The 144,179-nt window shown below is 43.3% G+C and overlaps 1 protein-coding gene across 1 annotated transcript; it reads right to left on the bottom strand.

Annotated features, from left to right (window-relative positions):
* Positions 1–46,720: 46,720 nt before the first annotated feature.
* On the bottom strand, positions 46,721–82,590 carry LOC134607702 (uncharacterized). The gene is made up of 4 exons (XM_063450243.1): positions 82,387–82,590; positions 80,371–80,928; positions 62,398–62,465; positions 46,721–47,361 (listed from the first exon to the last, which is right to left on the bottom strand). The coding sequence occupies exons 1-4, from the start codon at positions 82,487–82,489 to the stop codon at positions 47,263–47,265; spliced, it is 828 nt and encodes a 275-aa protein (XP_063306313.1). The 5' UTR covers positions 82,490–82,590; the 3' UTR covers positions 46,721–47,262.
* Between the last annotated feature and the right edge of the window lie 61,589 nt (positions 82,591–144,179).

The following is a 144,179-nucleotide window of genomic DNA, read 5'->3' as shown; positions in this document are numbered from 1 at the left end:
TAGTTTCTGTTGTCGTATCCAGCACTGTAGTGGGTGCCATTGTCGTTTCTGTACTAGCTGATGTTGTAATGGTCTCTGTTGTAATATCTATTGTTGTTGCTAGTGATTTTGAGGGCTCACTTGTAGTTTCTGTGTCAGTATTTAGTGATGTGGTGGGTGCTGTTGTAGTTTCTGTTGTAGTAGCCAGTGATGTGGTGGGTACTATTGTAGTTTCTGTTGTAGTAGCCTGTGATGTGGTGGGTTCTATTGTAGTTTCTGTTGTTGTAGCCAGTGATGTGGTGGGTGCTATTGTAGTTTCTATAGAAGCTGATGATGTAATTTGTTCAGTAATTACTGTTGTGGGAGCTAAAGATGTAGTTGGTTCAGAAATTGTTTCTGTAGTAGTGGTGGGTTCTGCTGTAGTTTCTGTCATAGTAGATCTTATTGGAGTTGCAGTTGGTTGAGTTGTAGTTTCTATTATGCTGAGTGTTGTAGTGGGTGCCATTGTTGTTTCTGCTGCAGTGGACTGTACAGGTGCTGTTGTGGGTTCAGATGTAGTTTCTGTTGTCGTATCCAGCACTGTAGTGGGTGCCATTGTTGTTTCTGTGCTAGCTGATGTTGTAATGGTCTCTGTTGTAATATCTATTGTTGTTGCTAGTGATGTTGTTGGCTCTCTTGTAGTTTCTGTGTCAGTAGCCAGTGATGTGGTGGGTGCTGTTGTAGTTTTTGTAGTAGCTGATGTAATGGTTTCTGTAATTTCCGTTGCAGTAGCTAAAGATGTAGATGGCTCAGAAATAGTTTCTGTAGTAGTATATTGTGATGTGGTGGGTTCTGATGTAGTTTCTGTCATAGTAGAGGTTATTGTTGTTGCAGTTTGTTCAGTTGTAGTTTCTATTATGCTGGGTGTTGTAGTGGGTGCCACTGTGGTTTCTGCTGCAGTGGACAGTATTGGTGCTGTAGTGGCTTCAGATGTAGTTTCTGTTGTCGTATCCAGCACTGTAGTGGGTGCCATTGTCGTTTCTGTACGAGCTAATGTTAAAATAGTCTCTGTTGTAATATCTATTGTTGTTGCTAGTGATGTTGAGGGCTCACTTGTAGTTTCTGTGTCAGTATTTAGTGATGTGGTGGGTGCTGTTGTAGTTTCTGTTATAGTAGCCAGTGATGTGGTGGGTGCTATTGTAGTTTCTGTTGTAGTAGCCAGTGATGTGGTGGGTGCTATTGTAGTTTCTGTTGTAGTAGCCAGTGATGTGGTGGGTGCTATTGTAGTTTCTGTTGTAGTAGCCAGTGATGTGGTGGGTGCTATTGTAGTTTCTGTTGTAGTAGCCAGTGATGTGGTGGGTGCTATTGTAGTTTCTGTTGCAGTGGACAGTATTGGTGCTGTAGTGGGTTTGATTGTCGTTACTGTACTAGCTGATGTTGTAATAGTCTCTGTTGTAATATCTATTGTTGTTGCTAGTGATGTTGGGGGCTCACCTGCAGGTTCTATTGTAGGAGCCAGTGATGTGGTGGGTGCTGTTGTAGTTTCTATAGAAGCTGATGATGTAATTCTTTCAGTAATTTCTGTTTTGGCAGCTAAAGATGTAGATGGTTCAGAAATAGTTTCTGTAGTAGTGGTGGGTTCTGCTGTAGTTTCTGTCATAGTAGAGGTTATTAGAGTTGCAGTTGGTTGAGTTGTAGTTTCTAATATGCTGAGTGTTGTAGTGGGTGCCATTGTTGTTTCTGCTGCAGTGGACTGTACTGGTGCTGTAGTGGGTTCAGATGTAGTTTCTGTTGTCGTATCCAGCACTGTAGTGGGTGCCATTGTCGTTTCTGTACTAGCTGATGTTGTAATGGTCTCTGTTGTAATATCTATTGTTGTTGCTAGTGATTTTGAGGGCTCACTTGTAGTTTCTGTGTCAGTATTTAGTGATGTGGTGGGTGCTGTTGTAGTTTCTGTTGTAGTAGCCAGTGATGTGGTGGGTGCTATTGTAGTTTCTGTTGTAGTAGCCAGTGATGTGGTGGGTTCTATTGTAGTTTCTGTTGTTGTAGCCAGTGATGTGGTGGGTGCTATTGTAGTTTCTATAGAAGCTGATGATGTAATTTGTTCAGTAATTACTGTTGTGGGAGCTAAAGATGTAATTGGTTCAGAAATTGTTTCTGTAGTAGTGGTGGGTTCTGCTGTAGTTTCTGTCATAGTAGATCTTATTGGAGTTGCAGTTGGTTGAGTTGTAGTTTCTATTATGCTGAGTGTTGTAGTGGGTGCCATTGTTGTTTCTGCTGCAGTGGACTGTACAGGTGCTGTTGTGGGTTCAGATGTAGTTTCTGTTGTCGTATCCAGCACTGTAGTGGGTGCCATTGTTGTTTCTGTGCTAGCTGATGTTGTAATGGTCTCTGTTGTAATATCTATTGTTGTTGCTAGTGATGTTGTTGGCTCTCTTGTAGTTTCTGTGTCAGTAGCCAGTGATGTGGTGGGTGCTGTTGTAGTTTTTGTAGTAGCTGATGTAATGGTTTCAGATGTAATTTCCGTTGCAGTAGTTAAAGATGTAGATGGCTCAGAAATAGTTTCTGTAGTAGTATATTGTGATGTGGTGGGTTCTGATGTAGTTTCTGTCATAGTAGAGGTTATTGTTGTTGCAGTTTGTTCAGTTGTAGTTTCTATTATGCTGGGTGTTGTAGTGGGTGCCACTGTGGTTTCTGCTGCAGTGGACAGTATTGGTGCTGTAGTGGCTTCAGATGTAGTTTCTGTTGTCGTATCCAGCACTGTAGTGGGTGCCATTGTCGTTTCTGTACGAGCTAATGTTAAAATAGTCTCTGTTGTAATATCTATTGTTGTTGCTAGTGATGTTGAGGGCTCACTTGTAATTTTTGTGTCAGTATTTAGTGATGTGGTGGGTGCTGTTGTAGTTTCTGTTATAGTAGCCAGTGATGTGGTGGGTGCTATTGTAGTTTCTGTTGTAGTAGCCAGTGATGTGGTGGGTGCTATTGTAGTTTCTGTTGTAGTAGCCAGTGATGTGGTGGGTGCTATTGTAGTTTCTGTTGTAGTAGCCAGTGATGTGGTGGGTGCTATTGTAGTTTCTGTTGTAGTAGCCAGTGATGTGGTGGGTGCTATTGTAGTTTCTGTTGCAGTGGACAGTATTGGTGCTGTAGTGGGTGTGATTGTCGTTACTGTACTAGCTGATGTTGTAATAGTCTCTGTTGTAATATCTATTGTTGTTGCTAGTGATGTTGGGGGCTCACCTGCAGGTTCTATTGTAGTAGCCAGTGATGTGGTGGGTGCTATTGTAGTTTCTATAAAAGCTGATGATGTAATTCTTTCAGTAATTACTGTTGCAGTAGCTAAAGATGTAGATGGTTCAGAAATAGTTTCTGTAGTAGTGGTGGGTTCTGCTGTAGTTTCTGTCATAGTACAGGTTATTAGAGTTGCAGTTGGTTGAGTTGTAGTTTCTAATATGCTGAGTGTTGTAGTGGGTGCCATTGTTGTTTCTGCTGCAGTGGACTGTACTGGGGCTGTAGTGGGTTCAGATGTAGTTTCTGTTGTCGTATCCAGCACTGTAGTGGGTGCCATTGTCGTTTCTGTACTCGCTGATGTTAAAATAGTCTCTGTTGTAATATCTATTGTTGTTGCTAGTGATGTTGGGGGCTCACTTGTAGTTTCTGTTGTAGTAGCCAGTGATGTGGTGGGTGCTATTGTAGTTTCTGTTGTAGTAGCCAGTGATGTGGTGGGTGCTATTGTAGTTTCTATAGAAGCTGATGATGTGATTCTTTCAGTAATTACTGTTGTGGGAGCTAAAGATGTAGATGGTTCAGAAATTGTTTCTGTAGTAGTGGTGGGTTCTGCTGTAGTTTCTGTCATAGTATATGTTATTGGAGTTGCAGTTGGTTGAGTTGTAGTTTCTATTATGCTGGGTGTTGTAGTGGGTGCCATTGTTGTTTCTGCTTCAGTGGACTGTACTGGTGCTGTAGTGGGTTCAGATGTAGTCTCTGTGGTCGTATCCAGCACTGTAGTGGGTGCCATTGTCGTTTCTGTACTAGCTGATGTTGTAATGGTCTCTGTTGTAATATCTATTGTTGTTGCTAGTGATTTTGAGGGTTCACTTGTAGTTTCTGTGTCAGTATTTAGTGATGTGGTGGGTGCTATTGTAGTTATTGTAGTAGCTGATGTAATGGTTTCAGATGTAATTTCCGTTGCAGTAGCTAAAGATGTAGATGGTTCAGAAATAGTTTCTGTAGTAGTAGTGGGTTCTGTTGTAGTTTCTGTCATAGTAGAGATTATTGTTGTTGCAGTTTGTTTAGTTGTAGTTTCTATTATGCTGGGTGTTGTAGTGGGTGCCATTGTGGTTTCTGCTGCAGTGGACAGTATTGGTGCTGTAGTGGCTTCAGATGTAGTTTCTGTTGTCGTATCCAGCACTGTAGTGGGTGCCATTCTTGTTTCTTTTCTAGCTGATGTTAAAATAGTCTCTGTTGTAATATCTATTGTTGTTGCTAGTGATGTTGGGGGCTCACTTATAGTTTCTGTTGTAGTAGCCAGTGATGTGGTGGGTGCTATTGTAGTTTCTGTTGTAGTAGCCAGTGATGTGGTGGGTGCTATTGTAGTTTCCGTTGTAGTAGCCAGTGATGTGGTATGTGCTATTGTAGTTTCTATAGAAGCTGATGATGTAATTCTTTCAGTAATTTCTGTTGCAGTAGCTAAAGATGTAGATGGTTCAGAAATAGTTTCTGTAGTAGTGGTGGGTTCTGCTGTAGTTTCTGTCATAGTAGAGGTTATTAAAGTTGCAGTTGGTTGAGTTGTAGTTTCTAGTATGCTGAGTGTTGTAGTGGGTGCCATTGTGGTTTCTGCTGCAGTGGACTGTACTGGTGCTGTAGTGGGTTCAGATGTAGTTTCTGTTGTCGTATCCAGCACTGTAGTGGGTGCCATTGTTGTTTCTGTACTAGCTGATGTTGTAATGGTCTCTGTTGTAATATCTATTGTTGTTGCTAGTGATTTTGAGGGCTCGCTTGTAGTTTCTGTGTCAGTATTTAGTGATGTGGTGGGTGCTGTTGTAGTTATTGTAGTAGCTGATGTAATGGTTTCAGATGTAATTTCCGTTGCAGTAGCTAAAGATGTAGATGGTTCAGAAATAGTTTCTGTAGTAGTAGTGGGTTCTGTTGTAGTTTCTGTCATAGTAGAGGTTATTAAAGTTGCAGTTGGTTGAGTTGTAGTTTCTATTATGCTGGGTGTTGTAGTGGGTGCCATTGTGGTTTCTGCTGCAGTGTACTGTACTGGTGCTGTAGTGGGTTCAGATGTAGTTTCTGTTGTCGTTTCCAGCACTGTAGTGGGTGCCATTGTCGTTTCTGTACTAGCTGATGTTGTAATGGTCTCTGTTGTAATATCTATTGTTGTTGCTAGTGATGTTGTTGGCTCTCTTGTAGTTTCTGTGTCAGTAGCCAGTGATGTGGTGGGTGCTGTTGTAGTTTTTGTAGTAGCTGATGTAATGGTTTCAGATGTAATTTCCGTTGCAGTAGCTAAAGATGTAGATGGCTCAGAAATAGTTTCTGTAGTAGTATATTGTGATGTGGTGGGTTCTCTTGTAGTTTCTGTCATAGTAGAGATTATTGTTGTTGCAGTTTGTTCAGTTGTAGTTTCTATTATGCTGGGTGTTGTAGTGGGTGCCATTGTGGTTTCTGCTGCAGTGGACAGTATTTGTGCTGTGGTGGGTTCAGATGTAGTTTCTGTTGTCGTATCCAGCACTGTAGTGGGTGCCATTGTCGTTTCTGTACGAGCTGATGTTAAAATAGTCTCTGTTGTAATATCTATTGTTGTTGCTAGTGATGTTGAGGGCACACTTGTAGTTTCTGTGTCAGTATTTAGTGATGTGGTGGGTGCTATTGTAGTTTCTGTTGTAGTAGCCAGTGATGTGGTGGGTGCTATTGTAGTTTCCGTTGTAATAGCCAGTGATGTGGTGGGTGCTATTGTAGTTGAGGTTTTAATGGTTTCTGTTGTAATCTCTGTTATAGTAGCTGAAGATGTAGAGGGGTCAGCTGCAGTTTCTGTAATAGTATTTTTTGATGTGGTGGGTTTAATTGTAGTTTCAGTAATGGTGAATGGTATTGGTGTTATAGCAGATTCAGTTGAAATTTCTATTGAATTAGTTATTACTGTTTCCAGTGTGGAAACCAGAATTGAGGTGGGCTCAATGGTAGTTGCTCTTGTAGTAGTCAACATTGTAGTGGGTTTAGTTGAGTTTTTTGTAGATTCAGCCAGTGTTGTAGTGAAATCAGATGTAATTTCTCTAGCTGTAATTGTAGTAACTGCTGTTTGTATCTTTGTAAAATCTGTTGTATTTTCTGCTGACATAGCTTGTATTGAAATTGTTGTATTTGTTAGAGATGTTAATGAAGTGGTGGGCGCATTTGTAGCTAGTGTTGTTCTGGTCTGATTTATAATTCCTGTTGTCGTAGCCAGCGTGGTACTGGGCATGTTTGTTGTTAATGTCACAGTAGACTGGGAACTCGTGGGAAATAAACCTGTTAATTAAATTAAACAATTAGTATACATACATGCATGTATGTGCATACATGGAAAAAAAAACTCAAGCTAATCACATCCTCAAGTTAAATGAAGAAAGATGATAAATAAAGTTTCTCTCGTCTTCAGAGGGATGAAGAAAGATTATCCAAAGGCTAAATTCAATCAAGATACAGGATACGTAGAAGTCTGCTAACTAAATCTTGCATGAATCATAGCTCATGCAGTATTAGCTTAAAAGCAAATAAATCCTTTCTTTCAAAAATAAGAGGGGGTACAATATATATGAACAAGCTGCCTTTGGAAAAGTGCAGTTATGCACAAAGCGTTTGTGTATTCCCATTTATAAATTAGGCAACTTGTTCATTCGTAAATATATATATATATTTCACTTAAATACGTAAGTATTCCTGTTCTGAGAAATGTATCACACTTATATCAGTTACACACTCCCCATATTCTCAATTAGGTTTTCGTTTAAATGGATCATTTTAAATCACTGCCCCTGTCTCTTTTGGGAAGTGTAAACCATTGTTGTCTAGCTTTTCCAAAATTGTTATATCTTCTACAAGTTCCTCCAGTCCTTCTCTTTCAAAAAACAAATATCTACTGAATAAAAAAAAATTGATTTTTTTTGTTTGGAAAGGTATAAAAACATGTTTGAGCCTCACTGAACTAAATAACTTAAATATCAAGGTGGTCTTAATCTTCCTAATGATAAAGAATATAGCTTGGCAGCCCAAACAACACCTGCTAGACTGGTAGAATCCTTTGCAGTTTTGCCAGACTCCTTATCAGTTTTACCCCACTTTTATTCCTATATCAAATTCCAATCTTATTGTAGCAGTGACAGTAAAGGTCTGGGAACTCTCGTGCTCTAAGCTTGGCATCCATTGAACCTCTTCATATTCCACTTATAAACAATCCCAATTTTCAGACTACCCATTCTACTTATGGTCTACAAAATGCTTTAAATTGAATTTTAACAAATTTCAAAGCCACTGCTCTCTCACTCACATTTGGTAGAGCATACTAAAGCTGACTGATATCACTGTTTTTGTAGCTGCCACACTGTTAAAACCTTTTGGAAAGAGGTCCAATCGTACCTTAAAATGAATGCCTGTCCTTACAATTAATTCCAGGTTTCCTTATTTTAGGACCCCTTCTCATCAACAAACAAAACTTTTTTTACTACAATACAAAACCCAATATAGGTTGCGCCAAATACTGAATCCAATAAGCCCCCAAATTCTTGAGAGATTCTTGGCTGGTAGCCATCCAGACTTCGGATACTTGTAGGTATATACTTGTAGGTATATACAATAAAACAGAAAATAACTAATAATCATGCAGGTTGTCTGATGTTGGGTAAAGGACACACAACAAAGATAGTTGGGCTAGTACTCACATTTAATAGAGGTATAAACCAGATCTGAGTTTATAGTGTTTGTTTATAGCTCTATTAAATGTGAGTGCTAATCCAATTATCTTTGTTGTGTGTCCTATACCTAGCGCCAGACAACCTGCACAATTATTGGTTATTTTCTGTTTTATTGCTAAAGAATTTTAGAACTAGACGCAGTATTTGACGCAACCTGTATTGTGTTTTGTATTGTTTTTTCCCATTTTCTCAGTAAGAGTTTAAGAGTATCCTTTACATTCAGTGTCTGCAGCCTGTTCTTTTACATTTATAGTTGATTTTTTAGCATTTATCCCACTGTGTGTTATTTATTTATTACTACAATAGCTCCTTTATCACTGATGGAGATGCAGGTGATCACGGAAATGCACGTCAAAGGCCACCCCTAAATGATTTTTGCCTGGATAGGTCACTAAGCCTTATCTTTTAAGCATACACCTCCACTTACCCTACTTCATACTAAACTTAATTTCTTCTTTAAAATGGATTGGGTAGCCACTTTAACAAAAAGTATCAATGAAAGAATCAAAGGCCAAATCTTTCCAGAAAAATGTTATATCTCTACTTTAGACTTGTCCTTTCAGGATAAACTTAAAACAATATTAGAGTGAACAACATGGTTCTCTGAGGTGAAGGCTGTTCGTAACCCTATGCAGAGACACCGCTAAACCACCATGATACCCCATTTTACAGGCAGCCTCCTCATGTTACCATTTACAGTTTTGTTATTGTTTTATGTTACCTTTTTGATTGCTTGTTTTAATGGCTGTTACTTGACACAGAGATGGAGTCTATAACTCTTCATGACCACATTTATTGTCCATACTTATTGCACTTTAACCTACTTACATCATTATATTAAGAAAGACATCCATGGTTTGGTTGTAAGAAAAGAGAATGTCACCTTGAAACTTATTTCCTGTCGTACACAACACTTTACATATTGTAACATCCTATAGAATATTTTATTTTTTATGTTCTTGTAGTTTTTATGGTTGACATTCTAAATAAAAACGTTTGTTTAAAAGACAAGGCTCCCAACAAAACTGAAATATTGTTTTTCATAAATATAAATTTCGATTCAAGTGCTTTAGCAGCTGTTAATTGGTTACTTTCCTGCTCTCCAGTATGCAAGCACAGACGTCAGTGGTCAGTTTAGGAGGGTCATATACCCTCCACGAAAAGTGGTTAATTCTAAACGGAATTCAACCAATCACTGTTAAGTTAGGCCTATATATACTTACCTATCTCATTCCTTGTTGCTCTGTTGTGGTTTCTTGGTAGCCCAATAGCGTGTTCTTCGTGTGCTTTGTTTGGTATTTTGTCTGGCTCTTGTATAACGTTTATACTGTCCTCTGTACTCCTTTGATCTCGGCTTGCTTCTTCGATATTCCTCACCTCTGTAATTCCTTGACCTCAGCTTGATATACTGACTCTGTTGATCGTTTAACCCGGCCATTCTAAGGACCGGTATTACGACTATTTCTTTTAGTGATTCTGTATGTGTGTTCAGGTTCCAGAATATCCTGATAACATCAACATGTTAACTTCATTACCTGCAAATCGATGCAATACCTATATATTGTCTGTCCCAAATGGAAACTCCCTAGGTCACCCCAGTGACTATACAAGAAAAGAGGAAATAAAATGCCTTTCCCCCAATTATATCCCCAAGACCTCCATTCTGTCCCACTTCATCTCTGCAGAGGGACTGTTTACTTTCTCCTTTAGAGGTGTACTTACTTTTGTTGCCAATGGTTTAGACATTAATGGCTGTGTGTTGATTTATTTTGAGGGGACAACACAATTACACTGTTATACAGGCTGTACACTTACTACTTGACATTGTAGCAGAGTGTCATTTCTTCAGTGTTGTCATATGAAAAGATATAATAAAATATTTACAAAAATGTGGGGGTGTACTCACTTTTTTGAGATACTGTATTTATATTATGTATTTACTTATTTATTTTTTAAAATTTAATTTAATGACTGACATTTGTATATTTTAGTTACCTTTATACAGTTGCAAGAAAAAGTATGTGAACCCTTTGGAATGATATGGATTTCTGCACAAATTGGTCATAAAATGTGATCTGACTAATGTGATCATCATCTAAGTCACAACAATAGACAGTCACAGTCTGCTTAAACTAATAACACACAAAGAATGAAATGTTGCCATGTTTCACAGTGCAGGTGGAAAAAGTATGTGAAGCCTTGGATTTAATAACTGGTTGAACCTCCTTTGGCAGCAATAACGTCAACCAAACGTTTCCTGTAGCTGCAGATCAGACGTGCACAACGGTCAGGAGTAATTCTTGACCATTCCTCTTTACAGAACTGTTTCAGTTCAGCAATATTCTTGGGATGTCTGGTGTGAATCACTTTCTTGAGGTCATGCCACAGCATCTCAATCGGGTTGAGGTCAGGACTCTGACTGGGCCACTTCAGAAGGCGTATTCTTTTCTGTTTAAGCCATTCTGTTGTTGATTTACTTCTATGCTTTGGGTCATTGTCCTGTTGCAACATCCATCTTCTGTTGAGCTTCAGCTGGTAGACAGATGGCCTTAAGTTCTCCTGCAAAATGTCTTGATAAACTTTGGAATTAATTTTTCCTTTGATGATAGCAATCCGTCCAGGCTCTGACGCAGCAAAGCAGCCCCAAACCATGATGCCCCCATGTAATGGACCGTTTCACTTACAAGAGGATAAAACCCAGTTTAGGCGATATCCCCCTTTTACATAGACCAGCAGCTACAGCAATCACCAATCTCCCGAACTGCAAACTGTACGAATTCTGGAAACTCCCGAACTGGAAACACACGAACCCTGGAATCAGCCGAACAGGAAAAGCATACAATCCGCTTACACTCCTGGCAGTCAGCATACAATCCATTTCCCCCCAAAACGAGACGACACATCGGTTGGAGGGTCAAGCAGAATCTGTGGTCCTGGCACACCCAGCCTGGTTTTTATTACGGTTGTGCACATACAGGACACACCCAGGGGGAGGCATAAAATAACCAATCAAGTAACAGTACAACCCACACATCCCCTCCCCTCAGATAAGCAGTTAACATAATTTATTACATACAGTAAAAATACAGTTTCCACACATACTCTGTAACTTTAAAACCATACATCACATTCACATAGAAATACATATCCACAATCAATCCATTCAGGGGAACAACATATTAAAAAATGGCATGAATCAGACCCGGGGTTCAAAAGTTAGTAAAAGTATCTTTTGTTCCCCCTGGCTGGCAGTATTTTAATCTGGCTCAAACAGGAAAAGTAAAACATCCCCACAATGCATCCTGGCTTCCTCCCTTCTGCCCTGGAGATAATTGGAGAAGTAATCCAATTATCTCCCAGGTCAAAGACAAAACTCCATTACACATGTGGGGACCTAAATACAGGATTATGTTTTAAAATATATAAAGTTACTTTTTATACATCAAACACAGACATGTAACATATCCCCAGATAGCTCAGGTCTGCGTGCACATTATTAGGTGAATGGCACGCAGACCACACAAATACAGTTTAATTGCCATGGAGCCAAAGTCTTTCCCATAGTCTTTCATTATATGAATAGGCTCCATGGCATAGCTATCTGGGGGTATCACTGCTCACACAGGGCAAGTACCGAATGGCCCCACTGTGTTTAAAGGGCCAGAATGAGTGACATGCACTCTGTTAGGGCCGAATACGTTTTGTAAAAGGGCCCAATCTCCCAGGGTCATAGTCCAAAGGCAAGAGGCGGGCAAGCAGCCCCCTCCAAGGACACGTGTTGGGATGAGGTTTTGCTCTTGGTGTGCTGTGCCTCTTCCAAACAACTCAACTTTGGTTTCATCTGTCCACAGAATATTTTGCCAGTACTGCTGTGGAACATCCAGGTGCTCTTGTGCAAACTGTAAATGTGCAGCAATGTTTTGTTTGGACAGCAGTGGCTTCCTCTGTGGTATCCTCCCACGAAATCCATTCTTGTTTAGTGTTTTACGTATTGTAGATTCGCTAACAGGGATGTCAGCATTTGCCAGTGACTTTTGTAAGTCTTTAGCTGACACTCTAGGATTCTTCTTCACCTCATTGAGCAGTCTGCGCTGTGCTCTTGCAGTCATCTTTACAGGACGGCCACTCCTAGGGAGAGTAGCAGCAGTGCTGAACTTTCTCCATTTATAGGCAATTTGTCTTACCGTGGACTGATGAACAGCAAGGCTTTTGGAGATACATTTATAACCCTTTCCAGCTTAATGCAAGTCAACAATTCTTAATCGTAGGTCTTCTGAGAGCTCTTTTGTGCAAGGCATCATTCACATCAGGCAATGCTTCTTGTGAAAAGCAAACCCAGAACTGGTGTGTGTTTTTTATAGGGCAGGGTAGCTGTAACCAACACATCCAATCTCATCTCATTGATTGGACTCCAGTTGGCTGACATCTCACTCCAATTAGCTCTTGGAGATGTCATTAGTTCACATACGTTTTCCACCTGCACTGTGAATGTTTACATGGTGTGCTCAATAAAAACATGGCAACATTTCATTCTTTGTGTGTTATTAGTTTAAGCAGACTGTGATTGTCTATTGTTGTGACTTAGATGATGATCAGATAACATTTTATGACCAATTTGTCCAGAAATCCATATCATTCCAAAGGGTACGCATACTTTTTCTTGCAACTGTATGTCTGTTCGTCCTGATATTACAATATTATAATCTTTTGATTCTTTGTTCGTGTTTGAGCAGTGTGTATGCAAGGTATGTTGGTGCTATTTAACAATTACTTTGGAGTGGACTCACACTTGGATGCAAAAGTGAAGCTAGCACAGTGTGCATCCTTTCAGAAGGATTGCAACAAGGACTTTCAATTTTAAAATCAAATAATTTATTTTATTTTTAAGTCTTTTATTTCATCTCTCAAAACTCCCTGTTATTTGTTGAGCACCTTATTTTTTAAAGCAAGGATGCTCAGATGGGCTGTTACTAATATTCAGTGAAATATTGACTGTTCTATGTGACTGTTCTGTCTGTTTCCTGTGTTATCTGCAGATATAATGCCATATTATCCTGGATAAATAGTACGGCCATTGAAGGCTATTAAAATGTAAAGTCTGTTTGCAAAATTTACATACACACACAGACAGACACATATAACAAATACACACAGACAAATGAACACAATCAAACAAACACTAATGTTTATTTATTTATTATCCACAAACTGTCTTTAATCCCGTCCAGTCCAAAATATACCTGTACCAAAATTAATTTCCCTGGGAGACTGAAACGTTAAAGTTACTCTAAAGTCACCCAGACCACTTCATCTCAATGATCTGCGTGCAGTGACCCTGGTGTGTTAATAATAATAATATTTGCCATTTTGAAAATACGGTAATGTTTTCATTTTAGTTTAAACACACATGTAGTGGCTTTCTTCCTGACAGCCAGCAGAGAGGCTTCCATACTCAGAAATGAGTTTGACTTGGTTATGTTACAATCAATATCATCACACACAGCATGAGGACATTGAACATTATCAAATGCTGATTATAGGTAACTCTAGCCTTCCTTCAATGGAGTCATGACTTGTGTCCAAGCAGGTGCTTCTTGTATTAGCGGTATTGGGACACACTGCAAATGGGCGTCAATCACCAATATTGAAACCATTGCTTCTTTAGGAAAATGACTCACTTCCACTATAAACTGCAGTTCAAACTACTACTACAGCTAAGACCTAAGACTGCAAGGACATACAGTTATTCCTTAAAGGGACACTGTAGGCATCCAGACCACTTCAGCTCATTGAAGTGGTCTGGGTGCACTGTCCCAGGTCCCTTAACCCTACACTGGAAATTATTGCAGTATCTGAGAAAGTGCAATAATTCTCTCTGAGGGTTAACTCCTCCTCTACTGGCTGCCTACCAGACAGCCACTAGAGGGACCTCTGGGTCTTTAGACGCCTAAATGACCTGGACGTTCTCACGTTCTCACGTAATGCACAAGGACTTCCAGTGCCACTGGAATCCCATAGGAAAGCGATGAATAATAATAATAGGATTGAATAATGCTTTACTATGGGGAAATCCTAATGTGAGCGCAACCATTGCAGGGGAGGAGCGTGGGCGAAGCCTAACCCAGCGCCGAGGGACATTGGTGCTGGATTTAGGTAAGTGACTAAAGGGGTTTTAACCCCTTAAGCAGCGCAGGAGGGCGGGCGCGCGGGAAGGGGGCTTTGTTTTCCTGGCACCATAGAATCCCTTTTAAGCACATCAGCAAGCTGAAGTATTTTAGGTGACTGAAGTGTCCCTTAAATATACCACAACATTAACAACATTAAAAGTACATTGTAACAGTTCTCTTTTCAGGAGAAATGGTCAACTGATTGTAATGCATTACATACTTATTGCAAAAAAATAAATAAAAAATAAAATTATTATTTTTTGAAAATTCTGAAAGATCTTAGTTTCCTGAACTTGCACAACTTAGAGAAGTAGAACGCAGCTTCAGACGGACCCCTTCCTCACCAAAAAGAGTTTCTTCTAGTGAGGAGTCCTTAATCTGGTCTGAGGCGCTATGGGGAGCTGTCTAATAGCTGCGTTCCTCTCAGAGCTGATAGGCGATTGTGTGCTGGGTACTCTCTGAATCCTAAACTATAAAATAATGCTAAATTGTTATGGTACTTTGAGTAACCCTTTAGACTGTAAAGAAAATGGTACTTTAAATGCACAAAATGTGTTCCGAGGGGAAATAATAGGGTGATTTCAGCAATACATCCATTCCTCTATAATTGTACAGTGTGATTCTGAGTCCGTTGGTGTAAGGGGCCGAACATTAACATTTGGTAATGTCTGACACAGATAGTGTATACAACCGGCTCCTACGATGCAAACAGCCTGTTTTAGGAACCAGCAGATGTGAGATATGAATGAACCGGCAGCAGGTGTTCAGGATGGAATTACAGAAAACCATCATTAACAACTCAACACAATACAAACCGAGGAGGCAATCATTATCACGGGGCTATCTCTTAAAATGCAAATTGTAGGAAATTCTATGGAAATTTTAAGTGAAATTCAAACTTCAGGCTACAAAAGCCGTATTGCAAACATTCAACGTCAGCTATCGTTTTACTTGGGTCTAAAAATTTGAATTCACAGAGGTTTAATCACTGAATGCCGACTTTTAGTGCATTGATATCAGAATGGTAAACGTGGAAAAACATGAAACATTCTCCAAGGTATAATCATGGCTTTGCTATATTGTACCCAGCACAAAGAACCCTGTACTTCACTGTTTGGGGAGGAGGTAGGGGAAGGGGTATCTTGTCCTTTTTTTCTTTTACTAACTAGAATTTAGAAAAGAAATACAAAATACATTTAGTGGAAAACTGAAAAATATGATATCGTTTTTGACTGGTAATTTCTGTACCCTTTCATGGATAAATAAACAGTTAATCTTGTGATTTTTTTTTTGAGACAAACTGCATATTTACAGAGGGTGAGGTCAAGCTCTTTTGATAGACTATAAAACGTCTATTGGCCATTCTTTCTTTTCAGAAACCTTGAATACTTCTCTAGAAAGCAAACAAAGAGATACAAACAAATGTCAGTCCCCAGCACTTTAAATGCTAAAAGTAGCTTCCCAGTGATAGTATCGAACTTTACCGGCACAAAGCTGCGGGATTTGATTTATGTTCTTTTCTCAAGTGGCGTCACACCCAGATATTTGGAGATCATAAACCAGTGATCATAAAACATTAACTTAAAATCAAACCTCAAGTCTATTACAAATTCAGAAACACTCTGCCACACCAAAACCAACATCCAACATATATAATCCCTGCAAAATGTCACTAGTAGCAACACTTGTCACCAGTCGCTGCTGCTTAAAGCCTGTCACTAACAAGTGATACCCAACCAGTGGCGGATCCCAGAGATTCTCCCCTGCCGGCTAATGCAGGGCTGGCATTGTCCAAGCGCCAGCCCTGCAATGTGCCTGCAGATCGAGGAGGGAGATCAGAGATCAGAGATCTCCCTCCCCGGTCCGCAGGCACTGTGCTGGCAGCCGGCAGGGAAGGGAAAGGTAGGAGAGAGGACCCGGGAGCTCGGCCTGCAGCTCCTGCGGGTCCTCCTCTCACGAGCACGGAGCGTTGCCGCGGTTACCATGGCAACGCTCCAAATCTCGCAAGAGTGAATTCTAGCCCTGGAGTGCGGGCTAGAGTTCTCCTCACCATCACTGGGACCACCAGGGATTCCCCACCAGACCACCAGGGACCGAGAAATGTCCCCCCTCCTCCCAGTAAAGGTAAGAAGGGAGGGGGGGACAGAAAGTATATTTATTTTATTAAATAATAAAACAAATTAAAACGCCTCCCTATCCTCCTCCCCATACACACACTGCCCCACACACACACTGCCCTACAAACACTGCCCCATACACACACTGCCCCACAAACACTGCCCCCATACACACACTGCCCCACAAACACTGCCCCCCATACACACATTACACACACTGCCCCACTGTCAGGGTACTCACCTGTGAGACAGACGGCCAGACGTGGTCGCTCCTGGAATTCCCAACAGGGGACTTGAACCGGGGTACTTATCTATCCCAGTCCTGCTCTCTGCCTCTGAGCCACAGCAGCTTTACCAGAGACTTCTGATTCCGGCCTTGTTCATCCTGGCTTGGCTACTACACCGGGGGCTGCACCTTGACTTGTCTGCTTCTCACCTGACTCTGATCTTCATTAGCAGGGTATTTAAACCCAGCCTCGCCCTGCACTCATCGTCAAGTCTTTGATCTGTGTTCCTGTGTCGTACCAGTGTTCCTGTTTATTCTGCTTCGTATATTTGACCTCGGCTTGTGACTACGTTTATTCTAACCTCTGGCATCCTTTGACCTCGGCTATCCCTCGACTATCCTGCTGGTTCTGTCCTTGCCTGTCCTGCGAATTTGGTACTGCATCCTGCACAGCCCCCGTGCACAGACCCACAGGCCAGGTGAATTCTTACCTGACCACCTCGGCCTGTGGTTATCTGCAAGGGTGAGCGACATATCTGCGCTACAGACTCTCAACTCAGGTAAGACCCTGACACCCACAAACACTGCCCCATACACATACTTCACACACTGCCCCACAAACACTGCCCCCATACACACACTACACACACTGCCCCACAAACACTACCCACATACACACACTGCCCCACAAACACTGCCCCCATACACACACTACACACACTGCCCCACAAACACTGCCCCCATACACACACTACACACACTGCCCCACAAACACTGTCCCCATACACACACTACACACACTGCCCCACAAACACTGTCCCCATACACACACCACATACACTGCCCCCATACACACACTGCACACCCATACACACACTGCCCCACAAACATTGCCCCCCATACACACACTACACACCCATACACACACTGCCCCACAAACACTGCCCCCATACACACACTACACACACTGCCCCACAAACACTGCCCCCCATACACACTGCGCCCCCATACACACACTGCACACCCATACAAACACTGTCCCCATACAAACACTGTCCCCATACAAACACTACACACACTGCCCCACAAACACTGTCCCCATACAAACACTACACACACTGCCCCACAAACACTGCCCCCATACACACACTGCACCACAGACACTGCCCCCCATACACACTGGCCCCATACACACACTGCCCCACAAACACTGCCCCATGCACACACTGCACACCCATACACACACTGCCCCACAAACACTGCCCCCATACACAATGCACACCCATACACACACTGCCCCAATACAAACACTGCCGCCCTCACGCACTCGTACACACACTTCACCGCTCACACACACACTTCCCCCTACCACATACCACTGCTCCTATGCCCTATATCCCAGCAGACCCCAGGTGTAATGGATCGCCTGGCACCCCGACTGGGTACCTCCATTAATGGATGCTCCTAGCGTTTCCTGAGGACTCCAAGCACTGCAGCAGACACCACAACCACCGAATCAGAGAAGAGTATAAATCCTCTCAAGCATATGAATGCTGTAGACAGTTGAATAGGAAACCATACGAATAGGTTTACACTCCTAGCAGTCAAACTGGAACAGCATACAATAATTCCTCCCCCAATAATGAGACGACACTTCACTTTGAGGTTTAAGCAGGAACTGAGGCTGGCACTCCCAGCCTGGTTTTTATTACAGTTGTTGAGAATACAGGTCCACCCACAGGGAGGGACAAAACAACCAATCAATCGGTACAATACACACAGACACTCCCACACAAAATCCTCCCCTCTGCCTGTAATAGGATTACTGAACACAATGGGTAATCTCATTATCACAGGCAGAGGAATACAGTTTTATAAAAAATAGCACAGGGACCCCAAAACATGCAATAACCCCATATATAGTATATCCTCAGAACCAGGGGATCTGGGTGAACCACATATCCAAAATTCACCCAGATCCATTCAGTAGTTTGGAAGATACAGTTTAATGCAGATTCCGCAGAACATATACAGATTATATAAAAAAATAATTACTGTATAATGTGTCCCCTGTTGTATAGTTTAAAACTACTGCATGATGTCTTTGTGTGCCAAATACCGGCGAGATGGCACCGTGTAGAAAAGTCACAACAATGTCTGTGCGTTAAAATGGCCGCCATCCATTGTTCTCACCATGTGCTCCATCCATTGTTCTCACCATGTGCCTCTAATACATGAAATGGTGGTCACCCAGTAACTCCACAGTATGTCCCCAGATGGTTCTTAAAGGGCCAGTAAGGTCATACATAATCCATTATGCCCAAATATTGAACTTGAAGGGCCATATCTCCCAGGGACCATAATCACAGGGCAGGAGGCGAGCAAGCAGTCCCCTCCAGGAAACTGGGGCAGACTCTTGTGCAGGGTCCAGTCCGCTACACCAGGTAAGTTGTCAAACTGTTCTTAAATGGTTTGACTACTTAGTAAAAACAGAAACAAGAGTAAGTGCTAAATAACAAATAGGCAGCAACCCTATAAGGGAATCCCTCAAACACCCTTAAAGAAATAATGAAAGAAAAAAGAATAAAGAGAAAGGGCTGCGCCAAAGAAAATCAATATATGAATAATAAATAGTCCAAATAGAAAAAGAGTCTTATCTAAAAATGGTCTTATGGGAGATGCAGAGTCTGTAGATATTGGGTCAGGAACGGGTGTCCTCGCTGTTCTCTTTCGTGTAAATTCACATTGTATGTAGGGGATAGAAAAAATAGAAAACAAAAATAGTGCAATAAGTCTAATTAAGAAATAGATAATGTAACGGCATAAAAGGGTTAAACCGCCGTTTAGTAGATCTTCCCCTTCCAGAGACACAGGCACAGCTACTGCAGAACCCCAAACTCCCGAACAGGATACCAAGTAGCATTCCAAACTCCCGAACTGGAACCTCACTAATAGCTGCTAGCAGCTGAACAGGAAAAGCACCCAAGCAGCGTATACTGGCAATCAGTCTCTAACAGCATACAGTAAATCCCCCCAAGAACGAGACAAAGCTACGTGTTGAGGGTCAAGCAGTGAACAGACAGAGCTGTGGGTTTATTGTTCTTATATACACATTAGTACCACCCACAGGGTTTTGGAAAACAACCAATAAACACGTACAATAAACTCAGACACTCCCACACAAAATCCTCCCCTCTGCCTGTGATACAATTACCTTACACAATGGGTAATGTAATTATCACAGACAGAGAAATACAGTTTTTCCACATTATTCATAACTTTAAAAGTATGCACCACATTCACATAAATTACATTGTCAGAATCAGCATACTCCAAATACAAACATACGTCAAAATCATACAAATTGGTGCAGTGGTTCAAAAGATAGATCGTAGTCCTTTGTGACCAAATGAAGCATGACTTTTCTGCCCAAAACCAGTTCCACAGAGTCTTCTATCCTGGAGATAATTGGGAAGTAATCCAATTATCTTCAAGGACAGAGGCAAAACTCCATTAAGCACATGGCAGTAAAAAGACAGTAAAATACAATAAAACACACAAGGTTACATTTACTACATAAAATACAGACATGCAACATATCCCCAGATAGCTTAGGTCTGAGCACACATTATTACTGAATGGCGCTCAGACCACACACATACAGTTCAATTGCCATGGAGCCAAAGTCTTTCCCATAGTCTTTCATTATACGAATGGGCTCCATGACAAAGCTATCTGGGGTATCACCGCTCAAACAGGGCAAGCACCGAATGACCCGGCTTTCATGTCTTTGCAGGGGAAAATCAAGCGTTTCAACATGGGGCCATAGTCTAAAGGCAGCAGGCGGGCAACCAGGCTCCTCCAATGCACAGTGGCGAGATTGGTCTCGTCACAGATAAAATATATAAAAGCTGGTATAAAACTCACATTTACAAGAGCTATAACTTGCTCTAGTGTAGAAGGCGTACAGCGGTACAATCCCCGCTTATGGGATATAGGGAACATTTCCTCCGTAAATGGTGTATTCCACACGCAAAGATAAAAGAGAGACAACCAATAGTGCTCACTGGATAAAATACTGGAGATAAATATATATAAAATGGTACTCACAAGAGCGGAGCAGACCAACTGCTCCTTCTGAGATAGCGCTGGTGGTATTATCCCCACCTCGGATTACTTGGAGTCCAGGGTGATGCCAGGTAACAAACAATATTCAGTGTATTAAAAAAAGATAAATGGCACCAATAAAAAGTGACCAGATGATCTTTAATATATTAAAATACACAATAAAATATCCACAAACGCGTTTCGCCAATACGGCTTTATCAATATGGCTTTATCAATATCAATACGTGAATTTACACGAAGGAGAACAGCGAGGACATCCGTTCCTGACCCAATATCTACAGACTCTGCGTCTCCCATAAGACCATTTTTAGATAAGACTCTTTTTCTATTTGGACTATTTATTATTCATATATTGATTTTCTTTGGCGCAGCCCTTTCTCTTTATTCGGTTTGACTACTTACTCTGGGATGGGATCCTGGCACTACTGGCACCATAACTACTAAACTGAGCTGTAGTGGTTATTGTGCCTGGATTATTTCTTTAAATAATCCCGAGATCAGGCTCTGGATCCGCCACTGTAACCAACTCCTATTATTCTCTATGGGAACCACAGCTGCTACTTAGTAACTGGTTTCTATTTGATTCCAGTCCTGCCGCTATTGTTTAACAGCTGCTGATAAGCATCAATGCTTAAACGACCACTATATGCATCCAGACCACGTTAGCTCAATGACGTGGTCTGGGTGCCAGGTCCCACTAGTTTTAACCCTGCAGTTAAACACATAGCAGTTAAAAACATTACATTGCAGGGTTAATCCAGTCTCTAGTGGCTGTCTCCCTGACAGCCACTAAAGGCTCTTCCAAGATTTACACGGAGTAAATCGCACTTATTTGACTCACAAAGTCCAGTGTCAAAAAAGATCCCCATAGGAAAGCATTAAGTAATGCTTTCCTAAGGGTGGGTTTAAATGCGCGCGCCTCTGGCCGAGCATGTGCATTCGCATTCAGCTCCAGAGGTCACCGGTGCCAAGGGAGCAAAGAAATGGTTAATTAACCCTTTATTCATCACGGAACAGGGCCCTAGTCCCCTAAACGGAGACTAGGGCTCTATAGCGTTCGCAATACATATTTGTATTCCTAAGACTATAGTGTTCCTTTAAAATAAGTCTTTAGCCTGGTAAACATATCAAACAACAATAACATTAACCCCTTAATGCCGTTATGCCGTTCTATGCCGTCCCGCATTAAATGGGCTTTAAAGCCGTTGCGGCGGTATAGAAAACCGTAACGGCTTAAACCCCCAGCAGCTCCGATTTACTCACCTCCACCGCGATCCTCTTCTGGAGGGCTGCCTCACAGTCCAGGCAGCCCCCCTCCGGCAAATGAGGCCCCCGGGGCCATGGGATCGCTCTCAAAGAGCGATCACATGGCCCCCTATAGCTGGCTGTGGATCTGCCAGCAGGGGGACTGTCTGAAATGTCAGACAGTCCCCCTGCTGGTGGGAAGTGTAAAAAAAGTGATTAAACATGTTTTTAAAATAAATTAAATGTATTTGTATATAAATATAAAAAATATATATATTATAAATATAATATATATACATCGTATATATATGTAACGTGATACATAATGTATTTTAATACATTATGTGATACATTAAGTACATATTTTAGTATTAAAATACACTTAGAATGACGTTACATATATATAAAAGATATATATATATATATATTATATATATATAATACATCTGTATATATTTTATATTTATATATACACATATAATTACAATATTAAATAAATACAAATTAAATAAATAAAATATTTAAAAAAAATAAATTATATATTACATACGGTAATTATATATTACATATGTAATTTCATTCTAACTGTATTTTGTTATAAATATATATATATATATATATATATATATATATATATATATATATATATATATATATATATATATAACAAAATACACTTAGAATGACATTCTATATCTATTTATCTAAAATACAAATAACCGCATATATATATATATATATATATATATATATATATATATATATATATATATATATATATATATATATACAGATAAATATATATAATTACATAAATAACTACATAAGTGTACACATAGACTTTAAATACATATACATGTATATATATTAAAATTCTGTGTATATTTAAGCAATATTTTAACATAAGTATGTGACTTAATTAGTTAAGATTTGATTGACATGCCTGACAACCCAGGCAAAAAGTGCAGAGAATTTGAATTGCAAGCACTATATTTAACCCTGTAACTTTCCAAGACACCATAAAACCTGTACATGGAGGGTACTGTTTTACTCGGGAGACTTCGCTGAACACAAATATTAGTGTTTCAAAATGGTAACTTGTATTAGAACTATGATATTTTTAGTAAAAATGAAGTTTTTTTGCATTTTTCACACATGAAAGGCACTTTTACTGATGATATTATTGTTGTAATACAAGTTACCATTTTAAAACGCTAATATTTGTGTTCAGCAAAGTCTCCTGAGTAAAACAGTACCACCCATGTACAGGTTTTATGGTGTCTTGGGAAGTTAGAGAGCCAAATATAAGGCTTGCATTTCATTTTTTTCACATTCAAATTTGCCAGATTGGTTATGTTGCACTTTGAGACCGTATGGTAGCCCAGGAATAAGAATTGCCCCCATGATGACCTACCATTTGCAAAAGAAAACAACCCAAGGTATTGCAAACGGGGTATGTCCAGTCATTTTTAGTAGCCACTTAGTTACAAACACTGGCCAAATATTCACTTTTTTTTGCTTTTTTCACACAAAAACAAATATGAACGCTAACTTTGGCCAGTGTTTCTGACTAAGTGGCTACTACAAAAGACTGGACATACCCCACTTGCAATAACTTGGGTTGTGTACTTTTGCAAATGGTATGCAATCATGGGGATAAATCTTATTCCTGGGCTACCACACGGTCTCAAAGGTAACATTACTAATCTGGCAAATTTCTTTTTTTTTTTTATTTGGCAATTTTTATTTTGCATTACAGAGGTATGGGAAGGGGGTACAGAAGGTGTTGTTGTAGGTTCAGCCTGGTTTGGTGTTATCCCATATGGCCCATGCTGTGGTCCAGAAGGAGTCGCCCCGTCCTGATTTCCGTGCTGCACTTTCATAAGTCTTGTTTGTTTCCACCGCTGCGATGCATTGGTGGATCGTTGGAGCAGTTGTTTGTTTCCATTGTCTACTTATGACGGTGAGGGCTGCTATACAGATGTGGTATAACAAATATTTGGTATGGGTGTGAGGCGTTCGGGGGAGCAGGAGTAACATAAATAGTTCCGATAGCAGGGAAATGTGCATTTGGGTACACCGTATTGCTAGGTCTAGGACTTGTGACCAGTATTGTTGTAAAAGTGGACATTGCCACCATATGTGCATGACGTTGCCTCGGTCTCCTTGGCAGAGTCAGCATCTATCAGGTGCGGTAGGATAACTATGTTTAAGTCTTGTGGGGACTAGGTACCACCGGTACAGTAGTTTGCGTGAGAGTTCTGTGTGAGATGTGCAGAGGGTCAGTTTTTTATTGGCTTGAAATATGTCTAGCCATTTCTCGTTCGTGAGTTTGTGCCCTAAGTCTAGTTCCCATGCTACTTTGAAGGACGGTGGCTTTGCTTTCTGAAGTGTAGATTATGCTTTCTGAAGTGTAGATTAATGAGATGAGTTTTGTTGCCGGCTTCGTCTTCGTACATATCTCTGTTAGTTTAAGCCAGTGTGGGTCAGGTGGACTCGCGGATCATCGCGGTTTATGAAGGTTTATCCATGATTGTAGTTGAATGTAGAAGAAGTTTGCAATCACAGGCAATCTGAATTCTTTGCAGAGATCGGGGATGGGTTTGAGGCTGTCGCCCTGCAATACTTGTGATAGTGTGAGAATACCATGTCTGAGCCAGAGTTTGTGATTGAAGTCTGGGATAAATTGTTGGATCGCTTCTATTGGGGTTGCTGTCCTAGCACCCCGGTCATACAAATATTCATTAATGGCTTTTTCTTGGAGCAGGCGGTCGAACATTAGGAGTGTTGAATTCCAACGTGTCGGGCTGTCGCAAATCAAGCGCCTCACTGGCATGTTGTTCCGCCGCTGTTGCCCCTCTCTTCTTGCAGTAGTTATCCCATATGGAGAGGGTCATTGCGGCTGTTGGTAGTAATTCTGACTTTTGGGGTCGTTGGTTCGCCGGTAGCCAGGCTACTGTAGGGAGTGAGAGGCCTCCAGCTCTGGCTTTCTCAAGTTCAACCCACGGTAAGGGTGTTTTGTGGTGGGAAGCCGCGATGATTGGAGCAATCTGTGCTGCCCTGTAGTATCTTTTAATATCCGGTAGTCCCATTCCTCCCTGGGCGTGAGATTTGAACATTGTGCTGAGAGCCACCCTTGGTTTTTTATAGTCCTATACGAATTCGTTCATGGTGCATTGTAGGTCTCCCAAGTACTTGTTTGAGACCTTGAGTGGGAGTGTGCACAACAGGTACTGAATTTTTGGTAGGATCACCATCTTTATAGAGGCTATCCGGCCAGTCCAGGATACATATTTGCCCTTCCAGCTGAGCAGTAGGGTTTTGATTTCTGTGGATAGTTTTGCATAATTTGCTTTGTACAGTGAGGTTGTGGAGGGGGTAAAGAGGATCCCTAAGAATTTGATGTGTTCATGTCTCCAATCGTAGTGAAAATTAGCTTTGAGGGTAGTCATTTCCTGGTCCGTGACATTAATATCCAGGGCTAGGGTTTTAGAGATGTTCAGTTTATAGTAGGAACAAGTGCTAAATCGGGAAAGGATTTTGTGGAAGTTGGGTAGAGAGATATGCGGTTGTTCCAGGGTGAGTAGTATATCATCCGCAAATAAGGACAATTGGTATTCCCTGCTCTCGACTTTAATTCCATGTATATTTGGGTCATCCCTTATCAGTTGTGCGAGGGATTCTAGTGTTAGAATGTAAAGCAATGAGGAGAGGGGGCATCCTTGTCTAGAGCCGTTAGATATGAGAAACGGTTTGGAAATGAAGCCTCCGTTTACAACTCTGGCAGTTGGTGAGGAATAAAGCGCGGTGACAATCGACAGGAATTGTGGGGGAAATTCAAATTTCCTGAGGACTGCCATTAAGAAAGGCCAGTGAAGCCTATCAAAGGCTTTCTCAGCGTCTAGTGATAGTAGGACGCTGGGGGTTTTATTCCGTTGTATCTCATAAAGAAGGTTTTCCTTGTGCCGTCTGCCCCTTGTCTGCCTCCCACAAATCCTACCTGGTCTGCCTGTATCAGTGAGGGTATTATATGTGATAACCTATTGGAGAAGATCTTTGCTGTTATTTTGACGTCTGTGTTTAGTAGGGATATGGGGCGGAGGTTCTGGCATCTATTTGGGGTTTTCCCTGGTTTGGGTAGGGTGGCAACATGGGCCATCAGCATCTCACTTGGCAATTTTCCTGTTTGTATGGCTTGGTTGTATACTTTCTGTAGGTAGAGGGCTAAGATTGGCGCAACTTTTTTGTAATATGTATTGGTCATGCCGTCTGGGCCCGGTGACTTCCCGTATGGTAAGGAGGTAATGGTGTCTAAGATTTCTTGTGTAGTGACCTGTAGTTGTACAGTGTGTTTTTGCATGTTAGAGAGAGTGGGGAGCTTTGTCTTCGCAAGAAAGTTATCTATTTCTGTTAGTGTCGGTTGGTGTAGTGTTGGGTCCGTTTTGAGGTTGTAAAGGGAGTAATAGTAGTCGGCCATATTGTCGTTGATGTCTATTGTATATTTTATCGCCTGAGGTGGTGACCAAGTGTGGGATTTTAGAGTGGGCCTGTTGCTTTTTAAGTAGGGTGGCCAGGTGTTTCCCTGCCCTGTTGCCTTGAGTATATGTTCTCATCTTTAGTTTGGTAAGGGCGTGGGCTGTTTTTTCCAAAGAAAGTGAATTGACTTGACTTGTATTTCCTTTGATAGAACCTGTGAAGGGTGAAGGAGATGAGCTGTTGTGGTGTCCCTCAGTCTACGTAGAAGGTCTGTGTGCTTCTTGTCCCGCATGCGTTTCAGAAAGGACGCACGGCTAATTAGTAGGCCTCTTATGACCGTTTTGTGGGCTTGCCATATTGAAAAGATGGAGGCTTCTGAGTTATCATTCGTCTCAAAATAGTTTTGTAGGTTAGTGTTCAGTGTCGTTGTGAAGGACTGATCGTAAAGTAGTGAGTCATTGAGGCGCCACAGCGGTTTACCTCGATGCTGGTAGTTGGAGTGTAGCGTCATTGTCAATGGGGCATGGTCTGACCATACTATATTGCCTATGGAGCAGGCCTCTACATGCGGGAGTAGCACTCCGGAGATGAGGATATGATCTATTCTTGAATAGGTGTTGTGTGCTTGTGAGAAGAACGTATACTCCCTTTCCAAGGGGTGTCTTGTTCTGCAGACGTCGTAGAGGCTGTTTTCGTGGATGAGTTTTGTGAATGCCTTGGTGTACGGCTTGAGTGTAAGGTGTCTGGTTGATGTGCTTGGGGTGGTTGAGTCCATGCGGGTATCCATAGTATGATTAAAATCGCCGCAGATGATCTTGGGGTCGTTTGCATCTTCAGGAAGTTTGTTAAGGACTTTATGTAGGAAATTGTGCTGTTGGTCATTTGGGCTATAGAGACATACTATAATGTATGGATGTTCATTGATCCTGCATTGTAGAATTATATAGCGTCCTTGGCTGTCTTTCTTGACTCTGAGCGTTTCCACCGTCAGAGAATTGTGGAACAGGATAGATACTCCCCTGGATTTGGAGGAGTGTGTGGCATGGACTTGCATAGGGTAGTCTCTGCTGGCGAACGTGGGGACCCTACCAGTTACAAAGTGTGTTTCTTGTACGCAGACTATGTCTGCTTTGATTCGTTTTACGTCGTCTAGTAGCATACGCCTTTTATGTGGCGCGTTGAGGCCTTTGGTGTTGTGTGAGTAGATGATCATGTTCGTTGTTGCGTGTTATGAGGAGTCGAGGAAATATAGGAGTGCTGCGTTGCTTAGGCTGGCTTGTTCGTGTATGAGCCATGTTGGTGGGCAAGGTTCAGGGTGGGGGTGGTGAGGCGGGAGGGATCTCGTAGTATTGAGGATAGACTATACAAAGACCTAGCGGTCTGGTACGCTAGTCATACCGTGGGGTTGAGAAGCGGGAGCTTCCAAACACGTGGCTAAATGGGCTCCATTTTAAATACTGAGGTAGAGCTGAGACCTCGTAGTTGTGGTCGGTAAACATTTAAACATAATAACAATAACATAGAATTGAGAACATCGATTACGGAACTGGTAACATTGGTTACAGAAGGGCAAGCAGTTATCATTCCTTTACTTGGCGCAATGGGTTCTATGACACCTTTTGTCACTGTATAAAAGTAGAACGTACTATACCCAGGTTGGTTGAGCGCACCCGTTCGTGCGTCGCCGCTATGGGTGTATGACTCACGTGTGACCTGTGTGGTATACTCAGTTTGTATTCCTGTGGCTGAACAAGTGCACCAATGGGAGCGGGCAGTTCCCGTCTGGGGAGGCTAACAGGATGAGGGCTCAAGATCCCTTGAGCTGTTACGTGGTTCCCCCGTATTAACAAGTTGTCACTGGAAGTCTGCCTGAGGTGGCTGTGCCGGGAGGTATAGATGTAAGGGTGTAGTAGTTGTTAAGAAGGGCCTAGATTTGTCAGTAGGGTGGGTCCTTAAATAACTGCCGGGCTAATGGTACATGGGAGCGTATAGTATTCCCCGGAACAGCGTGATATTCTTGATTAACATAGTGTATGATTGCACCATGCACTATCCTTCCAATCTAGCATTGGCAGGGTCATGGGCATCTAGTCATCGTCCGTATGGACGTGTGGGTGGTATGAGGTCTTCGGATTCGACCATACCCGTAGTGGGTGCGCCTGTCTCCCTATCTACAGTGTAACGCGCTGGGCAGTTGCGCCTGGTATGAAAAAATTAATTCGGGGTCAGTGTCAGTGTATATTGAGCTCTCAAGTGCCCCATATGACCATCCCCCATGTAGGTGCATAATATTACCCCAAGAGATTCTGTCTTGTGGCTTTGGCCGGGTTAGGTAGTGTGTCATGGCATGCTTGTCTATGTGCAGGGGGTGTTCCCAGTATGATAGATAGGCGGACAATATATGGCAACTCATCTGAGCAACTCAACTCAGCTGAGCTTAGATAAACGGTTCATGATGCTAGCTATAAGCATGTTTGTCAGTGCCGAAATTACTCTAGGCTATGGCTTATGTGCATATATGTAGGTGGGGCCCCTGTTCAAAGGTGGTGAGGAGGCAAACACTAGATATAATTAGATAGCGCCTACAAAAGTTAAAAAACATATAGGGAAACAGTTCGTGCTTCCAGCGGTAATCATGCCCGTCTCTCTAAATTAGCGTGTCAGGTTGTAGCATATGTGTATACGTTCAGGGGTGACAATTTTCAAAGGTGATAAGGAGACCAACATTATATACAAATATATAGCGCCTTAGGTGGTAAAATTAAAAAATTATATAAGTAAGCAGTTCGTGATACTTGCGCAAACTTGCTTGCCGCTTCTAGGATAACTTGACAGTCCATGTGTTTTGGGCGACCCGGGAGTCGTTTGTTGGGCCGTTGGTCTTCAGATGGGTCTTCCAGTAGGCCCCACTTTTCAAGTAGTTGTAGAACTTCCTCTGGAGATGGAAGAAGGGTTGTTTTCCCATTTTTTGGAAAGGATCAACTTCGTGGGGAACCCTCATCAGTAGCGTATGCCATGGGTGCGCAGTGTCGTGTTGATCCGGTGGAAGTCCTTTCTGCGGCGGAGAGTGGCTGATGAAATGTCCGGCATGATGCGTACAGATGAGAAGTCTTCATGGGGGTCCACCTTGCTTCTATGGGCGCGTAGGACCAGCTCCTTAATGTGGAAATAGTGGGCCCTGAGAAGTACATCACGTGGTACGGAGTCCGGTAGGTTCTTTGATTTCGCCACCCTGTGGATCCTGTCCACCAAGAGCATGTCCGCTGGTATGTCAGGGGCATATGCCCTCATAAGGCCTCTTGCATAGGCCTGTAGATCTTTGGGAAGAACTGTTTCAGGGACACCGCAGAGCTGCAGATTGTTCCTGCGTGCCCTGTCCTCTTGACCCGCCATGCGTTCTTCCATAATCACCATCTTGCGTTGAAGTTCTTGGAGGTGCTCCAAGACTCACGTTTGTTTGGCCTCGAGCTCTTAGTGGCGTTGTTCCACCGCCGAGGTCCTGGCCGAGAGGTCTCTCACCTCTCTCTTAATTTGGTCGGCGGTCAGTTGCCAGGTGTGTATGAGCTTTTCCGCAATAGCCTCCATGGCTTGTTCGAAGTGGCTCCGTGTTAGGCCTTCTGCAGTGTGGGGATCTTTCAGCAACACAGCAGGGGGGTTTGAAGCGTCGTCGTCTGCTCCCTCGTGTCCGGCTGCTTGCAGCGGGTCCGCCGTGAAGGAGGGCTTGTGCCCGAAGAAATTAATCTTTTCGGCTTTCGAGGTGTTCTTCTTAGTTTTAGATGCTGTCATTATGTTTTGGGAGGATTTATCAGAGTTTCAGCTCGAGTACAATTGAAGTTAGTGGAGCCCTCGTGCCAGAGCAGATTTTCAGGCGTCCATCTTGCTCGGCGGTTAGCCACGCCCCCTAGTCTGACAAATTTCAATGTGAAAAAACTGAAAAATGGAATGTGCTATATTTGACCCTTTAACTTTCCAAATCACCATACAAACTGTTAATGGGGGCTACTGTTGAACTCGTGAGACTTTGCTGAAACCAAATATGTGCTTTTTTTTTGCAGTAAAAGCTAACAGTATTATGACATTTACAGCTAAAATCTGAGGCAGAGCTACAATTTTTTAAAAAATGTTTACAATTTCTCAGTTTTTTTAATTTTATTCATAATAAATTATGTTTCATATATAAATATTTGATATGAAATGAAAGCCCCGTTTCTCCTGAACAAAATGATATATAATAAGTGTGGGTGCATATAATATGAAAGAGGTGATTTACGGTTGAATAGACATATAGCGCAAATTCCAGTTTTTGTTTACGTTTTGTTTTGATCAGATCGTGTACTATTGACTCATGATATAAATGATAAAATCATGTTTTATATAAATAAAGTGCATGTATGACTGAAATGAACAAGTCACACAGCAGAAATTAAATCTCAATGTTTTTGTATAGATATGTATCTGGCATAACATATAATCCCAGTTTAATACATTGTATACAGTGTCGCTATCGCCTGCTAAGGTCAGAGTGAAGTACACACACTCACGGTGAATATTTTTACCAGCAATGTGTGGTTGCTATGGTGACAACTTATACAATGTGTGTTTCTGTGCTTTATCCACAAGTAACTGATCTGTGAGTGGTCGGTATCTTTGCAAGTAGACATTATTGGAGGTCAGTTGGTAAAAAGTAGCGTCAAGGGTAGTAGGGTGGGCCCCGCTGTGTTAGGTGAGAGTAAAAGGGGCACATATGAACTGGATCACAGCTTACCTCATCCAAATGTACCAGTTTTGGGATTCACCTGCACCGCAAACCCACATTAATAAACTCAACACATTGTATAACTCGTTCTGCCAATTTGTGCTACAATGTAATTACAGGACCCACCATTGTGACATGCTAAAATGACTAAACTGGTTGTCACTAGAATCCAGATGCACCCTTCATCTTTCCAGCCTTGTGTTTAAGAACTTTTCTGGAAAGCTCCCACCCTATCTGAGCAGAATGCTCTCCTCGGCTGTTCCCACCTCCTATAAACTCCGATCCAGTACCAGCACTTTATTTAGTCTACCTCAATACAAAAAGAAAGCAGCCTGATCCTCCTTTTCCTACAGAGCGCCGCAATTATGGAACGACCTCCCGCACACTTTCAAATCTTCCCCAAGCCTAAAGTCCTTTAAGAGATCCCTCTCTACATACCTCAAACAGAATGCACGTGCTATGGGTGATTATATATTTGCTACCTGTTCTATGCTAAATTTTGTCTATATTATGTACTAATATTGTTTTTGTATTTTATTGTACCCTAATTTATCAATGCAATGATTTGTGGAAAAAGGACATACTTGAATCCAAGAGAAATATCAATGTATCTTTCCTGGTAAAATATTTAATAAATAAATAGTGAATAAAATCTAGTAGCTACGACTAGCTACAAGCTATTATTAATTATCTCGTTCAGTCTGTTAAATAGCTAAAGATTGGGACAAAGTTCCCATTTCAGCAGAACAGGATCCTAAGCACAAGGCAAAGGTAACTTTGAAATAACTCAAGAACAAAAATATCCTACACTAGCTCTGCCAGAGCCCTGATCTTAATCCAACTCAGAATTAGTGGCACAATTTGAAATCTGCAACTCAAGGAGGTTAGAGAGAAAGTGGGACCGGTAGAAGATGGGGTAACAGAGGCACACACCAAGATCCAAGCGGTGCAGGACACGGTCCTCCAGCTGCAACAAAACCAAAGGCTCCTGATGGGACGGCTCGCAGTTATGGAGGACCGACACCGCCGGCTTAACATAAAAATCAGGGGGAACCCGACCACAGTATCCGCGGAGGAATTGCCCCATTATATAAGACGCCTCCTCTCAACTTTCTTGCCCCGAGCAGTAGCCCACAAACTGACTCCGGACGGAGTATATCGCCTCCCCTCGACAACACACACGAAACCTAACCTGATCCGCGATGTCATGCAAGCCATAAGAAACAAAACGCCACTTACCTTCGAGAACTCCGCCCTGCTGTTCTTTCAGGATCTTTCCAGAGCTACGCTGTTATGGAGAAAATCATGCAGCCCCGTCACCACCCAATTACGAGCAGCTGGCCTAACATACAGGTGGGGAGCAGACAACTCTATACAAGTCACGCAAGCCGGAACTACGCACGTCCTACAAGCCATGGAAGAAGCCACGTCGTTCCTTCAAAAACTGGGACTGCCTGATACGACAACAACTCCAGGTCTACCTACAAACACCTGGGACCCGACCACGGTGACACCCTTTGTGCCGCGTTCCAGAGCCACACCGCCACCAGACCCGTAGGATACCATGCTGGGCACAGATATATGGCCATGCTAACGGGACACAGACACCCATGCCGTATGGACATAGTTGGGACTCTTGACAAACACTCCCTGGACTGGTTTGAGTTACTCTTGCTTTAATTGCTACTTATTTTCACTTATTATTGTTTTTATGTTTTCTATATCTTTGTACTTCTACTGCTATAACAACACCCTCCCCCCCCTCCCCCACAAAGGGATACCTACCTTACCTGCCCACAGAGGGGAGAGAGAAGAAACACACACCCCAAGGTCCGATGACCGAACAACCACCCTTACAAAGGTATTACCTGGACCCATACAACATATGGCATCAATACCTCCCTCCCCCGTAGCCCCCTTATGTTAGGGGCACTGCGCTATCCCACATTAGTATTATCTTTTGTGAGATGGTTTTAATGGCCAACACGTCAGGTTAGCCCAAACACAAGCACTGCACTAAATGTCAACCTAAACTCTGCTTTAACCTGTCGAAAAGTATCCAGCGGCTACTGAGCTATAGAAATATTACTAGTTTTAGCATGTTACAACCGTTCCTCCCACGTTGTAGTTATTGTCAGCCTACTTAATATGTCTCTAACATACCTGTTGTCATCTCATTGTCTGACATAACTTGTTCCTGCTTGTTTGCTACCTTTTTAACACAAAACAAAACAAAAAAATGTGCAGTTTCTCCTAAATGCCACAGTGCTATACCTCTTGAAATGCTTGTATTATATGTAATGGCATAATGAGAAGTCTGCCTATCAAACCCTTGCATAACCAAAATAAAGAATTTAAAAAAATTAAAAAATAAAAATTGTTATTTCAGCAAAAGGTGGCTCCACTAAATATTGACACGAGGGTTGAAATATGTATGTGGCAGCGTATTACAATTTTCTTTTTTTTTCTTTTAAATATCAACTCAGAAATACGGAATTATCGCTTTATAATGTTCTCTTTGAGCAGATCAGCTTGCAATAAAAATGCTGTTTGTTTGGTTTTTTGTGAGTACCTGGTATCATTTCAAATCCAGAAAAAAAATTATTGTGTTCTGGAACAATTGGCCAACTACTTCACCATTAGCCTCGTGGTGCATAAAGTTTAGAGAATTCTTAACCTTTGGTTCTTCTGTATATCTCATCTATTTATATTGTTTGTTCTCTCTGTATAAAATATCATGAAATACAAATGTAAGCAGAAAAAAAACTAACCAGTGGAAAAATTATGATAAAAGCAAATAACGAGCAAATAATAAATGGCAAAATGTTAGTTGTAACAACAATAAAATGTTAGCAATATCCCCTGACTTACCGTAGTATAAAAGCAAGGCATAAATTGATAATCGTAGTTCTGATCTCCTACCCATTGTCCCGGGTAAGAGAAACTAATCTTCAGAATCCAGTTGTATATCCAGGTGAGGTTATATGTGGTTGCAGATAGGTTTATATCTCAGATGACGTTATTTGTAGATGAAGACAGGTGCATATCTGTGTGCAGGACAGAGGGTTGCATAAGGCAGGTCTGTATCTGTGTGCAGGACAGGGGTGAGCAGAAGGCAGGTGTGTATCTGTGTGCAGGACAGAGGGTGAGCAGAAGGCAGGTGTATGTTAGGATGTGAGTGGGACTAGCCCTTCTAGTAGTGATGACAAAAGAGAAAATGAAAAACCAAAGTGTCACAGAAAGCTATAACAATGAAATGTTTCACAACTCCAACCTACAAGGAAATCAGCTTATAACGTAACAGCAGATCTGCATGTAATGACCCAAGCTACTAAACCAGGTTTCTTTTATCTAGAATTTGGTATTGTTAACCATCACAGGCCATTCAAAATACTTCCTGCTTAACCCTTTCTACGCCGTGAGTTGATACATAATAATAGCAGGGGTTGGAAATGGCGGGATGGCGATCTTATATTAAGACTGTCTCATTGAAGTGGTTATAGTGTCTGTCCTCCAATGCAGCGTTAATCCATTTTCAATGTTAGAAGACTAAATAAGAGTTCCCACAACTCATCCCCTCTGGCCTGCTTGTCAAAGCATTACTAAATTACCATGAAGGACCTATTGATGCTGTTTAACCCACTAAGGGTCAAAGCGGTTTTAGTGATGGACCTGCTGGCTTTTTTTCCCAAATCACTAAATAAATTATAATTTCCCTTTTTCTAATTTGGTGTACCCACACATATTACATGATGGCAGGTTTATCTGTTTATGTATTCATTGTATCACTTATCACAGTGATATCTCTTATTACATATATGTTTACTGCTGTGACAATATGGAGGGCGTTTAATCACAAATCAAATGTAATTAAAGCAAACTGTCCCTTTAAAGTATTTACATTATTACATTCGATGTCAGTTATATATAACAAATATGTGTTAGTCACTATAACAATGAAATGCTTCACAACTCAATCAGGGACAAGGAAATCCCTTATATTTCCCAAATGTATCTGTAATGCTCCAAGCTACTAAACCAGATCTTTCACATGCACAAAATAAACTTTTAACCTACCTTCTGTTTCCAACCTTGAAGGGTGCCTTCCATGGTGTCCAGAGTGGTGGCTGAGGCTGTTGTGAGTTAGGGGCTGGCTTTCCCAGCCCAGCCCCCCTCCTCACTGCCTCCTTGATCTCTCCCGCGCGGCTCTATGTTTTCACTGGGCCGTCACTTCCTCCCAGTGCTGCCGAAAAGCATGGGGCAGGTCGCGCTGTTAAAGGGACACAGCGTGCGACCGGACTCCTGCTTACAAAGCCCCACCGGGTGGCCGTCAGTGCACGGGCCACCCGGTGAGCCTTCTTAGTGTACTGGGGGGAAAAAAGAAAAATAGTAGAGGGCAGCAGGGCCCACGGGGCAGCTGCTTTGGGCCCCCCTGAGTAACTGGGCCTGGGAGAGACGGCCCTGACGAGAGTCGGAATCAGAGATCAAGTAGAAACAGCGAAAGAGATTTAGCAAAATGTTCTGAAAATTGGAGCAAAGTACGAAAAGCTGGGCAGTCTCCATAGAAACCAGTGGAACCATCAGGCATGTTGATTTGGGAACTCTTTTCCATCTCCGCCCCACTTATCAGAACTCGGCACTTTGATTAAACTGCCTCTATTGTTCTTCTTCAAAGCAATGTGTGCCTTGCCTGCGCCAGGACTGAACTAGATTGTGATAGTAACTGCATAATGTTTATTGTACAATTATAAGAGAATAACGCAATGTATTGGTGTCATTTCTATTGAAGTAACAGTTCCAATTTGGATATATTAATACTCTCCTCCCTCCAAAGATGTCAGCATTGGCATGTTCTACATTCTGTTGGTAATACAGAACACCCACCCTCCGCTCTTACCTAATACTGCCTCCTTACTGTACATTCGACATTGATGTGTTTACATTGTCACAGTGTCACTGTCTGTCTGTTATCCATCATCACAAATTTACATATTTAGAGCTTTGTGACACATTTCAAAGGTTAAAAATGCAGTACGTAGCAATGTTACAATGTTAACAAAGATTTTATAATATCTGTCCAAACCTCAGATATAGGGTTCTAAACAGAGTGAAGTGTTGGTGATACAAGAATTGTAAACTGTGCTGAGGAATTAAAGGAACACCCTAATTGCTTTGTCTCATTGAAGTGGTTATAGTGTCTGTCCTCCAATTCAGCGTTAATCAATTTTCAATGTTAGAAGATTAAACAAGAGTTCCCACAACTCACCCCCTCCTGCCTGCTTGGACCAATGAGGCATTTTCATCCGCAATAGGCAGCTGTGATTGGCTGAGAGCGTCACCTGACTGCTTTCAGCCAATCACAGTGCCCATTTTTGGTATGAATAGTATACAAGACATTATATGAAAAAAGTCCTCCATATTGGCAGTACTAAATCAATATTCACCTTTATCTGTCTCCCACATTACCATCTCCAAAATTGAAAATGCCCATCAATCGGTGCCCGTTAAAAACAAAGAGAGGAAAAACCAAACCCTGACATTTTATTTTTATTTATTTAATATTGCCATTTATATAGCGCCAACAGATTCCGTAGCGCTTTACAATATTATGAGAGGGGGATGTAACTATAAATAGGACAATTACAAATAAACTTACGGGAACAATAGGTTGAAGAGGACCCTGCTCGATCGAGCTTACATTCTATAGGAGGTGGGGTGTAAAACACATTAGGACATGCGTTTTGGCGCTCAACATGCACCTTTCATCTGGGTCTAAGGCATTTCTACCTTTTAGTAACTGTGGAGGCTCTCGTATACACATGGTAATATTTTCACTCTTATATAAATTCATAGAGGATTTGTGCTTTTGATTCCTTTTATTGCTCTTCCATTGTGTTTTTCTATATGATGTTTTGTGTTAGTACTATTCGGGTTAGGCCCTTTTATTAGGGATCTTTTTTTATGATCGTTTAGGTTTCCTATTTTTATTTTTCTATAAGTCGTATAGCTAGAAGGAAGTTCTGTTTTAGCCATTAAAAACCAGGGAGCCTCATTCAATGTTAACCTGCTCAACAAGGGTTTCACACTGAATGGACGGACAGTGCCGGGGGACTCCAGGCACCATAACGAATTCAGTGATTAAATTAAATGCACACAGTGTGCCTTTAAGGATGGGGGTATCTATAACCATTACATTATTTTTTTTAATGTGGACACTTGATTCACTACATCTCTTAGTGTGTTAGCTTTAGACAATTGTATTGTTTACTTTATAATGTTTACTTAGATACAGAGCATAACTGGAATGCATAAATAATTGTGTTACTAAAGCAAATGTAAAGGTGAACTCTCTTTAGAATTAAGAACTGGACTTGTTTTAACAAAGCTGATTTAGAGGAAGTTATTGCTCATTTTATCCTTAAAGGGACACTATACGCACCCAGACCACTTCAGTTCAATTAAGTGGTCTGGGTGCCAGGTCCCTCAGGTTTTAACCCTTCAGATGCAAACATAGCAGTTTCAGAGAAACTGCTATGTATACATTTGGGGTTAATCCAGCCTTCAGTGGCTGTCTTCCACTAGAGGCGCATCTGCGATGCTGGAGGCACGTTTCGCCTCCATCGCGCAGAGCGTCCATAGGAAAGCATTGAGAAATGCTTTTCTATGGACACTTTGAATACGCACGCGGCACTTCCTGCGCATTCAGCTCCGCTGACGTTGGACGGGGGAGCTGACGTCAGCGGGGGAGTTGAGTTCACCAGCGCCGAGGGAGCCCGGCGCTGGATTAAGGTAAGCTGCTGAAAGGGGTTTTAACGCATGGGAGGGGTACCCTGAGGGTGGGGGCACCATCAGGGCACTATAGTGTCAGGAAAAATGCTTTGTTTTCCTGACACTATAGTGATCCTTTAATTTGTAGAATGTTATTTAATATAATGTCACCATTCTGCACCATCCAAGAAACCATTGAAAATCTCCGTCACTTGTGTTAACCTTGCGTACAATGTGTCGTTCTGTTTGTGTTTTTAATGAGATGCTCTATTTTCTTTTTAAGTTTATATTAAAGGTTTAGCAAATTAAATCTTACTCCAGTTTGGACAAGTCAACACGCAGGGCGCAGGGACAGGGAGCTAAGATTGAGGTAATACGTCGCAGGATAAAGAGGTATGAAAATCTACTCGTATTTAGAGTTTGAAGTGACAGTTTTCCTTTAAAGAAACACTCCAAGCACCATAACCACTACAGATCGCTATTATGATGCTAGCAGTGCCTTGCTCCCCCCCTTACACCCACATCAGCTGTTCACTGTCAGTCAATAAGCTAAGCCTGGCACTGCTGATCTTAGCTCAGACAGAGGGCTCTTGGGTCCTTGCTGGAAGACGTGCACACAGCGAGCAGCACATGGTGGATCCCAGGTAAAAAAGTCACAACCTTCTAAAACATATTGACGGCTTACAATGGGGCGCACCAGGGCAGCAACCTGTTTATGGTGCTTGGAGTGTCCCTTTAAGTCTTTCTGGATCCTACTTGGATCCATATTTAGAAGCAACACCAGTCAGTTCTAGTTGAAGAGTCTCTCTGCCATTCCCTATTACTGGAGGGACTGACACAGCCATGGGCCTAGCCATCTAGCCTTAAGATGAAAAACAAAAAGTGTACAGGGATTGATCAAATAACCACCAGGCGATCACTAGACTAAGTTCCCCAAGTAGGAGTTCCAATGAAGCTTTATCTACTTTACTTGCTTCTGCACTCTGTCCCATGTCAGAAATGCATGTGTGCTAATTGCTAAAATCATTTTCTTAAAGGAATAATCTAAGCTTCAAAATAACTTTAACTTAATGAAGCAGTTTTTTTTTTTGGATAGGTCATGCACCTGCAATCGCAATGCATTAAGAGTAACATCACTTTGTTTGTACAGCCCTTCCACACCTCTCCTGGCTGAGATTCACAAAGCCTCCCTACACACTTCTTGAAAAAAAGAGAATTTTTAGTTTCTCTTATTGCACATTATGTTTAATTTAGAATTTCTTATCTCCTGCTCTGCCGATATCCTGCCAGAGCCTGCAGCAGCCTCGTGTGTGGGATTAAAGTTCAATTAATGGGAGATTTAAAAAAAAAAACTAAACTAAATGCTTGTAAAGTAAACACACTCTTTTGTAAAATCTGATTGAAAATGACACTTTTTTCATTTTTCATTTTTTCATGCAGACTGCTATTTCTGTACAAGCATTTGTAACTGCTTTGATTTTATGGTCTCTGAGGAAGTTCCAAGTGTGGGACGAAACGCGTAAGACCACAACTACTGCTGTTTTATCATTTTATTGGAGTTATAATAAAGATGCTATTTTATACTACCTTCCAGAGTCGCTTCTGCAGGCAGCGGAGGGAGATTTTCAGCCCCCCAATTACATAGGGGGAGGCACCCCTGAGCGCATTATATGTCTATATCTTGTGAGTGCACCTTTACACAGCGTATATAACCTGTTCAAATTGTATTGCACTATGTTCTATTTATGATTTTTTTAGATTTCTCAGCCGTATCCCATTTGTGTTTTGCTTGTATCAGTCACAGTAATGGGAGTTGTGCCTAGGGCTGAATAAACAGAAACAAAAGTGATTTAACTCCTAAATGACGGATACTTGAGCAGTGAAACTTCAGAGGCATGATCTAAACACTAAAACTGCTTCATTAAGATAACGTTGTTTTGGTGCTTAACCCCTTAAGACCGGAGGGCGTACAATTACGTCCTTTTTAAAGCGGCTCTAAATGCAGCCGGGCGTAATTGTACGCCCTCCATTTTTTTTTTTTTACTTACCCGGTCGCCGGCGATCCCACGCCGGCGATCGCGGTTGGGGGGACTCCCAGGGAGCCCCCGTGGCACCTCCGTCCTCTTCAGCCCCCCCCCCCCCGGGCCATGTGAGAGTGAGGTCCTTGCAAGTCAAAAGTTAAAATAAGTGTAAAAAAAAAAATATATATATATATATATACTTAGATACACACACACACACACACATACACTGTCTAGGTGTATTTTAATATTAATATATATATATATATATATATTAATATCAAATTACACGTAGACTGATACTGATTAAATATATATAATTATTGTTATATATATATATATATATATATATATAATATAAAAAATATATAAATACGTAAAAAAAATTAAAATCAAATATTAAAAAATATCTAGATGTGTTTTATTTCGTTCTAACTATATTGTGATATTAATATAAATATATATATATATATATATTTATATCAAAATACACGTAGAACGAAATAATATATATTTATATATATAAAAATATACGTATATATCACTATATATATATACCTATATATAAATAAAAATATTTAAAAAATAAATAAATTAAATATTAATTCTACACATATATTTATGTAATATTTTTACAGAATTAGGTATCCTTATTAATTACAATTAGCGGGACCTGCCTGACAACCCATGCCGAAAGTATAGGGAATTTAATTTGCTTGCACTATATTTAACCCTATAAACTTTCCAAGACACCATAAAACCTGTACATGGGGGGTACTGTTTTACTCGGGAGACTTCGCTGAATACAAATATTAGTGTTTCAAAACAGTAAAATGTATTACAACGATGATATCGCCAGTAAAAGTGACGTTTTTTGCAATTTTCACGCACAAACAGCACTTACACGGACAATATTATTGCTGCAATACTTTTTACTGTTTTGAAACACAAATATTTGTGTTCAGCGAAGTCTCCCGAGTACAAAAGAACCCCTCATGTACAGGTTTTATGGTGTTTTCAAAAATTACAGCGTCAAATATAAGGCTTGTGTTTCATTTTTTTCACATTAAAATTCGCCAGATTGCTTATGTTTGCTTTTGTGACCCTATGGTAGCCCAAGAATGAAAATTACCCCTATGATGGCATACTATTTGCAATAGTAGACAACCCAAGGTATTGCAAATGGGGTATGTCCAGTCTTTTTTAGTAGCCACTTAGTCACAAACACTGGCCAACATTGGCGTTTTTTGCATTTTTCACACACAAACAAATACTAACACTAACTTTGGCCAGTGTTTGTGACCAAATGGCTACTAAAAAAGACTAGACATACCCCATTTGCAATACCTTGGGTTGTCTACTATTGCAAATGGTATGCCATTATGGGTGTAAATTTATTTCCTGGGCTACTATACAGTCTCAAAGGCAATGTAACCAATTTGGCGAATTTCAATTTCAAATGTAACACACTATATTTGACCCTGTAACTTCCCAAAACACCAAAAACCTGTACATAGGGGGTACTTTTTTACACGTGAGACTTTGCTGAATACAAATATGTGTATTTTATTGCAGTAAAAGCAAACAGTATTATGACATTGACAGTTAAAATGTCATGTAGAACAAAAAAAATAAAAAATAAATCTTATTTTCTCCCATTTTTTTCATATTAAATTATGTTTCATAGCTAAATATTTGATATTAAATGAAAGCCCTGTTTCCCCTGAATAAAATGATATATAATAAGGGGGGGTGCATTTAATATGAAAGAGGTGAATTACGGTTGGACAGACATATAGCGCAAATGCCAGGTTTTGTTTACATTTTGTTTCGTTCACAACTTGTACATTTGGCTCCGTCCTTAAGGGGTTAAAATGTCTCTTTAAATTAATTTGCAAACCTGCAGCCTCAGCTATTGTTTAATATGTACAAAAGCAAGACAAAATGAATGTAATTCTTTTACCACAACCTGATCCTCACTAATAAATACAAACATCATTTCATAAATAACCAAATGAATGATGAGAGCACACACACAAAATAAATGGCTGAAATATTACCACCTGTACCATCCAGCCTACAATAAAAAAAGAGACGCAAACCATAATGTAATATGTAACAAATATGTAACAAACACATGTACATTTTCCCCATTGCACTCACATGTGACTGAGTCAAAAATAGCTGGCTCAGACTTAAAGGAAGAATTCTGTGATCAGATAGCAATCTTGAATCAAGTTCTGGTTACCAAGCAAACTGTGTATCAGTAACCACCATCTAACTTAAGTAGGCAAGTCAAAGGGGAAAGTAAACACACTATGTATTGCACAAGGTAAAAATAAAAGCAAGTTCTATTAAATAAATAATAAAACAATGGTAAGCACTGACACGTTCCGAACATTATGGTCTTTTTTAAGAGTGCATAGACAGTCCATTCAATATTTATAGGTGTTTCACGTTATTATATTATTATTATTTCAGATATGTCAACAGATCAGCATTCTTCACCTTTAATTTGCTTTATAACCACGTGCATGCTTGCATGGATTTGTACTATGTTCAGTATTTGCCGTTTTAATTTTTCTTCTTCAGTCCACCTAAATGTTCTTGTTTTGGTAGGTACTAACCACTGGAAGTAGGAATACCACACAAGAATTGCTGTTTTGGAGATGATGTGACCCAGAGGTCTAGCCATCACTATTTGGCTCTTGTTAAAGTCACTCAGATCTTTTCTCTTGCCCATTTTTCCTGATTCCAACACATGAAATTCAAGAACTGACTGTTCACTTACCCCCTGATATGTCCCACCCCTTGACAGGTGCCATTATAACAATATAATCAATGTTATTCACTTCCCCTGTCCGTGGTTTTAATGTTGTGGCTGATCAGCATATATATATATATATATAGTATATTTTTTCAGTTTTCGTAGTGATAGAGTCTATCTTTATTTTATGAGGAGTTCTTTTTATCATGCCTATTATATTATATTTGCCTTTCGATAAGATCTGAGAGTTATTCCCTACAGCGAAAAATTTTGAAAATTCAAAGTGAATTTAAAGAGAATTCCAAATTTAGGCTATAATAGCCAAACTGGAAAAATCCTCTAACTTGGTTACATTAAATTAATTAGAATCTTCAGTGTCAGCGTTCCAGTTGAGAAATGGCAGCCTGCGCTCCAGCTGCTGTTGGCTACATGCAAATCATGGATCGGTGAGTACGTGGGAAATGATTCCCATATAAAATATTGTCAGTGGTGCACAGATCAGAGAGTATCATGGGAAATGTAGTTTGTATGGTCACATGGTCTGAGCATATTATCCGTTGTTCAGTAGTTACTCAGATGGTTAACGAGTGATATGGGTGTCATTTGTCCACCAGTGGTTTCAGTAGAAGATATTGCAAAGTGGGGACAGGAACTGGTTCAGCAACATTCACGCACTATTACATATCTATATCTTTTCATCAGTTTAAACTGCCTCACCCCATTCATTGTGTTTACCCTGAGATAGAGACTCTATGATTAAAGGATAAATGTCTGTAAATAACACGGCTCAATGCCAATCAGTCAATGCATGCCTCAGTTATTATAGCGGAGTAATCTGAGGCTATAGATCTCTCTGCAGATTTCAGCCATGAAATGCGACCCCAAGGCATGCGAGATAAACCACCTATTACAGCTTTACAAACATTTACCCCAAAAATGATAAAAATCTGAAACAGACAGATACAGTCATTCTGCTGAGTTTCGATGTGTCACTGTTTGGAATTAGCAGAAAACAACTGCTGTAAATATGGAAATGTTTATTTTTTTGGGCCACAAGTTATGCAGAAATAGAGAGAGAGAGAGAGAGACAACATTTCAGAAGGGATCACAAAACAAAAGCATAATGGGGGGTCAACCCTAAATAGTGAATTATCAAATATGTGACAAATAAAGAAAAGAAAAGTAAATGGTGTGTTCCTAAATAGAGAAGAAGAGGTCACTCTAATGGTGACAAACGTAATACAGCTAAAAACAATACAAATATAAAATCCAATGTAAAAATCAAACTATTCAAAATAGTGGAATCAGAGTGACCTACTGATATCACGTGGTTGGATGTTTCAGGACAACACAATAGATATAAAGTAGCAGATAATGCCAAAATAGCTGTGGGCTACAGAATCTGTAATTAGGTGAATACGAGGTCTCTCATAGAGATACATTATACATCTTAGGACCAGAGGTGAACGTAACAGTATTTCTAATGTGCCTTTGAAGGCACCTGTTAAAGAAAAAGTCTTTATATAGCCCCCTTGCTTCCTTCCTAATTGAGAGAGTCCTCCAACACTAACTATGATAAAAATATATCAGAGTGATAGAGAGTAACAAACATATAGAGCATACGAGTTGAGGTGTTCAATGGTTAATCCATGTGTCAAATGGACACTAGTCAGATATGGAACACCTCGAGCCCCTGATGCTCGCGTTTCGCCAGAGTGGCTCATCAGAGGCGAGAGATAGTTGGGTAGATGGGTTACATAGTTACTCTCTTACTGCCCTGTTAATCAAGATGGGATCTAGAATCAATAAACTGTGTACCCCGCGCGCCTTTAGAAGATATTGAAACAAGCAGCAGCATCCCTAGGATTATGTCAAACAGCCCACAAACATCAAAGACATAAAGAAAACTAGGGGTGTGCTGCTATTAAAATATACAATGAAACACCACCGTAAAAAATCATACGAGAAACCTATGGAAAAAACTTGACATAAACTCATAGAATGCCATTTAAGTTACAAAGAAAAATAAATAGAACAATGAATGGGAAATGCTCACTGTCACTTTTTACTACAGGATGTAAATAGGGCTAAACTCAGGAGTGATTTACAAATGTACAAATGCTTTGTATAACACAGATACACAATGCTCACACTGATCAGCTAAACAGTGATTTAACAAGCGCTCGAAAATAAATCCAACAAAATAAATACTCATTGATATAAAGAAGCTAAATAGTGATTTTATAACCCAAATAATAATAATGACATCACAGCCAAGCTCCATCCTGGCACAACCAAGGCACAAACATTGCATTAGAGAAGCAGAAACACAAATATTGTGTCATTTTCTCCTCTTCCCTGTGTGCTCTCTCTGTGCTGACTGACACGAACAATGGGCAGAGCTTGTCACAGTGATGGGAAGGGCACTTACAGCAGTGTATATTTACATTTAATATTATTTTTCAGGCCTTACAAATACCTTTTGTCTTAATATAAAGGGAGAATATCAGAATATTACAAACTTTAATAATGTTTCATGATATTCAATTATTTTAAATAATTATCCAAAAATATTATTTCTAGGATATTGTTAGGAATGTAACATGAGATACATGATCTGATTTTAGTCACAATTTATATGAAAGTTTAAACATTTTGTACAAAACCTCAGAGTGACTGAGTTTGAGGATACCCTTCCGTATTGTAAAGGATGCGGAGCCTGTTTTACACAATCTTCTCTCATGATGGACAAAGAAGCAAGCCATTTACTAATCCTACGGAGAGATTTACAATTTTCTTTCTCCATGCCGCACTGGATAATGCATTTTCACCGTTGGAAGAGAATTTTAACCATTTTTAAATCTATATTAAGGTATGTGGATTCCTGTATGAAGTAAACAAGGTTATTCACTAAAGTGAGAATGCAAAGTGAATTTCAAACTCAAGGTTTACATTATACAAATATATTCCGGGCCAATACAAACCATTGTGTGGAAATCTATTCACAAACCGGACTTTAGGACATGAGGTCATGCGTTTAGACTGGAAGAAAAAAGATTTTGTCTAAGGCAACGAAAATGTTTTTTTACTGTAAGAACAATAAGGATGTGGAATTCTCTGCCTGAAGAAGTGGTTTTATCAGAGTCCATACAGATGTTCAAACAGCTACTAGATGCCTTCTTGCAAAAACAGAATATTCAAGGATATAATCTTTCAATGTAGGGTAATAACTGATTGATTCAAGGATAAATCTGACTGCCATTCTGGGGTCAAGAAGGATTTTTTTTCATAGTTTGTTGCAAAATTGGAAGTGCTTCAAATTGATTATGTTTGCCTTCTTTTGGATCAACTGCAAAATACAAATGTGAGGGAGGCTGAACTTGATGGACGCAAGTCTCTTTTCAGCTATGTAACTATGTAACTATGTAAGGTCAAAATTGCCGAACTGGAAAAATTATTTAATTCAGCTATATGTTTATATGTTTGGCTACTCTGGCCTTAGAGGCACACTATAGTCACCAAAAACACTACAGCTTATTATATTTGTTCTGGTTAGTATAATTATTCCCTACATGATTTTTGCTAGGATATAAAAGGGATACTTCCACTGGACACTCCCCAGATGGCTACTAGAGGTGCTTCCTGGGGCAATGCTGCACAGTGTGACTGACATTTAGTGTCTCCACACTCTGCATGGAGACACTGAACTTTCCTCATAGAGATGCATTGATTTGATGTATCTCTATGAAGCAATGCTGAATTGGCCAGGGCTTGTGTTTGGGTTGTGCTAGCTCTGCCCTGGTCTGCCTTCTTGACAGTCTCAGTCAATCCAGTGCTTTCCTATGGGAAAGCATTGTGATAGGCTGAGATCATCACTTCTGTAATGTCAGCCAAGCAGGTGAACATTTACAGAAGAGATACCTCAGAGTATTAATGGCACTTTCAATGCGTCATTCCTGACTAAAACTACAAGGTTTCTCCATATACTCAACATAACATCAGATGCCAACAATTCAACTTGTATTAGGACAGTCCCAGTATTTGGGTCCTGGGAAAAAAATTAGGACAGGCCCATTTTATGAAATTAGACATTCGATCCATAATGCAATTGGCACTGCTACATAGTACCAATCACAAACACTGGTGAAAGAATTTCAGCCTTACATACCTACCCAATGTTGGCCACATTTGGGACGGGAGCAGGAATGACCATGAAGAAACATCTCAGTGATGCTTTTGGTGTCGCTAACAAGCCCCTGAGCTGGCCCACCATGCCCAACCACTCATGATCTGATAATCCACTAATCGGTAAGTATATTAGGCACCGGGGCTATAAAAAATCCGGAATATCTCTCTTTATTAAAATGTAATAGATGCCCTGAGTGTTCTCTACAAGCGAAGAGATGTTTGAAGAGACGCTGAGAAATGTCTTTCTATGGACCTGATTGGTTGATATTGATCCAAGGACAATCTGATTGCGAGAGGTCAAGAAGGATTTTTTCCCCCCAATTTGTGGCAAAACAGTAAATTGCTTCAGATTAATTTTTTTTTGGTTTAGCATTATAAACAAAGTTTTGTCAAATGCTGAACGTGAGCCAAGTCTTTTTTTCAGCCTTGGTTACAGGAAAACGATGACATTTTGCATTACAGTGTATCGACGAGGGATCTGTGGAAGGTTATGAAAGGGTTAATATTTTGTACAGTTTAATGAAATCTTCTTCTTCTGAAACAAAGTCACCATAACTCCAGAAATGTTGGATGGAGCAAACTTTAGCAGTGAGCACACCTGGGGAAAAACAAAGAAAATTATTATAGCACAAAGTATCAATGACCCATCTTAGAACACTCCTAAAACTTAACTTCATGATGTTCCTTGTGTTCTATGAAAACTAAATAAAACAATTCTAGTTGAATTTTGCTTGTTATTAAGAATTATTAAAGCGGCTCTGTCACAGAAAAACACTGTTTTTTTTTTTACTAATGTTTCCACCCCCACCCCTCCCCCCCTTCACAATATATTTTTTTGGCACAGGTTCCCTACTTTTATCTCTAACTAGCTCTTTGTTCTTAGCACCAGATCTTGTTTCTGTCCAGTGCCATCTTCAGAAGCCTGGCAGTGACACATTGTCACCGACTTCTACTGCCATTCCTTTCTCTCCCCTTTCTGATCGAGCGCATGTTGTTATGGAAACGCACGCCCAGGAAGCCGAAAGCTAAGGCGATTGTACTGGGCATGCGTGAGGCTCGGGGAAGGAGAGTTAGATTGGCAGATTCTAGAGGATGGATGCCACAGGCAGGTGAGGATTATGGAAAAAATGGGACATGACAAAGGAAGTGGAGCTGGCATTAAGTGCAAGAATTTGTCAAGTGTAGGAAAAATACATGAGACAAGGTAGACTCTACTTACGTCTTATTTATTTTACGAAAAAAAGATAAATAAACAGATTAGGAAAATTACTATATTTTTCACCCACTACTAGAGAAATAATCATAAGATTTCCTGAAGGCAGATGTAAAGGAAAGTACTTTGTACCCAATGCCACTGATTATATTCATCACTCTACCCCCCTCCCCCCCTTACTGGTGGGATTGAGAGGAAGGAATCTGCATTTATTTGGTTGTGGTTTTACCATACAGTGAACCTATTCTATGTGTTACATCGGTTTACTTAAAGGATTTAATTAGTTTGTTTTGTAATTTTTTCTAACTTGCTGTCTGTGAGTTTTTTACTTGAAAATCGCTACACAATCATAACCGTTTCAGATGTCACATCCAAGCCATGCTGTTAATCCTTCTTATCAAACGTTTACAGTGTTTCTAACCACAGCTGTTTGTTTTGTCACCTCAAACTGCACTGAGTCGTGTGGCAGTGACTGATCATTCAGTCCAATAGCCTCACCCCAGCAGTGTGTGTGGAACCGTGGTTCAGGGCCTCCCAACCATCCCGATTTTAGCAGGACAGTCCTTATTTACGGGTTCTGTCCCATCTTTGTTCCTTGATTTTCCACTTTCGCAGACACCTGAGACACATAATGAATGCCTCATCCACCCCCTTGACCGACCTCTTACCGGCGTCCTGCTTCCTGGGACGCAATGTTGGGTAGTAGGCTATCACCTGGTGCACTTCAATATTGCTATTCTATGAAAACCTATTGGTTTAGCAATTCGTCTCCACATATGGATGGGGAAACAAAGAAGATCATTCTTAGCTCCTCTTTGCTTGATTGGGAATCTCAGAACCCGTATAATCATAATCATATTCTAATCATATTTTACCTTTAGTGTTAGGTGACAGAGAGGTGACACATTCTACACTCAATGGGTTGTTCTTTCTTTTAATATTCAAAGGTTTAGAACTGTCTTTTCTTTTTCTTTCTTCTTTTTTTAAAGTAAAGTGTTGCAAGAGTCTTAAATTAAATTTTAGGGTTTTTGAACATTTGGTAAAACATGTACAGAAAAAATAAATAAACTTGTTCTGAGTGGCTCTTAATTTACTGAAAGAGTAATATATACCAGGACAGTTATACAGTGGAGATAGTAAAGGCTAGCAGTGATATAGAAAGGGCAGTAGATACATGGATTAGCCTTCCAGTGGGAGCAGTAACAGTGATATAGAAAGGGTAGTAGATACCTGGAATAGCCTTCCAGTGGGAGCAGTAACAGGGATATAGAAAGGGTAGTAGATACCTGGAATAGCCTTCCAGTGGGAGCAATAACAGTGATATAGAAAGGGTAGTAGATACCTGGAATAGGTTTCCAGTGGGAGCAGTAACAGTGATATAGAAAGGGTAGTAGATACCGGGAATAGCCTTCCAGTGGGAGCAATAACAGTGATATAGAAAGGGTAGTAGATACCTGGAATAGCCTTCCAGTGGGAGCAATAACAGTGATATAGAAAGGGTAGTAGATACCTGGAATAGGTTTCCAGTGGGAGCAGTAACAGTGATATAGAAAGGGTAGTAGATACCTGGAATAGCCTTCCAGTGGGAGCAATAACAGTGATATAGAAAGGGTAGTAGATACCTGGAATAGGTTTCCAGTGGGAGCAGTAACAGTGATATAGAAAGGGTAGTAGATACCAGGAATAGCCTTCCAGTGGGAGCAGTAACAGTGATATAGAAAGGGTAGTAGATACCTGGAATAGCCTTCCAGTGGGAGCAGTAACAGGGATATAGAAAGGGTAGTAGATACCTAGAATAGCCTTCCAGTGGGAGCAGTAACAGTGATATAGAAAGGGTAGTAGATACCGGGAATAGCCTTCCAGTGGGAGCAGTAACAGTGATATAGAAAGGGTAGTAGATACCTGGAATAGCCTTCCAGTGGGAGCAGTAACAGTGATATAGAAAGGGTAGTAGATACCTGGAATAGCCTTCCAGTGGGAGCAGTAACAGTGATATAGAAAGGGCAGTAGATACCTGGAATAGCCTTTCAGTGGGAGCAGTAAAGGCTAACAGTGATACAGAAAGGGTAGTAGATACCTGAAATAGCCTTCCAGAAAAAGGAATAGAGGCTAACCGTGATCTAGAAAGGGTAATATATACCTGGAATAGCCATCCTGTGGAAGCAATAAAGCCTAACTGTTATATAGAAAATGTAGTAAATGCCTGGAATAGCCTTCCAGTGGAAGAAATAACTTACAAGTGATATTTAAAGGGCAATAGATACCTGAAATAATTTCTGGTGGAATTGGTAAAGTAACTGTAGAATAATCAGATGTGTATTTGTTTATCCTGCAGAACAGAATCTCTTAAAGGAACACTATAGTAACCAAATCAACTTTAGATTAATGAAGTAGTTGTGGTGTATATATCATGCCCCTGCAGGCTCACTTCTGAATTATCTGCCATTTATGAGTTAGATCACACTTGTTTCTGTGTATGCAGCCTTATCTCTCGCTCTGTAAATTGAACTTTAATTACATGCAGGAGACTCCTGCAAGGCCTAGCAAGCTATTAACAGAGCAGGAGATAATGGATTGTAAATTAAACAGAGTGTGCAATAAAGTGTAAACATTAGATGACTCTTTACAGGAAGTATTTAGAAATGATGTGTAAGTCACATGCAAGGAGGTGTGGCTAGAGCTGCATAAACAAAGGGATTTAACTCATAAATGCCAGATAATTTAGCAGTGAGCACCAAAACTGCTTATTATGTATTATTATTTATTTATAAAATATTTTACCAGGAAAGATACATTGAGATTTCTCTCATTTTCATGTATGTCCTGGGTTCAAGTATGTTCATGGTAACATATTTTATAAATAAATAAATACAAATTCTTGTATGTGTGAAGTTAAACCATGTAATAATAAAAGTGGCCACATGATGGTAGCATTGCACAAACAGTACATTCTCTGTAAACATTGTGGACTGAACAGGATAATAATGAGTTTGTGAAATATGTTTCCATGATTCAAATTCATCTCAGAATCGCACAATTCAAGGAAAAGCTCTCAAATTCAGCTGGAATTGAAATTCAGGTATAAACTAAGGATAATCCAAGTAAACACGCAGTGTTCTGTGTATATCAAGGCGCTTAGATACAATAAGTCAAATAGTGTTAGTCCACACACTACTACTACTACACTGGATATCTCTCAAATCCTCCCCAACATAGACATCAACAACCAAACAACAACCAAAAAGAAGAAGATATATTAGACACCAACCAAAATAGTGGGCGTGCGAGGTGGAGTGAAATAAACGTCTACCCTTAATTAGGGACTGGAATAAATAAATACATTGTTGTGCACGATAAAAGTCATGTACTCCTGTTTCCTGCTTGGAAAGAAGGGTTGTGCCCCCTGATAGGCACAGAGCGTTACCACCTAGAGCCACGTTTAGAGGGCTCTAGAAAAGATGCCACTCGAGTGGATAGGAAGAGGGAATTGTGTCACCAAGTACACCCCTGCCCGTATGATTTGAGCCGATCTTGGGAGGATCATTTCCATGTGAGTTAGACCATTGTGTAATATTCACACACCCAAGTACCTTACGGATTTACACTATTAGCTAATTACACTATTAGCCTATTAGCTAATTACATGATTTACACTATTTACACTATTAGCAGACATTGTTCCAGTCCCTAATTAAGGGTAGGTGTTTATTTCACTCCAACTCGCACGCCCACTATTTTGGTTGGTAGATACCTGGAATAGCCTTCCAGTGGGAGCAGTAACAGTGATATAGAAAGGGTAGTAGATACCTGGAATAGCCTTCCAGTGGGAGCAGTAACAGTGATATAGAAAGGGTAGTAGATACCTGGAATAGCCTTCCAGTGGGAGCAGTAACAGTGATATAGAAAGGGCAGTAGATACCTGGAATAGCCTTTCAGTGGGAGCAGTAAAGGCTAACAGTGATACAGAAAGGGTAGTAGATACCTGAAATAGCCTTCCAGAAAAAGGAATAGAGGCTAACCGTGATCTAGAAAGGGTAATATATACCTGGAATAGCCATCCTGTGGAAGCAATAAAGCCTAACTGTTATATAGAAAATGTAGTAAATGCCTGGAATAGCCTTCCAGTGGAAGAAATAACTTACAAGTGATATTTAAAGGGCAATAGATACCTGAAATAATTTCTGGTGGAATTGGTAAAGTAACTGTAGAATAATCAGATGTGTATTTGTTTATCCTGCAGAACAGAATCTCTTAAAGGAACACTATAGTAACCAAATCAACTTTAGATTAATGAAGTAGTTGTGGTGTATATATCATGCCCCTGCAGGCTCACTTCTGAATTATCTGCCATTTATGAGTTAGATCACACTTGTTTCTGTGTATGCAGCCTTATCTCTCGCTCTGTAAATTGAACTTTAATTACATGCAGGAGACTCCTGCAAGGCCTAGCAAGCTATTAACAGAGCAGGAGATAATGGATTGTAAATTAAACAGAGTGTGCAATAAAGTGTAAACATTAGATGACTCTTTACAGGAAGTATTTAGAAATGATGTGTAAGTCACATGCAAGGAGGTGTGGCTAGAGCTGCATAAACAAAGGGATTTAACTCATAAATGCCAGATAATTTAGCAGTGAGCACCAAAACTGCTTATTATGTATTATTATTTATTTATAAAATATTTTACCAGGAAAGATACATTGAGATTTCTCTCATTTTCATGTATGTCCTGGGTTCAAGTATGTTCATGGTAACATATTTTATAAATAAATAAATACAAATTCTTGTATGTGTGAAGTTAAACCATGTAATAATAAAAGTGGCCACATGATGGTAGCATTGCACAAACAGTACATTCTCTGTAAACATTGTGGACTGAACAGGATAATAATGAGTTTGTGAAATATGTTTCCATGATTCAAATTCATCTCAGAATCGCACAATTCAAGGAAAAGCTCTCAAATTCAGCTGGAATTGAAATTCAGGTATAAACTAAGGATAATCCAAGTAAACACGCAGTGTTCTGTGTATATCAAGGCGCTTAGATACAATAAGTCAAATAGTGTTAGTCCACACACTACTACTACTACACTGGATATCTCTCAAATCCTCCCCAACATAGACATCAACAACCAAACAACAACCAAAAAGAAGAAGATATATTAGACACCAACCAAAATAGTGGGCGTGCGAGGTGGAGTGAAATAAACGTCTACCCTTAATTAGGGACTGGAATAAATAAATACATTGTTGTGCACGATAAAAGTCATGTACTCCTGTTTCCTGCTTGGAAAGAAGGGTTGTGCCCCCTGATAGGCACAGAGCGTTACCACCTAGAGCCACGTTTAGAGGGCTCTAGAAAAGATGCCACTCGAGTGGATAGGAAGAGGGAATTGTGTCACCAAGTACACCCCTGCCCGTATGATTTGAGCCGATCTTGGGAGGATCATTTCCATGTGAGTTAGACCATTGTGTAATATTCACACACCCAAGTACCTTACGGATTTACACTATTAGCTAATTACACTATTAGCCTATTAGCTAATTACATGATTTACACTATTTACACTATTAGCAGACATTGTTCCAGTCCCTAATTAAGGGTAGGTGTTTATTTCACTCCAACTCGCACGCCCACTATTTTGGTTGGTAGATACCTGGAATAGCCTTCCAGTGGGAGCAGTAACAGTGATATAGAAAGGGTAGTAGATACCTGGAATAGCCTTCCAGTGGGAGCAGTAACAGTGATATAGAAAGGGTAGTAGATACCTGGAATAGCCTTCCAGTGGGAGCAGTAACAGTGATATAGAAAGGGCAGTAGATACCTGGAATAGCCTTTCAGTGGGAGCAGTAAAGGCTAACAGTGATACAGAAAGGGTAGTAGATACCTGAAATAGCCTTCCAGAAAAAGGAATAGAGGCTAACCGTGATCTAGAAAGGGTAATATATACCTGGAATAGCCATCCTGTGGAAGCAATAAAGCCTAACTGTTATATAGAAAATGTAGTAAATGCCTGGAATAGCCTTCCAGTGGAAGAAATAACTTACAAGTGATATTTAAAGGGCAATAGATACCTGAAATAATTTCTGGTGGAATTGGTAAAGTAACTGTAGAATAATCAGATGTGTATTTGTTTATCCTGCAGAACAGAATCTCTTAAAGGAACACTATAGTAACCAAATCAACTTTAGATTAATGAAGTAGTTGTGGTGTATATATCATGCCCCTGCAGGCTCACTTCTGAATTATCTGCCATTTATGAGTTAGATCACACTTGTTTCTGTGTATGCAGCCTTATCTCTCGCTCTGTAAATTGAACTTTAATTACATGCAGGAGACTCCTGCAAGGCCTAGCAAGCTATTAACAGAGCAGGAGATAATGGATTGTAAATTAAACAGAGTGTGCAATAAAGTGTAAACATTAGATGACTCTTTACAGGAAGTATTTAGAAATGATGTGTAAGTCACATGCAAGGAGGTGTGGCTAGAGCTGCATAAACAAAGGGATTTAACTCATAAATGCCAGATAATTTAGCAGTGAGCACCAAAACTGCTTATTATGTATTATTATTTATTTATAAAATATTTTACCAGGAAAGATACATTGAGATTTCTCTCATTTTCATGTATGTCCTGGGTTCAAGTATGTTCATGGTAACATATTTTATAAATAAATAAATACAAATTCTTGTATGTGTGAAGTTAAACCATGTAATAATAAAAGTGGCCACATGATGGTAGCATTGCACAAACAGTACATTCTCTGTAAACATTGTGGACTGAACAGGATAATAATGAGTTTGTGAAATATGTTTCCATGATTCAAATTCATCTCAGAATCGCACAATTCAAGGAAAAGCTCTCAAATTCAGCTGGAATTGAAATTCAGGTATAAACTAAGGATAATCCAAGTAAACACGCAGTGTTCTGTGTATATCAAGGCGCTTAGATACAATAAGTCAAATAGTGTTAGTCCACACACTACTACTACTACACTGGATATCTCTCAAATCCTCCCCAACATAGACATCAACAACCAAACAACAACCAAAAAGAAGAAGATATATTAGACACCAACCAAAATAGTGGGCGTGCGAGGTGGAGTGAAATAAACGTCTACCCTTAATTAGGGACTGGAATAAATAAATACATTGTTGTGCACGATAAAAGTCATGTACTCCTGTTTCCTGCTTGGAAAGAAGGGTTGTGCCCCCTGATAGGCACAGAGCGTTACCACCTAGAGCCACGTTTAGAGGGCTCTAGAAAAGATGCCACTCGAGTGGATAGGAAGAGGGAATTGTGTCACCAAGTACACCCCTGCCCGTATGATTTGAGCCGATCTTGGGAGGATCATTTCCATGTGAGTTAGACCATTGTGTAATATTCACACACCCAAGTACCTTACGGATTTACACTATTAGCTAATTACACTATTAGCCTATTAGCTAATTACATGATTTACACTATTTACACTATTAGCAGACATTGTTCCAGTCCCTAATTAAGGGTAGGTGTTTATTTCACTCCAACTCGCACGCCCACTATTTTGGTTGGTGTCCAATACATCTTCCTCTTTTTTGTTGTTGATACACTAAGGATAATTTGTAGGTAAATTTGGAGATTGTGTAAATATATTTCTATTTTAAAATCATATTACGGGTTCTGAGCTAACGAAGGAATGATAGAGAAGAAACATAGATACACATGTATGTACGTAGTGGGGAATCGCGATGCAGCCTAGAACAAAATCTAACCCCATTAAACCCCCCAGTAACGACAGACCACTTAGTATGGATGAAACAGGCCACATCATTTATTATCACAACTAAATTACTGCATAACACATCCATAACTTTATTTATTAAATCTCTTCTTTTCTGTAACCAAAACATTAGACATAAATAAGCATAAATTAACTGTTGCGGTCACCAGCCCGCCGAGCCTCACGGTCGTGCCCGACCGGCACGACCGCTCCGACTACACGAGCTTACCTGCTCGTCGGCGAGCCGGGAACCGCGCACGTAGTTCTTCCGGGCATCGCGCCCAGATCCAAGATGGCGCCGACCGCGTGGTCGCGTCTATTGCTAGCCCCGCCCCCGAGAATTATACCAACGTGTGCGTGACGTCACGACGTCAACGCACACGCACGATTTGGGGTCAGAGGTCGCCCTCTGACCAATCATAGCCTAGAGAGGGGTATTTAAACCCCTAGCTTTCCCCATTACTTTGCCATGTCGTGGTTTCAGTTTCCTGGTTTCCTGAAAGTGCTGATTCTGTGTTTCTGATTTCCTGGTATCCTGATCCTTGGCGTTTCCCTGGTTATTCTGATCTCTGGTTTCCCTGACTTGGCTTGTTTTATCAGTATTGAGTATTTTCTGGCTTCCTTGACCTCGGCTTTCCCTTTGACCATTCTCTGTCTCTAGCGTATTAGTCCGGCCATTCTAAGGTCCGGTTTACGCTCTATCCTATTATTTTCCTTTTCTTACTTATGTATATGTTTACATAAGTTCTGCGTGCTGGACCACATTACTAGTTGTGACATTACGACATGGCCATGGATCCTGCAGAACTATGCAAGCATATGATCGCATGTGAGAGTAGGGTGGAGGATATGGACCACAGGTTAGACCAATTTGCCCAGGCATTTCAGACCTTGCTCCAGAGGACTGCCTATTTAGAGGTTCCTCCGGTACCACCTGTGGTTCCGCCACCTGTAGTGGTTCCCGTACCACATAAACCACCGTCCATAACCTTGTCACCGCCCCCTCGCTATGGAGGTGATTCCAAGGAATTCAGAGGTTTTTTAAACCAAATTGAATACCACTTTGAGGCCTCCCCAGGTTCATTCCCAACAGATAGATCGAAAATTGGCTATCTGATGAACCAATTAACAGGAAAGGCCTTAACCTGGGCTAACCCCTTATGGGAAAGTGGTGACGCAGTAGCCCGTGATTACAATACTTTTCTTACGGCCTTTAAGGCTACGTTTGAACCTAAAGGCAGGGAGAAGAACGCTGCCAAAGCCCTTATGAGAATCAAGCAAGGCAGTCATTCTGTAGCCGATTATGCAATAGAGTTCAGGACATTAGCATCTGAGGTTGATTGGACCAATAGTGGTCTGGTGGCTGCTTTCTCTGAGGGTCTAGCTGAGAGTATACAAGATGAGACTGCAGCTAGAGACCTTCCGGTTAATCTTAACAAGTTTATTGCATACATGATAGACATTGATAACCGGCTCAGAGAGAGAGAGAAAAACAAACAACGTAACAGACGTTCTACTTTGTCCATAGCCCCTCGTTTCTCTAACCCAGTGGTGAGTAGCCAAACGCCTCTTCCGGAACCTGAACCCATGCAATTGGGTAGCGCTAAACTCACTGAGGCAGAGAGACAACACAGACGTAACGAGGGGTTATGTATGTATTGTGGCAAGAAGGGACATCTAAGATCGTCATGCCCGGTTCGGCCGGAAAACTTGCACACCTAAGGCACGTACGGGGACCGACCTTAGGTGTGATGTATATGTCCCCTAAATTGACTAAGAACCGTTTCCTTGTCAAAGTAACCTTATCTTTCAAGAACACTACTGTTCAGTGTGAGGCTATGATTGACTCTGGGGCAGCGGAGAATTTCCTAGACAAAGAATTCTCTGCAAAACATCTCATGCCCTTAAGACATAAAGAGAAACCTATAGCAGTCGAGGCCATTGATGGAAGGCCTCTTACCCAGCCTTTCATCACACACGAAACTCTGCCAATCACTATTTCAGTGGGTATTCTCCATTCTGAAGAAATGACCTTTCAAATTATATCTTCACCTACAGTGCCGATAATACTCGGTTTTCCTTGGCTCCTGAAACACAATCCACGTTTGGATTGGATTGAAGGAGAGATTATGAGTTGGGGTGAGAGATGCAAAGGTGTTTGCTTTAAGCAAATCCCACAACCTATTGACACCATCAATGTTCCTGTTACACCTCCCTTGACCACACAAATCCCACAGCAGTATATGGATTTGAAAGAGGTATTTAACAAGGTCCAGTCAGAAGGGTTACCTCCTCATAGACCTTATGACTGTACTATAAACTTATTACCAGGGACTATGCCTCCCAAGGGAGGAATCTATGCCTTGTCCCCCCAGGAAAATCTTTGTTTGGAGGAATATATTAAGGATGCTCTCAGAAAGGGTCATATCCGTAGGTCCTCCTCACCAGCCGGGGCTGGATTCTTCTTTGTCTCTAAAAAAGAAGGAGACCTACGCCCTTGTATTGATTATAGGGGTTTGAATAGGATTACCATTAAAAACGCCTACCCTATTCCCCTTATATCAGAGCTATTTGACAGATTGAAGGGAGCTCGAGTCTTTACCAAGCTCGATCTCCGAAGTGCATACAATCTAGTCAGGATTAAGGACGGTCACGAATGGAAGACCGCATTTAACACCAGAATGGGACATTACGAATACCTGGTTATGCCGTTTGGATTATGTAACGCTCCAGCGGTATTCCAGGATTTTATTAACGATGTCCTAAGAGAGTACCTTCACATGTTCGTTCTAGTGTATTTGGACGACATTCTCATCTATTCCCCAGATCTAGAGACACATCACGATCATGTGAGAATTGTACTGAAAACCCTGTTACAAAACGGCCTTTACTGTAAACTGGAAAAATGCCAGTTTGACCAAACGGAGATACAATTCCTTGGATACGTTATATCTCCGTCTGGTTTCCAGATGGATCCTCGCAAACTGGAGGCAGTCTTACAGTGGCCATTACCCAAGGGCCTTAAAGCTACTCAACGCTTTATAGGTTTTGCAAATTACTACCGCAAATTCATAAGGGGATTTTCCTCCGTGATTTCCCCTATAACCAATTTAACAAAAAAAGGAGCAAATTGTATATCTTGGCCCAAAGAAGCAAGAGAGGCATTTGAACAATTAAAATTTTTATTTTCCTCAGCACCTGTCCTGACCCATCCTGATCCATCCAAACCATTTATCCTCGAGGTGGATGCATCAGAGACAGGAGTTGGAGCCATTCTGTCTCAAAGAGAAAGTCCTGATACGCCTTTACATCCCTGTGGATTTTACTCTCGCAAACTCACACCTGCAGAGAGGAATTACGACATAGGGAATAGGGAACTTTTGGCCATTGTACTTGCCCTTAAGGAATGGAGGCATCTCTTGGAAGGTTCCAAAGAGCCACTTTTGATCTTTACTGATCATAAGAATTTGGCTTATATTGGGGACGCTAAGAGACTGTCCTCTCGTCAGGCTAGGTGGTCATTGTTCCTCTCCCGATTCAATTTCGTAATTACGTACAGGCCTGGTACTAAAAACACCAAGGCAGATGCACTTTCTCGGCAGTTTGAGACAGATGAAGTACCAGAACAGGTGATATATCCTATTGTACCTCCTGAATGCCTCATTGCCACTACTGTTTCCGAAGTATCTTCTCCACTCTTCTGTGCCATAATAGCAGATCAAACTCAGGCACCTGTGGGAAAACCTCCGGACAAACTGTATGTGTCACCTCAGTTTCGAAAGAAGGTACTAGATTTGTTCCATGACAACCTCACAGCGGGCCATCCTGGAGTCCATAAAACTCTCTCAGCCGTCTCCAGGAGATTTTGGTGGCCTGCTCTTAGAAACGATATCAAAGATTATGTTGGGGCATGTCAAATATGTGCCGTTTCTAAAGTTCCTCCTAGGTCACCTCCTGGACTGTTACAACCACTGCCCATACCTAGTGCTCCATGGACCCACTTGGCCATGGATTTCATTGTGGATCTACCCAGTTCTAACGGGTTTAATACAGTTCTTATGGTTATTGATAGATTCACGAAGATGGCACATTTCATCCCACTTAAAAAATTACCATCTGCCCAAGATCTAGTTCAAATATTCTTGAGAGAGATCTTTCGGTTGCACGGTGTACCCAAAAACATAGTATCTGACAGAGGTACCCAGTTTGTTTCTAGGTTTTGGCGTTCCTTTTGCAAACAATTGGGCGTCGAACTCTCCTTTTCGTCAGCATATCACCCTCAAACAAATGAAGCAGCAGAGAGGGCGAATCAGTCTTTAGAAGCTTATTTACGTTGCTTTATAAATGCCAATCAATCTAACTGGTATGAGCTCTTACCCATGGCTGAGTTCGCCAGAAACAATGCCACTCATGAATCTTCTAATCACAGTCCATTCTTTGTTAATCAGGGTTATCACCCCACTGTTTTACCTTCTGCATTCTCAGACACAGATATCCCCGCTTTGAACACCCGTTTAGAATCGATTCATGATACCTGGGATTCCGTCCATTCAGCTCTGCAAAAAGCCTCATTCCGAGCAAAGGTCCAAGCTGACAAGAAACGGGGCGCTAATCCTGTCTATCTTCCAGGTGACAGGGTGTGGCTCTCCACAAGACATATCAAGCTTAAGGTCCCATCCATGAAATTTGCCCCTCGGTACATTGGTCCCTTTCGAGTTACCCAACGTATTAATCCAGTGACCTATTCCTTGGCACTACCGGCTCATATGAGAATAGCGAATACTTTCCATGTGTCTCTGCTCAAGCCCCTTACTTGCAATCGCTACACCAGGGTATCCACTCCTCCTCCGCCCTTGGTAGTGGGTGATCAAGAAGAATACGAAGTCCATTCTATCATGGACTCCAAATTATCCAGAGGTGTCTTGTCCTATCTCGTTGACTGGAAGGGTTATGGTCCCGAGGAACGTTGTTGGGTTCCTGCTGACCGGGTCCATGCGCCCCGTCTTATCCGGTCATTTCACAACCGCTTTCCTCTTAAGCCGGGTCCTTCCCGCCCGGTGCGCGGTCTTCGAGTGGGGGGTACTGTTGCGGTCACCAGCCCGCCGAGCCTCACGGTCGTGCCCGACCGGCACGACCGCTCCGACTACACGAGCTTACCTGCTCGTCGGCGAGCCGGGAACCGCGCACGTAGTTCTTCCGGGCATCGCGCCCAGATCCAAGATGGCGCCGACCGCGTGGTCGCGTCTATTGCTAGCCCCGCCCCCGAGAATTATACCAACGTGTGCGTGACGTCACGACGTCAACGCACACGCACGTTTTGGGGTCAGAGGTCGCCCTCTGACCAATCATAGCCTAGAGAGGGGTATTTAAACCCCTAGCTTTCCCCATTACTTTGCCATGTCGTGGTTTCAGTTTCCTGGTTTCCTGAAAGTGCTGATTCTGTGTTTCTGATTTCCTGGTATCCTGATCCTTGGCGTTTCCCTGGTTATTCTGATCTCTGGTTTCCCTGACTTGGCTTGTTTTATCGGTATTGAGTATTTTCTGGCTTCCTTGACCTCGGCTTTCCCTTTGACCATTCTCTGTCTCTAGCGTATTAGTCCGGCCATTCTAAGGTCCGGTTTACGCTCTATCCTATTATTTTCCTTTTCTTACTTATGTATATGTTTACATAAGTTCTGCGTGCTGGACCACATTACTAGTTGTGACATTAACATATATACATATATAACTCCACCCATAGTGTTATACAGTGACCCAACCGTCCTTGCCAATAAAAACATGGAGTGGTTCCTAATCACCACTCCCTCTCACCTCCCCCCTCGTCATAAAAAATCCTTCCAATGCCTGCCATCAGCCGACCTTATCCACGCTCGATGGGCACGAGACCTCAGGCAACCTAAAGTTAAACCTTTAGAGCAGGGGAGGTTTGAGACCTTAAAAAACTTGTTCATCTCATTCCATCTACTTAAACGTAACCTCAAACTCAATTGGCAAGGACATACCCCCGGCTAGCTGCGACAAAATATAGTATAGGGTGGGCGGGAGGGAAGCTGTTTGCTGGCCCGAATCCCAAGTGGCACTGAGGTAAGACCTCCCCCACACTGTCTTACACAGAACATAATCACACCCACAGATTCTTCCCAACCAATCCCATGCATCTATCCCCACACTCCTACATGTGCCCTTGTCCGCTTAGCTGCGCTATCTCCCCAGGGCCTTAACACACAATGATGCTAATATTGCCTCAGAGATCATGATTCCGATTAGGGGTGCCTTTGCAATCTTTATTAAAAAGTGCAATTCTGAAATGATGTATTTACTATAGGTGTCCTCTGAACCTCCCGTGTGTGTGGAAATCCTTGCTGAATGTAACAACAGTGTGATATAATTCACGTCATAAGGCTTTACAATCTCCTCAAAACATTTTACGGTTGTCGATATGTTGTTTTTGTCTTTCCCATTGTACAATTACTGGGGATAGACCAAGGGGATTAGTAATGTGTAAAATTAGTAATGTGTAATTTTAGACCAAACTAGCCGAGCTTGAAAAATAACTGATTTAGAGATTTTTTTTTGTGCTAAATCTTCTATTTTGGTCTTAACGTGAAATCGCTTTGGACAATTTCTACTTTAGTAAATAATCATGATAGTTTAATTACCTCTTGTAGCAGTTTCTTCGCTGCAAACCGTGGGATGCCGGTTAATTTAAAGTTCATTGTGATTGTTGCTGTAAAGAAGAATAGGATTGAATAGGTATCATTCTAACTGAATTCACAGAGTAAACCTATAATGTATCATTATGTTTTCCACTTAGATTGAAAGAGAACATTAAACATTTAACCTATCCATCCGCCTCACACCAATCATATCCCTCTTTCACTTCATTACTCTCTCCAGTCCCTTATAGTGTCTGTACCAAAATGTGTGGAACCAAAAAGAAGGTGTTTGGTTCCAGGGGGAAGTTTAATATGTGTTGCACTGAGTGCGAGTTAGAGCTAAAGTCAGACACGCATACACACACACACACAAATGCAGACACACAAACTAACACACAGATACACAGACACACAGAATTACACACTTCGAGATACACATAATCACACTCTTATTATTATATATACAGTGGGACCTCGGTTTACGAATTTAATGCGTTCTCCGGGACGTTTCTTATTGCGAAAAATTTGTAAACCGAAACACGGTTTCCCTTAGGAATGCATTGAAAACCAATTAATCCGTTCTGGAGGTCAGAAAAAAGTCAAATTGAGCTGGCATGGAAACCAACAACCCACAATGCAGAACACACAATAAAAGGCATGCAAACGACGAAGCTCAGCTCCCTACCTTTCCACAGCTTGAGAAATGCACCAAAAGGTCCCAAAACAACTGCAAACAATTTCCAGAATGGCTCGAAAACTCAGTGTAAAAGCCGCTCCAACACCTCCACACTCGACGCCACGTGCTACTCACAGGCTCCAGCATGCAGGGGGCGGTGCTATAAACCTCCCAGGTGCCATGCATCCTGGGGAACTTGCTTTGTATTGAAAAAAAAAAAATTGTAAACCGGGGCATTATTTTCAATGGATTTTCATTTGTAAACCGAAAATTATGTTAACCGAGGAGTTTGTAAACCGAGGTCTAGAGATGAGCGAACCCGAACTATAAAGTTCGGGTTCGTACTGAACATTACGATTTTTGGACCCTGAACTCCAACCCGGACATTTCAGTAACAGTTCGGGTTCGAGTTCGGTGATTGGCAATTTAATGGCGCGTTTTAAAAAGCTGCAGGGCAGCCAATCAACAAGCGTTTGACTTGTGTGCCCTTAGAAGCCATCACAGCCATGCCTACTAATGGCATGGCTGTGATTGGCCAGTGTAGCATGTGACCCAGCCTCTATATAAGCTGGAGTCACATGAGCTCTTATTAGTGTAGGGAGAGGATGCTGCAGCTGTGAGGGACAGATGAGGAAAGAATTCTGGTGTTGAATCTGCAAACTACAACGATTATTTTTGTGGGTGCTATACTACATTTTTGTACCCTGCCCTGAGCCCAGTGCCACAGAGAAACTTAGCAATCAGTCTGTTTGTTAGGTGGGCACTTGCAACTGCATGTGTGCCAGGCACATTACTTTAATCCTGTTCTGGTAGCTCAGTGGGCAACATCTAGGCATTTTTAAATACTGCTGTGACATTGCACTTTGAAAAATTCTAATGTTTTTGGTGCTAAAAAGTAAATTTGGGGCGTGCACTTCATATCTGAGAGTCAAATAGAACCGTCAAATACTGTGGTTACATCGCACTTTGAAAAATTCAAAAAAATGTTTGTGCTAAAAAGTAAATTTGCGGCCTGCGGTGCATTTCTTGCAGTCCAATTAAACCCTTAAATACTATTACATTGTTGGTTTAAAAAAAAAAAAAAAAAATCCCACTTTTGCATTGTTTCAAGTACTCCACCAACATGGCCAGTGCCGCTGACGCCGTTCAGCTTGTCCTTGCATCTGGACAGCCTGGAACACATGAGCGACTACATGCGCAACGACTGACGAGTTGCCCACATTCTAACTTGTGCTGATTACTGGGTGGCCACCCTGCTGGATCCCCGTTACAAGGACAGCGTGCCGTCCTTAATTCCCTCACTGGAGCATGATCGGAAGATGCGCGACTACAAGCGCACGCTGGTAGACGCGCTGCTGAGGGCATTCCCAACTGACACCGGGGGCTCAGTGGAAGCAGATGAAATCCCAAAGATCCTGGGGGCATACTTTAACCCCTTAAGAACCAAACATCTGTAATAAAAGGGAATCATGACATGTCACACATGGCATGTGTCCTTAAAGGGTTAAACAACTGAACCCCTCTGCCACTTACCCTGAATTGATGATGGACAGAGCGCATAGGGTGCCAAAGCTGTGCAACATAGCTGCGGATGTGCAGAGAGACATTGTAGTGAGACTACACTATTACAGGAGCAAGGAAGCACTGCTACAAGCACACAGGCAGCAACCAGAAATGCGACCCACATGAGAAGCATCTCGTTGTTTGTGGATCCATCAGCTGCCACCATGAGTAAGAGGAGGGAGTTCACTGACACCACTAAAGTGCTCCAAAATAACAATATACCATACAGATGGGCGCCCTCATCGTGGTGAACAGCCAGGAAACAATGGGGCCTCATGCAAAGTGATATAACAACCCCCCTGACCATCTCACCGTACAGAATGCAAACAGAGTGGAATAAAGTGCAAAGAAGAACATAAAAGGATGTTTCATGTGAAGAAAAGATTGTTTCATCTACAGACATTCTCACACAAACAAGTTGGGATGGCTAGCAAGGACATTCCTATGGGAAATGCACCACCATTGCTTATCGCACAGATGGTTACTCACATGTGCATACCTCGTATTCTAGATTTGACCTGTGCCCGACGGACAGAACTAACCTACATAACCTAAAGGTGGTGACCATTGAGCCGATCACCTGGTCGGACCATGCCCCAGTAACAGCTCATATGCATACATTATACCCTGCGAGGGGCAGAGGAGTGTGGCGCCTGAACAACTCTTTTAGTCAATAAGCCAGACGTACACCAACTAGGCAAAGACATGACACATTACTTTGTAGACAATTCACATCACACTACTCTTATGGCCACAACATGGGTAGCTAACAAGGCCATCATGAGAGGTCTACTAATACAACTTGGAGCTAACAAAAGGAAAAGGCAGGAGTCAGAATTAAGCAGACTTAGAAGATAGAAGCTCAGAACAAGGCCAAATCATCCAAGAAACTGGGCAAACAATTAAACAGGGTACGTAACAGTTCCACAACACACTAGTACTGACACACTAAAGTTCCTAGATCAGGTTCAGATACCACACTTATCACAAGCGGAGGAGGCGGAATTAGACTTTTTGCCAAAACCATCGCCAACCGCATAAAGCCAATGTTACCTGAATTGGTTTACTGAGAGCAGGCAGGATTTGTACCAGGCCGACAGGCAGGAGATAATACAAGGAGGTTTCTGGATCTTGTTGAAATAATCAAAAGAGAAAAAAGGTCGGGGCTTTTGCTGGCATTAGATGCTGAAAAAGCTTTCGACCACCTACATTGGGGGTACATGACAAAAGGTCCTTAAAAAATTTGAGTTCCCGGCTAACTTCTTAAGAGCAATACTGGCACTATACAGGACACCATCCTCCAAAATTCTTAATACTGTCTTTTTATCTAAAAAGTTTTTATTATCAAACGGTACCTGCCAAGGATGCCCCTTGTCGCCATTAATTTTTATATTAGCATTAGAACCATTGGTGAAGCACATACAAATTCACAATAGGATCAAGGGACTAGACACAGCGGTAGGAGAACAAACGATAGCACTATTCGCTGATGATATTCTCCTATCACTAACAAACCCCACAGAATCACTCCCCCAACTAATGCGCTTTTTAGAAGCTCCCTCACATACTGATTCTATTCCGCACTCTCCCAGTAGAAATACCTAACAGTATTGTTACAAACTTCCAAAAGGTTTTAAACGCCCACGTGTGAAAACATAGACCTCCTCGCTTACTGGCTCTCACACTACAATTCCGACTGCATGAGGGAGGTTTGGTTGTACCACAAATATTATACGGCCACTATGTTAGCACAAATAGGAGGCCTCCTTGACAAAACTGAATATCCCCTTTGATATACACTAGAAAAACTCGGTGATCACCCCACATTCTATTTTAACCCTGTTAAATCGCACACAGCCGCAGCAGGCACCACATCTTCCCCCCTTCCCCCATCCAATGGTATATATTAGAACAAGCAATAAGTGCCCCACATTTAATAACAGATCTACTATGGGTCTCGAAACAACAGTATCCACGTAAAGGCTACAACAAAATGTTCACTATCATTATGGTGCGAATGGGTTCCAAAACTGGTATCGCTACCGATAGGCATGTATGCCACTATACCTGCGCTCTGGCCTAAATCCCCATGTGCATTTAAACAAAATGGGGATTTAGGCCAGAGCGCAGGTAACGTTTTCTTGGTTTTACTATGCATTTTAAGCTGTTGGATACTAAGATACTGCTGCTGTAAGCTTTGTGTATATATGCCACTATGCTGAGCTTGCAATATTGCACACGTGACCTGTATCTAGCGAATTGGAGTAAGAGGGGTATAAAAAGAGTAATACCGTTAATAGGGAAAGAAGGGATTTGTCAATTTGCAGATTTCGTTTGCATTACCAAATAAAGAATTGTTCACATACCTTCGTATAACATAGAAACATAGAATGTGACGGCAGATAAGAACCATTCGGCCCATCTAGTCTGCCCAGTTTTCTAAATACTTTCATTAGTCCCTGGCCTTATCTTATAGTTAGGATAGCCTTATGTCTATCCCACGCATATCCCACGCATGCTTAAACTCCTTTACTGTGTTAACCTCTACCACTTCAGCTGGAAGGCTATTCCATGCATCCACTACCCTCTCAGTAAAGTAATACTTCCTGATATTATTTTTAAACCTTTGTCCCTCTAATTTAAGACTATGTCCTCTTGTTGTGGTAGTTTTTCTTCTTTTAAATATAGTCTCCTCCTTTACTGTGTTGATTCCCTTTATGTATTTAAATGTTTCTATCATATCCCCCCTGTCTCGTCTTTCCTCCAAGCTATACATGTTAAGATCCTTTAACCTTTCCTGGTAAGTTTTATCCTGCAGTCCATGAACCAGTTTAGTTGCCCTTCTTTGAACTCTCTCTAAGGTATCAATATCCTTCAGAAGATATGGTCTCCAGTACTGTGTACAGTACTCCAAGTGAGGTCTCACCAGTGTTCTGTACAATGGCATGAGCACTTCCCTCTTTCTACTGCTAATACCTCCTCCTATACAACCAAGCATTCTGCTAGCATTTCCTGCTGCTCTATTACATTGTCTGCCTACCTTTAAGTAATCAGAAATAATCACCCCTAAATCCCTTTCCTCAGATGTTGAGGTTAGGAGTCTATCAAATATTCTGTACTCTGCCCTTGGGTTTTTACGTCCAATATGCATTATCTTGCACTTATCCACATTAAAAGTCAGTTGCCACAACTCTGACCATTTTTTTTTTTGTAAATATATTTTTATTGTCATTTTCATATATTCAATGTGAGACTCGCAGGTCTCAAGTGTTGTAAACAATATATAAATCGAGACTCGCAGGTCTCTTTGAGGTAAGCAAACTGAGCACAACGTGTGCTATAAAGTACAGGTTGGAAGTGGAGCACGCAGGCCCCCGACAGTGGTGGACACGCAGGTCCTATCAGAAGTGAACCTTGGTTAAGTTTTTGGTAAAACATTCGTGCGTCCCTCTGGGTTTAACTGCATAGTAGGTTAACCCTAGTAGTTGTCATAGTGTTTAAGTACAAAACGAATGTATCTGCGGTTCATAGGGTAAGGGGGTTAGGTAACCAAATGTTCAAAACATCTCTCAGTCATTGTAGGTGAGCTTTGTGTGTCTGCGTGGCAGCCTGAGCCGTCGTACAGTGATCCTACGTGACTCTGTGTTGTCGGGGCAGTTGCCTACGGCCTTAATGGAGGATGTGGGAATTGTTAGAGGGGGGGGGGGAAGCAGGGGGTGGGGGGGATTCTGAGGGTGGGAGGGGTATGAGGCTCCGTGGTGGGTTGGGTGGGTGGGGTGGTAGAGTCAGTCCGTCCCGTCGTGTGAGTCTCCCGTCTCCAGATAAGTGGTGAAGTCTGTCTGTATAGTGGTTACTATCCAGTGCGTCCAGGTCTCCATATATTTCCCAGTGGTATTGGTGGCTCCTGAGTGGAGTTCTTCTATAGCCCTGAGGTCCTCCATTTGGTTGAACCAGGCTTTTAGGGGTGGGGGTCTGTCCTGTCTCCAGTATTGAGGGATGATCTGCTTTGCTACGTTGAGGATCCTAATTGTCAGGGATTTTTTATACCTAGATCTGGGTGTTGTCGTGTGGTGTAACAGCATCGCCGCTGGGTCCAGCGGAGGTGGTGCATCTGACAACCTTGACAGGATATCGTGGATAGACTTCCAGAATGGTGTTATCTTACGGCAGTCCCACCATAGATGTAGTGTGGTGCCTGTAGCCTCTCCACATCTCCAGCACAGGTCGGAGTGTGAGGGGTCTATGGCATGTAATCTGTGTGGTGTGCGGTACCAATGGCTCAATAGTTTAAATGCCGTCTCTTGCGTCTTCGAAAAGGTGGAGCAGTGGTGTGTTAGATAGCAAATTTTGTCCCATTCTGTCTCTGTAAATGTCTTCCCCAGGATCGTTTCCCATGTTCCCTTAAAGGCTGGAGTCTCTGTGGGGGTCTCCCTCTGTAGCAGTGAGTACAGGGTTGATATGCTGTGGGGAAGGGGGTCAGGATGGATACAGTGGTCCTCGAAGGTGGTCGGTTCCCTAGCGTGGTTCTGTCCTCCGGGCAGTGAGTTAATGTAGTTCGAGAGTTGTTTGTATTTAAAAGTTTGCATGAATGTGGGGTGTGTGCGTTCCGTCAGTTGTGTGAGTGTTTTCCGTCCGTTATGTGTGTGTATGTGGTGTAGTCTGGGGATTGGGTTATGTATGAGGTCTCTAAAGGCCTTTGGGTCCAGCCCGGGTGGAAAGTCTCGGTCATGGATAAGTGGTAGCAAGGGTGAGGGGTGTCGGGTGAGGCCATGTACCCGGGACGCTCTGTGCCATACCCGTAGGGTATGTTGCGCCAGAGAGGAGCATCCCCGACCCAGGCCCCCTCCGGAGCACCATGGTAGGGTCGACACCGGCCCCGCTGTCTCAGTCTCTTCCACCGTTTTCCACTGTTTGTGGACGTTGGTCTTGGTCCAGTCTAGGACCCTCCGCAGGTGGCCAGCCGTGTAATATAGGTAGAAGTCGGGGATGGCCAGCCCCCCCCTCTCCTTGGGTAGAGTGAGGGTCTGGTACTTGAGACGTGGTCTTTTCCCGTTCCATATGTACACGCTAGTCAGTGTGCGTAAGGTGGTGAAGAATCTTTTAGGGATTGTTATGGGGAGTGTCTGGAATAGGTAGAGTAATCGTGGGAGAAGGTTCATTTTAATTACCTGAACCCTTCCCAGCCACGATATATGTGGGTGGGACCATTCGGCTAGTTCCCTTTTGAAAGTGTTCAGTATAGGGGGGAAGTTTTCTCTGTATATGTCTTCTTTCTGTCTGGTTAGCCATGTGCCTAGGTAACGTATTTTGTGTTCTGCCCATTGGAATGGGAAGCTGGAGCGGATGGGGGTAATTCTGTTGTCAGGTAAGTCTACATTCAGTATGTGGGATTTGGAGTAATTTATTCTGAGGTTGGAGATGAGTCCGAATGTCTTGAAGGATTGCAGGATGTTGGGGAGAGATATCTCCGGTTTCGTAACGTAAAAGAGGAGATCATCCGCGTATGCGGCCACTTTGTGATGTGTGTCTCTTGTGCGTATGCCCGTTATGTCGTGGTGTTCTCTGATGGCTATCATAAAGGGTTCCAGGGCAAGGACGAAGAGCAGTGGGGAAAGTGGGCAACCCTGGCGGGTGCCGTTGTGTATCGGGAATTCTTCCGTCAGTGCCCCGTTGATTATGACATGAGCCGTGGGCCCATCATACATGGCTGTGATCCAGTCCTGCATGTGGGGTCCCAGACCTATTTGGCCCAGGATCTGGAATAGGTACTCCCATCCCACTCTGTCGAAGGCCTTCTCCGCGTCCGTGGACAGAAGGAGAAGGCCTCCGGCGTCGCAGGTCTTGTTGTGCATAAGGGCAAGGGTTCGGATGGTATTGTCTCGTGCTTCACGGTCTGTGACAAAACCGACTTGGTCGGGGTGCACTAGTGTGGGAATGTGTGGCTGCAGGCGACCGGCAAGCATCTTCGCCATCAATTTAATGTCACAGTTGATGAGGGAGATGGGCCTGTAGTTCCCGCAGTGCTCCGCGTCCTTGCCCTCCTTTGGAATGATAGTAATGTGTGCTGTCAATGCCTGTTTGGGGAAATGGTGACCTTCTCTAATCGAGTTAAAGGAGGCCAGCATAGGTTGGTGTAATCTGTCTGCGAAGTGCTTGTAGTAGCAAAGAGGCAGGCCGTCGGGGCCCGGACTCTTGCCGGGTTTAGTTCCTTTAATCGCCCTCGACAGTTCCTCAGCTGAGAAAGGTTCATCGAGCTGGTCGGCCACCTGTTGGTCTAGTACGGGTAGTTTATGGGTCGTCAGGTATTGTCGGATGGAGTCTTTTAGGTGGGCGGCCGCCGTCTCCGACTTCGGTCGGGGAAGCGAGTAGAGTTCTGAGTAGAAAGTCTTTATCGTTTGCATGATTTCGGATGGTAGGCGGCGCGTCACTCCCTGTTTGTCTCGTATTTTATTGATGTAAGTCATTTGGCGTCGTTTCGCCAGCATCCTGGCTAAGAGCTTGCCGCTCTTATTGCCGTGTAGGGAGAAAAAGGCTCTATGTCTGAGGGCTTCTCTATGGTGTTTGGACTGGATCAGGGAGGTCAGGTCTCGTCGCAGTTGTAGGAGTTGTGTGTGAAGGGCCGGGGATTGGTTTTGTTTGTGGAGCGTGTCGTGTTGATGTATGTCTGTTATGAGTTCCGTGATTCGGGCTTCCCGTTGTTTCTTGAGTTCTGCGCCCTTTTGTATGAAGTGTCCCCGTATGACGCTTTTGTGTGCTTCCCACCTAATTGTCGGTGAGGTGTCCTCTGGTGCGTTGTCCTGAAAGTATTCGGTCAAAACTCTGTCAAAGTGCGTGGTCATGTCTTGGCGTGATAGCAGGTATTCGTTCAGTCTCCATTTGGTCCTTGCGGGTCTAAGGAGCGGGGATCGGAGGGTGATAAGGACTGGAGCGTGGTCTGACCAGGTCGCTGCTCCAATCTTTGCGTCTCGTATTAAGGAGAGGTGGTAGTGTGTGGTGAGAAAGTAGTCTATGCGAGTGTATGTCCGGTGGGGGTGGGAGTAGAATGTATAGTCTCGTTCGTCCGGGTGGTGTGCCCTCCAGCAGTCAATTAGTCTGTGTTTATTCAGTAGGGCGGTTATTGCTCTAAGGTGTTGTCTGGGGAGGTGGGAGGTGCCCGTGGAGCTGTCCCAGGTTGGGTCTATGGCAACGTTTAAGTCGCCCCCTATTATGAGGACCCCCTCTGTGAAAGCGTGAAGCTTCCGCAGAGTGCTTTTAAGGTAGTGGTGGTGTTTGTAGTTTGGTGCGTACAAAGTGGCAAAGGTGTAGAGGTGGTCGGATATTGTGCCTTTTACAAAAAGGAATCTCCCTTCCCTGTCAGTCATGTTTGCCTTCTCCACAAACGGTATTTTCTTATTAAATAGTATCGCCACCCCCCTGGATTTTCCTTCGTGGAAGTCACTGTAGTATCCTGTTGGGAAGTGATGGTTAGTCAGCTTGGGCCTGTCCCCATCTCTAAAGTGGGTCTCCTGTATCATTACTACAGATGCTTTCTGCGAGTGGAAGTCCCGCAGTGCCCCAGACCTCTTCTCCGGTTTGTTAAGCCCTTTGGCGTTTATGGAGAGGACAGTGAGGTCGCACGGCAGTAGTGGTCTGTCGGTCATCGTGGGATGTGTGTACTTGTCTGTGTCGGGTCCGGTCAGTGTGTGTAGTGGGTCAGTAGGGTCGTCCGGTTGAGGAGGGGAAGGAGGGAGGGGGACGGGGGGGGGGGAGGACAGGTATGGGGCGGGAAGGGAAGGGGGATCTAGGCGGGGAAACTATGTACAGTGAACCAAGCAGCCACTCGGTGGTGGCTGTTTAAGGGTCGAGCGTCGGGGGACAAGGAGTGGTGGGGTCCACCAGTGGTCCACCAAGTCCCGTCCACCTGTCTGTGGGCGCTCTCTTCCTATTGGGGAAAGCGGAGGAGGTCGAGAGTCTCCGTGTGAGTCCCGCCCGGGAATCCCGGGGTTGTGTGGCCTCCCGTGCCCTCACACCCCTGGCTCTCGTGTGTCGGGTCTCACCTGGAACCTCCAGCCCCCTTACGGCTTCAAATGTATGTGGTGGGTGAGTGGGTGTTAGATTCATCCTCGTCCTAAACTCGCATTGGCCTGGGGCCCTCAGTGGGTAGGGTTTGTTTCTTTGGGCGTTTGGTTTTGGTGTGGCGTGTGGCCCAGTGGGTAGATCAGTGAGCATCAACAAACAAGAATAGTTGAAATAACATATTAAGCAATTATAACAGTTTAAATGAACTTATTAGGCAAGCATATATTGAACAGTTTATCTACCTAAGAAAAGGTCCCGTTTCCCCATTCCTCAGGATTGGTTTCGGTTTTCCCATGCAACTCTACGGGTGTAAGTCCTAGTCTGTTTCCTTGTGTTGTGAGGAGGTTAGGACAGTTTGCGACTCTCATGGTGTGGGTGGGAGGGGGTACCCCGTTCGTGATTTTAGCGGTTGTCGGGGGTGGGTTCAGATTCCAAGTTAGCATTCTTTGGTGTCTCGCACCCATCCCTAGTTCGAGGTAGGCCCTGTACTCGTCCTCCACCTTCTGGTTTTGGTGTTGAGTTAACTCCCCTGTTGCTATCGAGAAGGGGGGTCGTGCCCCGGGTGAACCGCACCAGCATCGGCCCCCGCCTCTGCTCCCCCACCGGTTCCTTGCAGGGCGGTATCACCTCCGCGGTGCGGTCCAGCCAGGGACGCCCCCCTCGCCCCTCCGCTAGGGGGGGTTCGCTAAAGTCGTCTCAGGACGTGTGTCTGGGCTAGGGGGTAGTGATGGTGGGCCGATTAAGATTTGCTCGGGTGTGAGCTACCTGTCTCTATCTCTAGCGGGGTCCTAGGCTGTTACAGGGCGAACCTTCTGGTGTTAGTGTTGTATTAATTCCCCTGTTGCTGTCCAGGAGGGGGGTCGTGCCCCGGGTGTGCCGCACCTGCATCGGCCCCCACCTCTGCTCCCCCACCGGTTCCTCGCAGGGCGGTGTCGCCTCTGCGGTACGGCCCAGCCCGGGACGTCCCCCTCACCCCTCCACCAGGGGGGGGTTCGTTAAAGTCGACTTAGGTCGTGCGTCTGGACTAGGGGGTGGTGATGGTGGGCCGGTTAAGGCTTACTCGGGTGTGAGCTACCTGTCTCACACGGAATTGTATCTCTAGCGGGGTCCCAGGCTGCCTCCGGGCATGTAGCTTCCCTCCCCTCCTCCCCCCCCCCTCCCGCCCCCCCCTCCCCCCCCCCCCCCCCCTCCCCCCTCCCCCCCCCCTCCCCCCCCCCCCCCCCCCGTTACTTGTTGTAATGAATCAAGTGGAGTCTAGTGGAACAAAAGGAAAAAGTCTCGTATGTGGTGCATGGGTGGTCTTAGTCTCTGAGTTCATGGAGCGTAGTTAATACTTGCAGTTAGGATCAGAGGTAGAAATGTCTCTCGGCTTAAGAGGTTGCTCCTGATTGGCGTATGGTCTGGGCTCTGGTTCTCCGTTGTCTGCGGGGTTGTGAGACCGTTCCTGGGTGGAGGGAGTAAAATGACATCGGGTCTGGCCATGTGAGCTGAATAGGCGGTAGTTGCAGTTCAGTAGTCAGGTCTGCTAGGTCCTCTGGGGTTCTCACCACAAATAAGCCGTTGGGAGTGGAAGCTTGTAGTCCTGAGGGATAAGTCCATCGGTAGCGTATTTTGTTAGATTGTAGGACACGAGTCAGGGGTTTAAGTGTCCTTCTGTAGGCCAGAGTTGCTGGCGACAGGTCAGGGTACAGTTGTAGGGGTGTGCCGTTCAACAGGACCCGGTCTGATTCTCGGGCCTGTCTCAGGATGTCCTCCTTTAGTTGGTAGCTCGCTAGGCAGCAGATTGTGTCTCTGGGAGGGGACTCCGGGGGGCCCCTAGGTCTCAGGGCCCTGTGTGCCCGCACAAATTCTATGTGCGTGGTTTCAGGCCTTCCAAGGAGCCTGTTGAATAGCCCCATTAGTGTTACGCGGATCGGGGTAGTTTGATCCAGTTCTTCCGGGATCCCCCTCACCCTGATATTTTGTCTGCGTCCCCTATTGTCTAGGTCTTCGAGGTGTAGGGCCATCTGGCGTAGTTGTGCCTCATGTACCTTCAGGGTATTTGTAGTGGCGTTTTGTGTGGCAGTCAGATGGTCACTATCCGCTTCCAGCTGGGATACCTTTTGGTGCAGGCCCTGTAGTTCTTCTCGGAGGGAGTGGAGCTCTGCCGTGATGGAGTTTCGGAGCTCAGAGTTCGCCTCCTTGAGGTCTGCCTTGGTTGGTAGTGCCCGGATTAAAGTCACCCATTCCGGTGTATGCCCTGGGTGGGGGTTGGTGTCGGTGATGTCCGTGCAGGGATCTGCGGTTGGGGAAGGAGGGCGCGAGGCCCACGAGGTCCCGGAATCCGTCGAGGCCTGCGAAGCCAGGTCCGCCGGGGTTTTCAGGTATTTGTGCAAGGTGGACGCCGGAGTGCCCTTGGTTGTGTCTGCGGGCTTACCAGCGTGTGATGAGCGATGTGTTTTGCCCATTTTGTGTTTGTAGGGAGTGGATGGACGAGGATTTAAGATAAGCCTGCGGGGAGCTCTCAGATTAAGCTGCCATTCCTCTCGGCCTCCAAGCCACGCCCCCCAACTCTGACCATTTTTACTAGTTTACCTAAATCATTTGCCATTTGGCTTATCCCTCCTGGAACATCAACCCTGTTACATATCTTAGTATCATCCGCAAAAAGACACACCTTACCATCAAGTCCTTCTGCAACATCACTAATAAAAATATTAAAGAGAATGGGTCCAAGTACAGATCCCTGAGGTACCCCACTGGTGACAAGCCCAAGCTTCGAATATACTCCATTGACTACAACCCTCTGTTGCCTGTCACAGCCACTGCCTTACCCATTCAACAATATTTCCAATCCAAACTCAGATTGTAGTTTATTGATAAGCCTTCTATGTTCAACAGTGTCAAAAGCCTTACTGAAATCTAGGTAAGCAATGTCTACTGCACCACCCTGATCTATAATTTTAGTTATCCAATCAAAAAAATCAATAAGATTAGTTTGGCATGATCTCCCTGAAGTAAACCCATGTTGTCTCTGATCTTGAAATCCATGTGGTTTTAGATGTTCAACAATCCTATCCTTTAACATGGTTTCCATCACTTTCCCCACTACTGAAGTAAGGCTTACTGGCCTATAGTTGCCCGACTCCTCCCTATTACCTTTCTTGTGAATGGGCACACCATTCGCTAACTTACAATCTTCTGGGACTTCTCCTGTTAACAATGATTGGTTAAATAAATCTGTTAATGGTTTTGCTAGTACACCACTAAGCTCTTTTAATAACTTTGGGTGTATTCCATCAGGTCCCATTGACTTATTTGTCTTTACTTTTGACAGTTGAAATATAACCTCTTCCTCTGTAAACTCACATGTAATAAATGACTCATTTATCCTTTTTCTTAACTGAGGTCCCTCTCCTTCATTTTCATCTGTAAATACCGAACAAAAATATTAATTGAGGCAGTCAGCTAGACCTTTATCCGCATCTACATACCTTCCTTCTTTTGTTTTTAATCTAACTAATCCTTGTTTTACTTTTCTTTTCTCATTTATGTATCTAAAAAAAGTTGCCCCCTTTTTTTACTGACTGTGCTATTTTCTCTTCTGTGTGTGATTTGGAAGCTCTTATAACTTGCTTAGCCTCTTTCTGCCTAATCTTATAGGTCATTCTGTCTTCCTCACTCTGGGTTTTCTTATAATTACTAAATGCTAACTTTTTGTTTTTTACTATTTTGGCCACATCTGCGGAGTACCACAGTGTAAAACATGTATGTACGTAGTGGGGAATTGTGATGCAAAACTAACCCCATTCAACCCCCAATAACGACAGACCACTTAGTATGGATGAAACAGGCCACAGCATTTAATATCACAAACTAAATTACTGCATAACACATCCATAACTTTATTTATTAAATCTCTTCTTTTTCGGTTACCAAAAACGTTAGACATAAATAAGCATAAATTAACATATATACATATATAACTCCACACATAGTGTTATGCAGTGACCCAACCGTCCTTGCCAATAAACATCCAGTGGTTCCTAATCACCACTTCCTCTCACCTCCCCCCTCGTCATAAAAATAATATCTTTCCAATGCCCGCCATCAGCCGACCTTATCCACGCTCGATGGGCACGAGACCTCAGGCAACCTAATGTTAAACCTTTGAAGCAGGGGAGGTTGAGACCTTAAAACTTGTTCATCTCATTCCATATACTTAAACGTAACCCCTCAAACTCAATTGGCAAGGACATACCCCCGACTAGCTGTGGCGGGCGGGAGGGAAGCTGTTTGCTGGCCCGAATCCCAAGTGGCACTGAGGTAAGACCACCCCCACACTAACTTACACAGAACATAATCCCACCCACACACTCTTTCCCAACCAATCCCGTGCATCTATCCCCACACTCCTACATGTGCCCTTGTCCGCTTAGCTGCGCTATCTCCCCAGGGCCTTATTTTATAGAAGGACAAATTAGTAGGAGTGGAGGTAAATAAGCTTCAGGATTTTTGACAAATTATGTCTTGGAATGGGAATCTTAACTATGCTACAAATATTTACTGACAATTAACTGACCTGTTAAATAAGGGTATACAGGAAAATGGGAAAAAGAACTTGAATGTGTGTTGGAACACAGGAGATGGCATGCGGCAATGGTGGGAGTACAAAGGGCCACCCATTGCTTAGACCACATAGAATCAGCTTAAAGGCTGTGGATGAGGTGGTATCTTACACCCCAAGGCCTTGCACACATATATCCTGGGGCTATCCCCAAATGTTGGCGATGTGGTGGGGAGACAGACACCTTAACTTTGCCTTTTTGGCATTGTTCAGCATTAAAACACTTTTGGTTGCAGGTACAGGTGCTCACTGAGCATACTACGACATTGTTGCTTCCGCTTAGCCCAGAATTTTATTTGCTTCACAGGCTGCCTACAACCTTCCCAAAACTTGCACATCTCATAGGCAGCCATGCATAGCGAGACTTTTGAAATCTCCTAACAGTCCTGATATCAGGTTACTTAAAGAGAAAATAAACCGCACCAAAAAATATGAGGAAATGGCACAGAAAATTATGGGTACGAGGGGCAAATTTACCAAAGCATGGGGACAATGGCAAGAATAATTAATTATGGGGCGCTGCATGGATACAGAATAGATGACTCCAATTGTATCTGGAACATCTTAAGAAATTGTATTTAGAACATCTCATGGAATTGTATTCTTTAAAAAATATATATATATATATTTTGGTGTATGTATGTGTTTACTTTTTGTATTTAAAAAAATAATAACAATTGTATAGAAGTTACATTGTATGCTGGAATTCATATTTGTGGGGTATGTTGACCCATACTCAGTAGCACCCTGTGGCTCTGTGAATGAGTGCAGTCCCCGTTTCTTTTTTTGTATATTAGAATTGAGTCACGAGGGGTCACCACGGGAAGCCTATTATAAGAGGATGAGCCTCAAATAGACATATTGATCATGAAACATCCAACTCACTGATTATCTGGCCATTTATTGCATTCAAATGATTCTGGGAAATGTGGTCCATTGGGGGCATAGTTTGAGATACCTGCTTTATATAGAGCATGAAAAGTCAACAGTTTGTGATAAAAAACGTAGAATGATGGATAGTTCATCTGGACTAATTTCTAAACAGTTTTCACTAGAGATAGAGGTAAGCGAAGATATTATAGGATATAAAATTATAGAATATAAATATAAAAATTATGAGAAAGCTCAGTTAACCCATGGATTGATGATTTAGTTTGTAAAAAAAAGACCTCTTGGAGCGTGCAGTTTGAGAATTCCTTTAACCACAGTTGGGACTTATTCTATAGGATAGTCTTTTCGTGGCGCTATAGAGCTCATCTCTATGTGGGGAGAAATTCTACCATTTAAAAGCATGTTTAGCTAGTTTTTGTTCTATATTACAAAAGTGGCAATGTGGGGACCGCTAGTGGCTGAATAACAATATTACCTCTCTTCATCCTTTAAAACACTATTGCTACATATTCTCTTCCTACCTGGCTAACACAAGAAATGCATTCCAGTAAAGACAAACATTCCAACAAAGACAGATTATTTAGAATATTGTTATTGGAACTTTCTGCAGGTTTCTTGTTTTTATTGGCTTTTAACTGTTGTATGTATTGTTCACATGTTTGTGATTGCCTGTTGGCCTTCAGCTACAAGTGTCGAGAAAACCAGACAGGAAACTCCAGGAATATGAAGTTGTAAATGTAGCTTGAGAGCCACAGCCCAGAAAGAAAAACCAGGTCAAGATAAGAGAAAGAGTTACAAGAAAAATAATCTTATAGGAGAGGAGAAAGAGAGCGAAGAAGACCAGGTGAGCAAGTGGAGGACAATCGCTAAGTACGAGCAATCTTTCCATCCATGAAGCTGAAATCTGGGAGAAATCAGAACAGGAGAACGTCCAAACCTTGGGGAGGGAATGGCTCAGACGTTTTTTGTCTGTACAAATGATTCAGATAATAAGATCAGATGAGCCAAAAGGGCATGTAAATGGGCTAATTTTGTATATATTTTTGCAGCACACTGATAGGAGCATTATCTCACCATTTGGTTCACAAATCAAGTGAGCAGAAGTAACCAATCGAGGAAAAACCATAAGGTAAAAAGAAAATCTATATTCATATTCTGTATATTTTTTACTGCTCCCCTTTTTTCCCCTCGGTTGGTCACTTCTCAGTTGATCTGCGAATAAAGTCCACATTTAGTGACTGTTCCCCAGTCATCAATCAGCTTTTTTTCCTATCAGCCGTCAATTATTTTGGCGCCACAAGCAAACCATATTGTCCATTGCCTGTGTCATGTTTTGTGATAATCCCATATAGCAGTTACGGAATTCATAAGACTTTCTGATTGCCAAAATGTTATCTGAAACAGAACGCACAAGTCTACAAAGTATCCATTTTCCATCTGGGTCAACAAACTGACTTATTACAATACGTGTAAGTACACCGGTGAGCAATTTGCAGAATGCATCACTTTGATTTTTCCATGCATTCGTATTTATTTTGCCCTTTTCGTGTATTATTCTACATGTTATGCAAACCATAAATCTAGTGCTTTGTTTCCTGTGTTTAAAGAATTACTCCAATTACCTTGATCACTTCTGTTTTTAGAAGTGATTGTGGCGGTAGGAGGCTATATGTGCAGTGACTATGCTTGATACATTGCACATACAGAGATATTTTTAGTTTTGTGCGAGGGCTGGTTACACCTCCAGTAAACGTGACTGAGGCAGCCTGGATCTCCGTCCAAGCCTGCCTAATGCCAATTCTGCAAACAATGAACGTCTGTTGTCAGCGCGTTGGTAACAGATGTAATGAGCCTCTCCCTTACAGGCATTTATCTCACCTCCCTCTCGCCTTCATTTAAGCCTCCTGTGCCGGGATCTTCTGGATTTGTTATTTTACATATCCGCACATATTTTACATGCGTGTTCCAATATCACAGACACACAGATTACACATGAAACATAAGAGCATTCTCACATACATGCAATACCCATGTACAATGTTTATATGATGGAAACTGTGTATTACTTCAGTCACAATGTTCTACATACTAGCAATCTGTGCGTTTTATCAGTAAATTCTTATTTTACGACAAAATCATTCCATCTTTTTCACTAGTCTTACTGTGCAAACATCTCACTTACTTGTGGTTTTGGCAGGTGCTAACGTGGATGTGATGTAGCTTGCTGTGGATGATGTTGTGGTTGTGGCATTAGTTGATGTACCAACGGTTGTGTTACAAGGAGCAGACTTTGGTATCGAAGAGCTAGCGGTGGTATTATTGGTATACCGTAACGGGGGTCTGGAATCTTTAGTAATAACTGTAGAGACCATTGTGCTCCGTGTAGTTGTAGAAGATTTTAGATATCCCTTTTTTGATACGGTTGTTGTGATTTTAGTAGTTGCCATTTGCACGTTTATCTTCTTGGTGTTTTTTCTGTTAGCTGATACAATAGACTTCTCTGGATTGGTTATTGGTGACGGTGTGTGTTCAGGTGTCATTATACATTGTGTTTTTGTAGTGTTGATTGTAGTCGGTTTGATGGTTGAGTCCCCAATAATGACGGTTTCTGATACAATGATATCTGGCGTTCCTAATAGGATGGATTGGGCAGTGCCTACTGGAATCTCGGTATTTGTAGCCGGTCCTCGGGTGAGGACAGATATCAATATTTCTGAAGTGGTTGATGTCTGTACAATTACTGCAGAGATATAAAAACAGAAGTAGCATTTTAGAAGGACCTGTCACTTCCAGATAGTCTAATTTGTTTACTCATTTTAATACACATTATGTGAGGTGTGAAGTGTTAAAATCTACTCCTTTTTATCCTGTAACTGGGTGGCTCCATCTTAGCTCCCTGTCAATCACTGTTAAAAGACCATTCCTGTAGACGTGCATTCACATTCTTAGCAATCACAAAATTACCAAAACTTTAGATTTTTCAGCCATTTAGTCAGAAGTATAATACAAAGCCGCCCATGACAGAATGGCTTACGGACGGAATTAATTCAATCATTGCCTCCGTTGCAGCATGGCGAGCGGGGAGATGGGGGATGTATAACGCTATTTATATGCTCCCCATGTCTCTTGCCACAGGGAGGTATAAGCTACGCTGACCATTTTCTAGGGATATTTATCTCCTCTCTGTGTCCCCAATTTTAAGAACAGTGATCTGTCTGTCGCCCGTGCCTCCACCTTGGGGGTAATATAATTTAATTAAAATAAATACATTTTAAACATCAAGGGCCACATAGTGTCCCTGGGCATTGGGTGAGTTATTACATGATTTGTGGGCAAATAGCTCACCATCCACCCTCCTGCCCCCACCCTGGCCTGCCTTTTGGGTCTATTGATTGAAGAAAAAAAAACAAAAAACATTGAGACAGTGACAAATAACTCTCCATTGGTTTATTTATTTTTACATATCAGTAACTTACCATCAGGATGCTATCACTAAAATAAAAAAATGCATTTTATTTCACTGTGAAATTTGGGACAATATATCTGAAAAAGAAATATAGCCCCGAATCTCGGCCATCTATTCGTCAATAAACCATTTATCAAAGGAAAATAGTTCTAAACTCTATGGGGATTATCTACTTAGCATTGAATTGCAGCAAAACGACAACGACTAATACACACAAGCTCTGACTGTAGCTACGTTGGAGATTTGTTTTCGTAAATCTATTATTTTAGCCTAACGTTTGCAGTTCAGTTCCGTATAATTCGGTATTTAGTTGATAAACCCCATTGCATTTTAAAGTCCGTTCCTTATGTGAGTAAAGAAAAAAAGAAAAAAAAAAAACAATAATCTAAACTTTAGAATATTATGAAACAGACACAGATCTGCTATTTCATGGTGTTATTTACTAAACTGGAATTTAAGTTGGAAAAGAAAAATTGGAAAAAATCTCCAGTTTAACTATTTCTGTGCTTCAGTTTTTTTTTTATAAAAAAATTAGCAATTCCCAATTTATTAATAAATAAAACAAACACAACCTATTTACGTCTGAGCTTGTCCCCCTGAAATGATTTGCCATTTCATTTCTGTTGTTATCTGGTTCTGACTGATTACGGCTGCTATCTGGTTCTGTTCAGAAGTCACATAAAAATGACTCAAACTTTAAGATCTCTCGGGATCCACAACCCTTTAACTTACCAAAAGTGAGCAGCAAGAAGACAGAAGCCACGTGAAGTCTCGCCATGAGTGACATTATCCAGCAATGACAGTCTGGGGTAAATCCGAGGACTTTACAAGACATGCAATTCCTACTTGTAGATTTCTCGAGATATTGACATCCTCACGGCAACGCACAAAGCTTAGGTGGGGCCTAATTGCTGGCAAGACATGATGTGGCATTCTTAATGCATCATTACATCAAAGAAATAACGATCGGCCCATCTGCGGTCAGGAAATCATCTGCAGGAAAAAACAAAGCTCTAGAACAAGTCTGACAAGGACCCAGTCTCATCCCATGTAAATATCAGCCCACACGAATAATATTCCTAGCAGTAATTGCAGATACTTCCATTGTTCTCAGACAGACGGAGAACTTCCTATCAGGATGCTGCAGATAATGTAATAAAGGATATATTAACAAAAGAATGGTGGGCACACCCGGTGTCAGCCATATGCAATTAATACAGATAAGGGTGCTCAGTCATAAAGCCCTATTTCCAAAAGGCTACTGATACAATAATAGGATACTGAAAAGTATACAAAACAAAACACACACACAACAGGTATCAACACTGTCAGATTAAAGTATCAATATAGCCAAACATATACAGAGAATATGCAATCACCGACTAAGACCAAAAAAAGAGATAAAAAAAAAATCAATCACACCTGACCTGGCGCTTCTGCTCCTCTTCCCCACTCAATGGTCAAAGGCAGATAAGAAAATAGCATCTATTATAATCTTAGCGGCCCGCCATCTACTGGGTCAACATTGGAAGAGTACTGTTTGCCCCCCTAGACAGGAGCTCATAGATAGGATAAATTTGTACTACAAATATGAAATGCTTTCAGAAGACTCTTATACTAAGAGAAACCAGACTGAACAGATGTGGAGGCCCTGGGTTGACCTCCTGGACAGGCATTCAACTCATAACCTGCCCATATGATCCTGATAGGTTACATAGAACAGCACCACATACGACTGGGTAAACACACCTCCATGACACAGTCATAACAAACGATCGCTAATCAGGAGTATTAAATGATGAATTATGATAATGTGGATAACAGGAATACTTACCCTGTAACTAACTGTGGAATATGTATGCGATAGAGTCGTTGCCAAATTGCCTAATTGCCTAAAAGTAACTAACCTTAGACGACCGCCCACAGACAAATGTTGATTGTGTTACCTGTTACATGTTATATAGAAATGTTATATAGAGTACGCTATGTAGGGTACATCGTATAACAGTACGCCATATAAGGTTTATTATATAAAATACTGTAAAGCTATTGTGATTCATTGCAGATGATGCATGACCCCACCCCCTCACCCTCCCCCTTTCTTTATTCTGTATCCCTACCCTTTTTATCTTCCTGAAAAAATAAAAATCTTAAATTTAAAAATAAGATAAAAAATCAATCTGAAATATGTGAACTGAGTGGTATAACCACAAATATAGAAAAACCTTATTTGTGATACCTATGTGAGAGTGTAAACCAAAAAGTACATACCGAAAATAGAACCTGTTAAGGCGCATGAGAAGAGGGTGAAGGGGAAATTTTTTTTAAAAAATAGCCCCCCAACGTTTCTGCGCTATCCGTCATTATCAAGGGAGCTTGTAGTGCAAAAAATATCACCTTCATATACCAACACTTAATAACAAAATATAGGACACCTGAGTGAAGTGGGTGGCCACCCACAAATGATTGGAACTCTCACAACCATAGTCACATTACGATGGTTGGCAAGGTAACCAATAAACAAATAAATAGACTATGGAATGTTCATTTAATTATTCATTATTTTTTTTTTTTTCTTGTTTAACCATTTAATTAAACATGGTGAACAGACGTAAAGACGTTGTAAATTGTAGGGTGAAATTCTAACAGTGGAGAAATCCTATGGAAAACAATTTATTGTTCTTACTGACTCATTTTTTTTTTTTAATTCTTTATTTTTGTGGTGCGCATGTTAACAAACGGGCCCATGGTGCCACAACAGCATTCCAGGGCGAAACATTCAGATACATATATACAATGTGGCAAATGGAGGGTCTGCACATTTTTATGATATGAGTGTGAGTCGTGTGCCTATAGCCCACAAGAAGAATGTATGTGTGTCCATACTAAGTGTGTTGGTCGTCTGAGGTGTCTGTCATACCAATTGTGGGTGAAGTTCTGACCGTGGTCGCAGATAGGGCGTCTAGTGTAAAGTTGGTGTACCTAGGCTCGTGTGGCTTAACTGTTGTTAGTGGTACCTGCGCATTAGTGAGCCTCGGTATGCGTTATTCGGGTCTGTGGTATGGTGTTAAACCTATGCGTTTGTCCTGTCGTGGAAGCTAGGGGCGCAGCGCCTAGTTTAGGGGCTGCTTGTGCCAGTCATCTGAGGGTGCAACCGAGGGTAGGGGGGGTCAGGTAATCTGCCTATAGTAGTGAGCATGTGTTGTAGTGGTGCACAAACTAGGGAGAATTATAACAAGGGTAACATGGTTTGCCTGGTAGGGGCAACTTGGTGTTGGTACATGTCTGTAGACATGGATTATTCATTATTTTGATTATTTTTTTCTATCCATTCTTTTTATTTATCTTACTTTTACTTATACTGGGGACTGTGGGCATGGGCGTAGGAACCCCCACAAATCTGGGGGGGATAGCTCGCCGGGTATATTCTTATTCCGTAAACTGGGAGTTGTTTATCCCATTGTACAGAGCTACAGAATTTGATGGCGCTATGTAAATAATAATAATAATACTGTTACATTTCTGTGTGTGTGTGTGAAATAATATAATGTGAAGCATATCAGTGTATCGCATAGTGCCACAGCAATACAACTGACAGTAATGTGTGAGGTGCAAGTACATCACAGAACACCTCAGCAATAAAATGCATGGGAAAATGCAGTGTGTGAGTGTATCACAAGCTCTACAGCAAAATAACTCACAGGAACGTGCAGTTTGTGTGCGTATTACAGATCACCTCATCAATACAATGCACAGGAATGTACAGTGTTTGAATATATATCAGCCAACCCAATGCATGGCAAAACACTTCACTGCACCAATCAGCATCTCCTCACAGAGATGCGTTGAATCAATGCATTTCTATGAGGAGTGTTCAGTGTGAATGCTAGTGCTGCACGTTGTGCAACACTGGACTAGGAAGCACCTCTAGTGGCCGCCTGATAAGGTATTCCTCGGCAGTAATGCAAATACTGCCTTTTTCTGAAAAGGCAGTGCGCTTACATTAAAAAGCCTGCAGAGACATGCTATAAACACCAAAACTACTACGTTTAGCCGTTGTGGTTCTGGTGACTATAGTGTTAGATGTGAGCATTCCATGTGCTCAGTATGGCATCCCTGGCTAGATGTGAGCATTCCATGTGCTCAGTATGGTATCCCTGGCCGGATGTGAGCATTCCATGTGCTCAGTATGGTATCCCTGGTTAGACGTGAGCATTCCATGTGCTCAGTATGATATCCCTGGCTAGATGTGAGCATTCCATATGCTCAGTATGGTATCCCTGGTTAGACGTGAGCATTCCATGTGCTCAGTATGATATCCCTGGCCGGATGTGAGCATTCCATGTGCTCAGTATGGCATCCCTGGCTAGATGTGAGCATTCCATGTGCTCAGTATGATATCCCTGTCTAGATGTGAGCATTCCATGTGCTCAGTATGATATCCCTGGCTGGGAGCATTCAATGTGCTCAGTATGATATCCCTGGCTGGGAGCATTCAATGTGCTCAGTATGGTATCCCTGGCTAGATGTGAGCATTCCATGTGCTCAGTATGATATCCCTGGCCGGATGTGAGCATTCCATGTGCTCAGTATGGTATCCCTGGCTAGATGTGAGCATTCCATGTAATCAGTATGATATCCAGTGGCGTACACACAACCCATGGGGCCCCGGTGCGAAAACTGATCCGTGGCCCCCCCCCCCCCCCGCGCTTACTCTGCGCGGGCTGGGGCCGCAACACATGGCGGCGGGCACCTGGTCGCAGGGCTGCGAACCGTGCGACCGCGGTATGTACGCCAGTGCAAGCATAAACACATACACTTAAAGGACCACTACAGACACCCAGATCAAATCAGCTCAATGAAGTGGTCTGGGTGCCAGGTCTCTCTAGTTTTAACCCTGCAGCTGAAAACATAGCAGTTTCAGAGAAACTGCTATGTTTCACTGAGGGTTAATCCAGCCTCTAGTGGCTGTCTCATTGACAGCCGCTAGAGGATTTTCTGTGATTCTCACTGTGAAAATCACAGTGAGAAGACGCTGAACGTCCATAGGAAAGCATTGAGTAATGCTTTCCTATGGGCGGTTTGAATGCGCGCGTGGCTCTTGCCACGCATGTGCATTCGGAGCTGAGAGGCGAGAGACGGAGAGATCCCCAGCGCCAAGGGAGCCCGGCGCTGGAGAAAGGTAAGTGCTTTAGACACACACACACTCTCATGAACAGACGCACACATTTACTGACAGACACACACTCAGTGACAGACACACACACACTCACTAACACACACACACACACACACTCACTAACACACACACTAACACACTCACTAACACACACTAACACACTCACTAACGCACTCACTAACGCACTCACTAACACACTAACACTCACACTAACTAACACACTCACTAACACACTCACTAACACTAACACACTCACTAACACACTCACACTAACACACTCACTAACACTAACACTCACTAACACTAACACTCACTAACACACTCACACTGACACACTCACACTAACACAATCACTCACACTAACACAATCACTCACACTAACAGTAACACAATCACTCACACTAACAAACTCACACTAACACAATCACTCACACTAACACACTCACTAACAGTAACACACTCACTAACACAATCACTCACACTAACACAATCACTCACACTAACACACTCACTAACACACTCACTCACACTAACACACTCACTCACACTAACACACTCACTAACACACTCACTCACACTAACACACTCACTCACACTAACACACTCACTCACACTAACACACTCACTAACACACTCACTCACACTAACACACTCACTAACACACTCACTCACACTAACACACTCACTAACACACTCACTAACACACTCACTAACACACTCACTCACACTAACACACTCACACGTTTTTTTTTTAATTTAATCCCCCCAGCCTCCTTACCTGTGGGAGAGCTGGGGGGATTCCCTGGGGTCCAGTGGTGTTGCTGGCCCTGCTGTCACCCGGCTGGCGGGCGCGCGAGGGAGCACTGTCTCCTGGGTGCTCCCTCTTCAGCTCCCTCGCGCGCCGCGTACTGATGCCGGAGCCGGAAGATGACGTCATCTTCCGGCTCCGGTTTCAGTGCGGTGCGCGAGGGAGCTGAAGAGGGAGCACTCAGGGGACAGTGCTCCCTCGCGCGCCTGCCAGCCGGGTGACAGCAGGGCCAGCCTCGGGGGGCCCGGAGGTGGCCGGCTCTTGGGCCCCCCAGCAGAAGAGGCTGGCCCTGTGGATACATACCTGGGTCGCAGGGCGGCCGGGCCCCCTGGTGGGCCGGGCCCGGTCGCAGCCGCGACCCCTGCGACCCCGGTATGTACGCCACTGATGATATCCCTGGCCAGATGTGAGCATTCCATGTGCTCAGTATGATATCCCTGGCCGGATGTGAGCATTCCATGTGCTCAGTATGATATCCCTGGCTAGATGTGAGCATTCCATGTGCTCAGTATGATATCCCTGGCCGGATGTGAGCATTCCATGTGCTCAGTATGGTATCCCTGTCTAGATGTGAGCATTCCATGTGCTCAGTATGGTATCCCTGTCTAGATGTGAGCATTCCATGTGCTCAGTATGGTATCCCTGGCTAGATGTGAGCATTCCATGTGCTCAGTATGGTATCCCTGTCTAGATGTGAGCATTCCATGTGCTCAGTATGATATCCCTGGCCGGATGTGAGCATTCCATGTGCTCAGTATGGCATCCCTGGCTAGATGTGAGCATTCCATGTGCTCAGTATGATATCCCTGTCTGGATGTGAGCATTCCATGTGCTCAGTATGATATCCCTGGCTGGGAGCATTCAATGTGCTCAGTATGATATCCCTGGCTGGGAGCATTCAATGTGCTCAGTATGGTATCCCTGGCTAGATGTGAGCATTCCATGTGCTCAGTATGATATCCCTGTCTAGATGTGAGCATTCCATGTACTCAGTATGATATCCCTGGCCGGATGTGAGCATTCCATGTGCTCAGTATGGTATCCCTGGCTAGATGTGAGCATTCCATGTAATCAGTATGATATCCAGTGGCGTACACACAACCCATGGGGCCCCGGTGCGAAAACTGATCCGTGGGCCCCCCCCCCCCCCCCCCGCGCTTACTCTGCGCGGGCTGGGGCCGCAACACATGGCGGCGGGCACCTGGTCGCAGGGCTGCGAACCGTGCGACCGCAGTATGTACGCCAGTGCATGCATAAACACATACACTTAAAGGACCACTACAGACACCCAGATCAAATCAGCTCAATGAAGTGGTCTGGGTGCCAGGTCTCTCTAGTTTTAACCCTGCAGCTGAAAACATAGCAGTTTCAGAGAAACTGCTATGTTTCACTGAGGGTTAATCCAGCCTCTAGTGGCTGTCTCATTGACAGCCGCTAGAGGATTTTCTGTGATTCTCACTGTGAAAATCACAGTGAGAAGACGCTGAACGTCCATAGGAAAGCATTGAGTAATGCTTTCCTATGGGCGGTTTGAATGCGCGCGTGGCTCTTGCCACGCATGTGCATTCGGAGCTGAGAGGCGAGAGACGGAGAGATCCCCAGCGCCAAGGGAGCCCGGCGCTGGAGAAAGGTAAGTGCTTTAGACACACACACACTCTCATGAACAGACGCACACATTTACTGACAGACACACACTCAGTGACAGACACACACACACTCACTAACACACTCACTAACACACTAACACTCACACTAACTAACACACTCACTAACACACTCACTAACACTAACACACTCACTAACACACTCACACTAACACACTCACTAACACTAACACTCACTAACACTAACACTCACTAACACACTCACACTGACACACTCACACTAACACAATCACTCACACTAACACAATCACTCACACTAACAGTAACACAATCACTCACACTAACACACTCACACTAACACAATCACTCACACTAACACACTCACTAACAGTAACACACTCACTAACACAATCACTCACACTAACACAATCACTCACACTAACACACTCACTAACACACTCACTCACACTAACACACTCACTCACACTAACACACTCACTAACACACTCACTCACACTAACACACTCACTCACACTAACACACTCACTAACACACTCACTCACACTAACACACTCACTAACACACTCACTCACACTAACACACTCACTAACACACTCACTAACACACTCACTCACACTAACACACTCACTCACACTAACACACTCACACGTTTTTTTTTTAATTTAATCCCCCCAGCCTCCTTACCTGTGGGAGAGCTGGGGGGATTCCCTGGGGTCCAGTGGTGTTGCTGGCCCTGCTGTCACCCGGCTGGCGGGCGCGCGAGGGAGCACTGTCTCCTGGGTGCTCCCTCTTCAGCTCCCTCGCGCGCCGCGTACTCATGCCGGAGCCGGAAGATGACGTCATCTTCCGGCTCCGGTTTCAGTGCGTGTGCGCGAGGGAGCTGAAGAGGGAGCACTCAGGGGACAGTGCTCCCTCGCGCGCCCGCCAGCCGGGTGACAGCAGGGCCAGCCTCGGGGGGCCCGGAGGTGGCCGGCTCTTGGGCCCCCCAGCAGAAGAGGCTGGCCCTGTGGATACATACCTGGGTCGCAGGGCGGCCGGGCCCCCTGGTGGGCCGGGCCCGGTCGCAGCCGCGACCCCTGCGACCCCGGTATGTACGCCACTGATGATATCCCTGGCCAGATGTGAGCATTCCATGTGCTCAGTATGATATCCCTGGCCGGATGTGAGCATTCCATGTGCTCAGTATGATATCCCTGGCTAGATGTGAGCATTCCATGTGCTCAGTATGATATCCCTGGCCGGATGTGAGCATTCCATGTGCTCAGTATGGTATCCCTGTCTAGATGTGAGCATTCCATGTGCTCAGTATGGTATCCCTGTCTAGATGTGAGCATTCCATGTGCTCAGTATGGTATCCCTGGCTAGATGTGAGCATTCCATGTGCTCAGTATGGTATCCCTGTCTAGATGTGAGCATTCCATGTGCTCAGTATGATATCCCTGGCCGGATGTGAGCATTCCATGTGCTCAGTATGGCATCCCTGGCTAGATGTGAGCATTCCATGTGCTCAGTATGGTATCCCTGGCTAGATGTGAGCATTCCATGTGCTCAGTATGATATCCCTGGCCGGATGTGAGCATTCCATATGCTCAGTATGATATCCCTGGCCGGATGTGAGCATTCCATGTGCTCAGTATGGCATCCCTGGCTAGATGTGAGCATTCCATGTGCTCAGTATGGCATCCCTGGCTAGATGTGAGCATTCCATGTGCTCAGTATGATATCCCTGGCTAGATGTGAGCATTCCATGTGCTCAGTATGGTATCCCTGGCTAGATGTGAGCATTCCATGCCCTCAGTATGGCATCCCTGGCTAGATATGAGCATTCCATGTGCTCAGTATGATATCCCTGTCCGGATGTGAGCATTCCATGTGCTCAGTATGATATCTCTGGCTGGGAGCATTCAATGTGCTCAGTATGGTATCCCTGGCTAGATGTGAGCATTCCATGTGCTCAGTATGATATCCCTGTCTAGATGTGAGCATTCCATGTAATCAGTATGATATCCCTGGCCAGATGTGAGCATTCCATGTACTCAGTATGATATCCCTGGCCGGATGTGAGCATTCCATGTGCTTAGTATGGTATCCCTGGCTAGATGTGAGCATTCCATGTGCTCAGTATGGTATCCCTGTCTAGATGTGAGCATTCCATGTGCTCAGTATGGTATCCCTGGCTAGATGTGAGCATTCCATGTGCTCAGTATGGTATCCCTGTCTAGATGTGAGCATTCCATGTGCTCAGTATGGTATCCCTGGCTAGATGTGAGCATTCCATGTGCTCAGTATGGTATCCCTGTCTAGATGTGAGCATTCCATGTGCTCAGTATGATATCCCTGGCCGGATATGAGCATTCCATGTGCTCAGTATGGCATCCCTGGCTAGATGTGAGCATTCCATGTGCTCAGTATGATATCCCTGGCCGGATGTGAGCATTCCATGTGCTCAGTATGGCATCCCTGGCTAGATGTGAGCATTCCATGTGCTCAGTATGGCATCCCTGGCTAGATGTGAGCATTCCATGTGCTCAGTATGATATCCCTGGCTAGATGTGAGCATTCCATGTGCTCAGTATGGTATCCCTGGCTAGATGTGAGCATTCCATGCCCTCAGTATGGCATCCCTGGCTAGATATGAGCATTCCATGTGCTCAGTATGATATCCCTGTCCGGATGTGAGCATTTCATGTGCTCAGTATGATATCTCTGGCTGGGAGCATTCAATGTGCTCAGTATGGTATCCCTGGCTAGATGTGAGCATTCCATGTGCTCAGTATGATATCCCTGTCTAGATGTGAGCATTCCATGTAATCAGTATGATATCCCTGGCCAGATGTGAGCATTCCATGTACTCAGTATGATATCCCTGGCCGGATGTGAGCATTCCATGTGCTTAGGATGGTATCCCTGGCTAGATGTGAGCATTCCATGTGCTCAGTATGATATCCCTGGCCTGATGTTAGCATTTCATGTGCTCAGTATGGTATCCCTGTCTAGATGTGAGCATTCCATGTGCTCAGTATGGTATCCCTGTCTAGATGTGAGCATTCCATGTGCTCAGTATGGTATCCCTGGCTAGATGTGAGCATTCCATGTGCTCAGTATGGTATCCCTGTCTAGATGTGAGCATTCCATGTGCTCAGTATGATATCCCTGGCCGGATATGAGCATTCCATGTGCTCAGTATGGCATCCCTGGCTAGATGTGAGCATTCCATGTGCTCAGTATGGTATCCCTGGCTAGATGTGAGCATTCCATGTGCTCAGTATGATATCCCTGGCCGGATGTGAGCATTCCATATGCTCAGTATGATATCCTTGGCCGGATGTGAGCATTCCATGTGCTCAGTATGGCATCCCTGGCTAGATGTGAGCATTCCATGTGCTCAGTATGGCATCCCTGGCTAGATGTGAGCATTCCATGTGCTCAGTATGGTATCCCTGGTTAGACGTGAGCATTCCATGTGCTCAGTATGATATCCCTGGCTAGATGTGAGCATTCCATGTGCTCAGACTGATATCCCTGGCTAGATGTGAGCATTCAATGTGCTCAGTATGGCATCCCTGGCTAGATGTGAGCATTCCATGTGCTCAGTATGATATCCCTGGCTAGATGTGAGCATTCCATGTGCTCAGACTGATATCCCTGGCTAGATGTGAGCATTCCATGTGCTCAGTATGGTATCCCTGGCTAGATGTGAGCATTCCATGTTCTCAGACTGATATCCCTGGCCGGATGTGCGCATTCCATGTGCTCAGTATGATATCCCTGGCTAGATGTGAGCATTCCATGTGCTCAGACTGATATCCCTGGCTAGATGTGAGCATTCCATGTGCTCAGTATGGTATCCCTGGTTAGACGTGAGCATTCCATGTGCTCAGTATGATATCCCTGGCTAGATGTGAGCATTCCATATGCTCAGTATGGTATCCCTGGTTAGACGTGAGCATTCCATGTGCACAGTATGATATCCCTGGCTAGATGTGAGCATTCCATGTGCTCAGACTGATATCCCTGGCTAGATGTGAGCATTCCATGTGCTCAGTATGGTATCCCTGGCCGGATGTGAGCATTCCATGTGCTCAGTATGGTATCCCTGGTTAGACGTGAGCATTCCATGTGCTCAGTATGATATCCCTGGCTAGATGTGAGCATTCCATATGCTCAGTATGGTATCCCTGGTTAGACGTGAGCATTCCATGTGCTCAGTATGATATCCCTGGCTAGATGTGAGCATTCCATGTGCTCAGACTGATATCCCTGGCTAGATGTGAGCATTCCATGTGCTCAGTATGGTATCCCTGGCCGGATGTGAGCATTCCATGTGCTCAGTATGGCATCCCTGGCTAGCTGCGAGCATTCCATGTGCTCAGTATGGTATCCCTGGTTAGATGTGAGCATTCCATGTGCTCAGTATGGTATCCCTGGCTAGATGTGAGCATTCCATGTGCTCAGACTGATATCCCTGGCCGGATGTGCGCATTCCATGTGCTCAGTATGATATCCCTGGCTAGATGTGAGCATTCCATGTGCTCAGTATGGTATCCCTGGCCGGATGTGAGCACTCCATGTGCTCAGTATGGCATCCCTGGCTAGATATGAGCATTCCATGTAATCAGTATCATATCCCTGGCTAGATGTGAGCATTCCATGTGCTCAGTATGGCATCCCTGGCTAGATGTGAGCATTCCATGTGCTCAGTATGATATCACTGGCCGGATGTGAGCATTCCATGTGCTCAGTATGGTATCCCTGGCTAGATGTGAGCATTCCATGTGCTCAGTATGATATCCCTGACCGGATGTGAGCTTTCCATGTGCTCAGTATGATATCCCTGGCTAGATGTGAGCATTCCATGTGCTCAGTATTATATCCCTGGCTGGATGGGAGCATTCCATGTGCTCAGTATGATATCCCTGGCTAGATGTGAGCATTCCAGGTGCTCAGTATGATATCCCTGGCTAGATGTGAGCATTCCATGTGCTCAGTATGGTATCCCTGGCTAGATGTGAGCATTCCACGTGCTCAGTATGGCATCCCTGGCTAGATGTGAGCATTCCATGTGCTCAGACTGATATCCCTGTCTAGATGTGAGCATTCCATGTGATCAGTATGATATCCCTGGCTAGATGTGAGCATTCCATGTTCTCAGTATGGTATCCCTGGTTAGACGTCAGCATTCCATGTGCTCAGTATGGTATCCCTGGCCGGATGTGAGCATTCCATGTGCTCAGTATAATTCCATGTAATCAGTATGATATCCCTGGCCGGATGTGAGCTTCCCATGTGCTCAGTATGGTATCCCTGGCTAGATGTGAGCATTCTATGTCCTCAGTATGGCATCCCTGGCTAGATGTGAGCATTCCATGTGCTCAGTATGGTATCCCTGGCTAGATGTGAGCATTCCATGTGCTCAGTATGATATCCCTGTCTGGATGTGAGCATTCCATGTGCTCAGTATGATATCCCTGGTTAACCCCTCTATCCACCCGTCCCTAATCGTCTCCCCTCAAACCACCTAGCCTCCTAACCCCCATAAAACAAGTAATATATCTTCTTGTACTTACCGTTCTGAAGACACCAGCAGTGCTCTAAGCTCAGGGTTCAGGGCTGAAAGCGTGAGGCGCTGCTCTGCAGTTGTAGGAGACCGGGGCCAGGGCTGGTGCAAGGATTTTTGCTGCCCTAGGCAAAAGTAAAGTGTGTGATTTTCTGTGTATAAGGGGTGCATTGTGTGTGATTGTGTGTGTGTGATGGATGTCACTCTCCCTCCCCTACCCTCCCTGTCAATTTCTTCTCCCCCCTCCCCTACCAATTTCTTCTCCCCCCTCCCCTTCCAATTTCTTCTCCCCCGTCCCCTACCAATTTCTTCTCCCCGCTCCCCTACGAATTTCTTCTCCCCCCTCCCCTACCAATTTCTTCTCCCCCCTCCCCTACCAATTTCTTCTCCCCCCTCCCCTACCAATTTCTTTCTCCCCCCCCCTCCCCTACCAATTTCTTCTCCCCCTCCCCAACTAATTTCTTCCTCCCCCTCCCCTGCCAATTTCCTTCTCCCCCCTCCCCTACCAATTTCTTCTCCCCCCGCCCCAACCAATTTCTTCTCCCCCCTCCCCTACCAATTTCTTCTCCCCCCTCCCCTACCAATTTCTTCTCCCCCCTCCCCTACCAATTTCTTTCTCCCCCCCCTACCAATTTCCTTCTCCCCCTCCCCTGCCAATTTTCTTCCCCCCACTCTCCTGTTAATTTCCTTCTCCCCCTCCCCTACTAATTTCTTCCTCCACCCCAGGGGAGGGCTGGCAGCGTTAGGCCTGGGGGGCAAATCCAGTCAAGTGGCCCATTGCACCAAGAGGAGAGTAAAAACACCAGTCACCTAAACAGACACTCAATGACAGGCACACACACACTTGCTGATTTGGCACACACTAAAAAACACACACTCACTGACAGGCACACAGACCACACACAGAAAGAGACACTGTTACAGGCATACTGACTAAGACAGACAGACATACTGGGGCACACACACACAGACATACTGGCGCGCACACACACAGACATACTGACACACACAGACATACTCATACACACACATACACCCAAACTTTACACTTTTAAAACTAGTAGACAGGGGCTGAGTAAAGAGACAGGGCTGTAGTGAGGGGACAGGGGCTGTAGTGGAGGGTATACGCTGTAATTGGGGGTTTAGGAAATGTTGGGGGGGGGGGGTAGAGGCTGAAGTAGGTTGAAGGCTACAATTTGGGAAAGGGGCTGTGGTGTGGGTGATATGGGTTGCAATTGGGGGAGAGGAGCTGTAGTGAGGATGTTATGGGGCTGTAGTGGGGGGCATGGGGCTGAGGAAGGGGACAGGGCTGAAGAAAGGTAATGGGACAGAGGCTGAGTAAGGGGACAAGGGCTGAGGAGGGGACGGGGGACAGGAGGGAGGACAGGTGCTGACTAAGGGGACAGGGGCTGATGAGAGGGGACAGGGCTGAGGAGGGGGGACAGGGGCTGGAAAAGGGGACATGGGCTAAGGTAGGGAACAGGGGCTGACTAAAGGGACAGGGGCTGAGGAGGGGGGACAGGGGCTGACTAAGGGGACAGGGCTGAGGAGGGGGGCAGGGGCTTACTAAGGGGACAGGACTGAGGAAGGGTGACGGGGCTGAGGTAGGGGACAGGAGCTGAGGAGGGCACAGGGGCTGAGGAGGGGACAGAGCCTGACTAAGGGGACAGGGCTGAGGAAGGATGACAGGGAATGACTGAGGGGACAGGGCTGATGAGGGGGGACAGGGGCTGAGGAGGGGAATAAAAAACAAGCTAAAGTGTATTTCCCCGCTCCCTGAGTCTTACCATAGGCCAGGGAGGGGAGGGCAGGAGCAGGAGCAGCAACCAGCATACAGCAGCCAGCAGTCAGTGGAGTCGGCCGGCCTCTCCTGATGATGGGGCGTGACTTCCTTTGCTCTTCTCCCAGACTCCCCAGCGGTCCTGGGAGAAGAGCAGTGAAAGTCATGCCCCCTACTCCTAACATCATCAGGAGAGGCCAGCCGACTGCAGGGAGAGAGATAAGTTGAAAAATTTGAGTCCTCAGCCAGAGGCAGGGGATTCAGATTTTTCAAATTTTTGCTGGATGCGGACGGCCCTGGGTTTAGAGCGGCCTGGGGGGCAATTGCCTCCCTGCCCCCCTTCCCAGCCCGCCCCTGCTCCACCCACCCCTTCAAATTTCCTTCTCCCCCCTCCCCTGCCAATTTCCTTCTCCCCCCTCCCCTGCCAATTTCCTTCTCCCCCTCCCCTACTAATTTCTTCCTCCCCCCTCCCCTACTAATTTCCTCCTCCCCCCTCCCCTGCCAATTTCCTTCTCCCCCCTCCCCTACTAATTTCTTCCTCCCCTCTCCCCTACTAATTTCCTCCTCCCCCCTCCCCTGCCAATTTCCTTCTCCCCCTCCCCTACTAATTTCTTCCTCCCCCCTCCCCTGCCACGCACGAGTGTACGCACTATAGGTTGTAAAAAAGTATCAATATAGTGGGACAGAGGTGAAAGAAGTGAATTCACCACTGCCACTATAGGTCGACCTGGGGGATGTACTGGGTCTTTGTGCATCTTGGGGAGGATATAAATTACTGGGATAATAGACTTATCCATATTTAAGAATTTATATTCGTCCTGGTTCAAGACACCTTCCTCCAATCCTTGGTTCAAAAATGTGATAAGAGCTTTTTTAATATTAGGTTCTGGATTAGTCGTAAGTTTGCCATATGTGGTCTCTTCTTTAAGTTGATTAAAAATTTCCTCTAAATAAAATTCCCTGATCACTCAGGTGTCTTTTATTTTGTTATTAAGTGTAGGTATATGAAGGTGATATTTTTTGCACTACAAGCTCCCTTGATGAAGGCGGACAGCGTGGAAACGTTGGGGCTATTATTTTTTTTTCCCCCCTTCACCCTCTTCTGATGCGCCTTAACAGGTTCTATTTTCGGTATGTACCTTTTGGTTTACACTCTCACACAGGTATCACAAAAATAGTTTTTCAATATTTGTGGTTATACCTCAGTCTGCATATTTCAGATTGATTTTTCCTGATCTTTCTCTGCTCTTAGTCAGTATTTGCATATTCTTTGTAAATGTTTGAGTATATTGATACTTTAATCTGACAGTGTTGATACCTGTTATGTGTGTTCCTGTACAATAAAGGGTTTTGTATTTTAGTTGGTTGTGTTCCTCTTTTCAGTATTAAATTAATATAATAAAGGACAGCATGTCAGTGCTTCCACATGTATTAAAGGGTTTACAATTCCATATGTTTGTATTCAAAGCTATATAAGGTTAAAGGGACACTACACTGCCCCACTCAAAAAAACAACACTGTATAATAGATATATGCCCAATCATCAAAACTTGCATGCGTTTAATTATGTATAATAATGCATGTATAATAATGCATATATATAATAACTTGCAAAAGCTGTAGATCTCTTGTCTGCAGCCTTTTCAAGCCCCCCCCTCCCCTTCTAGCCCCGCCCAGACTTTCTGTGGCTGTCCAATCACAGGCACACCTTAAAATGAGACAACAATCAAAGTATTCCATCTAAAACACTTTTTAAATATCTAAAGTTATAAATACATACTGGAACACAATAAATAGCATAATCCATGTGTATTCAAAGCCCTGGTGGAAACTGCATTCATTCATGAAGACGACACATGGAACAGCAACACAGGCAAGCCAAACATAGAATTCCTAGGACGTTTTATTTAAAATGCGTCAGGTTCTGGCTCCCCAGTGTGACTGTTCCTAGTGCCTATAAATGTTCTACCATGACTTTGAATACACGTGGATTACAGAGTTGAGTTTGTTCCATGATGTATCTGCTTGGTCTCTGGGAGTAGGAGACCTCTATGCTGTTTGGTGAAGTGGTGGTAAGATACCATAACACAATTTGATGCCATTGTATCGATATACATGATATGATTTCCTATCTGGCCACTAGAGCCACTCACTCTAAGGAGCATGCTAACCTTCTGCTGTAGTGATGGTGCGATAGTTGGAGGAGATAATAGTTTAAGCAATACATGAACAGTAATAATTTAACTTCAATAGTTTAAGCAGTAAATTAAATAACTTTACTTTATCCCTCTTAGAACAGACAGACATTTGAGCTCATACACAATGGAGTTAACATGAGAATAACAATGATAATTGAAGCATAACATAAATGTATAGAGTATATACAGAATAATAACCTCCTGTGGTAATTGACAGGAATGTACAATAGGATGGAATCTCCTTGAATAGAATGGTAGTGGCTTTACAACCATTTAGTAGACTTAGACAGGAGACCTTCAATATGCAATGTGTTCGGAAGCCACTTGGAGGCAGACTGAGCATACTGGAGGTTTTGAGGAAGAGTGAGCTGCTTAGATCTCCCAGTGGAGGCAGCAGAGAAACTTAGACAATGATATCCTTTAACAGAATTATTATTATTATTATTATTATTATTATTATTATTATTATTATTGGTATTTATATAGTGCCAACTAATTCTGCAGCGCTTTACAATATTATGAAAGGGGTTATGAAAGGGGTATATTTACAATAAATGAGACAATTACACAGTGACACAGGAACAATAGGTAGATGTGGACCCTGCTCAAACGAGCTTACAGTCTAGAGGAGGTGGGGTACAAATATACAGGGCAGCAAGGGTGACAGCCACCAAACAAGGTTGAAAAGTAGCAGAGCTGGAGGTGAGAGTGGAGTATGGTTCTTTTAGGAGAGCGAGAGACAGATATGGATAGGTATAGATAAGTTACTCTGGGAGTCCATAAGCATTTCTGAACAGATGTGTTTTGAGGGACTTTTTAAATAATTGAAGACTAGGTGGGGGTAGGCAGGCTGTTCCAAAAGAAGGAAGCTGCCCGCGAGAAGTCCAGCAGGCACGAAATAGCAGTAAGGGTGCGAGCAGCGGACAGGAGAAGATCACCGGCAGAGTGGAGAGACCGAGAAGGGGCATATCTATGAATAAAGGAAGAAATATAAGAGGGGCTAGAGTTGGTTAGAGCTTTATAGGTAAGGATTAGTATTTTGAATTGACACCTATAGGATACAGGAAGCCAGTGTAATGATGGACAGAGGGGTGAGGTATGGGAGGAGCGATGGATGAGAAAGATCATCCTGGCAGCAGCATTCATTACTGGTTGTAGTGGGCAGTTCAGCTTTTGGGGAGACCAACTAGGAGAGAATTACAGTAGATCATGCAAGAGATTACCAGAGCATGAACAAGCTCCTTGGCAGCATCTTGCGTGAGAAAGGGGCGGATGCGGGCAATATTTTTAAGGTGGAATCGATAGGTTTTAGCAACATACTGGATATGTGGCGCAAAGGTAAGGCCAGGATCAAAGATAACACCAAGACAATGAGCTTGATGGATAGACTGATGCAAGTACCATCAACTTGCAGGGAAAGCGAAGGAGGAGGATCAGTATTGTGAAGTGGAAAAATACAAGATACTGAACCGCAAGAGGACAGTGTCACAGAGACCGAGGGGTTGAAGAGTTTGGAGAAGGAGGACATGATCAATGGTGTCAAAGGCAGCAGAGAGGTCAAGAAGCATTAGTATGGAGTAGTGACCTTTGGATATAGCTGTGATTAGGTCATTTGTAACTGTAATAAGAGCAGTGTCAGTGGAGAGGGCGAAAGCCAGATTAAAGAGGAACGAGGAGGGAGTTGGAATTCACTTATGCTCAGCTGTTGGGAAAGGAATAGAAGACCGCAGTACCATAACCACTGCAGGTCTTAACAAGGGGTATAGGATGATAGTTGGAAGGGGAATGAGTGGATACGAGGCAATTGATACAAAGTCTATGATTAAAGAGATAATGATAGTCTTACCATGAGTGGAGATTTGTCAGGAAGGTCCAAAATAACAATATAGTGGCTTTATGGATGATCTGAGTGAGTGGTTGGGGATTGTACACAGAGGTCTGATACCAGGGATGAAACCAGACACAGGAATAACTGGAGATGACAAGCAGGTCGTATAGGACAAGGTCTGAATCCTGGAGAACAGACATGAAGAAGAGGTGATCTGAGGAGACAGGCTGGAACGCGTAGGGACAATTCGACATAGTAGTAACAACACGGACAGAGTCTGGTAGCCGGATTGGTTACTTTGGGGTCACATGAACTGAGGCTGCAAGGCAACAGGTTAACGCCAGGCAAGACAAGTCATAGACATTAAAATAATCAAGCAACAAGGTTAGCGAGACTTTCAAGATTTCTAATCCTTTGCAATAGTTAAACAATTTGATCCCATTTGAGAGAGAGGAATAGATAGTTATAACCCCCATCTCTATATCTATTATATATTACCACATGACGGATTTAGTTATACGGTAGATCGACAATAGGGATAATCAAAACATATCCAAATTGAAGCAATCACCATGGAATCCAATATATTGAACACGAAAATGTTATGAGTTTCCGTGGTGAATGCTCTATTTTACCATTTGCCACTGTATTCAATGTCAGTGTTACCTAAAATTTTAACCATGAATGGAGCCAGTTTTACCAACAAAGTTCTACAAATGAAGAGATGTCCAATTCAAGACTCAATTATAGATATTTTCATGTTCAGAAAATGCAGTGTTTTAAAGAGTTAACATTCTAGGGACCTCGGAGTCAATTTACAAAGGTGTTTTATTTTTTGGTGAAACAATATCTATATATATTAAATCAATATTTATTTATTTGCATTAATCAAAGATGTGCAGTCTATTGAATAGCTGTACTGCCGCAAAGTCAGTATGGCCCCAGGATTTCGGGATGGCGATGAATATATCACTTGACATATCTGGTAGAGAAAAACAAGGAAAAGATTTTTAAACCAACTCGTTTCTATTAAACTATGCAAATCTTTCACAGAAAACATGATAAGACACATTATATCAGTAATTCTGTTGAGGGTCATCTGTTGTTTCTCTCTTTCACATAAACTTATTCTTGTATTTTTATCTCCCATTGGTTACCTTGTCCCTTTACTGACTGGGCCAGCAGGTACTCTGTCTCCTGATCTATGTAATGGTTCTCCAGGGTTTAATACCAGTCTACTAGACTATTCAGTAAGCAGGGTAACCACTTATGGCATACAAAGATAATGTTATAGGCGCTTACTATAATATATAGAAATATAGGCTGCAGTGGATCACACAAGGATTCCCAAACCTTGTATATTCAAGCAAAAACAAAAATGAGAGGATACACAGCGTCAAAAGGATATCCTCAAAGTACAACTAGTACATTAATACATACATGAACTGCTCGGAGTATTACAAGTAAGTTAACCTCAAAAAAGAAAAGGACTAGACAAATAATAGTGCAATATCATTTAACAATGTGAACATTTCAGTGACCTTTGTCTCAAAAGTCCCTATATATATATATATATATAGATTAATACTTTTCTGAAATTACTTCCTGGTCTGGTGGATTAAAAATTTAATGTATTCTAAGTTAAAATGCACGTGTCACACCGGAAGTGACGTGGATTAGCACCAGTATTCCAAGCTGTAACGCACCCATGACACTGGCCTGGTTTTTGCCACTCACTTCCGGTGTGACGTGTGTGTTCCAGCTTGGAATAAAGGAAATGGTTTAATCCACCGAACCAGGAAGTATTCAGATCTTTATTCACCTATATATAAATGGACCTTTGAGGACCTTACCAAACTTCTGATGAAAACTTGAGAAGAGAACCGCGTTACGTGTGGTCCCTACAGACTATATGGACTTTTTTTATTGTTTTTGCTGTTTATATGGTTTTATATATCATGTAATAAAGTTAACTTTTTTATCACATATACTTAGCTTACCCATTCATTTACCTTATATCAACTTGCTTCCTGGTACCTGCAATATCCTGAGGTGGGGATTATACTACTCAAGCCTTCTACCACTAGAGCAAGTCTTGCTCTAGGAATTGTAAGTACAATAACTTTTCCTATATTTGATTTGAACATACTTACTTCATTATTGGAGTCTTTTGTGCTTCTGTTTCCACATATTACATTTGTATTACCTAATCCGGAGAACTTCTACCATCTGGATTTACATATATCCTTAGACGAGGATTATACCATCCATCCATGTGCAATTCAGCAGAGCTCCGAGTTAGCTCTAAAAATGTGATGCTCTCTGCACATCTCACTGAAATTGTAACATTGTCAAATACTCTGAGCGGCTAATGTACGCAGTGTATCATTATCTTTTTGGTTTACCCCGTATGGGGTTACTCTCTGGTGGGCTAATAATAGGAAGGAGAAGCCTAGTTTTCTGACTACTAAAAGGTTTCTAAAGGATTAATCCCATATTATCAAACGGGCCAGGAGATGCCCAGTCTGCAAGCACAGTTTGTAATTAGGGTTAATGTCCCAATCAATAAGGTAGTTGTGACGAACCGAACCTTGTCACGGATTCTTGGAGGGGCATGCTGGCCAGCCTCCTACCTCAGGACTATGGCCCCTGATTCAGGACTGTTAAAAGGCTCTGTTCATGTGATTTATGTACTTTTGTACTCCAGAAAGAGAGACCGATCGTTAGCCCTGATTCCCTGGAACTGTTTTGGGCATAGGACCATGTCCCCGGTAGGTCAAAATTATGACTTCCATGGAAATCACAAACTCCTGAACCAATCTGGGTGATTTTATATGTTGGTCCCCCAGATCAGGGCTATCATGGGATGTGACTTTTGTGGGGTTTCCATGTGTTTTGGGGGTACTTGCAAGATATTGTTAACATGTATGTTTTCTGTGCCTGGAGAAAATTGAGATTAGTGTAGTTCCTGACTCAATTATCTCTCAGGCACAAGGGAGGGATTACCTGGTTTTGTGTGGGAGTGCCCTGGACCTGACAGTTAATGTAATTATGTGTATGTTTTACTGTAGTCTCCTCTCAGGTCCAGAGGGAATGCCCTGGAATATGTATCCGGAAACCCTTTGCATGTTGAGTTACATATAAGGTTGCATGTGGCTCCCATTGAACCAGTTTCTCTTCACCCTCAACATAGAGACTCATCTCATGTTTGGAGGGAACAGCTATATTAACTATGGGGATTGCCATATTCACTATACTTATAATCACTAGCCTGCTACACTCTCTGGAGTAGGGGAGGTCTACCCACTGGAAGCTGGATCCCTGTGTTGGGTCCAGGGTGGGTGGAGGACAGCGAGACCCCAACCAAGCTGTAACGCTGGCTGTGGGGACTATAGTGCTGATGGTGTCTAATGGAATGCTTGGAAATACTCAGAGGTACTAGGAAGCAGCGATTGGTGGAGGCACCCAGTCGGTGCCAGGCGGTTCGCCACAGTGGGTTCATGTTTTTTGGTGTTAACCCCTGGGAACTATTAAATGGGCCAGGAGACTGGTCCTTTCAAACATCTGTAAAATATGATAGGGGCTATTGATCCGGCCACTGCCCACTTTTCTAATCATTACTTATATGTAAACAAGAACAAATTGACTCTGTGTCAGACCTGTGTCTTCTGTGTCTTTTTCCAGGTCGATTGAAATAAGTCTTTTATGTATATTTCATTTTGGGTAAAAGGCTCGCAATGTTAATATAAGTCTATATAAACCAAAAGTACTAATATGCAATCTGACTTACGGTTTCTTCAGGTTTATTCTTACAGTTACTGATACATAATAAAACAACAAAGGATGTTACAGGATAATGGATGTTCAACAGAAGATGGTAATCACTGGACTCCTGAAGGGAGAGTTAGTCTCTACATTGACAGGCAGACAAGAAGAACAACCTTGTGGTCCCTTATTCACTATCCTATATGGATATGACCATAATGACGTGAGAGTATAACCCTACCATATAAGGACATGACCCTCAATTACCACATTCCAGAGTTCTCCTGGTACAACATAGCAAAGTATCATCTGTAAAGCTGCTCTCGTTTTGAAGCCAGTTAAAGTACTCCACCGTTTAGTGACTGGTTTATATGGTCTTATATGCTGCTTGCAACCATTTAATAATCACCATCACAAGCTGTGACAGTAAATATTAGAATTTTGGGGGGGAAAAATGACAATAAAATTTAAAACACTTTGTCAGGCTATAGTGAATCGACATGTAGCTTTACAATAATAACTTTAAAATGGGAAGATTTAGGAAATAACTTTAAAATAACAAATAAAAGAACTTTTGAATTTGATACTTGATTATGCTGAAAATAAAAACAAATATTTAATAATAACCAGGAAATGATTTAATTCCTTCTGAAAACAGATTATATTATTTATTTTTAGTTGAGACTTGTTTGTTGTATAATGTCTATAGCTTAAAGGATTACTCCAACCACCATGACCACTTCAGTGATTTAAAATGACCATGGTGGTAGGAATCTGGAAGTGCAGTGTTTCTGGTTGAAACGCTGCATAGCCAGCGTATTCTGTGCTTTTGTGTTGGAGCCTAGTTACCCCACCTGCACACGTCACTTTGGCAGCTTGGAACCAGGTTGCCAAATGTATTTATTTATTTATTTATTTATAATATATTTTACCATTTTATGAGATTTCTCTCGTTTTCAAGTATATCCTGGGTTCACAAAACATTGCATTGATACAGTAGGGTACAATAAAATACAAAAAGAATATTAATATACAAAATTTAACATAGAACAGGTAGGAAATATATAATCAACCATGACAGGTACATTCTGTTTTGAGGTATGTGGAGAGGGATCTCTTAAAGGACTTTAGGCTTGGGGAAGGTTTTAAAGTGTGCGGGAGGTCGTTCCATAATTGCGGCGCTCTGTAGGAGAAGGAGGATCGGGCTGCTTTCTTTTTGTATTGAGGTAGACTAAATAAAGTGCTGGTACTGGGTCGGAGGTTATAGGAGGTGGGAACAGCTGAGGAGAGCATTTTGCTCAGGTAGGGTGGGAGTTTCCCAGAAAAGCTCTTAACCCCTTAACGCCGTTACGGCGTGCTATGCCGTCACGGGTTAAGTGGGCTTTAACGCCGTTATGACGGCATAGCACGCCGTAACGGCTTGCAGCCCCAGGAGGTAAGTTATACTTACCTCCGCCGCGATCCGCTTCGGGAGGACTGCCTCACAGCCCAGGCAGCCCTCCCACGGCAAATGAGGCCCCCGGGGGCCATGTGATCGCTCTCAAAGAGCGATCACATGGCCCCCTATAGCTGGCTGTGGATATGCCAGCAGGGGGACTGTTTGAAATATCAGACAGTCCCCCTGCTGGTGGGAAGTATAAAAAATAAATAAAAGACAAGTGTAAAAATAAATTAAATATATTTTTATATATATATAATATGTATATATATTATATATATAATATATATACATATTATATATATGTAACGTCATACAAAGTGTATTTTAATATTAATATAAGTATATATATTAATATTAAAATACACTTAGAATGACGTTACATATATATAATATGTATATATATTATATATATAATAGATGTACATATATATATTATATATAAATACGTATAATTAAAATAATAAATAAATAAAATAATAAAATAAATAAATAAAATATTGAAACAAAATTTAATATAAATTATATATGCATATGTAATTTCATTCTAACTGTATTTTGTTATTAATATATATATATCGGTAACAAAATACACTTAGAATGACATTCTATATATATCTATATATATATATATATATATATATATATATATATATAAAATACAAATAACCGCAAATATATATATATAGATAAATACAAATAATTACATAAAAGATTACATTAGTATACACGTAGAATTTAAATACCTATAAATGCATATATATTAAAATTCTACATGTATATTTAAATAATCTTTTAACGTAATTATGTGATTTGATTAATTAAAATTTGATTGACATGCCTGACAACACAGGGAGAAAGTGCAGAGAATTTAATTTGCAAGCACTATATTTGACCCTGTAACTCTCCAAGACACCATAAAACCTGTACATAGGGGGTACTGTTTTACTCGGGAGACTTCGCTGAACTCAAATATTCGTGTTTCAAACTGGTAAATTGTATTACAACGATGATATTTTAAGTAAAAGTGACGTTTTTTGCATTTTTTACAAACGAACGGCACTTTTATGGACTATATTATTGTTGTAATATGTTTTACTGTTTTAAAACACTAATATTTGTGTTTAGTGAAGTCTCCCGAGAATAACAGTACCCCCCATATACAGGTTTTATGGTGTTTTGGAAAGTTAGAGAGTCACATATAAGGCTTGCATTTCATTTTTTTCACATTGAAATTTGCCAGATTGGTTATGTTGCCTTTGAGAGCGTATGGTAGCCCAGGAATGAGAATTACCCCCATGATGGTATACCATTTGCAAAAGTAGACAACCCGAGGTATTGCAAGTGGGGTATGTCCAGTCTTTCTTAGTAGCCACTTAGTCACAAACACTGGCCAAATATTTGTTTTTTGCTTTTTTCACACAAAAACAAATATGAACGCTAACTTTGGCCAGTGTTTGTGACTAAGTGGCTACTAAAAAAGACTAAACATACCCCACTTTCAATACCTTGGCTTGTCTACTTTTTCAAATGGTATGCCATTATGGGGGTAATTCTCATTCCTGGGCTACCACACCGTCTCAAAGGTAACATTACCAATCTGGCAAATTTCAATTTGAAAATGTAATGTTCTATATTTGACCCTGTAACTTTCCAAAACAACATAAAACCTGTTAATGGGGGGTACTGTTGTACTCGTGAGACATCGCTGATTACAAATATGTGCATTTTTTTGCAGTAAAACCTAACAGTATTATGACATTCACAGTTAAAATGTCAGACGGAAATGCAAATTTAAAAAAAAAATCTTATTTTCTCACATTTTTTTTACTTTTATTCATAATAAATGATGTTCCATATATGAATAGTTAATGATAGATTAAAGCCCTGTTTCTCCTGAACAAAATGATATATAATAAGTGTGGGTGCATATAATTTGAAAGAGGGGAACTACGGGTGAACAGACATATAGCGCAAATTCCAGTTTTTGTTTACGTTTTGTTTTGATCAGAACGTGCACTATTGACTCCGTCCTGAAGGGGTTAAACACAAGACTGGAAAGATGAAGGGTGCGTCTGGATTCCAGCGACAGCCAGTGAAGTTCTTTTAGCATGTCACAATGGTGGGCCCTGTAATTACATTGTAGCACAAATCGGCAGAACGGGTTATACAATGTATTGAGTTTATTAATGTGGGATCTCGGTGCAGGTGCATATACTACATCCCCATAATCAATTTGCTGTACAATCTTTTCCTTTACTGTAGGGCTTAGGCAGGATTTGTTTCTGTATAGGACACCTGGTTTTGGATAAAGTTTATATATATAGAAGAATATTTGGGATCTTCATATAACTATCCTAGAGAACAAATTAATAAAGTCTGAGATTTCCTTTTAGGCTCCTATAATGTTTGCACTGGATTGGAATGTCCTCAGATAACCAGCATTAACTGATGTAATAATCAGAGTTACATCTCGATGGCGACATTGCACTAAAAGTTACCTGACAGCCAATCCCAGTATTTATCAGGCCCTTACTCCATCTGACGTCCTCCCAGACTAAGCATCCGGTTGAGATCAGAGCCGATAGCAGCTGAGGCAACGTGGGTGGGACAGGTGGAGAAACTAATGTAGAGAAGACTCTGGTGCAATAATTTTTTGGGCGCCACCCAGGGCTCGAGTCCTGCAGGAACGCGTGGGAACGCCGTTCCTGCACTTTTTTTTACAGCGGAATGCCGTTCCCGTTGCTCCTGCAGGAGCCCCCGTGTTCCCCCTGTTATGGGGTCCAGTGGGGCTAAAGCCCGGCGGGCGGCTGTGGTGCCTGATACACGCGGCGAGGGAGCTGCTGGTCTGTCTCCTCTGCTCCCTCGCGCGCTGTCTACAGAAGCCGGAATATGACATCATATTCCGGCTCCCGGCATTAATAGACAGCCCGCGAGGGAGCAGAGGAGACAGACCAGCAGCTCCCTCGCCGCGTGTATCAGGCACCACAGCCGCCCGCCGGGCTTTAGCCCCACAGGACCCCAGGGACAAGTCCACGCCAGCTCTCCAGGTAGGGAGGCTGGGTGGACATTTGTTAAGCATTTTGTAAAAATGTATGTTTGTGAGTGTGAGTCTGGGAGTGTGTGTGTGTGTTTGTCTGTGAGTGTCTGGAAGTGTGTGTATGTGTCTTTGTCTGTGAGTGTATGTATCTTTCTCTGGGAGTGTGTGTGTCTGTGAGTGTGAGCTTATGTGTGTGTGGCTGTTAGTGTGTTTGTCTGTGAGTGTGTGTGTCTGGAAGTGTGTGTGTCTGGAAGTGTGTGTGTGTTTGTCTGTGAGTGTCTGGAAGTGTATGTATGTGTCTTTGTCTGTGAATGTATGTGTGTTTGTCTGTGAGTGTTTGTTTTTCTGTCTGTGTGTCTGTCTGTGAGTATTTGTCTGTGAGTGTATTTGTGTGTGAGCCTGTCAGTGTGTGCGCATGAATGTCATCAGTATGTGTGTGTGTGTGCGTGCGAGCGCGTGCGTGCGTCTATGCATACAAGTGTATCTTTGGGGGGGGATCTCGGGTGAGTTCCCACACTTTTCCCCCCAGGACTTGACCCCTGGCGCCACCTCTATCACAAGGGCGGCCAAAAGCTTGATCCCCCATCTATTGTTCACCTCCCACAATGCTTTGCCAGCAGGGGATATACCATTTGCACATACTTAGGTTAGGGTTATACTTAGCAGTCAGCAGTGTTTGTGTTGGAATGTAAATGTTTTTGTATGGAGTATGTGTGTGAATGTAGAGGTGAATTTATGTGTAGTGCTGGCATTTGAATACACCTGTGTGTTTTTATGTACTGTTTGCATTTGAAAGCAGTAGTGTACGTGTGTGTAATGTTTGCCTTTGAATGTAGGGGTGTGTTTGTATGTAGCGTTGGCCATTGAATGCACATACATGCGCACAATCAGGGGCGGACTGAGAACCCTCAGGGCCCCCGGGCAAAATAAATCAAGGGCCCCCTTACATGTCCCACCCACGTTGCCGCAAGCCCCACCCTTGCCCCGCCTCCAGCCACACAATCTTTAGACACAAGGAACAAAAGTGCAATATGTTCTAAACAAGTGTCATTTAATTAACGAATGCAAAAACCAAACTGTGCAAAATAAATAACAAATGCACAAACAAAGACAATTGCATAGTTCTACAACATCTGGGTATCTACCTTTTGGGCACACCTGCTATAAACTATACAACATCCAGTACACTCACTCAGAAGCTTAAAAGTTTTTAAAAATATAATTGTTTTTAAAAAAAACACAGGAATGAAACAAAAATAGAGGTACTCTAGCTACAGTATACAATCATCTGCCTCAGCTTGTCACAAAGTCAATGTGTCCCATAATGTAAGCTCATTTAAGAGACTGCAGATTCCAGGTTTCATATATATGTGCTCCGTGAATGTTATAGGTGATTTTATATATTTTTTATTTTATATTTTTCTAACAAAAGTTACTGTAATGCATGGCTTTATAAATTTGTTTGGAATCTAGGAGTCAACTAAAAAGTTAGGAGCCAGTCTTTTTTAAACGAAGAAAGCTTCATTTTGAACATGAAAAACACAATTCTTAAGGGGACGCTATAGTCACCAGAACCACTGCAACTTAATGTAGTTGTTCTGGTATCTGTAGCATGTCCTTGCAGGATTTTTAATGTAAAGACTACCTTTTCAGAGAAAAGACCGTGTTTACATTGCTGTCTTGGGACGCCTCTTGTGGCAGTCACTCACGCTTAGTTTCAGCCTCTGCATGGAGGCGCTGAATGTTCCCAATAGAGATGCATTGATGCTGATTGGCGCAGAACAGCCTTTTCTGCACATGCGCAATATCCTCCTAAAGCCTATGGGAAAGCATTGACTTAAAGATTGATGATATCCGCCATGGAGGAAGGACCAGCCATAGGGTCGGGACCAGCTGCGGCAAAACAGGCAAAGCGTAAGAAAAAAGGTGAGTAAAAACACATGGCGACCTGGGATTTGTCGAGCCCTGCTCTAATAGAAAAATACATTAAGTGTATAAATGCACTGAAGCACAGAGAAGCTCCCCTAAGGAGATTCTTATCCCTGAAATTCCTTGATCCCACAACAATGGACAAACAGCAGGAAGTGAAGTAGACTGATCTACAGGGACCTGGAGAGGGGTATATCTAACAGAGACCCTCTCAGTGTCTTTTAGAGAGTGTGTTAGAAAGAATCTCCTCCAGGCCCCATTAGAGACTACAATGGAGTCTAATAGGCTTGGAAGAGGGTCTTTCTAGCAGATGCTATCTCAGTGTCCTTCAGAGAGTGTGTTCGAAAGAATCCCCTCCAGGCCCCATTAGAGACTACAATGGAGTCTAATGGAGCCTGGAGGGGGGGTTTCTCCAACACTCTGGTTCCTATTCACAATACAGCAACACAACATAGCTCGCTGATACCTAGGCCAAGTTGGCTCCTCTTACCTCAATTACGGTTGCTGGTTGGCAGGGTGTGGGCTTGGTGGCTGCGGCTGGCAGGCTGTGGGCTTGCTGGCTCCGGCTGGCAGGCTGTGGGCTTGCTGGCAGGCTGTGGGCTTGCTGGCTCCGGCTGGCAGGCTGCACCTGGCAGGCTGTGTGCCTACTGGCTTTGGCTGGCAGGCTGTGTTGTTGCTGGCTGTAGGCCTGTGGCTTGCTGGCAGGCTGTGGGCTTGCTATAGGCAGGCTGGCTGGCAGCCTGTAGTGGCCGGCTGCTGGGCTGTGGGTGCCTGTGGCCGGCTGCTGGGCTGTGGCCGGCTGCTGGCCTGTGGGCGGCTGACCTATGGGCGGCTGGGCTGCTGACCTATGGGCGGCTGGGCTGCTGACCTATGGGCGGTTGGGCCGCTGACCTATGGGCGGCTGGGCTGCTGGCCTGTGGGCCGGCTGGCTTGTGGTGGCCGGCTGGCTTGTGGTGGCCGGCTGGCGGCCTGTGGTGGCCGGCTGCAGGGCTGTGGGTGCCTGTGACCGGCTGCTGGGTTGTGGCTGGCTGCTGTGGCCGACCTGTCGCCGGCTGCTGGCCTGTCAGTGGCTGGGTAGTTGGCCTGGGGCCTGTGGCTGTCTGGCTAGTTGGCCTGGGGCCTGTGGCTGGCTGGCTAGTTGGCCTGGGGCCTGTGGCTGGCTGGCTAGTTGGCCTGGGGCCTGTGGCTGGCTGGCTAGTTGGCCTGGGGCCTGTGGCTGGCTGGCTAGTTGGCCTGGGGCCTGTGGCTGGCTGGCTAGTTGGCCTGGGGCCTGTGGCTGGCTGGCTAGTTGGCCTGGGGCCTGTGGCTGGCTGGCTAGGTGGCCTGGGGCCGGCTGGCCTGGGGCCTGTGGCTGGCCGGCTAGTTGGCCTGGGGTCTGGGGCTGGCTGGCCTGGGGTCTGGGGCTGGCTGGCCTGTGGCTGGCTGGCTGAGGCCTGTGGCTTGCTGGCTGGGGCCTGGGGCTTGCTGGCTGGGGCCTGTGGCTTGCTGGCTGGCCTGGGGCCTGTGGCTGGGGCCCTGTGGCTGGGGCCTGGGGCCCTGTGGCTGTGGCCTGGGGCCCTGTGGCTGGGGCCCTGTGGCTGGGGCCTGGGGCCCTGTGGCTGGGGCCCTGTGGCTGGGGCCTGGGGCCCTGGGGCCCTTTGGCTGGGGCCCTGTGGCTGGGGCCCTGTGGCTTGGGCCCTGGGGCCTTGTGGCTGGGGCTGGCCTGGGGCCCTGTGCCTGTGGCCCTGTGCCTGGGGCCCTGTGCCTGGGGCCCTGTGCCTGGGGCCTTGTGCCTGGGGCCCTGTGGCTGGGGCCTGGGGCCCTGTGGCTGGGGCCTGGGGGTCTGTGGCTGGCCTGGGGCCCTGTGGCTGGGGCCCTGTGGCTGGGGCCCTGTGCCTGGGGCCCTGTGGCTGGGGCCCTGTGGCTGGGGCCTGGGGCCCTGTGGCTGGGGCTGGCCTGGGGCCCTGTGGCTGGGGCCTTGTGCCTGGGGCCCTGTGGCTGGGGCCTGGGGCCCTGTGGCTGGGGCCCTGTGGCTGGGGCCCTGTGGCTGGGGCCTGGGGCCCTGTGGATGGGGCCTGGGGCCCTGTGGCTGGGGCCTGGGGCCCTGTGGCTGGGGCCTGGGGGTCTGTGGCTGGGGCCGGGGGGTCTGTGGCTGACCTGGCTGGTTGCTGGTTGCTGGGCCTGGGATGTGAAGAAGATGGCCGTCCCCTCATTTTTGTAGTGTGGATTCCGGTCCCGTGCAGGCGGCGCCCGTCGGCGTCATCGCGTCACGTAGTGACGTCGACGCGCCTCCGCGCACAGGACCGGGCCCCTCCTCCTCCTCCTCCTCCTCCTCCTCCTCCTGATACAGCGCCGGGCCCGGGCCCCGATCTCCCCGATCTCCACACACTGAATAACTTTGCAGCCGTGCACATTATGTGCACGGCTGCGGCGGGCCCCCCTCCCGGCCGGGCCCTCGGACCACGTCCGAAGTGCCCGACCGGTCAGTCCGCCCCTGCGCACAATGACACACATACACACACACATATACACCTGTGCACACAGATACACACTAACATACATGCAGATACACAGACACAGAGATACATGCACTGATGCACATGCAAATATGCAAATAAACAGATACACACACTGACACGCATGCAAATACAGACACATAGATACACACAATGACACATACAGACACACAGATGTGCACACTGACACACGGAGACATAAATACAAACACTGGCACACATGCAGATACACAGACATACAGAAACACACAATGCCAATAAAAAATAAACTTTTAGCCACCCTCCCATTTCCTACCTTGTGGGTGCACAAGGGTGGCTTCACTGGGGACCAGTAAGGATGGTAAGGATGTTGGGAGTCAGAGACTGTCTCTCGCAGTTTGCACCCCCCTCCTTCCTTCCCATCCCATGCGGCTCAGTGTCTGTAGCTGAGGGTAAGCGACAGGTTGTCAAGTCCTCGCAGCGCTGCCGATATGAAAGGTTCATGCTGTTAGAGGGGTGCAGCACATGACTTGGCCCATAATGATGCATGCCCATCGCGTGTTCCTAAGTGCATGGGCCATCCGATGTGCCCCCTCAGGGACACTTCTGTTACTCGTATAATTCTACTAATATATTACTACTAATCCTTCATCTGTCACAGTGTTACTTATTCCTTACAGGAAAACTGATAAAATATGACTCTGTGTAGATCATCACGCTCCGCACTAACACTGTATCCAAGTTAGTCCAAGTTATGAATTTACCTCTTGTGCCAGGTCCCTTAGGGCCGTATATGAACCTTGAGGGATTGCACTGATTTTGTATTTGAAGTTCATTACGATTGTTGCTGTAAATAAAAATAAACAGATATTGTAATTTAAGTCACAAAGAATTCACAATAAAGTTATATTTATCGTTATTTTAGCTGAATAAGTTCATATAACTAAATGACAAAGAATAAAAGCTGTCAGTATGTCCACCCATCCCTCTCATACACTGGACCCTTTCCCCCTTCCCATACTAAACATATGAAGGCGACCCACGTTAACAAAACAGCAAGACCCTTCCTAAAATAAATAGAACTTTAACCTGTCCATGCTGAAAAAAACAATATCAATTAAATATTCCATCAAACAAACGTTAAGTAATACTTTATACTGTTGCCGCTATGGTTTACCCACAAGCCACTAATAGCTAAAGTGTGTGCCGCTAACTGCTAGCAATGATTTCCATATTATAAATCTTACCAAATGCAAGGGGACATTATCGGCCGAGGAGTTTTTACCGGTGTCATTGAGAATAATAGATCTGTTGAATGGTCTATAATCAACGGACAAGTTACGTATAAATCATTACACTTAAACCCTGAAGCACATCGACCATCAATAAAAAGAAAGATGGAGGCCAATAGCATGAGTTCAAAAATTAAATCAATCTTTGTGTACTTTAAGTGCACGTGTCATTCAACTGGGCATTTCACACAAAGAAATTACCCTCAAATGTTAAGGCAACACAGAGACCATCAGACAGATCTGTACCTAGCATACTAAAATAATAATCGAATCACACTGCAGTACACGTAGTAAACATGTTTTTGGACATGTTTTTACACCAGTATTCATGTGCAAGATTACAGTATGCAGATAAAGTGAGCATAAGCGGGGTGACCCTCTTATACCATCTAGTTATGGTTCTAATGCCGATGGCTTATGTGAACAATAGCACGTGGATTGTATCTGTAGGGCCGAATGTTAGTAACGGTATTTAACTAAATATACATTTACATGGCAGGAGGCTTCAGATTTTGCATAACTTTCTTTACTGTAAACTCCAGCAGCAAAGGTCAATCAAAATTCAAATCAATCAGAAAAAGAACATAGCATTATATAAAGCCTTGTAGCCTTGATTCCTCCTCTTTCTTTGCTGCTCCTGCTGCAACAGGCATGGGCGCCCTGCTTGTTCTGCTATTTTTCTTTTGAGATTGAAAATACACTGCAATACTGGTGCCGGCACTTTGTGTTGAGAGAGACAGGGATAGGAAGTTACATCTTATCCCTGCTTCTCTCTCCTGACTGAATCCACAGGGGAGCAGCACAGAGTGCAGCCAGCAACTCCCAGACTGCAGAGACAGTCTACAGATCAGGTAAGTGAGGGTTTGGGGGGTAGCCTACAGATCAGGTATGTGAGGGATGGGGGGGCAGCCTACAGATCAGGTAAGTGAGGGATGGGGAGGCAGCCTACAGATCAGGTAAGTGAGGGAAGGTGGGGGGGCAGCCTACAGATCAGGTAAGTGAGGGATAGGGGCAGCCTACAGATCAGGTAAGTGAGGGAAGGTGGGGGGGAGAGAGCCTATAGATCAGGTAAGTGAGGGATGGTGGGTGCAGCATACAGATCAGGTAAGTTAGAGATGAGGGGATCCACCTTCAGGTAAGTTAGAGATGTGGGTTCCACCTACAGATCAGGTAATGGGGATGGGGTGGCAGCCTATAGATCAGGTAAGTGAGGGATGGGGGAGACGGCCTACAAGAAGGGTCAGCAATGAGCAGGAAGGTAAAATAAGAAAAGGAGCAGAAAGGAGAAGGAACAGAAATGAGCAGGAGGGGACATCAAAGAGCAGAAAGGGGCAGCAAGGAGCTGGAATGGACAGCAAGGAGCACAAAAGGTAAAGTCAGAGAAGGAGCCCAACTGACAGTAAGGTGACAGTAACTGTAATAACTATGTTTCCCAGTGCAGTGGAAGAGAATCTCTAAATGTACAAAAGGTAGAACCGTAGAGTGGATATTCTATAACAGCAGAAGACCACATTGGGTTCCTTTGCTAAGGGGAGGACGATATAGCAGTAGTGGGTTCAGACACACCAAAAACTGAACAGTAGAACACTGGAAAAAAGTTGCTTGGTTTGACAAATCTTAATTTTCAACATGCAGATGGTAATGACAGAATATGCTATAAACAACATATAACTCTGAATCTATCCTTCTCTTTGTTAAAAGTTCAAGCTACTGGTGGTTTAATGGTATGGGAAATGTTTTATCGGCACACATTAGACCCCTTGATACTAAATGAGCATTATATAAATATCAGTAGAATCTCTAAAAAAAATGTTTCCAGAACCTTGATTAATTAATTCCACAAAACATGCAGGCTGTTCTAATGGCAAATGTGGGTTCCTGCCCTGTTTCACTAAGGTATATCTAATAAAGTGGCTATTGATTGTGTATGTGTGGAAATAACAGTATATATTTATTATGTAAACACACTACTTACTTGTGGTTTTGTCTGTCAGCAATTGTGGTGTAGTTGTTGGTATCTCTGGGCTAGATTCGGTTATGTTAATTACCGTATCTGCATTAGCTGACAATGGCGAGGTACTAGTCAATGATGCGTTTTGTAGTGCAGAGGTCAGCATTTTTGGTGTCATTGTTGGTGCCACAGTTGTTTGAGAGGTCATATTACTGTTATTATCAATGTTTTCCAAGACAGCAGTGGTGTCATTCGTTGCATTTGGAGATGTAGCTGTCTGTCGTATTATATCTAACAGGGCTACGGTTGCATCACGCATTGTTGCAGTTGGAATCCCAGTGGTGGGAGAAGCAGCAGTAGACAACGATGAAATGCTGGTCATTGCAGCTGCTGCAGTTTGTGTTGTTGTAGTTGAAGTTGTGATTTCAGTTGTTGTGTGTTTCTGTTCTATCGTTGTGGTGTAATTTACAATAGATGAGTTAACAGACCTCCCAGGAGTTGTGGGTTGTATTGTTGTGGACTCAAATCTGTTGAGTGGTGTTGTTGTGTCAAATAGAGTCAGTTCATGGTTTGCCGTCCCAATAGCAGTGATTATTTCATGGGTTTCGGTGACGTTCACTGCTGGTGATGCTGCTGCAGAAATATAAACACAGAAATCTGCTGATACATAACAATTTACATTATATTTAACATTTTATACAGACGCCTGTTCACAGAGCTGAAAGGTATGATGTAATAAGTGCTGCTGATTTGATAAGTAATACCATTGCTCTACAATACTTTTGCAAAATTGTACTAATTTATATATTATTTTCTCAACTACAAGCTATAACACAGTAGAATCAACATTAGAACCTTATGTTTTGATGTTTATCTATCTGTAATGAGATTGGTTGGAAATTGGGGCATTCTGGTATTGGAAGGGATAAAGCAGTGAGGGGTGAGGGTAAAAGGCAGAATTAGGGTCTTGTAAAAGTAAGAAGTATATGCCATTCCATGTGTATTTGACCCATCATTTCAGTCAGCCATGAAATACAGCCATTAGGAGCTCCCTATCAGTGGTGGAATTAACAGAGAGGGCCCTGGTTGAAGCATTTCTTTGGGCCACCCCTATTGCAAGGGTGGCCAAAAGGTTGATCCCACAAGCTTGGGATCTACCATTTTCCCATTCTTGCAGGGTTGTTCTTAGCCCTGATCAGTGTTTGTGTGTTTGAATGTAAGCATGTTTTGTATGGAGTATGTGTGTAAATGTAGGGGTGTATGTGTGTAGTTTTGGCATTTAAATGCAGTTGTGTGTTTTTATGTACTGTTGCCTTTTGAAATAAGTAGTGTACTAGTGTGTAGTGTTTGCCTTTGAATGTAGGGGTGTGTTTATATTCATATAGAATTATTGGTGTTTTAAAACAGAGGTGTATTTGTATGTAGTGCTGTAGATGCACACACTGGCATACATGCAGATACACAGACCCACTGACACACATTCATTAATAATTAAGTAAATGGGGGGGGGGGGTGACTTATTGTCCTCATGGGTGACAGGTGGTGGCTACTAAAAACATATGGGGGGATGGACATAACATTGCCCTCACTAACAAATGGAGTCTAGTTTCCACCTCCTCTTTAATGGGGCATGTTACAGGCTAGGGCAGGGTATCCCCCCCAGCATGACTACAATTCCTATAATGCTTTGAAAGGATTAAAAGGCTGCTCTAAGCACCGTTTATTGCACAGGTTATAGTGTATAGAACTGTCTGTCCCGTAGACGCCCTGCGCACAGTGGGTTTTAACTGCAGTGATTTACAAAAATCCCACCACTCTAAGCCTGCCCCATCTCGCTGACACCAAGGAGGAACTTTTACTGGTTCTCAGTCAGAGCCCAAACCATACACACATGGAACAATATATGATGGCAGACATGACATGACACTTAATCCCAGTCTAAATACATCTGCTTTATATCTCCTATCAAACATCTGCAATTATTGGTAATATTTTGGGGACTTTTGGTGCATATTCTATGGAGCTTGCTTGAACAAAGAAATAGCTGATTTTTGTTTATTCTTGTTTTTCTGACAAATTAACTGTTTCACCCATGTGTTTTACTTTCAGTCCCTGGTTTATAGCCAGAGTTCTCCAGGGCATTTTCATAGAGCTCAGTTATTCAGATACAGAATATATATAGGTCTTTGGGCGGAGGTACCCAGTCGGGGTGCCAGGTAATCCGTTACACTCAGTAATTCAGATACGGAATATATATAGGTCTTTGGGCGAAGGTACCCAGTCGGGGTGCCAGGTGATCCGTTACACTCAGTAATTCAGATACGGAATATATATAGGTCTTTGGGCGGAGGTACCCAGTCGGGGTGCCAGGTGATCCGTTACACTCAGTAATTCAGATACGGAATATATATAGGTCTTTTGGCGGAGGTACCCAGTCGGGGTGCCAGGTGATCCGTTACACTCAGTAATTCAGATACGGAATATATATAGGTCTTTTGGCGGAGGTACCCAGTCGGGGTGCCAGGTGATCCGTTACACTCAGTAATTCAGATACGGAATATATATAGGTATTTTGGCGGAGGTACCCAGTCGGGTTGCCAGGTAATCCGTTACACTCAGTAATTCAGATACGGAATATATATAGGTCTTTTGGCGGAGGTACCCAGTCGGGGTGTCAGGTGATCCGTTACACTCAGTAATTCAGATACGGAATATATATAGGTCTTTTGGCGGAGGTACCCAGTCGGGGTGCCAGGTGATCCGTTACACTCAGTAATTCAGATACGGAATATATATAGGTCTTTGGGCGGAGGTACCCAGTCGGGGTGCCAGGTGATCCGTTACACTCAGTAATTCAGATACGGAATATATATAGGTCTTTGGGCGGAGGTACCCAGTCGGGGTGCCAGGTGATCCGTTACACTCAGTAATTCAGATACGGAATATATATAGGTCTTTGGGCGGAGGTACCCAGTCGGGGTGCCAGGTGATCCGTTACACTCAGTAATTCAGATACGGAATATATATAGGTCTTTTGGCGGAGGTACCCAGTCGGGGTGCCAGGTGATCCGTTACACTCAGTAATTCAGATACGGAATATATATAGGTCTTTGGGCGGAGGTACCCAGTCGGGGTGCCAGGTGATCCGTTACACTCAGTAATTCAGATACGGAATATATATAGGTCTTTTGGCGGAGGTACCCAGTCGGGGTGCCAGGTGATCCGTTACACTCAGTAATTCAGATACGGAATATATATAGGTCTTTGGGCGGAGGTACCCAGTCGGGGTGCCAGGTGATCCGTTACACTCAGTAATTCAGATACGGAATATATATAGGTCTTTTGGCGGAGGTACCCAGTCGGGTTGCCAGGTGATCCGTTACACTCAGTAATTCAGATACAGAATATATATAGGTCTTTTGGCGGAGGTACCCAGTCGGGGTGCCAGGTGATCCGTTACACTCAGTAATTCAGATACGGAATATATATAGGTCTTTGGGCGGAGGTACCCAGTCGGGGTGCCAGGTGATCCGTTACACTCAGTAATTCAGATACGGAATATATATAGGTCTTTTGGCGGAGGTACCCAGTCGGGGTGCCAGGTGATCCGTTACACTCAGTAATTCAGATACGGAATATATATTGGTCTTTTGGCGGAGGTACCCAGTCGGGGTGCCAGGTGATCCGTTACACTCAGTAATTCAGATACGGAATATATATAGGTCTTTTGGCGGAGGTACCCAGTCGGGGTGCCAGGTGATCCGTTACACTCAGTAATTCAGATACGGAATATATATAGGTATTTTGGCGGAGGTACCCAGTCGGGGTGCCAGGTGATCCGTTACACTCAGTAATTCAGATTCGGAATATATATAGGTCTTTGGGCGGAGGTACCCAGTCGGGGTGCCAGGTGATCCGTTACACTCAGTAATTCAGATACGGAATATATATAGGTCTTTTGGCGGAGGTACCCAGTCGGGGTGCCAGGTGATCCGTTACACTCAGTAATTCAGATACGGAATATATATAGGTATTTTGGCGGAGGTACCCAGTCGGGGTGCCAGGTGATCCGTTACACTCAGTAATTCAGATACAGAATATATATAGGTCTTTGGGCGGAGGTACCCAGTCGGGGTGCCAGGTGATCCGTTACACTCAGTAATTCAGATACGGAATATATATAGGTCTTTTGGCGGAGGTACCCAGTCGGGGTGCCAGGTGATCCGTTACACTCAGTAATTCAGATAGGGAATATATATAGGTCTTTTGGCGGAGGTACCCAGTCGGGGTGCCAGGTGATCCGTTACACTCAGTAATTCAGATACAGAATATATATAGGTCTTTGGGCGGAGGTACCCAGTCGGGGTGCCAGGTGATCCGTTACACTCAGTAATTCAGATACGGAATATATATAGGTCTTTGGGCGGAGGTACCCAGTCGGGGTGCCAGGTGATCCGTTACACTCAGTAATTCAGATACGGAATATATATAGGTCTTTTGGCGGAGGTACCCAGTCGGGTTGCCAGGTAATCCGTTACACTCAGTAATTCAGATACGGAATATATATAGGTATTTTGGCAGAGGTACCCAGTCGGGGTGCCAGGTGATCCGTTACACTCAGTAATTCAGATACAGAATATATATAGGTCTTTGGGCGGAGGTACCCAGTCGGGGTGCCAGGTGATCCGTTACACTCAGTAATTCAGATACGGAATATATATAGGTCTTTTGGCGGAGGTACCCAGTCGGGGTGCCAGGTGATCCGTTACACTCAGTAATTCAGATACGGAATATATATAGGTCTTTTGGCGGAGGTACCCAGTCGGGGTGCCAGGTGATCCGTTACACTCAGTAATTCAGATACGGAATATATATAGGTATTTTGGCGGAGGTACCCAGTCGGGTTGCCAGGTAATCCGTTACACTCAGTAATTCAGATACGGAATATATATAGGTCTTTTGGCGGAGGTACCCAGTCGGGGTGTCAGGTGATCCGTTACACTCAGTAATTCAGATACGGAATATATATAGGTCTTTTGGCGGAGGTACCCAGTCGGGGTGCCAGGTGATCCGTTACACTCAGTAATTCAGATACGGAATATATATAGGTCTTTGGGCGGAGGTACCCAGTCGGGGTGCCAGGTGATCCGTTACACTCAGTAATTCAGATACGGAATATATATAGGTCTTTGGGCGGAGGTACCCAGTCGGGGTGCCAGGTGATCCGTTACACTCAGTAATTCAGATACGGAATATATATAGGTCTTTTGGCGGAGGTACCCAGTCGGGTTGCCAGGTGATCCGTTACACTCAGTAATTCAGATACGGAATATATATAGGTCTTTGGGCGGAGGTACCCAGTCGGGGTGCCAGGTGATCCGTTACACTCAGTAATTCAGATACGGAATATATATAGGTATTTTGGCGGAGGTACCCAGTCGGGGTGCCAGGTGATCCGTTACACTCAGTAATTCAGATACGGAATATATATAGGTCTTTGGGCGGAGGTACCCAGTCGGGGTGCCAGGTGATCCGTTACACTCAGTAATTCAGATACGGAATATATATAGGTCTTTTGGCAGAGGTACCCAGTCGGGGTGCCAGGTGATCCGTTACACTCAGTTATTCAGATACGGAATATATATAGGTCTTTTGGCGGAGGTACCCAGTCGGGGTGCCAGGTGATCCGTTACACTCAGTTATTCAGATACGGAATATATATAGGTCTTTGGGGTGCCAGGTGATCCGTTACACTCAGTAATTCAGATACAGAATATATATAGGTCTTTTGGCGGAGGTACCCAGTCGGGGTGCCATGTGATCCGTTACACTCAGTAATTCAGATACGGAATATATATAGGTCTTTGGGCGGAGGTACCCAGTCGGGTTGCCAGGTGATCCGTTACACTCAGTAATTCAGATACGGAATATATATAGGTCTTTGGGCGGAGGTACCCAGTCGGGGTGCCAGGTGATCCGTTACACTCAGTAATTCAGATACGGAATATATATAGGTATTTTGGCGGAGGTACCCAGTCGGGGTGCCAGGTGATCCGTTACACTCAGTAATTCAGATACGGAATATATATAGGTCTTTGGGCGGAGGTACCCAGTCGGGGTGCCAGGTGATCCGTTACACTCAGTAATTCAGATACGGAATATATATAGGTCTTTGGGCGGAGGTACCCAGTCGGGGTGCCAGGTGATCCGTTACACTCAGTAATTCAGATACGGAATATATATAGGTATTTTGGCGGAGGTACCCAGTCGGGTTGCCAGGTAATCCGTTACACTCAGTAATTCAGATACGGAATATATATAGGTCTTTTGGCGGAGGTACCCAGTCGGGTTGCCAGGTGATCCGTTACACTCAGTAATTCAGATACGGAATATATATAGGTCTTTGGGCGGAGGTACCCAGTCGGGGTGCCAGGTGATCCGTTACACTCAGTAATTCAGATACGGAATATATATAGGTCTTTGGGCGGAGGTACCCAGTCGGGGTGCCAGGTGATCCGTTACACTCAGTAATTCAGATACGGAATATATATAGGTCTTTTGGCAGAGGTACCCAGTCGGGGTGCCAGGTGATCCGTTACACTCAGTAATTCAGATACGGAATATATATAGGTCTTTTGGCGGAGGTACCCAGTCGGGGTGCCAGGTGATCCGTTACACTCAGTTATTCAGATACGGAATATATATAGGTCTTTGGGCGGAGGTACCCAGTCGGGGTGCCAGGTGATCCGTTACACTCAGTAATTCAGATACAGAATATATATAGGTCTTTTGGCGGAGGTACCCAGTCGGGGTGCCAGGTGATCCGTTACACTCAGTAATTCAGATACGGAATATATATAGGTATTTTGGCGGAGGTACCCAGTCGGGGTGCCAGGTGATCCGTTACACTCAGTTATTCAGATACGGAATATATATAGGTCTTTTGGCGGAGGTACCCAGTCGGGGTGCCAGGTGATCCGTTACACTCAGTAATTCAGATACGGAATATATATAGGTCTTTTGGCGGAGGTACCCAGTCGGTGTGCCAGGTGATCCGTTACACTCAGTAATTCAGATACGGAATATATATAGGTCTTTTGGCGGAGGTACCCAGTCGGGGTGCCAGGTGATCCGTTACACTCAGTAATTCAGATACGGAATATATATAGGTATTTTGGCGGAGGTACCCAGTCGGGGTGCCAGGTGATCCGTTACACTCAGTAATTCAGATACAGAATATATATAGGTCTTTGGGCGGAGGTACCCAGTCGGGGTGCCAGGTGATCCGTTACACTCAGTAATTCAGATACGGAATATATATAGGTCTTTTGGCGGAGGTACCCAGTCGGGGTGCCAGGTGATCCGTTACACTCAGTAATTCAGATACGGAATATATATAGGTCTTTTGGCGGAGGTACCCAGTCGGGGTGCCAGGTGATCCGTTACACTCAGTAATTCAGATACGGAATATATATAGGTCTTTTGGCGGAGGTACCCAGTCGGGGTGCCAGTTGATCCGTTACACTCAGTAATTCAGATACGGAATATATATAGGTCTTTTGGCGGAGGTACCCAGTCGGGGTGCCAGGTGATCCGTTACACTCAGTAATTCAGATACGGAATATATATAGGTCTTTTGGCGGAGGTACCCAGTCGGGGTGCCAGGTGATCCGTTACACTCAGTAATTCAGATACGGAATATATATAGGTCTTTTGGCGGAGGTACCCAGTCGGGGTGCCAGGTGATCCGTTACACTCAGTAATTCAGATACGGAATATATATAGGTATTTTGGCGGAGGTACCCAGTCGGGGTGCCAGGTGATCCGTTACACTCAGTAATTCAGATACGGAATATATATAGGTCTTTTGGCGGAGGTACCCAGTCGGGGTGCCAGGTGATCCGTTACACTCAGTAATTCAGATACGGAATATATATAGGTCTTTTGGCGGAGGTACCCAGTCGGGGTGCCAGGTGATCCGTTACACTCAGTAATTCAGATACGGAATATATATAGGTCTTTTGGCGGAGGTACCCAGTCGGGGTGCCAGGTGATCCGTTACACTCAGTAATTCAGATACGGAATATATATAGGTCTTTTGGCGGAGGTACCCAGTCGGGGTGCCAGGTGATCCGTTACACTCAGTAATTCAGATACGGAATATATATAGGTCTTTTGGCGGAGGTACCCAGTCGGGGTGCCAGGTGATCCGTTACACTCAGTAATTCAGATACGGAATATATATAGGTCTTTTGGCGGAGGTACCCAGTCGGGGTGCCAGGTGATCCGTTACACTCAGTAATTCAGATACAGAATATATATAGGTCTTTTGGCGGAGGTACCCAGTCGGGGTGCCAGGTGATCCGTTACACTCAGTAATTCAGATACGGAATATATATAGGTCTTTTGGCGGAGGTACCCAGTCGGGGTGCCAGGTAATCCGTTACACTCAGTAATTCAGATACGGAATATATATAGGTATTTTGGCAGAGGTACCCAGTCGGGTTGCCAGGTGATCCGTTACACTCAGTAATTCAGATACGGAATATATATAGGTCTTTTGGCGGAGGTACCCAGTCGGGTTGCCAGGTGATCCGTTACACTCAGTAATTCAGATACGGAATATATATAGGTATTTTGGCGGAGGTACCCAGTCGGGGTGCCAGGTGATCCGTTACACTCAGTAATTCAGATACGGAATATATATAGGTCTTTTGGCGGAGGTACCCAGTCGGGGTGCCAGGTAATCCGTTACACTCAGTAATTCAGATACGGAATATATATAGGTATTTTGGCGGAGGTACCCAGTCGGGGTGCCAGGTAATCCGTTACACTCAGTAATTCAGATACGGAATATATATAGGTCTTTGGGCGGAGGTACCCAGTCGGGGTGCCAGGTGATCCGTTACACTCAGTAATTCAGATACGGAATATATATAGGTCTTTTGGCGGAGGTACCCAGTCGGGTTGCCAGGTGATCCGTTACACTCAGTAATTCAGATACGGAATATATATAGGTCTTTTGGCGGATGTACCCAGTCGGGTTGCCAGGTGATCCGTTACACTCAGTAATTCAGATACGGAATATATATAGGTATTTTGGCGGAGGTACCCAGTCGGGGTGCCAGGTAATCCGTTACACTCAGTAATTCAGATACGGAATATATATAGGTATTTTGGCGGAGGTACCCAGTCGGGGTGCCAGGTGATCCGTTACACTCAGTAATTCAGATACGGAATATATATAGGTCTTTTGGCGGAGGTACCCAGTCGGGTTGCCAGGTGATCCGTTACACTCAGTAATTCAGATACGGAATATATATAGGTATTTTGGCGGAGGTACCCAGTCGGGGTGCCAGGTGATCCGTTACACTCAGTAATTCAGATACGGAATATATATAGGTCTTTTGGCGGAGGTACCCAGTCGGGGTGCCAGGTGATCCGTTACACTCAGTAATTCAGATACGGAATATATATAGGTATTTTGGCGGAGGTACCCAGTCGGGGTGCCAGGTAATCCGTTACACTCAGTAATTCAGATACAGAATATATATAGGTCTTTTGGCGGAGGTACCCAGTCGGGGTGCCAGGTGATCCGTTACACTCAGTAATTCAGATACGGAATATATATAGGTATTTTGGCGGAGGTACCCAGTCGGGGTGCCAGGTGATCCGTTACACTCAGTAATTCAGATACAGAATATATATAGGTCTTTGGGCGGAGGTACCCAGTCGGGGTGCCAGGTGATCCGTTACACTCAGTAATTCAGATACGGAATATATATAGGTATTTTGGCGGAGGTACCCAGTCGGGGTGCCAGGTGATCCGTTACACTCAGTAATTCAGATACGGAATATATATAGGTCTTTTGGCGGAGGTACCCAGTCGGGGTGCCAGGTGATCCGTTACACTCAGTAATTCAGATACGGAATATATATAGGTATTTTGGCGGAGGTACCCAGTCGGGGTGCCAGGTGATCCGTTACACTCAGTAATTCAGATACAGAATATATATAGGTCTTTGGGCGGAGGTACCCAGTCGGGGTGCCAGGTGATCCGTTACACTCAGTAATTCAGATACGGAATATATATAGGTATTTTGGCGGAGGTACCCAGTCGGGGTGCCAGGTAATCCGTTACACTCAGTAATTCAGATATGGAATATATATAGGTATTTTGGCGGAGGTACCCAGTCGGGGTGCCAGGTGATCCGTTACACTCAGTAATTCAGATACGGAATATATATAGGTCTTTGGGCGGAGGTACCCAGTCGGGGTGCCAGGTGATCCGTTACACTCAGTAATTCAGATACGGAATATATATAGGTCTTTGGGCGGAGGTACCCAGTCGGGGTGCCAGGTGATCCGTTACACTCAGTAATTCAGATACGGAATATATATAGGTCTTTTGGCGGAGGTACCCAGTCGGGTTGCCAGGTGATCCGTTACACTCAGTAATTCAGATACGGAATATATATAGGTATTTTGGCGGAGGTACCCAGTCGGGGTGCCAGGTAATCCGTTACACTCAGTAATTCAGATACGGAATATATATAGGTCTTTGGGCGGAGGTACCCAGTCGGGGTGCCAGGTGATCCGTTACACTCAGTAATTCAGATACAGAATATATATAGGTCTTTTGGCGGAGGTACCCAGTCGGGGTGCCAGGTGATCCGTTACACTCAGTAATTCAGATACGGAATATATATAGGTCTTTTGGCGGAGGTACCCAGTCGGGGTGCCAGGTGATCCGTTACACTCAGTAATTCAGATACGGAATATATATAGGTCTTTTGGCGGAGGTACCCAGTCGGGGTGCCAGGTGATCCGTTACACTCAGTAATTCAGATACGGAATATATATAGGTCTTTTGGCGGAGGTACCCAGTCGGGGTGCCAGGTGATCCGTTACACTCAGTAATTCAGATACGGAATATATATAGGTCTTTTGGCGGAGGTACCCAGTCGGGGTGCCAGGTGATCCGTTACACTCAGTAATTCAGATACGGAATATATATAGGTCTTTTGGCGGAGGTACCCAGTCGGGGTGCCAGGTGATCCGTTACACTCAGTAATTCAGATACGGAATATATATAGGTCTTTTGGCGGAGGTACCCAGTCGGGGTGCCAGGTGATCCGTTACACTCAGTAATTCAGATACGGAATATATATAGGTCTTTGGGCGGAGGTACCCAGTCGGGGTGCCAGGTGATCCGTTACACTCAGTAATTCAGATACGGAATATATATAGGTCTTTGGGCGGAGGTACCCAGTCGGGGTGCCAGGTGATCCGTTACACTCAGTAATTCAGATACAGAATATATATAGGTATTTTGGCGGAGGTACCCAGTCGGGGTGCCAGGTGATCCGTTACACTCAGTAATTCAGATACAGAATATATATAGGTCTTCGGACTTACTTCTAGGCAAAATCATTGCATCTGAATTGCTAACTGAACAAGTGTTTCTGCTAAATTGACAAACTGATAAACCGAAAATGTAAGCCAAAAATACAAAGCTGTAAAAATTCCCCTACATTTATCTCTTGGAGCATAAAACCTTAGTAATATTAGAGAATACACAAATAGTTTCACATGAAGGACACATTCACATATAATTTTACACAAACTGATACTGAGCTACAAACATTATTTACATTTTTGTTAATGGGGGTTAATAAGGTGTGTGGGCCACTTGGCACTCATCCCTTGTCTTTTGACAGTCATGAGTGATGGCTGTGAGGGAAAATAATTTCTGTGGATGCTGCCGCAATCTCGCAGGTTCCTCCATAGACATCAATGTTGTACTCTCGTTCATAGGTAAGAATACAGCACTGACGTGGGCTATTGGCACCTGAAGCTCTAGGACCTGAAGAGGATCCCTGAATAGAGATGGCAGCTGCTGCAAGGAACAGCTAAAGGTAAGTCAAACCTAACTCCCTGTGCACCCCTGGGCAGGGGAGTACCTAGACATGTGGCACTCGGGGCGGATCCTGTGTTTGGCACCCCTTCCCCCCTGTCCCCTCCCCTCCCCTCCAAAAAAAACAACAAAAAAAAACACCTGCAACATTTGTAAAATGTGTTTTTTTTTAAAATGTATTGCACAAATTGGTAAACTTTGTAAAACCCCTGCTCAGCCCCTCTATTCAAGACCCCTGTCCCAATACAAAAACCTTACCCCCTTCTACAAAATCCCTGCACGCCCTCACACACAGTTACAGGCAGACAGTCACACACAGTTATGAACAGACAATCACACACACACACAGTCACATGCAGACAGTCACACATACAGTTACAGGCAGAGAGTTACACACACACACACACACACAGTCAGTTACAAGCAGTTACACACCATCGTAGCCAGAAAGTTACAGGCAGACAGCCACATATACAGTCACACACACACACACAGTTACATGCAACATCACACAGTCACAGGCAGACAGTCACACACACATAGTCACACACAGTTATAGGCAGACAGTCACACACAGTTATAAGCAGACAGTTACCCCCAGACACAGTCAGTTACAGGCAGACAGTCACACACACACACAGTCACAAGCAGACAGTCTCACACACACATTTACAGGCAGCATCACACAGTCACAGGCAGACAATCACAGGCAGACTATTAGACACACATACACACAGTTACAGACAGACACACACACACATAGTTACAGGCAAACAGTTACACACACATACACACAGTCACACACACACATAAACAGAGTTACAAGCAGACAGTTACACACACACATACACACAATTACTGTCATACAGTCATACATACACACAGTTACAGGCAGACTATTACACACACATACACACAGTTACAGACAGACAGTTACACACACACACACACACACACACACACACACACATAAACAGAGTTACAGGCAGACAGTTATACACACACATAAACAAAGTAACAGGCAGACAGTTACACACACACACACACACAGACACACACACATACACACAGTTACAGGCAGACAGTTACACACACACACACACACACAGTTACAAGTAGACAGTTACACACATACACACAGTTACAGGCAGACAGACACACACACTCTTACTTACAGACAGTGGGCTGAAGGAGGAGTGGATTCACTGAAGTCCTTTGTGGAGCCTGTTAGTTGGAGAAGCAGTGATTCCTTCTTGCTTCACCTCCATTTGCAGCAGTAACAGCAGCGGGTAAGGGCCGTGTTATGCCAAAACCTTGCTGACGGTTTGGCTCCGCTCCCAAATTTTAGTAGCTCTGCCCCCACTTTCCTCCATGCAGCCAGATCAGCTGGTCTCTGTGCACCCTAAATACCATGGAGCACAGCTCCCACAGCCTCCCTCCAGCCCCCAGACCAGGGTCATGGCACCCCGCCTACCTGGTGGCACCCGGGGCGGACCGCCGCAACCCCACCCCCACTCCATCCCTTAGTATGCCACTGCCCCTGGGGCACCACACACCAAGCAGCGATTTCGCCGTCGGGGGTCTTTGTAAAATATACACAGACCCCAGAAGGTGACAGAGCGGCTTCAAAATAGCTAAAATTTAGAAATTCTGTGACACAGTTAATTTTTCAGTGATTTTGTCCCGAATTCGCTATTCCTTTGCCAATTCCTGGTTAAAACAAAAACCTTTTCATTTTCTGTTTTTAACGTCTGGTTTCGGTGCTTATCAGGAAGTTGGATGTTATTTGGTACAAGTAATAATTACTTGCGGATTTAACAATACATTTAGCTGCTCAGTGCTTTTAACTTACCAGAGATGAGCAGATAGAATACGGATGCCACAGACGCGATACCCATCGTGTCTGCCATTATTCGGGGGGAATCTGTACGAGAAAAATCGGTGTGTTCAGTATCACCTTCATAAAGTGACTGTGCTCGTAGTGAGTCTATATGGCAGCTCACCACCAGGTATGCATACAGTAATGTACAGGGTAGGCGGGGAGTATGAAATGGCTGGAATTGTTGCATTCTTGAGAAGTTATACCTATGACAAGATCAGAAACAAACTACAGTAATTGGAGATTCATCTTCATCAAAGTTCCACGGCTAAATGTAAATAAGATATTTAATTAAATCAACTGATACCCTCACTTCCCTCTTCCCTTTAGATTGTCATCACCTCGAACAGCTGTTTTGTCCCTGTATGTCAAACGTGTTTTGTGAGAATTGTTTGTCTTGTTTTACCTCTTGTTCAGCGCGATGGGATATGCTGGTGCTATATAAATAATTGTAATCCTTTTTTTCTCCGTTACCATGTCAGTTTCCTTAAATATCCTTTCCATCACCTTAACAATTTGTAGGCAATTTATAGCTTGAGGCAGACACGGTAGACTGCTTGACAGGCATGCTGGGAGAAATACTTGTTTTTTTAAAAAATAAATAATAAAACATAAACATAGTTTAAATCTTCTATCAGTACCTGCTTCAAAAAGGAAAATTACAATTATTTATATACCAAAACCCGGATGACATAAGGGAACAATAGGTGAGCCGGAAACTGCCCACATGAGCTCACACTCTATAATTTACTGCCAACTTGATTCACGGTGATCGAAAGGGTTTATACACAGGAGACATGATTCAAATGCAAAATGTTATAGTATAGGCAATCCAGATGGTGAATTTAAGAGGGATGGAATGACTTGTAGCTATTATAAAAAACAAACAAAAAACATACTACAAAACATACAGTGAACATACAGTGAACATAAACATACAGTGTATATGGTTATACAAACAAAATACTGACCTCTAGCAGTCATTCAAAATATAAGGTTAATAGGTGCATTAATTACAACATGTCACCTTACTAAATAAATAGCTGGTTATCAAATTACGGATATAGGTAACCCAACTACGTGTATGTAAAGATATCTGGTGATACTCTATGTATGGTTTAATTAACTATTGTTATTCTGCATACAGTTTACTACCAAATACGCCTCTAAAACACTCTTTCTGGTGTAGGCCTATCCTGTAAATAAATGTCGGTTTCATAAATCACTAACACTCAATTCTATACTACCTCACCCCTGGTTTATGTTTGAATGTCATGTAACATTGTTCTCTTATATGATGTACATATTTCCCAACGCTAGGAATTGTCCTTCCCGTATTGGTCCCCCTCATTCGTTTGGGGCCTCAATTTCACTATCACTTACATGACTCATCAGTCTCCTGATATGGTTCTGTAATGGATCAGAACAAAGGTCTGATTATTTGAATATCTGCCCCTTCCAAATCGTAACCTCAGCGTGCACGCTTTGTTCCCGCAAAGTAATTCACACCGGACACAGAATTGCTGGTCAATGAATGACTTCAGGGAGCGGGTTTTTAATGAAAAAGTTGAGGGAAGCCCCCTTTTAAAGCGATAACACGTCACAGACGTAGGCGGACAAAAGATACAAAGTGTACACTTGACAATTGGTTACATGATTTAAGAGGGTCTTAACACTATCCCACTGGGCGTGGCCTAGAAACATCACATGTTAACATTCCTTTACAATCCGTCGCCATTTTATACACGTGGCGATTTCGCCGTCTTCAGCGGACATTTTAGATAATATCGGAACATAATAAATAGGCATTTTAGCTATATAAATTCTTGTCCATAACAGTTCACTTAAATAAACGTGATTTCTGCAGGGGGGTTTTCACTCATTTACGCCTCTAATGCTCTCCTGGTATATCCATATACTCATACTACTAAGTCTCGGTTCTTTAACCTAAATAACCTGAAGGTCAAATTCTCTTACCGGTATATTCTATGCTCTCTGCACCTATGCTACTGCTATTCCACTTCTAATGTAGTTAGAATATTTCTTGTGTCGGTTTCTATATTCAGGGATGCCCGGGTTTTGGACACTTAACTAGGGATGAGACGCTAGTCCGCTATATTATATTACTTAAATTCTCGTCTTGGTGTATAATCATAATTAATTTACTAAGGTTAGGCTCCTTCCAATTCACACATGTATGTTACATCATCGCATCTTTAGGCGCTAGGTATCTACTATTTACTGCAACCTCCTACTTATGGTTGAAACAAACTGCGCTACTTATCTATAATTTGACTTCACATACCACATTTCCTACAATTATCTTGTTAACCCCTAAAGGTCTGCTCCAATCCACTTCTTGCGTTAAACCGCGTTACTGACTTACTTTTCCCAGGTACGTTAATTTACACATACTTATACGCCACTATACCCTTAACCCCTTCGTTACTGACAGAGCACCAGAAGTCCAATAGTTAATACTTTTAAAGGTCTCTACACCTTAGGTTAGTTAGCTAGTCCTACTTCTATTAGATCTTGGACTATCCCTCAAATCGCAGCAGAATGGTTAAAAGGAACATACGGTACCTACAGCTAGATAACCACATTACCCAATCATAATATATACATATGTACTGCTAAACAGGCTTATAGAAGGGAAGCATCTGCTTAGAATTAGAATTGTATCTAGAATTGGAAACCTGTCCTGTTTATTATTCTATAAAACAAGTTTAAAGAGCTTGCACGTTAATCTGTAATGCCCGCACAATTAAATGTATTAAAGCAGGAATGTGGCAGGTACTATGAGGTAAAGGTAAGATTAAAAAAAAGGTATTTATGTTTTCAGGTATTCAACATTAATTCCTGTTCATATCAAATTCAATGCCTCACTCTGGTTCTCCTTTACGTCTACAAAATACAATTCAAAACCCCTTAACCCCTTAAGGACCAAACTTCTGGAATAAAAGGGAATCATGACATGTCACACATGTCATGTGTCCTTAAGGGGTTAACAAGGGGCTTGTATCTTTACGATGACCCTCGCTAGGTCCTCTATATGCATTTGAGCATACGTTACATAAGTCATTATTAAATATATGTTCCGGTACGTTCAAGATATCCAACGGGATATTGACTTTCTGACGTGCTATCTGTCTTTGTCCAGAAAAACAAGGAGGGAGCCGACAGCGCTATGACCCCCATATTAATAAAAGGGAGGTTAAATCCTCCCTCATGCCCCTACTCGCTGTAATTTAACACTAAATATAAATCAGTAAGGGGGTCACTATGACCCCCATATTGATAAAAGGGAGGTTAAATCCCCCCGCATTGCCCTACTTGTGGCATGCCACGAGTAGGGTCATGTCGCCTAAACAAATTTAAAAGTATAGTGCAATAAGGGAGCCACTGGCACAGGTGGGGAACACAAATACCTAAAATGGGGTGGGACATAGTGCCCCCCTGCACCCCACCTGTGACCCGTGGGTGGGGGCAATTAATATAAACGGGGGGACCTAATGGTCCCCCCTGGTCCCCACCCATGAGCGGTGGTTGGCAACCCTAATTAAATAATGGGGGGGACCTAATGCCCCCCCTGGTCCCCACCCATGAGCAGCAGACGGGGACCTGAATTAAATAAATAATGAGGGACCTATTGTCCCCCCCCAGGTCCCCACCCATGACCAGAAGGCTGGGACCACAAATAATAAAGTTACTAGGGGTCCCCAAGCCCCTAGTCACTGCCCCCCCCATAAAAATACCCTACCTACCCCCCCCCTCACCCTAATAATAGTGAGGGGGGGCAATAAACTAACCCTGAAAAATAAAATTTCATACTTACCAGTTGATGTATTTTTTCTAAAAAAAAACGACTTATTGTTTCAGCCCAAAAAAGACCAAATAAAAAATTATAATACCCCTTGAACGTTGAAAAAAATATAAAAAAACGAGCGCCAAAAAACCCCATCTATCTTCACCCAGCGAGGGTGAAGCCTTCTGCCGCCCTGTTTGTGACCCCCATACTGATTTATATTTAGTTTTAAATGACACTGGCTGCTTGCTGTTTAGGCGACATGCCCCTACTCGCTGCATACCATGTGTAGGGGCATTCGGAATGATTTAACCCCCCTTTTATTAATACCGAGGTGTGGATCATGTCAGGTCCTGGGCCTGACCAACTCTTCATATGTGCTACTCGCTGTTGGATATCTTCGACTGTGATGGTGACTGGTTCCTGTTCTGTCAGCATGCAGCAGTCTCTCTTCAGGTCTTGTAGCCACAGGTCCTCAGTGTTATAAGATACATCTTTCTCCCAGATATTCTTCTCGTACTGTTCAGTCTCAGCTCTGAGTGGGTCTTGCGAGGAGATGTGGTGGTTACCCTGTGGCTGTGTATACACCTTAGATGGTTCTTTGATAAAGAGGGCATTGATTCTCTGGTGTATCTGCTCAGTCTGGTTGCCTGTGCTGTTAGTCTTTGCTTAGCTGTTTCCAGAGCCTCTGGTTTGGGCATATCATTGTACTTCCACAGCAGCCAGGATCGATATTTGATCTTTCCACCTCTGCGCAGTTGATCCAGCTTACCAACTTCTTTATGTGGTGTCTTTATCTTGGCTTCTAGTTGTAGTCTTCATGATTGCCATTGCTACTCATTGAGCCTGATCTAGTAGTTAAGCAGCTGGACGACCACTAATGCTGTGGTATGTATGAGCCTGTTGGTCTCTGTGACATTACATGTTGGGATTGTGCATCATTAACTGTAGCCAGAATGCTGTCTGGTGGCAGTTTTCCAGTGATCTTTGGCAGTCTTGTCCACTGGTCAACGACTTCTAGGTGTTGTGTGATCATTTTTCTCATGTCTATTGTTATGCCATCTTGGGGTAGGAATTCAGGTTGTTTTATATCTATATCTATATATATCTATATGTGTATATATATATATATATATATATAAAAATAGAAAAAAATCTTGCACTCCATATAATTAGAAATATACTTGCCCGGTGCTTGTCCAGCAAAATGTAAATCAATGTGGAAAGGATAGCACTCTCAGGACTCCAATATAAAATGTAACTTTTAATTGTTAAAGTAAAAAATCAACGTTTCAGTCTGCTATTCACAGACTTTCATCAGGACTCATGATGAAAGTCTGTGAATAGCAGACTGAAACGTTGATTTTTTACTTTAACAATTAAAAGTAAAATTTTATATTGGAGTCCTGAGAGTGCTATCATTTCCACATTGATTTATATATATATATATATATATATATATATATGTGTGTATATTTGTGTTAGGGGCACATAGCCGTATATGGAGTAAGGTTCTAGTACAAGCATAGGATAGTATAAAAGAGCAAGTCGGTTGTGGTGTGTCGGGACCAACGATATGGTAGGCCTGTAAATAAAGAGGGCCCACCAAGGAGTAAGAAAAGAAAAGTAAATATAAAGACAGAAAAGGTGTTGACAATGAGGAGTGGGTGGGAGGGTCATCCAGATGCTGACCTTGAACGGTATGGAGCCAGGTGTACCTTATATAGGTAAGTGTATAATTATAAGTCCCTCCCACATTTACAGGCCAAACGGCCTTAATACTTGTGTTAGGGGCACATAGCCGTATCTGGAGTAAGATTCTAGTACAAGCGTAGGATAGTATAAAAGAGCAAGTCGGTTGTGGTGTGCTGGGACCAACGATACGGTAGGCCTGTAAATAAAGTTTGCAAAAGTGAATAATCAAAGATTTAATTCAATCAACAAATGCATAAAATGTAACCAGTATCTTGTATCTTGTGTAAGCAGAAGATTTCCATCGCCCCAGTGATTTTATAATATGCACTGGTATGCTGGCGCTGGATGCTGTGGAGGCCGCCCCTATACGGAAGGAGTGACCCGAGTAGGTAGAAGGCTTGAGACCTAGCATGGTTAACAGAGATCTGACATATCTCATGAAAGTAGCGGTAGTAAGTACTGAGCCTCGTAATACAAATAATGGTTGTGATGGTAGTTAGGTAGGGTTTTGATGGTATGAATGTAGGACCGCAACTGGGAACCATTTATTGTAGGTAGGATAATATGTGATTTCTACTGGTGGTGCATGTTGGTTTGTTTTGGACTGTGGTAGAGCCAATATGTAGTGATCCATGTGTTTGCGTAGGTGGGATCGTTGAAGACATGTATCAGTCTGAGTGGTGGTGATGGTAGTGAATTCTCTTGGCCTGAGAAAGACGTAGAAGGCTATGTACATGGTGCTTTAATTACTGTGTTGGTGGTAGCAGTAAATGGTTTTAAATCTAATAGATCAGACAGAGATTGGAAAAGTTTGTTGTCTATCGGTAATCTCTGAGAGGTGTGTGGGGGAACCGATTTCTGAATTCCTCTGAGTATATTTTTTATCTGATATGATGACATAAAGCTAGTGTTATTTGGCAATAGGGTTAGCATGTGGTGTTGTATGCCTGTCAAATATAATTTAATCATATACATACACAATAGGTGGAGTATCTTTGGTTCTCGGGTACACGGTATAAGGCAATGCCCAAGGGTACAGTAAGGTTACTGTAAAGACAAAAGGTATAGACAAGCACCTAGTGCAACATCAGACAGTACATACAAATCTAAATATTGGTTATGTAGTTCGGTACTCACAAGGACAGAGCCAGATGAATATGGCTCAGTTTTAACGCCTGTGGGATAATTTGGAGGGATCCCACTCCCTGCACCTGTAGTGGTTGATGTTATGTAATTTAGTAGCTCCAGGAAGAGATCCACAGCAAGGTGTATGAAAAAACAATACATACTTTAATCTTCAAGCATTGTAGCAGATACAATTCAAGTAAAAATATTTTAAAAAAGAAAGAAAAAACAAACTAATAATAATATAAAGCTAATAGCGTGTCAAATCACTCTGGGTGACTAAGTGAAAGGTCCACTGTGGGTCGCAAAACGCGTTTCGCCTATAAAATAGGCTTCCTCGGTTGCTAAACAGCATAAAAAATAGAATTTAATGGTGAGATAGTTGTAGTTTAAGATGGCAAAAAAGCAAAGTCCAGGATAGATGTCATGGCAAAAGGTTGTGATATGTCGCGTTCCAATATAAATTTTTAAACAGTGTGAAGGCTCTGTTGTACGTCCTACAAGTATTAGATGACATTGCTAATTTAGACAAGTCCCTGCTATGTTGCATAAGTATGTCTAATCCATTTTTAGTTGCTGGAATGAAGGAGTGGCTGTGGCGGCTTGAGCGGCTGTAGGAAGTGCTTGACGATATGCCTGAAAATTGAATTGAGACAAATTGTCAGTGGCTATGTTACAAATGCCTGGTACATGAAAGCAAACCAAGAAGAAATTGTGACATGCGGCCAACCAAGTGAGTTTCCTGAGAAATCTCATGATCGTTAGAGATGATGAGCGGCCCTTGTTGATGATATGACGTGTGGATTGGTTGTCTGAGTAGCAACGGACTGATGACCATGACCATAAATGACCCCGTGCCATAGCAGCTGCTACAATAGGGTAGATCTCAAAAAGAGCTGAGGTAGTGAAAAAACCTTCCAAATCCTGGACTTCCTCCGGCCAACTACCCCAAAGCCATTCGTCCCTAAAGATTGCTGCAAAACCCGTGGTAGATGCCGCGTCTGACCATATGGTTGGTGATGTGTCAGACAATCCTGGGAGGAACAAGCTTTTACCATTCCATGTGGTTAAGAATTTCTTCCACATGTGCAAGTCTGATGTGGCTTGAATATCTAGGGACAGTCTATGGTCGTCATGTCGGAAGTGTGGGAAAAGACAAAGCAGACAAAGAAGTACTGACCTTGTGGTATAATGCGCATAGCAAAATTTAAGGAACCTAGAAGAAATTGTAGTTCCATGCGGTTTCAGGTACCCAGCATGATGTAGTGATTGTTGACTATTTTCTCTTGTGGTAAGCTTGCTTGCATGGATGCTAAGTCAAGTTGTATGCCCAGGAATGTAATGATAGTGTCTGGGCCTTCAGTTTTTTTAGAGGATACTGGTACATCCAAGTGGTCGAACAGACTAATTGCTTCCTTTAGGCTTCTGGGGGGGTGGGGGTGTTTTCTTTGACCATCTAGAAGTCATCTAGGTAATGTATGACTGTGGGGCATCTGGATATGTTTAGTACCAGCCAGCAAAGAGTTTCAGCAAATATGTCAAAGATTTTGGGGCTACTCTTTGACCCAAAGGTTAAGCGGGAGAAAAGATAGTAATTGTTTGCCCATTTGATGCCATGTAAATGCCAGAGTGTAGGGTGGATTGGTAGCAGTTTGAAAGCATTGATGATGTCTGTCTTGCTTAACCAGGCTCCGACCCCTGCTTGGGTGATAGCTGTAACGGCATGGTCTATGGTGGCGTATTGTAGGGAAAACTCCTTGGAGAGAATGAGGGAGTAGAGACTTGGGGTAGCATCGGTGTGAGGTGCTGATAAATCTATGATAAGTCTTTTTTTGAGGGAAGATTTCCCTGTGACAATCCCAATGGGGTTTGTGAGCCATGCTGTAAATGGTGGTGATTTGAAAGGCCCAAATAGAAACCCATCTGCCAGTTCTTGGGCTATGAGTGAGTCTACCGCCGTTGGGTTCTGTTGTGCTGACTGCAAGTTAAAGAATTATAGATACCCCGAGGGCATATGTACGATACCTGTATGAACCCCTCTGAAAATCCAGATATAAGGAAGTCTACTAAATGTCTGGAAGGGTAATGCGTCAGTAGTGCTGAAAAATGAATGTTGACTGACGTTAAGTACGGTTTAGGGTACATTTTGTGTGCCCTGAAACATTTGGAACTTATATGCAATAGTCTGCATGCACTGAAGCTACACGTACCCACGTTAAAATTCTTATCTGGGATTTGCCACAGAATATGATGGGATGACCCAGTTTGTCTCTGGTAGTTCTCTCCGGTCTACCAGAGGTGCTAGTGCTTGGAGCCTGAGAGTGATCGTCTGCCATGCTTGGACAAAAAATTGTTGTGTGGGTAGTGGAAGAGAAGGATGCACAAGCTGGAGTTTTAAGACCTGCAAAGTGTCTGCAGGAAATCTCTGTATCCAGCCTGCTCTAGTTGATTCTGTTGCCAAATTGGGAGAAAGCGCCAGACACTTTGGTTGAAAATTACCTATGGTAGTCATAAAATGCTGAACCACCATATTTGTTTCCTAGGTCTACCAGCTTGTGCATATACAAATCAAATTCTTCCCTTCTATTAGGGTACACTGCACAAATCACATCTCTATATATCACAAACGCCAAAACAAACTCAGGGATGGTCAGTTTCCGGTTTAACCTGGAATCCCTGGATCTGACCACTACAGATACATCATCATACATATACATTTGATTTTCTACAATATCCTGGGAGGCAATTAGCAGAGATGCTAAGTTGACATCTTTACCTTCCAGGATATCTTTTTTAATGTGCGCTGGGATCATTTGTGCAGGGTTAACGTCCTGAGTGTTGGAAGAGTTGATTGACCCAGGTAAGCGAGTTTCAGTTGGTGTTGGTTCGACACTAGCAGGAGGCCCAGCCTTTGTGAGGGCTGTGGTGACCGACTCAAGATTTGCCAGTCTATCATTTACTTTGCTCATGGAGTTCATGAGTAAGGCTAGCATAGCCTGGATGTCACCTGAATTGGTGTTGCTGGTGACTTCCACCGCCTCCATGTTATCTGTTGATATGCAGAGAAGTTTGAATAGTTCCACTTTCCTTGCTGTGGCTGAGTAGGGGATTTGTCGCCTCCTTAGCTCGGTGGTAATGCGTGGGATTGTCCAGGATCTGATTGATGCTGGACTAGCAACATCTCCTCTACGTGAAGGTGTATCGAATCTAGCCAGAGTGCTAGGAAGAGATAATTCTTCCCCACCTTCTTGAGACATACTTAAATAACAATGAAGATAGTAATTATTATTTGAACCACAGGTGTATTGGCTTGCTAACTAAGCCGTGAGGCGAAACAATTAAAGCTTGGTTTTGGTGACTGGTGAGGCCCTGCTAGTTGCCAAGTGGCTTGAGAGGCTCTATCTATGCGTTGGCGCGAGGGGATTTTTGTGGCCACCAAACGTAGTGGCGGAATGTAGGCCTCTCGGTGACTGTAACCAGGAAAATAGGAAAGGGAGTGACAGGTGAAGGCCCTCTCTATGTTACTATGCAAAGCGGCGAGCTCACGAGTGGCCCGATGGGTGTATGCCTCCGAGTGTGAGGCGGGGTGTTGGCCTCGCGGGACCACTAACTGATCAGCGTAATGCAGAGAAAAGTACCTATTGGACCCTTAAAATCCCTAAATGCCAGTATGCTATTTTACTATTTTAGGGAAAATACTATATGAATACTACATGAGCAGGTGAACGTACCTGGTAATATGGTATTGAAATTGAAAATCCGTGTAGGTTTTAGTAGTACCTGTAACCTGAATGGATAAAACAACGAATGACATAATGGGTATGGCATATGCCAAGCTTATCCAAATATGTGAAATTGGATAACTGAATATATAACAATCTTAACATTATTATGTGCAGCATGAACCCGTGGTAGAAGAAAAAGCGTTCTAACAAACCTTGTATGCTGTATGTCCCCCTTTTAGGGGGAATGTAGGTTGTAAGCAGTGCTCTCTGTATATGTGTTCATGAAAATAATTAAGCACTAGTTACATATGTAAAAAAAATGACTGGCTATTGTTAACCAATATGTGTAATTTATACCTGTTGAAAAATTATTTTGTGATATGTGGAACCGCTATTATGGCCATTGACCGAAAGGGGTCAGTAAGCATAAGTGTGGTAGAATCCCTTGAATCATAATGTAAGTTAACCTGAGATATTATGAGTAACCTGTAGGGGTCAGTGTAGGCATGATGAAATTGCTGTTTGTGAGCTATAGGCCCAAAGTAATAGTGACAGAAAAACTGCAAGCAGTGCCAGTTCGTGAGCTTAAATATATACGAAAATAATAGCTTGGTATAACAGGCAATGTGAAAACAGTGATCACGGTCAGGGGATTTAACCGCATGAATGTAAGCTGTTATAATGCCCAGTGTATAACAAGCAGTGTCCTGTTCGGGAGATAAATGCACAAAAAGCATGAGCCCGGTATGACAGGAACAAGTGAAATCAGCAGTGTTCCCGTTTGGGAGATATAAATGTGTGAACAGCATTGCCTGGTAGGATAGGTAATGAAACAAACCAGTTTCCCATTCAGGAGTTTTCCAATGCCCGAACGGAGCAAGTAATGCTTATACAATGTGTTTAAACGAATGATGTGCACGAACATGCCACAGTAAATATGAAAAATAGATGAACGTAACCGTAAAGTGAGGACCTGACCCGTGAATGATGCCGTGGGACTGATGCCTGGCGTAACCGGTAGGTCAACTTATGGTTTGTGAGTCACTTGGACGCTATCCGCGACGATGGACTGAAGAAAGAAGCTAGTCGGACGGAAAAGCCTGTGGCTGGATTCCTGGACATTAATAATACCTTCCTGGGAGACATAGGGTAGGGAGAGGAGACAGAATAAATAGGATATGCAGATAAAGTGCAATACAGAGAATGAGACAAATAAAGTGCAATGAGCAAAATATAAAAATCAATCGATAAACGAAATCTCCCACTACAACTGGTGAGATTATATGAAACGCGCGTAAGGCTGCAATAACTCACACTTCACTGACAAGGGGCAAAAGGTGGAACGCACGCCTAGAAATTCCAGCGGCAAACAGAGTATTCCGATCCCCCACTCTCTCCCAGAGCCGGCAGAGATGAAAGAGCAACAAAGGGACCTACAGACTGATACTAATTTCCCACTGACACTCAAATCATTATCTGGAATATACAAACATCTCAAAACATAAAGACCTGTCAAGCTGTATTAGTGCTGATGGCACATATTGGACTACAGCCTTATACTATAACAATTCCGCTTATTTAGGAAGTCCCCACACTTCGCTATAATTTTTTCAAGCTGATACATTGTTCTAACACAGATACAGTAATTAACTGACTCTCACACAAACTCCCTTAGAGTGGAGAACTTTGGACATTTTGATACTGTGACTAACTACTGGCAATCCTTTTGTCTTACTATTCAGTGATTTTTATGATTTGTTAACTCATTATTGCACTTCGAACATACAGACATTTCTAAACTGTCAGTATTCTATTATACCACGTATCTACTATTCCTGCTTGCTTCAATAGCAGAGTTCTGTGCTATTTAATTTATATATATATATATATACGTAGTTAGTGTTCTTTTAAAGACAGTCAAGCTGTTTACTTCATATTAAGAAATAAGATCATAGAAACATAGAGTGTGACGGCAGATAAGAACCATTCGGCCCATCTAGTCTGCCCAATTTTCTAAATACTTGTATTAGTCCCTGGCTTTATCTTATAGTTAGGATAGCCTTATGCCTATCCCATGCATGTTTAAATTCCCTCACTGTGTTGACCTCTACCACTTCAGCTGGAAGGCTATTCCGTGCATCCACTACCCTCTCAGTAAAGTAATACTTCCTGATATTATTTTTAAACCTTTGCCCTTATAAGTTAAGACAAATCTTTCTTGTTGTGTAGTTTTTCTTCTTTTAAATATAGTCTCCTTCTGTACTGTGTTGTTTCCCTTTATGTATTTAAATGTTTCTATCATATCCCCCCTGTCTCGTCTTTCCTCCAAGCTGTGCTCTATTACATTGTATTCCTAGCTTTAAGTCATCTGAAATAATTACTCCTAAATCCCTTTCCTCAGATGTTTAGGCTAGTAGGGTATCAAATATCCTATACTCTGCCCTTGGGTTTTTACGTCCAAGATGCATTATCTTGCACTTATCCACATTAAATGTCAGTTGCCACAACTCTGACCATTTTTCTAGTTTACCTAAATCATTTGCCATTTGGCTTATCCCTCCTGGAACATCAACCCTGTTGTAAATTTTAGTATCATCAGCAAAAAGACATACCATACCATCAAGACCTTCTGCAATATCACTAATAAAAATATTAAAGAGAATGGGTCCAAGTACAGATCCCTGAGGTACCCCAATGATGACAAGCCCAAGCGTCGAATATACTCCATTGACTACAACCCTCTGTTGCCTGTCACTCAGCCACTGCCTTACCCATTCAACAATATTGATTCCAAACTTAAATCTGCAGTTTATTGATAAGCCTTCTATGTGCAACAGTGTCAAAAGCCTTACTGAAATCTAGGTAAGCAATGTCTACTGCACCACCCTGATCTATTATTTTAGTTTCCCAATCAAAAAAATCAATAAGATTAGTTTGGCATGGAGGACGGATGACGTAGGACGCGTGTGCGTGAGCGCGCTACGTAAGGGGGGTGGAGGGAGTGAAGCCCGCCGAGAGTGCCGTGGGAGTCGGATGGCGGACGGAGGAGATTTAACTGGCATGCGAGATCTATGATATATTTTTTGGGGAAAGAAAAGAAAGCTGTCGTAGAGGATTAGCCCGGCTGTGCCTCCTGACCCGAGTCGATGCACGTACCGCGGGAGAACTAGAGGCGCTCCATTATTGCTGCGGTCGAGGCAGAGATCTGAGAGCACTAGACTTCTTACTTATAATTACAGGCCTAAGCTGCTGGCTGTAATTTAAGGTTGATTGGTGGATGCAGTTCAAGGAAGACGGGTGAGAATTATACCAATTATACCAACTATACACTATTGGTATTCAGCACTCAGCACTTGACAAATGAATACAGTATCTTGAGAGTTTTTTTTTTTTTTCCCCCGCTGCATTAATTCCCCCCAGGTTTAGCCAAACGTGGGGTGGTAAAACAATTCAACGGACAGTGAAAGGGGAGGAAAGGTAAGAGAGAGAAGGTGATATCTTAGTTTAATTTT

The sequence above is a fragment of the Pelobates fuscus genome, chromosome 4, assembly GCF_036172605.1.
Source record: "Pelobates fuscus isolate aPelFus1 chromosome 4, aPelFus1.pri, whole genome shotgun sequence".
Classification (NCBI taxonomy): domain Eukaryota; kingdom Metazoa; phylum Chordata; class Amphibia; order Anura; family Pelobatidae; genus Pelobates; species Pelobates fuscus.
Note: the sequence above shows the minus strand (reverse complement) of the source record. Positions and strands in the feature narration are given on the sequence as shown.

What these genes read in the sequence shown, in the direction of transcription:
- LOC134607702 (XM_063450243.1), bottom strand. Translation starts at nt 82,489, where the DNA reads ATGTCTTGTAAAGTCCTCGGATTTACCCCAGACTGTCATTGCTGGATA. An exon ending in CTTCTTGCTGCTCACTTTTG is followed by an intron (nt 80,929 to 82,386) that starts GTAAGTTAAAGG and finishes ATATCTCTGCAG; the next exon opens with TAATTGTACAGACATCAACC. An exon ending in AGCACCTGCCAAAACCACAA is followed by an intron (nt 62,466 to 80,370) that starts GTAAGTGAGATG and finishes TCTTCTTTACAG; the next exon opens with CAACAATCACAATGAACTTT.